Here is a 144,179-nt window from a genome sequence, read left to right as displayed (position 1 = left end):
CTACCTCACTTTGTGGCTCTTCTGACTATTTCTCAGGGTTTAATTTTATTTGTAAAATGAAAAAAACAAAAACAAAAACAAACTATGCATTCATTATACATTTCTGCTACTTTTCATTCATTTTACAAAAAACTGCAAAACTCAACGAATTAATGAACCATTATTACTCTCAATTAAATTGTTGCATTTGTACGAGAACACACACCTTTGCGCAAGCATCTTTGTCTCTTGTGTGATACAGAACAGACACTGAAAATGAGCTAAATAACTGCCTCGTTGATAATGTGTGTCCAACACCCTAGAGGTATACACTGGTAGCCATGTTGATACGAGAGGAACAAGTGTCAAAGCACATCCAAACATATATAACCATGTATAACATATATCATATTTTTACCCATATGACATATCTCTTACAGTTCATGGCCAAAATGATCCATTTCAGTGCATCTAACTGTATATCCCAGTAACCGTGTATATTGTGACAGAGTAATCATTCAGTAAATCAAATTTACTGTGCTTCATTAAATTTCATTACTTTCTTTTTATTTGCCTCATATTTGCCCCCACATAAATTGACTCAATTCCTTCATGTTTTCTTATGACTCTGCTCTTCCGTGGCTGTTGGCAAACCAACATAGAGGTGCATTACCACAACTGTCTCCCTTACATCACACAAGAACATACTAAACAGTCATGCTGCCAAAAATGACGAATTAGATTCACAACATCATGAGAGAATGACTGCTACATATCCTTTCCTCAATATACACTGTAGCCCAAAAAGTTGGAAAATTTTTTTTTTTTTTACCTATTCTCATGAAATCATTGTGACAGTGTGATATATTCTTGACAGATAAACTGTAATTGGGACTCAGTATGTCATCCTTGCCCCTGGTCAAAGGTGATTACTGATATGTAGAAATAGGAATAAATACAGGAATTTGACTGAAAACAAAGTTATTCCAACTTTATGGGCATCAGTGTAATATAAAGACATTAAAGGAGTGATATTTTGCTTTTTTTTTAAAAACTGGAATTATGCATTTTAAAACATGTTCCTGTGGTCTACATAAACTGTAAATGCTCTGCTTGGGTCTGAATTCTTCATTAATTCAACTCCACAGGTCCATCTTCAAGCCTATTTCTGAGTAATGACACCAGAAAGGTCATTTTAAGCACTGGCCCTTTAAATGCAAAGGAGCCACTTCATACCACACCCCCTCCAGGTTGTTGGCTGTGCTGCTCTGTCCCGTTCAACCAACAACTGAACATTTTAGGCAATTGGCTCCAAGTTTGGACATATTTTCAGTATGGACTATGACCGCTGCTGCTGACAAACAATTATGGCGTACTCAGAGAAATGTTCATTGGAAGTCTTGACCTTATATGCGCAAATGTTGTGACGTAACTAGTTATAGACGGAACAAATTAAGCAGGAATTAAAATGGGTTGTAGAAATCCACTCGATTTTTGCCAAAATGAATATAAAGATAATTGCAGCACCTGGAGGGTTCAAATTCAAACTTTTTGAACTATTAGGGTCCAAATACACAAATAAATGTACCAAAGACTAAGAGTAAGTTTACCAAAATATGACCCCTTTAAGGGATATCTCCCATGATAGAAACAGTATTTCTATTCTCACATTTCTACCACATAGATTATACTCAAAAACCGTTATTCATCCATAAACATTCCCAGTAAGGATCATTCCTCTTCTTTCTTAATATTATTAAGTAAAATTAAGTCTTCATATAAACACTAACCCATTACTATAATACCACATGCTTTCATAATGCTTTCATATATGACTTTTTATCCTACATTTTATTTGACCTTCTTTTACTGTAAGAAGCAGGGCCGTAAATATGAGAACCCATTTCATCAGGTAGAGGTAAGAAGGGATTAGTCCATCATAGAAAATAAATTGGACGGACTTAAAGTAGTTAATTTGAGCTAGGGTCACATAAACACTCCCTAAAAGAATGGGTTTGATTTCCATCATATTCACCCGGGACAGATACTCTTAACTCTGCCCACAGCGCGCACACACACACACACACACACACACACACACACACACACACACACACTCCTGAAACACAAACACACCTGCAAAAGCATTAAATGCAGTGGTTATTATATCCACACAGAGTTGGGGTAAGTGAAGCTGAGGAGAAAAAGAAAGAAAGACGGAATAAAAAAGGAATCCAGACACACAATGGATACACATACATGTGCATACTGTCTCTGAGCTCGTTTTGTTCAACAGCTGCACTTCCTCATGGCTCCGACTCAGCACATTTCCATCAACCACCTTTGCCAGACCACAGGCCACTTCAACACACAAACACACACACACAGAGTGCATTAGCCGTGCAGATTAATGAAAATATCTCGCTGAACAAGGAAGAGAATAGCTCGTACTGTGAAATTGCTTGCAGGCTGTTGTGTATGTGTGTGTGTGTGTGTGTATGTGTGTGGATATGTCAGAGGCGAGAACAGCATGTTTCGTCTCAAACCTTGTTTCTCACTGCTGCTACTACTACCGCCGCCGCCACTCTCTCTCCTTGTCACTCCCTCCTTCACGCCTCCTTGCTGGCCATTCATTTACGCTTGCCAAGAGGTAGCCATTAAGCCCAAAAGCAAGCGCCGAAATTTTATTACAAAACCATTTGTATCCCTGAAAGAAAAATAAATCCAACGGTCGCTCCAGCTGCATTAGGGCCGTGGTTTGGTGATTTGTTTAGGTTGATAACACTCACGGCCCAGCAGCCACTCAAACACTGATGTGACTGGAAAATAATGAGGCTTTCTTTCTATCCTCCTTACTTACTTTTTTGCCACTTAGGTTCCATACAAGGACCCTTGTCTGAATATTATCCAGCTGGTTGTAGCATACAGTCACACTTTATTTGACTTGTTTTAGGAGAACAAGACTTATAAATAAGAGAAGTCTGTTTGTGCACCGTTGGTCTACGGAGTATGGAGACGAGGACAGAACAAGACAGACAGAATGGGAGGTGGGGAGTTGTTTCAATAAAGCAGTTGGATTTGCTCAGAGCTCTCGTAAAAGCAAGTGGTCCTAATCAAAACGCCAAGGGAGGAAGATTTTGTCCAAAGTTACCTACTAAATGTTTGTGTACAAGTATAAGGCTGTGTTCAAAGCAAATCTGGGAAGTCCTGTAAAAGTGGCCTGCTTCGGTGTGCCCACGTCAATACTGGGTTGACCTAACCCTTTATAGTGCACTCATAGAAATACTCTAAAATTCAAAATGTCAACCTTAGTGTGTAATTACTTTTGTGAAATTATTCAAAAGTTTTAATTGTCATGTAGATAATCAAAGTCAATGAAGTTACCAAATTTGGTTCTTTGCCCATAAGTGGCAAAAAAAAAAAAAAAAAAAAATCCAAGAAGTATAAATAAAAAATCCAAGAAAAATACACGTAAGGTGAAAGGAACATGTATCTTAGAACATTAGAACATCCCTTTTGAAACATTACAACAACATAAGTGCTGATCCAGACACCTGTCAACGTACACATTATCACTTTGAACATCATTACTTACATTAGTACCATTACCTCACAGTACCTAACAAAGCACTGTTCATGCAGAGGTGGACCTTGCAGACCACACTTGACCTGAGAGTGTTGCCTCACTGTCCTCACTGTAACTGGTGCTGTCACTGTCTTATAATGTGTGCAGAAATTAACAAAAAAAAGTCACTTGCCTGATAAAGGGTTATGTGTTAACATGAGGTCAACACAGCATAGTACAAAAAATCTCCCTAGAATGCAGACATTTACCTTATACAAAACACAAGTTAAACACACACTAGATAATTTCTGCTGAGGGGGGGTCTCTAAATCAAAATAATATGAAAAGTTTTGTGAAGTATGTTGGAATAATGGGTGTTGTTGCATCCTCTACCAATGAAAATGTATTTGATGTGACTCATCACTTTTTCATTATAGTTAACATTTCCTAAGTGACTTATCATCCATTATTATAATACTATCCTCTGCATTTCACAATTTTTTCAGTAAAAATCAGGTATTTTCTTATCAGCTCAGAATAAATTCATTGGTTATTATATCAGACCAGAGAAAATTGAAGAGAAAGTGTTTTTTTTGTTTTTTTTAGCAAAATATGTCATTACCTGAACATAAAAACAAACATCTACAACCACTGTCATTTATTAAATTACTTGGATTTTCTTGGTAAATCAGTATTGCAGAAATTGATGTTGTTTTCACTGTCACTATGGAGCCTCTGAATGTCTAAATGGGTCACATCTGATGCCAATGAAAAGCTGAGAAACTGCATTTTACCTGAAATATTTAAATGTACTGATAGGATTAGTGGGTCAGAAGTTATTAAATTTCAAGAGACATTTTTGATTGCTGGTGGCTTTGACTGTTAATATAATTATATCATGCATATTACATTTGGTTGATGTACGTATACATTAATTCACAGTAAAACAAAATTAAGTATTGTTTAGTACCTTAATATTAAAAACAGATGTAAATTAGCAATCAGTGCTTTACATTAGCATGTTTACATCCACACCCACACAGACTTCAACTGTATAGGTGATTTCAGGATAAGACACTCCCACAATGTACATGCATAGGTAACAACTTCCCCTAAATCTAACTGTTTAACAAAAAAACAAAAAACCAAAAAACCAAACATAATATTTAACACTAATTAATGCAGTAGCTTCTCATTTCTTAAACAACCATTAGTTTGACAGAGATCATACAGACTAGACTATATTTCAAAGTAAAAAGGTCATGTGGTCTGATGAGTTTAGATTGACCCTGTTCCTGTGTGATGGAGAGGCAGATGAAGTGATCATGCCCAGTGCATACTGTACAAGCCTGTGGGGGCAGTGTTTGATCTGGGGTTGATTCATTTGGTCAGGTCTAGTTGCGGCAACATTGTGTGTCCTAGCAATGATGGAAATACATTTTGTGACATTGTATAAACTTATTGAAACAATGCCACAGCCAATGCATGCCATAATAAAAAAGCTAAAAACTAAATAAGACTAAATATTACATTAAATATTGTTTTTGGACAGGCTGTGTATATCAATAAATTAGCTTTCTACTGCAAATTATTACTTGGATGCCATTTTGGAAACATTTAATATAGGTAAGTACAAAAGTCAACAAAATATGTATCAATGACAGTCATATTGAGATATTTTAATGTAGAAGTGTTACAATTTATTAAGTTTTATGCTGTTTTTATGGTCTTGTGGTCTTTTTTTTTTTTACGTAAATGAATTCATGTAACATAGCGAAACAAAGATGATCTGTTTAACTATGCTACCCTTTTATTTTCATTCTTTTGTTAGGAAAATCATCAGCTGAACAGTAGGAATGTGGTGTTAATGTTACAAAATAATCCACCAGGGCAGTGACTTTACATGCATCTGATTGGCCAAAGCGGCATTTCATCCGATGACATCACTACAGTGCAGTAGAAGGTGAACCCGATCCAGCGTTTTTCCCCAGGTGCCCTGCATAGCCCCACCCCCTGCATTCTAAGACTAGTATTCACACACTGCCAGACTTGGTTGAACACAGCCTGAGAACTTCATCGGTGTATTTGCGTGGGTGCATGCAAGTCTGTGTGCGCTTGCGAACACATGTACTGTGCTGGAAAGTGAAATTCACAAAAGTGTTCCTGCGCTCACTGTTTTACCCCAGAGCCACACATTCTTCCATCCCTGGTTCAAACTTGAGCCTGATTTCCAGACTATTTGTCTGGCTGTTTCACGGTCGCGGTGATTTCATGACAATATCCATACACAGGCGCGGGTGGATTGGGGTTTTATCTTCCTGACATAGTAGCAATTGTACAATGTGATGGCCTTGGAAAATAATGGCTATTCACACTGAACTGCCAAAATGAAACCCAACTCTAGATGACTGGGAAAATGTTCCCACATCTCTTGTTAAAAAGTCTCTGTCTGCTCATTCATTTCGTCAACTGTTTTGTCTTTCTTTTTTCTTTCTCTTACTTTCTTTCTTTTATTGCTTTCATTCTTTCGTTTCTTTGCTCTTGGCTCACTCTCTCTCCATTGGGCTTTGTTTGAAGTCTGCTTTAGGCCAGTAAAGGGACTCCCCCTCCTTCCCGTGGCAGTATAAATGACAGCTAGTGAAAGACGATACACTGACCTACCATTTAAGAAAAAAGCCCCTGATAGCCATGCAGCTCGCTCTGTTAATCAAATTCGCCGTAATTGTCATCTACAGATTTTAAGGGATGCTGCGGGGAAACCATAAGATGAAGCGTTGACCCTGCAGCTGCGGGGTCAGTGGGTGTTTGTATGTGTGTGTCCCCTCAGGGATTGTCTGCAAGGTTTTATCTGGTCATGCTGTGTTGAGGAGCTGCGTCTGAGTTCTGGATGGAGACTCTCTAAAGGGAAAAGACTGTCCACCCACTCTTTTTCTCTCAGTCTACTTGCCTGCTTCTATGTCTCCCTGTGTTAAATCCTCCCACCCATTTTGTCTGTTTTCATTTTTTTACTCCCGTCCTTTGACTGGCTCACTAAGTGGCTTCATTTTCCTTTTGACAGAAAAGAACATTTTCCCATAACAATTATGGGACTGTTTAATGTAATTAACTATTTTTATAGCAAAGTTTAATTAATAACTTTCTTTACAAAAAAATCATGCTACATCAACCTTTGGAAAGATACACACATAATATATAATTAAAGGTACATTATGTAGCATATGCTAAGAAATGCACATGTATTGATTGATTTTGAATTTTTTTTTTTTTTTATTTGAAACATGTGAATGGAATGTTGAGCACCTTTCCAGACATTCTCAGTTGCCTTCATCCATGATGAAAGTCTGTAGCTTTCCATTACGTTTTTGTGTAAATCAAAAGGATGGTGTTTGACCTCTGCTCCTCTACCATGAAAACAGTGAGTAACGCTAGTAATGATATTCTGACCATTGATGGAAGATCTCAATCTTTGTGTGTAAACATGTCATGGTGTTTTGATCGTCAAAGGGAGACTAGAACTTGATCTATTTGAATGCTCAATGGGAGATGTGGCTGAATAAACAATTATTGTGTTAAAACTGTTGGTACCATAACAATCAGAAAACGTCTATGACATCTTATCTATAGACAAATTACAACGACATCTGGTAAGATGTAACATTAACCAAATGATCATTTTGTGACAGGTGAGGTCGATTTACAGTAGCCCTATAGTCTGTCATGTAGATAAACCGTGGACCAAGCACACATGCATTGTCTTTTCTCGTTCCTACTTTATGTCATCAAAACCAAGCTCAGCAAACATATAAATAATCTCTCCGAACACAGTTAAGAAATCCACCACAAAACTAACTGTTTTAAGCATTCGGAGAACATTTGGTGACGTGAGGGAACTGATGTGATTGGCTCCCAGTAACACATATGATCAACTCGTCAGCTCCTTAGCTACAGGTTAGCCGTTACGCTTTCATCAACAGTGAAACTGGTCAGATTGGAATGTTTCGTCTTTAGTCTACATATCTTTGACACCAGATGGTGTTAGTGTAAGCTCTGCACCATTTGTTTCCAGTTGGAATCATTTCAATGTGACACAAAACAATGAATGAGCCGATAGCAGACATTTCATTCAAATAAAACCAAGTTACGATCGGAGAATGGCAAAGATAAGATATAATTTGTACTCAGCTGTACATGTGGCCTTTATTTATGCTCTTCTTTATCTTGTTCCATGAGGCTTAGTGTAAGAGGAATAGTACTTGTACTGTTGGACCTGCTAAGTGTCAGCTTAGTGCTGAAAAGTTTGTTGCATTGGTCTTTTATCCTTTATTTTATCTTGTGACATATGCTGGTCTCAGACTCTCAGATTATTTTATGATATTTCCCCATTTAAGCACTTGATGTTTAGATTGTGTTCTGTTGTCCGGCAGTTGAATTTATTGAGCTTTTAGCTGATGTTCTGGTTTAATGGATGTAGAGCATGTGTATATTGCAACAAGCATCACATAGTATTACCATGGTAACACAGATGGAATTAGTTCTAAATACAAACTACTTTAAAGTTCAAAGTGGCTAAAGGGAATGTTTTACTAAGAAGCATCTTTAATTCACTGAAAGACAAAGTGAATCGCACATCAGAAAAAGCTTTTTTAATTATTATTTTAGTGTTATGTATATTTAGTTATATTTTTCTTGAACATCTGTTACAGTTCAGCCACTATCCCAAACCAACATCGCTCTTTGAAATGGTGACATTAGATCAGCTCCGCAGAGTAGGAGGGCTGGTGTACGTTATGATAAACTAGTCCTTCTTTAACGGGTTTGATGGCTTCACAGCTGATGTGGTACCACATGCCCAGTATGTCAGTCCTGTGTGGTTTAACTGTCTCATAGTGAATCAGCACTAATTAAATAGGTCAAACACTTCTACACCTGCTGTACTCTGTAAGAAATGAATAATGAGCCATGTTGACCTGTCAGAAAGCACTTCATTTCTTTAACATAAATCAATCCAAACCAGCAAAATTCATCACTTAGAAACTGGGAAATCTGTTTTTTTAATACTACAAAATGAGAAAGTGAAAATCAATTGGTGATATTAAAACACACAATGGTGCCAACAAATGACATGTGGTTATGCTCTTTTCGTTCCAGCAGAATCCACCAGTGAAGTCAGAAGAACTGAGTCCCGCTGGACAACCTGCATGACTTCACATCACTCAGTGAGACTTTTACAGTGTAACAGACCATATTACAGCACTGGGCAAATATGCACTTTATCGCCTACTCAAGTCTTTGATTTCCCTTTCTGCTTCATTTGGATTGACATAAATTGCAATATGGTAGGTTTCTTTTCTGCTGCAGACAGACAGGCAGCTGCAAGGAGGGGAAATAGAGCAAACTCACAGGTCTGTTAACAACTATAGGAAATTCACTCTGTTCATCCTAAATAAGTTGGTCTTATTCCAGCTGCATTTACATGTGTCTTATTCCAACTGCCTTTACATGTGTGTCTATTCATAAACATATTTTAACAAGTTTTTTCAGTGATCTTGCAGGTAGAAGTGTGTACCCAAAGCCTTGACCTTCTGGCATTTTTACAGCTGATATAAATACCACACAAACACACATAGAGCAGCAACGACACAGGTAACTGAATCCTTATTGTCCCCCATTCGCTCCATTGGCTGATGCTCATCACATGTCCATACCCTCAGCCAATCAAATTCCACATCTTTAATGACAGAAAGGATATTTTTATACCAAGCACTTGTTGTTGAGAGGCCTTCTGTAAAATTGTGTTAGAGTGGGAGTGGGATCATATTGAGTTGCAGTGTACGCATGCGGAGGTGCATGTATGTGTGTGGCGTGAAACCAGATAGGCTGGAGAAGCCTGTGCTAATATGTCCTGAAGAATGCTTATGACGAGGTGCTAACTCGCAGTGATTGCAACTGCTGGTGGCAAAGGCAGAGAGAGAGAATGAGAGAGGGGGAGAAATCTCCAGTTTTATTTGGGTGGTTGTGGAAAGGTCCCATCATGCTTCATGTTGACAGGTCATTTGTCAAGTTGAAATGATGCAACTGCTTGTTTGTCACGTGGCACAGATCTAGTCACCCGATATATCTCTTGTTGGAAAAATAAGTCCAAACTTGGGAAGTGTATGCAACATTGGCTCATAGAAATACTTAGTGGACTTAAGTTTGACTATTGCTTTACCATCAGAAAGCCCTAAAATGCTACTTTATGTACCTTTTTCTCTATGAATATATTATTTGTTTTATTGTTGATTATATATTATCACTACTATTCATATCTTGTGGTGGTTGAAACTGTAGAAAGCTGCAGAAAGGAGGATATGTGTAAAATGCTTATGGTGTCTAGTATCAAAAAAAAAAAAAAAAAACACAACGGCTCTTCCCACCCCATCTACTAGTGTGTGCTGGATACGTACCCACTCTTGCTAGCCTCACTGATGACTTAACACACTATGAAAGACTCCTTACAGTGCTGGTAATTGAGAAAAAAACTGCCACCACTGTGTTAACCACATGGAAACGTGTGTGTACAGTATGTCTGTGTGCATTGGCATCTGTGGTTGTGCGCATGGGCAGCCAGTATGCACACCAACATGTGTATTAAGAGTGGAATTTATGTAAAAGCGCTCATATTTAGCAGACATTTCCTTTTGATGTTCAAGCTCACTGTTTCCAGGCAGGACTGTTTTAAGTTTTCAGAGAGAAAGGAGGAAAAATGGGCTGGAGGAAAAAAGGCAAACAGAAGTTGGTATTTTCTTCATGGTTGTGCGAAAGTAAACGATTAAACCCACACCCTTTATCCTGATCCTGTTGCTCTCTCAATTCCCGCTCATGCTCACTCCTGTTTTCCTAATTGTCAAAACAGGCGTGTTTGTATATTTAAGGATATCCTGCTTTGCTGAATTATGAAGTTTTGCTACATCAGATGTAGGCTGAGTGTAAGTTATTAAAAAATATCCCTAAATATTTATTTCATTGTAATGTAATACACTTCATCTTAAGATATAATGACACAGCTAACAGTCTGTGCATGTTTGCTTTTTATTTTATTCCCTTCTATTTGTGTATCTGTTTGTCTTTGGTTGGCTTTGTGTATATATGAACGTGTTCGACTCCTCTGTGTTACGTTGGGAGTGCACACATGCATTCATGCGTGTGTCTGTGTTTATCGATACAGCTAATGGATTTTCTGCTGGCTCAAAGTTTGTTTGTTCAGTAACCCAATATGGTAGTTGGTTTATAAGGCAGACCTTCAGAATAGAAGCATGACTCATGAGTCTGTCCAACACGAACGCCAATGACCTGACACCCATATCAGGTAACGTGGAGACAGAGGGAGAGGGAGAGGGAGAGAGACAGAATGAGAGGTGGAGGAATTGTGATGATTGATGGACAGGCAGCTTAAACTGAAACTGTAACTTGAAGAAAAGCGTGGATTTAGGAGAGGAGCAATGAATAACAGAAAGTAGAGAGAGATGCAGGTTAAAGGGAAATATAATGGACGGGAGGGAAGAAAAGACAGATTTGTACCAGTAGTATATTTCTCTCAACCTTGCGCTTTAAAAATCAGCTTACATTTCAGCGGAGGGAGGATGGAGCTCCTTCACATCTGGCTAAGACAGGGCACAGAAACACACTAAATTTTTTCATTAAGTTTAACCATCAGTGGTGAGATGAATGAAAAGTACAATTAGAATGGCAGACGAGCAGAGTTTGACAGACGTGTAGATAATCAGACTAGACGACCGACAAGCCTTACAGAGCAGAGCAGGCAGATGTTTTCTGTCTGTACGAGGTGACTCACATCTCACTGTCTACCTTCGCTGCCTTTACCACATGAAAGAAACCATTTCTAACTTATGAAAGGGATGTGATCTGAGCTCTCTATAAAAACTTGGATGTCTGATGGTGGCTGAGAGTTTTTAAAGACCTCCAGTGACACCGCAAAGAAAGCCTCAAACTGACTGCTGATGTAAGCCACTGACTAGAAAACATACACTCTCATTATTTTCAAGTCTGTCTTATTTATTCTAATACAATAATCAAGTCAGATGCACAGTCAGATAAGGTTTTTGTAATAATTACTCCCCATAATGATCATGAAAAACTCCTTCTATACTTACAAGACTGCAAAAACATTTACAAGAACAAGGAAATGAATGAAAGCAGATTAAAAATGAGAACATAAGGCAAGGTCAAGAGGATACATTAATGAATAAAACGAGTACATGAAGATGGCATGGAAGTGAAAGAGGAAGTTAAACCATTTGCCCTCCCCTGTTTTTATCAGCCGCCTGTCTAATATTGCTTTCCGATTCATTTTTTTTGTCTCTATTATCTCTATCTTTCTCCGTTTTCCTGTGTCTCCCTCACTTTGTACTCCCGTGCCAGCTCCAGCCGTCCTCTAGCATTGTTCTGAGGGGAAAAAACACAGAGGTTGGATCGTCTTACCTTTTCAGGAAGACAAAAAAAAAAAAAAAAGAAAACAGGCTAAACCTAAAACTCCCTAAAAACCTTAGGGAGAAAAAGGGAAGTGATGGTGCTGGTTGGAGGAGGGAGAATTAGGTAAAGGCTCTTAAACAGAGGTATGAAACATGGTCTCTTGGATATTGATCACAACTGTCTGATAATAAAAGTGCCATACTATGTGCACTTTTATACAGTAAATACCACAAATGTTCTAAGACTGACATGATTAATTTGAACCTATGAAATCAAACAGCAAAAAAAAAAGAAATAAAATATCATTGTAGCACCACTTTAAAACACTTTATTAAACACACATGGATCAGACTTGCACACACACTTTGGCATGGTCCTTCATACCAAACTCATTCAGTCTCACCATGACAGCAAAATGATGAATGACAATAATAATTAAAGAGTTGATAGTAAACCTGTTGTCTGACTTCTCAGATTGCTTTCTTGCTGTCACTGATCCCTTAGAAAATCGCTCACCCATTTGTTAACAGTAATACACCAAAATACTGTCATGGAACAGAATAAAACAGATTGAGTATTAATATGAAGACATTTGGTGATCTCTAGGTTCTCCTAGCCGGTCTTATTTATTTATTTATTTTTCACATCTGCTACTTAAGTTTAAGACTAAATAAATCTCGGTCTAAACTGTATTTTGTTGTTGGGTTATAAAGTGTAATATAAAGCTAAACTAAGGTAATGTCTTCGCACATTAGCGTGTTAAAACCAGTATTTAGCTCCAAGCAATGCTATGTTGGCATCTATTGCATTTCACGCCTAAATACAGATCACATTATTTTATGGTGCACCTTCACTTTTAAAGATAAGATTCAACATAAGCAGCAATCTTTTTATCTGTTATGTTATGCTGAGGCCAGTATTTTGATTCATTGTGTGAATTTTTGTTGATAGGGAAGTATTTGTTTGACTTCCAGTCTCTACTGCACAGTTTATTTTTATCATCTTGAACGTAATATGCAAATAAACTAAATGAAATTTAACAATATGAATACTTGTATTGTCCATTAAACATGCAAATAAAGCGATTTTCATCCCCGCCAAAAATTACAACCCAACACAGTCTACCACTGGATGCTCTTTTTCATCCGTGTGTCCTTTGTCATGTTTCTCGTGGAGTGTGCCAAAATAAGAGTTCGATCTTTGTTTCACCCAGCCTCTAAGCTATATCAGAGGGGATTTTGAAGAAAGCTGAGACTTCACACACACACAGACACACATACACACACACACACACACACACACACACACACAGAGGGTGGATCTTATCATTGAGATCAGGTATGTATGAGAAAAACAACACACAGAGACTCACTTGCCCTCTAGATAAGGAGGTACAAGTTTCCAGCTTTCTACTGCTTCCATATCCTGTTACTAATACTCTGCCCTGGGCATGCACCCACACACACACAAAGTGCCCCAGGGCACAGGAACATCAGTTTCCACCGTCGGCCTCAGTTTCTCACACATTTGCTGTCTTTCACCCCTTTATCACCTTTTAGCTCACACTTTGACCTTTTCACACCTGTTCCAGTATGACGGAAAAGGCAGACGCACATAAAAGGGAATGAATATAAAACATGTTGCTCATGCACAGTGTGATACTTCACTATATTGTGGCACATTTAATTATAAAACACCAAACTATAACTGTGATTGTCAGTCAACATAACAAGCAAACGTAATTCATTAGTATCAACACACCTTTCTTCAAGATTGTCTGTTTAAACCATAAACACTATCAAGCTTTGTCAAAGTTTTATTAAATATTTAACCACTATTCTAAATAGTAATGCTTAATTAACCAAGGTATTAAGCACCTTGTCAGTCTAGTCAAGACCTAGTAATTTTTCCCACACACTTTCCAGAATAAACATTTGACTGATTTATAGCCAACGCACAAAGGTGCAGCATAATTAGTGGCTTTGAAACATGGCGCTAAATTGCAGCGAGGTGTCATTACACTTCATTTTCAATTTTTCTGTTAGTGTAAAACTGCTTCACTAATTATTATGGATGGCATAATGAATGTTTCTGCTGCAGATTTGTAGCAGCTAACAATAGATGTTAACTAGACAAGTGAGACTGTGCTGTATCTGCAGATGAGCGCTTTTTAGGTCATATTGTGAGAATATTTAAGGCTTTCCAGTCTCTGCTTCTACTCTATTCATGAACAGGTGCGAGTCACTTCCCTGAGGCTGGGTTCAAAGGTTATGAACTGAAAGACAATGTCAGAAAGAGGGTATCTGACTCTGAAACCTTATACTTCCTTACTATTATGATACAAGGTCTCTTTACTTTCAACATTTTGACTGTCACTTCCATCTCTCGCTTACACCAATTGCCTGTCTTTATGACAAAAGCAGTTGACAAATAAAATTCAGAAATTGTATGAATGAACCTATTGTTCTACTGAAAAAGTTCCCTTACGTTTATTTTGTTTCCTGCTCACTGTAAAACAATTAGATTATTATACTTAATTTCTCTTCATCTATGGAATCAGATTATGATAAATAAAACACACTTATCGTCAACTTTACATTCACAATAAATGTGTGATACCTGAGTAAAACCAAGAGGGATCTTACTATTTTATCTAATTTTTTAGAATGCTATAAACCTGATTGGTAACATACGTTTTTCAGTGAAAGACAAAAACAAAAACATTATGAAAGAAATATTCTCACTGTCAATGCATTTCCAATTAAACAGCATACATAATTTAACTTAAACTGACAAATTAAACATGCACTCTAGAATTCCCATAATGAATACTCACTATGATAAGAATATAAATTAGCATGTACAGCAGTTATAACAATCTTCAAACATAGCGGGTTTTCCTTCTCATCAGTTTTCCTCAAACCTAGCATGTTTCTCCTGCTGATAATGTCAACACTGGGCTTAGCAGAAGCACCTGGATAACATGACAACCTGTCACCCTGTGCCGAAACCTCTTAACACACACATACACCAGAAATACACACAGATAAGCACAACTGAGTAAGGTCTTGACGTGTTCACTCAAAGCCTTAAGTGTGAGATTAGATGGGCCTATCGACAGTTAACACACAGAGAGTGGTTGGATGGACGGCTCCCACAGCACTAAATGGTAAACAGCAGGTTTTAGGTGACATGTCAGGAATGCAGAAAATGCTCTTTCATAATAAGCTGCTTTCTAACCCCACAGGGCAGGTCAATCTCTTTCTCTTTTCAGGTTTGGATGTGCATACCGGTGACCAATCAATCTGAGCTCAGCATTACTGACTGAACCTGTCATAGCCAAATGCTCTATTTGTGTGTGTTTAAGTGGTGGACTTGGTTTAAGCCAGGGAGGATTAGATGATTTGAGCACATGTAGGCAAAACTAAACCTGTTTTTTTTTTTACCTTGTGCTTAATTTTGTTGACACAATCAGAAAGGTCACGGGTCAGTGCATAGACAGTACACACAATAAAACACATTCTTCCAGCAAAATACAAACATAATTACAGCTTTGCAGACTGACAAGACAGCATGTACTGCACAATATATTAGTGCTTGTGGGCATTAGACACTAATATACACCCACACAAACTTCCATTGTCACTCTATTTGACGTGCCGTCTGCAACAATTGTGCAATTCATGTCAGTTAATTAGAAAAACTGGTGTGACTACATTGATCGGTTTCAGCAGCCTACAATGATTCTTTTCATTTTTACATTTAGACATAAGCCTGCACACAAACTCACCATATCTTACGCCTCCCAACAACCTATAGCGTACATACGCACATAGACATACTGTCTCAGTTCCTTACTTATGTGGTTTTCTGTTATGCCAGTGATTTCCTGGTTGTTTCTTATTTTGTAGCCAGGTGTATGTGTGTGTGCTCTAGAGTCACAGAGAGTTCATCCAACAAGAATAGGAGGATCTGCCAGGAGTGTCATGTCCCAACAACTTTACAGGAAGGCTGACACACACACCACAAAACACACACACTCGCACCCTAACACAGAAAACTTTTCACACATATACATTTACAGATGAAACAATGCCCTCTGTCTTTTTTACTATGTGTGAAATCTGAGGAATATCTAGTTTTTAATGAAGAGTAAGAGCAGAACAGATGGGGAATTGCAGTCGGAGCATCTCTCACAGTAGGTCAGTATGGCTGAAAACCACATTCTATGTCCCTCCTCCTATTTCCATCCATCTCTTCCAATATTTTCTTGATCAGACAGACACAAGGCAAAGTATTAATCGAAAGAGAAAGGCTACAAGGTCACATATTTGCACAATTTAAACATGAACGGATTTTCCGCATCTTCCCCATGCCCCTGGAGATTTCTGGAAGTCCCCCCAGTGAAAGCTGAGAAGGGCTGGGTCTCTTACTCTGGTCAGGGCTTCGCTCCCCTGGCCCATTCCCATCAAAGTCCCTCTGTTTGGGGGTAGGAGAGTCCGATTTCTGGGCCTCCCAGAACCAGCCCGTGTGGTGGCATGAGGAGAACAGCCTGGAGCGAGGAGGTGCTTACTGAGCAGGGGCTAAGTGAGAGTCTGGGGAGCGAGTAGACAGACCAGCCCGACTAATGGTTCCCTCACTGGGGAGATGAAGAATGTGTGGTGAGGCAGAGGCTATATAAAGGGGAATATGTGTGTGAGTGTGTATAATTTGTGTAGGTTGTGGGAGATGTGTGTGTCTGCGCGTCTATATTTCCCCGCAGTGCCCCCATTAGGGATACCCTGGAGACAAATACATTCAGCACTTCATTCATTATACTCAGCCGTCAGCTGTCATCTGTATACTCACACATACATGCGCTCACACAGACATGTACAGTGAACTCATACAGTAATCCTCAAATGACCATAAGCATGTATGCGCAGCAGACACATTAACGTGGCCTTTCACACATCAATATGTAAAGCATGTTAGTGATACAGTCACGGATACAGGATAATCCCCGCTGAGACTACTCAGTCTCAAACTGTATTTAGTCAAAACACATTGGATAAAAGTGACTTCTTTTTCACTTATCCCACTAAAACACCCAAGTAATGAGGGAAAACAAACTCTATATAGTGTGCGACAGATACAGTATGGGACTTTTAAAGCAGTCCATATATGATTAGCTTCACTATCTAAACATGTTCAAAGATTTCCTAAATGTACCATCACTCCTTATTGGGAATAAAGATTTGATCTGAGGATGTTTATCAATGGATTATTGTAGTTAGTAGATGGGATTTTCACATTAAAACTGGCATGCACAATAATTCTAGGCATTACTGTGCCTAAATTCTATAGCATCCTTTAAATATATTTTAATTCTAGTAGATAAAGAGAATTCTGCATTTCTGTTAAAACTATACCATAGATTTGACCGATTGTTGGCGTTTTGAGAAAGTGAGAATTATGTGGTTGACAGCTGTATTTACTGGTTGCTGTTCAGATCCCAGTGAATGTGACTCTGCTGCTTTAGAAGGAGCAGCTCCTCTGTCATAATTTACCTTCACATTTCCATAGCAGCATGAAAAAACATTCTATCATCTATTTTAGTATTTAGTATTTTTAGTCAGACAGATTTCTGCCTCTTGCAGGCAAGTATAGAAAATGGATGAGATTAAAAATGTCTGCCTATGTCGTCTTCAGATGTAATGCTCCAACAGTTCTTGATAAAAAAAAATTCTACCCAAGAGTGATATACAGAAGTCAACCAAATATGTCCCTTGCATGTCTTTCATGTGAGTTACAGGTCTGAACCCCCAGACTGAGAACCACCGCTGTGGAGACAGGCACTTGTCACAATGGAGCTATTTAGCAGACAATAATTTGCATTGTCTAGACACAGAGCTGGGCAGCTGCCAGGTGTGTGAACAAATGTGAAGCTGGGTTATACTGTGAAAAGACATTATCCCCCTTGGATAAAAATAATCTTCTGTTCGAGAGAAGAAAGAAAGATTGTTTTAAAACCGACTTGTAAAACTGGGTTATAAAAACCACATTTTAATGTACAAATATGATGCAGATACAGGCACGGGATTAATTTGTTCCAATTTGTAGTAAGAGCCACAACACACACCCGATGTATGCACACACATCCTTTATGTTTTGTCCCCAGCTCAGTCATACAAGACAATAAAAGACGGAAGGAGCTGGAAGGATGGAGGGAGGATACGACCGTCCTGTGAAAATAAACATGTGAAACAAACACCCAGCACGTGGGGGTCATGTTTCACTGCTGTGACGATCGTGAGTGTGATGCAGAGGGCCATCGTAATCGGACCCCGAATAAAACACTGGCTAGTGTAATAGTCATGCTCAAACCATTGTGAATACATCTATACACTGTAAACAATATTTCCGAGATGTGTAATGTCTCCATACAATTCATGGAAGTTGGTGTAAATGCAATTTTGTGTGCTACATGCAAATTCATGTACACTGGGCTAACACCCAACACCCAGCAGACAAATAACACTAGTCAGGGAATTCCCACCTGCACACACAACACAATTACACACACATGCATACACAAGAACACGTGTACTTATAAATGCATTAACTTGAATAACCTACAATTCTTTAAGTCTGTGTACTTCTTTGTTACAATTGTGTACATTTATTGAAGAGTAGTGTATATTATTTTGTGGCATCTACTGGTTCAGTTGCAATTGTACTAAACTCATCCTGTCCTACAGTGGCCACTAAAAAACACAAAGTCTGTCATTAGTTACTATTTGGTTTGTTCTTGGTTAATAGGGAATAATAACTGAGGTTCTCACTTATTTGATGGTAATGGAATTTAATGCTGCATTCTACCTGCCATAAAATGAAAACTAAAAATAAAAAGGAGGATGAGGAGATGAGCGAAAAAAGAAGAAACAGAAGAAGCCTAAGAAGGAGGCTAAGGTAACAAGAACACAACTTTTATTTTCAGGTGATTACACACTAATGAAAACATAATTATTGTATTCCATTTCTGCAATTAGATCCCCCTCAATCCCCATAAATCTTACACACTGAGACATTAATATCACGATGCTCCACACCTACAAAAAAACTGCTGGCACTCAGAGATTAATTAAATGAAAATACAGACATATATACGCAAGAGAACATTCAATTTCAAACATGATAGCGGATGTAGTATCATGTATCACTGCGATACGTGTGAAAAAACATCACTGTTTCTCTTTCTGCTTCCCTCTCACACTCATCTTCCATGTCTCACCTGAGCTAAAGGTCCTGGGAACAACACCCTTACTCCTGCGTTGACTGACAGCTCATGGCCCCGAGGCAGCCGGCTCCACCTCCAGGTGAGGTCTGACCATCTCAGGTTTCCATCTCAGCCCCCTCCTTCATCTCCTGTCTTCACATGCTCTTGCTTTTTCCTGTCCTAATATTTAAGACTGTTTTGCCAGTGATTCATACACACATATATATATATGTATGTATATGCATGTATATACTCTAAAAGATAATACTCGTAGTTGCTTAAATCATATTAGCATACTTTACTTATTTCTCACTACCTTGTTAATTTAACTCATGTACTTTGAGTATTCACTCATTTACGCCTAAAAAAGTACACTGTAGTCAGGATAAGTTGAGTTTACTTTTTTTTAAAAATTGAGGAAAGTGGCTGCCTTAAAAAAATTACGTGATGATTAATGAACTTTTTAAGTACATTTAACTTAAAATCTTTTATTAACTGCTTTGCATAGTAATTACACTTACATAATTAAGTTCAATGCACAAAACTCCAAGTTAATTTAACAAAAAATGTTTAGTAATAATAACTATACAAAGCAGTTTATGTTCATGTATTGAACACCCTCTGGAGTCACACTCCAGTCCAGCTGGTGGTGTTAATTTACTTCTTTAAGCACCTTTAAGGAGATTTGCCAACCACCAAAAATGCCACAGAAGAAGAAGACACAAGGCACTTAGTTAGCTAGTGACTGTTGATGAGCAGGAAGGGACCACTGAGGTTTTCTGAGGCAATGTGTAAGGTAATTTTAGATGGAAAGAAGCGTTAGGATTCTCAGAAACCCAAGAAATAAACAAACACATGCTACAGTGTTGTGCTGTAATGTGTACGAACACACTGATCAGAACCGCTACTTCCATGTCAAGGTTCCTTACTTTACGTTTCACAGAGCAATCAGGCTCCACAGGTGTGTTTAGCTCTTCCACCAATGTGGTTGAAGGTATATTCAGCCAGAACACCTGTTCTTGGAGCAGCCATTTTGAAACAACATGAGTCAATGTGGCCTTGTTCATTCTCGTGTGGAAATCCTACTTATTCTCAAACTTTTGGCCTCTCCCTTGGGGAAGGTCTTCCTCTCTCATGATGAGAGCCTCTTGTGAAAAAGACAAACCCAAAACTAAATAGAGATCCAATCCAAGTTAGATTAAAACTATTTAAATGTCCTATTCCCTTCACTTCCTTTTCTACCTCCAGTCTTTCCTAACTGCATAAAATTACCCATGTATTGTTTAAAAGTATGTGTGCTGCCATTACGGTATTTTGTTTGAATAAAAAATAACCCTGCAAACTAATCATTCTTTGTTGTGCTTTCTTCAGTTACTTAAGTTGCTTAAACTTAGAAAGATCAATTTAATATTACTTGATAGTTTTAAATAAATAAACTTAACTAGTAGATATGAACTAAACTGAACTTAAGACTTAAGACATGTTTACTTCCCTTTTTTTAGTGTAACCAGTTTCCAAGTAAGATCAACTTGTCATATTTTCCAGCGCACTTAGATAGATCAGTTTAATTATACTTGATATTTTTGAGTAAATTAAATAAACTTAACTTGTAGATATGAAGTAAAATGAACTTAAGATGGATGATCATGTTTACTTGACTTTTTTGAGTGGAACCGGTTACCTAGTTTCTATTAAGTAAGATCAACTTGTCATATTTTACAGTGTGCACACACCTTACCCACCCATAGAAAGTTCCACAAACACAAACAGTAAATAAATAAACATGCGACAATTCAGTGATGCCACACTGACAGTCCCACAAAAAGGTACAGATAGACATATGCTACAACACAAACAAGTAACAGACCAATTAACAAAAAATAAATAAATAAATAAACGAACTGGAACACTTTAGAGGGCCAGTGTAGGTGTATGTGTGTGTCTTGTGTGTACACTTATGTGTGTACAGAGCCTAAGGTGGTGAGGTTTCTATTACAATGAAGCTTCCTTTCCCAGGTAAAAAAGTCAAGCAGAGGGAGGCCGTATAAAATCTCAGCCTCAGGGTGCTACAGCAGGAGTCATACTTGGCTGTTCCTCTTCAAGCACCAACACCTGTCACATTAAATGTATCCACATTATCTCATCATTTTGATAACAGCCCATAAGTGTTATGATTATGTGATTGTACAATAAAGATGATAAATATGGAAATGTTTTTGATGCAAGATAAAGAGAGAGGTGAAGTGCAGGGGGAAAACTAGATCTACTCTGGAATTTCAATGCATTAGTTCCCTTCATAAGTGAACATAAAAAAATACCTGTGTAGAAATGAGGATCATACTACATTCTTACCCTAATCTGCTCATTTACAATAATGAAGTGATTGCACATATAAAACTAGGCTGATTGTTGTGCTGTGAATATGCAATGACAGAAGTAGAAAAAGACACAAAGGCAGGTTAAAGGTTAAAAGATGCAAAATCATCACTTCTGGTTCATGCATGACAGCTACGTTCAGTTTGACAGAAAACTACCCCGTCAAAAATCACATGCATGTACATAGAGTACAGCCTGGAAGTATACTAACGGAAGTATCAGGATTGATGAGTGTATGGATGGGTAAGCTTTGCAATGGACATAGGTACAGGGTGGGAATAAGTGCAGGTGTATGTCACATTTTTTACCAAAAAAAAAAAAAGTCACTGGAAAAAGGAAAATAGAGAGGACTGTTGGGAGGCAGAGAATGAGCGATGAGAAAATAAAACAAAAGGAGACAGGTATAATTTTCTAAACCATTTAAATGAAAGTGCCAAAGAATGAGGTCTGAAAAAACGTGTAAATTGAACCGGCCGTACTTCAAGCCATTCATTTCCTGCGGTATTTGGGTAAATATTATGAGCTCTACTCCAGAATACTGAGCACACTATCCATCACGACTCGCACAAGCCAAGTTTGAGCTCACATTTACTTCACTACCATCATAATTAGTTGGAGTTATAGAGTCTGTACAGTGTGTATATGACGGACTGTGTGTCTGATGATGCTGTTTTGCCCTTGGCAAGTTTTAAGGTAGAGAAACACATTGCCTCATTCCAGGATACTGAGTTCCTGTAACTACAACAGAATGGCAGGGCGCCAGGGCAGCACACAGACACATCTGCTTATATGAAGAGAGCATGATTCCCAAACTCAGCAGGTCCTGGATGAAGGTCCAGTACTCTGAGTTGATGACTGTGTTGCATTGAGGATCAAGGATTTGTTAATCTTAATAACTGCTGCAATTTAACAAACACACTTGGCTCTCTGGAGAGAATAATACATTCACAACTGTTTCCCTGATGTCTGTTGGTTTTATAACCAGTAAAGGTTGATAGAAGTTTCGTAATAAAGTCAATAAGATCACAGATAAATGTATTTACTTTGGTGGGGAAGGAATGTAGTTTAGCATATGCATAAGTGGGTCTAGGTAATAATGTTTAGATAATATTTAAGGTAATTTTTTGTGCATAAACCAACAAATGAATCTACACTAAAGCCATAATATCATGTATGCAACTTTTCTCCATCTGTCGTCCACTTTGCTGCTTCTTTATGTGAATCATTTTGCCACAGCTCATGCAGGGCCTTTACTAATATTCACAGAAATTATATGTCATGTTATGTTATGCCTCACGATCGCAGGCAATTTGTATGTTAGTCTTAATAACTGACTCACAGACTGTTGTAAGAGACACACAGAGGAAGACAGGGCAAAAAAAAAAAATCAAGATGAGAAATGGGAACTCGGTACAAGCCAGAACAAATGGGACACAAGGAGAGTTAACTGGGTGGATTTTTCTCCTCATTTCAACGCCTCCGCCACTACCTGCCAGCTGGCTGGACAGAAGCAGAGACTTCTGGGATATATTTATGTGTAGTGGTAGGTCTAAACTGGCCCCACATCAAGATGGCCTCTCACAAAAGTATTAATAATGATGATTCCTGTTGGAGTGTGTGAGCAGAATTCTGGCAGCCTTTGCACGTCTGGCTTGCCCTTTCTAAGCTGTTCTCCGTCAGCAATACCACACAAGTACACGCTTTGCTCACAGATACAAAGAAGCACATTACCAGAAGCACTTGCAGGGACCAACACACATGCACATGGACACGCACACACACGCACACGCACACCACCTCCTCATTCCCACTTGGCTCTGGATGAACCGACCGCAACACACAAAGAGGCTCAGGAGATAGAGCGTGATGACTAAAACTGCCTCTCATTCATCACTCTCGTTTCAACTCTCCCTCTCCCTCTCTTGCCTCTTTACTCACCCATCATAAATACCACTGGTGCGAGAAAATCTATTTCCCCCATGTCCTCACACATGCACTCTAATATAGAGTCATTTCAATGCCTGTCTAAACAATCATTTTCATGTCTGAGGAGAGTCAGTTAATACTCAGCTGAAATGTACTCAACATGCCCTGCAAGTCAGTAGTTTATGAACTGAAGCATAAATATTGAAAATGTACACACAGAGTTATCTATATTGCATTTTCTGAACTTGTAAGGTTATCTGCGACGGTAGAGAATGTACTTAGATGACATTCCCCTCAGTCCTTCCAGCATCTTTTAACATGGGACCAGAACTGGAAAGAAGAACTAAAATAACCAATAAAAACCCAAACCATCACTGAAAACCAAAAGCATCTACTGATCTAAAATATTTAATACCTGTTGATCCACTAATCCTATCAATCCATGTAAATAATTGGTGTAAAATGCAGTTTGTCATCTTTTCATGGTCATCAAATATGACCCATTTGGACATTCAGAGCCTCCGTAGTGAACGTGGAAACACCGTCATATTCTACAACTTTGATTCACCAGTAAAACCCATGGAGTTTGATAATTAACAGTGGATGGAGACACTTGTTTTATGTTTAGTTATTCATATCTTTGTTGAAAAAGTAATTTTTTCTTCAGTTTTCTGTTTTTATATAATGACCTTTGAATTTACCTTGAGTTTCCATGAACATCTAGATTAAGTATAGGAAATTAAATCCAGGAAAACACATGATTTACAATGAAAAATGCAAAATACAGAGGATAATATTCTAATAATTGGTGATAAATCACTTAAGAATGGTTAAATAGAGACAAACATTCATTTGGGAACTTCCAGAAAAGTAACACTGGGTCTTTACAGGTTAATTTCAGAATAGGAAGAATTGGTTGCAGCATAAGTTGGTTTGACTAGGGCTAAAAGAATTATAAAAAACAAAAGAAAAAAAAACTGGAGTCACTGGATCTCCTCTGCCCTGTTCTTGTCATCCACATGTTGTCCACGTTCCTTCCTTCACCCTGGGCTTAATACTTAAACGATGTGGTTCTGCTCTCTAGAACTCACCTCAGCTCTCCACACTGGCAGCCTGAGAACTGTCACTGAGACCATTACAAAACCGTTAACAACTGATCACACTCCTCCACCGTAATCACAGCCTGTTTGCTTTGGAAATGGTGGGTGAAACAACAGTCACATGGCAGCATGTAGGCCATTTGGTTAAATAGAATCAAAGACTAAAAGACATGTGATCCAAGCAGTGTTTGTGTACACTGAAACAAGCAATAAAATATGGGACAAAGTCAGAAGCAAGTGAAAAATATAAACAAAGAGTTCAACGGAATTAATCAAAAGGTATAAAGTGTATTTTTGCGTGAAATGCAAGTTACTACTATGTTAAAATGTATGTTTCCTCTGAATAATTTCCAGCAGAAAAATGCTGTCTAAAATTTGAGATTTGTTCTTAAAAATACAGATATGTTTTGTGCTGAATAATAGCCAGTGAGTTTGACCTCTGACCTTTCAGATATAAAAATGCCCATCATCATTTTATCTCATTTTACTTCTGTGATAATGTGTCATTAGCACATGAATTCTTAGTCATATTTTGGGATTGGACTTTACCTGTTAACCTGTTGAATTCATTCAATAATGTGGTTATCATCCTTCCTCAAATAAGGAGCTGTATATGTATAAAGTCCCGCCCCCTGGGGACTGCTTCATGGGAACTAATTTAAGAAAAAATATTAACAGTGGTCGATGGCGAGAGACAAATAATTTTTTGATCCGGCTTGAATTGCGTCACCATTTATACCAATGATATTTGCCAATTTAAAAGTTAATTTCACAATCCAAGAAAATTGCAGTTTGTGGTAAAGACATTAAAGTAACATCTGGTTTTGTGTGGAATTGCTCAGTGGCCTACATCTCTCATTGCATGAGATACTTGTCACCAGAACAGGCGTTAACTCAGCACATTTAACCTCATTCAATAAGAGTTGGGTGAAAAAGTATTGAAAGAGGCAAAAATCATATGTAGATTGGGTCTACCCAGACAGTGATCCAAGTGCAAATAATCACTTAGATATTCACTTCAGATCCAGATTCTGTTTACAGGCACATGCAGGAATTAATCAAATAAGAACCATAACTTCAATCAGATGTCAACTATCCCTACATCACAACGTTCTTGCAGTTTTCTCACTTTCTATTAGATATGTCAAGAAATGTGTTTTGTGAGGTGACTACGACTTTTTCTGTTGGCCACTAAAATATAATCACTACATTCTTGAGCCCAGTAGAATGACTGTACCAAATGAGAAAAAAAAGTCCAAAAGTCAAGACATTCCTGAGATATTACAGATGAGATGCACATTTTGAAACAGTAACCTTGATCTTTAACCTTTGGCCATCAAAATGTTTTTTCAGTTCATCCTTGAGTCTCCGTTGACATTTATGCCACATGTGAACTAAGGTGTTTTTGAGGTGTTGGATTCATTAGAATGGATCAAAATGAGGTCACAGTTACATTGACCTTCAAGTCAATAAAATAATTTCAGTTCACTTCAACTGAATATTTGTGCCAAAACTTTTGACGCATTCAGACCATTCCTAAGATATCATGTTTTAAGTGTAACAAAAACACCCTCTTAATGAGATGTGTGGTGGACATGATTATAAACAATCAATAGACTAATACAATAATAATCCATGTCAACCTCTGACCTACTAGAGCTGTGTTATAGTGTATGTACCTGCAGAGACAGAGCCCTGACTGTGTTTTCTTTTTATATTCTGTATTGTTCAGGAAAGGAATGTAAAGGTATACAATGATAAACGTACACAGGGATATAAACTAACCAATGGTTTAACAACAGAAGCATTTCCCTGATGCTATACTGTGTTTTACAGTTTCTTTTATTGCTATGTTGGTCTCTGGTCTCTTACTGTTTAGTGTGTTCCAACATGAGACTTTGTTACTGACAAACAGTATCTTAATGTACATGTAATTAAAGAAGATTTTTTTTTTTTTTTTTAAATACAGTGAAATACAGTATACCATAGTATTTTGCTGCAGACAGTGTTGTACCGTGTGGCAAAATTTAATAGTGCTCTGACATACTGAGCTGGTAGGAGGGGTCAACACTATGATTACAGCAATTATTTACATATTATGATTTGAAGCAGTTTGTATTCAAATATTACAATACTTTCTTCCATTTTTGTTTTTATTTTACTTTGGATCCACCATTTATTTGTTATTAAGAACAAAGAATTGCCTTTGTTTAATTTACTCTTTGTGAAAACCAATATATAAATACAAAAAACTTACATAAATAAACATATCTTTCCATACAAATAACAACCAATGAGTCCCGTGGAGGATGTGTCATGGGTGCCACAGACCATAGATGGCAGCCAGATGCAAAGTCTGTTTCAACCTACAAAATACTGACTTAACGTTCTAACAAACCAGTACATCCTGTAGTGCAATGTAAAATGCAAATAAGAACATACATAGGTATGCAATATAAACCCAAGAACTACCGAAGACAATCAACAGCTAGCTAAAAAAAAAAAAAAGCTGAAGTGGATGATTATACACACACACACACACACACACACACACACTTTGGCGGTTTCCAGTGGAGTAGAAATACCATTATACAGTTAACTGTACATTACAAATGGGCTGCCAACTGTCTCTGGGGTATCACATGACCGTCCATGGCGCTCATGATTGGCTGGCTGGCAGAACGGCAAGAGTATCATGTTTGCGATTGATTGGGTGACGTGTGGTGGAACAGATGGAACAGAGAGGAAGTGTTTTCCCAGGAAACTACACAACACCACTGGGTTTTTCCCCAGCCAGGTGAGGTGGACACACACAATTTCTAACAAGGCAGTTCCTGAACCCACACCTCCCTCTTTCTCTCTCTGACTGAGACTTGGGCTCTTTCTGAATCTCTCTAGCACTCACAGGCTATTTGGTTCTGCATAGATCTTCATTATGTTTAATTACCTTCTCAGGTTTCACTGGAAAGAATCCACATGTAAGTGAGGTGGGGGCGTTCTTTTCCTTTCCTGATTCTGTACAAGAGCTACAATGAATACAAGACAAAAAGCAGAATTGACATAATTTTCCATGGCTAGATTTATTTTGGAACTAAACTGAAAAATCAGGCTATAATTCTCCGTAGCCTAGACAAGATTCATGTTTTTGCTGGCTTAGTATAGAAAACATCAAATACTGTAGGTAATGTCAAAAAATAGTCAGAAAATATGAAGAAAACAAAATAAATAAGCAATAAGCATGAATACAATCTGTCCAAGCAAGGATGAACATCAGCTGTCTCCAGTGCACATCACTAAGTATACTTTAGTCGTACACGCTCAGAGCACATTATGCTTACCCTGTTTTTACATGTTTGCTGTCTTCTTAGACAGAAAACAGCCACAGTAACAACACAAATCACTTGCATTTTCTATGTATATGTTTGTGCTTTATAATCAAACTCACCCATGTAAGAGAAATGCTGTGATTTCAACATCAAACTCTTCTTTTAATTTAGAGCTATGTCCAGTTGTGAAAACAGTGCTTCTAGATTTAATCACTTTGTTTGACTCTAAAGTTTTTTCTCAGCAGTTCTCATCCCTTTCTAACACTGGTCTAAGGTGCCATGGAGACCAGAAGAACATACAGCCCATTTAATGGCAATAAATTAACCAACTCACTAAAAATGCTAAATGTACTGTATCTATTATGATAATTATACAGTTTTTCTTGCACACAAAGATTCATGAAGACTCTAAAGATGTGCATGCACATATAATAATGAAGATGCAGATAGTAAATAAATAATCCAATACCTCCCATCCTAACACACATGCTCACTTACAGAAGTAACCTGGATGTTTTCTCTTCAGTTCTGGATTTTCTAGTTCAAGCTATATTGCTTGATAGTTTCTCAGTGTCAAACAGCAAAAATTACCCCTAACCATGTTGTGATTAAAGTTTTCTGAAAGATAATGAGACTGCTGCATTCTAATCCTTTTCTGTGTTTCCAGGCTGTAGCACATCTACTCCCTGACAGACTTTCTGGCCAATACAAATGTGTTTTCATACAGATAGGATGGGATTAAATATGTGACAGCTGTAATCACTGATCAATGACCAGATTGTGTCAGACACCTGCAGCTTTAAGGGAATATTAAGTCACAAATATAGTAGGTGATAGTAATTTTTCATTCTAATTCTTTATTTTTTTTTATAAATACCCAATTTCATATTTTTCTCTTTACATTTTCACTCATTTATGTTTTTTATTTTTCTGTCTGTCTTTTTCTCTGCACTTGCTTGTTATATGCTGCTGCTGTTAACTGAAATTTCCCCATGGTGGGATAAATAGAGTCTTATCTTATGCACCACTGATACTGCTCACTATAACAAACTAAAAAGATAAAAAGATGAGGTCCAGTCTGAACCACTGCAGTTAGACATGGTGCTACAACATGATCATCAGCGACCCATTAGATCTGTAAATATACTGTATAAAGGCTCATCCTAAGGTAATAAATACACGCAACTCCTTTTTGTGTGATTATTCACAAAAAAATCTGAAATATGAATATTATTTTCAGTATCAGCAATTAGAGCTTCCTAAATCCCTCTATATTTACACACTGAATCAGGGTTTCTAAGGCTTTTACACTTTGAAACTTAAAAAAAAAAAAAAAATGTCTTTAATTTACAAAAACATATCATGAATTGTCATGTTATATTTACACTATCAAAACATTGCATCTGAAAGTCTCCTTTTTTCTTGCCACATCTTAATCATTTTCATCTTGCTGCATTTTAATATAATTTCACCTTGTTACAATTTTTAGCATTTAGTTTTTTCCTTAACTTTTTGCATCTCTTACTTCTGTATAATTTTCATCTTGTGGTGTCTTTTATGTTTGTTTTTTTTTGTCTTCTTACATCCTTTACCTATCCTCATACGTGTCACTATTTATAAATTCTTCCAGAAAACACTCAATTAACCCGATAAAAACAGCCACCCAAGTGACCCTACATTTGGAAAAGACAGGACCAGTGAAACTTTGGAATATTGTGAACATCACACAAACCGACTGGTCTGACAGTATTTACCACTGTATTTTATTCTAGGGCATGCCGATTTGGAAATCGCTGCAGGGGGTGAAGAGCTGCTCAAGAAGATAGAGGGCTACTGATTTTGTTTACTGAGAGGAATCTGAGCCAGGCCTCTGAAAATGCTCTCATCTCACTCCTCCTCAGTGAGCTCCATGGTATACATTTCAATATTTACTGTGAAAAATGGCTTAAAAGAAGACCCATCTGCATAGTTTTCTTCTCTGTGTCCATTCACCAATGCTATTTTTCCTCTGGTGGAAAATAAATTGTTCAGTGTTTCTCCCCCATTACACAGGAACCAAACTGGCAGAAAAAAACACAAAAGCAACTGGAAATAACCTCAGGGAAAATACTGTAGATAAACAAACACTTTGTGATTTTTTTTCTGAGCCTTCTCTCATTTTTTGTCTGCTGGGTGGTTGGTTTATCCACTTGAAAATAGCAGTGTGGCACCTTTTGGAAAAACCTGTCACTGTGGCATTAATGAACACAAGCAGAACACAGTATTTGTATAATGTACTTCTGTATTCCAAGTAACCAAAGCACCCGTTTTAAACCAAAATGTCAAATTATAATCGGTAGTAACATCATTATTCCATATTTCTCACAATGCAGTACTTGTCACATCTTATTACCAGGTTGCCAGGTCACCTTTAGAGGGTTTTTGCAAAAAGATTCCTGAGGTGTATTTTGAGTCCACAGCAAGGAGCATCACCAGGAAACCACACAGCAATATGTCTCTGTACTAGGGATGTGTAAGTACACTGTGGTCAAGTTATACCACAGTATGAAGTAACTACAGTTCAAAGATGTGAGCATTTCCATTTAACAAAATAACCAGGGATTAAATGTATGTTGTCATGTTAACCATATGCTGCTACATCACTTAAGGATTTTTTTTTTTTAATAGAGCTGTGCAAGAGGTGAGAATGTTGTCTAAAAAAAACTACAGTGGATGTCATACAGGAGGTATTACAGTTATCATGTTGAATTGCATAACGGTTGTTAAATATGTGATGTTACAGTGGCGTAGTGGTTGAGTTTACTTGTTCTCTCTGTGTTCCTTTAGGTGCTTCGGATTCCCCACCATTAAACATATGTACATATAGGTTAATTTTCCTGTCATTGGCCCTGACTATGTTACTGATGAAGACCTTGAGTTGGTCCCAAAGCACCTTCAATGGCAGTTCACTGCTCTTTATGTGTGCTATGAGCTAATGCTAAGTGATAATGCATAGTGTCATGTGTATTAGGATGGGTAACATGCAGACCAAATTCTCCAACAGGGATAATAACGCCTTAACCTTTTCGCATTTTTTATTTTTCTTTTTAAATACAATATGCCAGTGTTTTTCAACCTTGGGGTCGCCTTGAATTCAAATGGGGTTACCTGGAATTTCTAGTAATTGATTTAAAAAAATAAAATACTAATAGAAAATATTTTTTAATGATTAAAAAAAAACAAAAAAAACAAATATATATATATATATATAAATATATATATATATATATATATATATATATATATATATATATATATATATGTATGTGTATATATATATATATATATATATATATATATATATATATATATACATATATATATATATATATATATAAATAAATATATATATAGGGTGGGGAAGCAAAATTTACAATGAACATTTAGTTGTTTTTTCTCAGCAGGCACTATGTCAATTGTTTTGAAACCAAACATATATTGATGTCATAATCATACCTAACACTATTATCCATACCTTTTCAGAAACTTTTGCCCATATGAGTAATCAGGAAAGCAAACGTCAAAGAGTGTGTGATTTGCTGAATGCACTCGTCACACCAAAGGAGATTTCAAAAATAGTTGGAGTGTCCATAAAGACTGTTTATAATGTAAAGAAGAGAATGACTATGAGCAAAACTATTACGAGAAAGTCTAGAAGATACTATTAAAGAAGAATGGGAGAAGTTGTCACCCGAGTATTTGAGGAACACTTGCGCAAGTTTCAGGAAGCGTGTGAAGGCAGTTATTGAGAAAGAAGGAGGACACATAGAATAAAAACATTTTCTATTATGTAAATTTTCTTGGGGCAAATAAATTCTCATGACTTTCAATAAACTAATTGGTCATACGCTGTCTTTCAACCCCTGCCTCAAAATATTGTAAATTTTGCTTCCCCACCCTGTATATATATATATATATATATATATATATATTTAATTATAATTAAACCACCATGCGCTTTTCAAATTCAAATGAAATGCAGGATATAATACCTGAGAGAATAGAAAGATTTCTTCACCTGCCGGACCCCACTACGACATCTCCAAGAGAAACTGAGAAGCAGACACCAAAAAGGTGCATTATATACATTATATAGCCTAAATGTCATCTAAAATGTTTATTTGCAACATAGTCAAGACAACAGTGGCTGAACTGATAAGGACTGATAAGACTGAAGGTTGGACAGAGCGAACCCACTGGTGTGTCTTATCTTCGCACACACATTCCAGAATTCCTACACAGCTCATGCATCTCCCATTCCCCCATCCCCCCCCAACCCCCCACTTGACGTCTGCACTCGGTCTAATTATTCACACTGTCCCCCGATTCCCTTCAAATCCATGAAAAAATTCCAGCATGTGTCCACGTGTACTGTGTGTAATCTGTATGATGTCTTCATATTTGTGCTTTGCATTATCTTCTGTTCTTCACTGCAATTTTCGAAGAAAGGGTTTTGTGGCAGCGCTCTCGTTGTACTCTGTACTAGGAGCAGCGGCCCGATGTCCCTAATCATCGAACCCAATTTCGTTTGATGTACTTTATACTGTCAAATGACAATAAAGAGCTTCTGATTCTGATAGTATAGAAAACTATTACATGATCAAAAATTCTCAGTTTTGAATGTCTGAGGTTGCCAGAAATTTGTGATGTTAAAATGGGGTCACGAGCCAAAAAAGGTTATGAACTACTGCCATATACCATTGTGTTCTGTAGTTCCAATCCTGTACTGTACTGTTTTAATATAAACTGTCATGCTGTTACATCTGTATTTTCTACACTGGCACAGACTACCCAGAAGAAGTCTCTATCACAGCACCAAAAAACAATGTTTCCCCATCTGTCTATCAATGAAATCTACCAATAGGATTTAATTCAACTCTCTGCAAAAGCTTAGTGGATTTTCATACTAACAACATGCCATCTCTTAAAAACACACAGCACTGTGCTGATGGTAGTGTGTCCAAGATACAAAAATGCACTCCTCCCGTACCCATAGTTTTGTGTGTGTAGCCCACTGTGTTGAATTCTTCTTTGCCAGAGATATCAGTGGGGGTTTACAAAGTGTCCTACGAAAACCAGCTGCTATGCACTCACCAAATATCGCTGTATATCTAACAAGTATCTGCTCTGTGGGTGCGCTGTGTCTAAAAGGCTTACAGTTCGACAAGCAAGGGACTGTTTCTGTCACACCACAGAGCAGAGGGAATGATATCACAGCTGACAAACTCTAAATGAGATGTAAACAGTTCATTTCACGCTGCCTGGGTGGGTGAAACTGAAAAATCAATGATACATTCTGAAAACAGAAATGGCCCAGAAGAAAATCTTGTCAGCTACCATCCCAAAGAGAATTTTTTGTAGCTAGACCAGGTTATGGAGTAACAACACAATCTTTACAGATTGAATAAAACAGCATATGTAAGACCAAGACATGCCATTATCTGAGGAAGTATCAGTCAGATACACCCACCTCACCTGCCCTTATCCATCAATCCTTTCCTCTTTGTAGATTATACAGCTACAGGTAATTTGCCAAATCTCCCCCATAGGGTTTATTATCTGTGTTTCCTAAAAAGCACACCACACCCTTAAGATTTTAACTAGGGGTTAAATCCATGTTCAGGAAGCACTACTTTGGTAGCCTAAATCCATAAGTAATCTGTGTCAAGGAAATTGCTCCCATGTGTGTTAATGCTACCGACAGCACTATTAGGCTCCAGTATTAATGGCTTGCTGAAAAACACAGCTAAACAAACAACTGCTACACCTAGTAAACCCTATCTTTGCCCTGAGGGGGCTGTTGAAGCTAAAGATGTTACTTTATATTTCATACACTAGCAGCTGTGCTAACATTCACAGTACGACTAGTCTAAAGCACTAGTGGTTGTGACATTATATAGGCAGCTTTATCATTAGTACGACAGCTGTATATTATCTTATACATTTGTTAGATGAATGCAACCTGGCAAATCATCCCCAATTTAGTGACCTAACAATATATATATATACATATCCACAGTAGCTCTTTAATACCCATTTTGTGGCAGATGACATCAAGTGTTAAGATTAACATGTAGTTATCCTCTACAAAGAAGAAAAAACTGACAAAACAAACACTGACTCTGGTAATGATGTTTTGCATTTTTAGTGGCCACTGTATGGGAGAGTGAGGTGAGGGGAACCTCACTACTTACTGTTACTAAATATTGCAAACTAAAATGTGTTTTGGTGAGGAAAAACTGGATATAAATACAAGATAATAGGTTTGGTTAAAAATATTTTTCATTATTATTTTATATAGTGTTTTATATTTACCATATATGTGTATACATAAAGATAGAAGTGAATAAGTCTGAAAAATCTACACAAAATTGCCTCATAGCTCAGTTGTTTGAGTGTAAATGAATCCCCCCTATGGTCCCACTTCCTTCCCTTCCTGACACAAGCTTTCTCTGGTCTCAGACTGGGTTCCCTGTGGGATGAACATGAGATATGTCTATCAGATATGCTCATACAACCTCTGTATATGTATATCTGAAGGAGGACGGTGATGTATGCCTTGACACTAGATCTGAAAATGTTTATATGCACGTGTATGCTTCAACAATGTAAGTCTGTGTGAGAGATTTTTCCACTTTTCTGCGTTCAGGGTGTATAGAGGCCATGTCAATGGTAAATCCCCAGAGTCTGGAGCATAACCCAAACATTCAGCTGTCAATCACTTTCAGCCACCAACTGTGGTCGTGACCTGGGAACAGGAAGAGGTCGTGTTGTCTCTGAACGGATCTTACCATGCTGCTCTGGAGGGAGCCATGTATACAGAGATATAGCTCAGCATTAAACTTGGTTTTCAGTATAATGTGTGTGTGCAGAAGTGCAAGCAGGAATTTGACATAAATGGTGGACTTTAATAGTGAATATATTCTGTTTGAAGTCTGCCCTTTGTGTAAATACACCATAACCGTAAAAGCAAATATATGTTCTTAATGTCAAATGTTGAATAATGTAGCTGTAAAACAGTAAGTCATGACTTATTATACTGGTCCTCAAGTACTAAATACATTCAATAAGAGGCCTCTAAATTTGGACTCTGGTCAGAAAACTAATATGCAATGTAGCCTACAAGAAAACTAATGACCAAGGATGGAATAAATGGTAATAGGTATCAATAGAAGTTAGGGAAAATGTGTTGAATTTGTTTCATAGTGCAGCAACATACTCTTAATATGTAGTATTAATATTCCACACTCTGAAGTGTGTACCAGAACACACCTACGGCTAATGACCAATGAATCAATGCTATGTATCCACAGACTGTATCACTCACTGAATAAAGTATAAAGCACATCGTTTACACATGCTATGGTATCATTAAGTTTTATCTTCTAACACAAACTCATTTATTTTGACTTGGCTTGAAATAATACCTCATAATCTGTACGTGATGCCAACTGATAGTTTACATTATAGCTCTGTTAGCTTAGTCTTGTTTTTAGACAGAAAACAGCCACAGTAAAACTACAAATCACCTGTTTTCTGTATGGTTTGTGCTATCAATAGCTGTACTAAAGATCTGTTTGGAATCACCCAAACAAAGTCAGAGCTGTCACAGTTTAGTCTGAACCATGGATCAACAAACAGTGAACTTGGCAAAGGTAACACAGAACATCACATAAAAACTTCATACCTTTATAAGCTTCATTATCCAAACTCACCATGTAGAAGAACTGCTGCAATTTCAGCATCAAACTCCATTCTTTTCATTTAGGGCTGTATCCAGAAGAGAAGACATCATCGTCTTAGAGGTTCTAATCCATCTGGTCAAAGGTTCAGTGGTGTTAGTTTTCCTCATTATCGGAGACCAGCAGAGTAACTCACTACTCCCTCTAGTGGTCACATAAATTCATCAGATAAGACAATATATTTCAATACACTGGTGATTTTGGTAGAAGTTCTCAACTCTTTTTCTGCTTAATAGTAGTTTCAGGTCATATCTGAATATTTTAAAGTAGAAATACTATTAATGTCTCCTTTAGCTGTTGGTTCATTTAAAGTGGATTAAAACTCAAGTTATGCTAATCTTTTTTAGGTTTTTCTTTTCTTTACTACAGTGCTTTTATTTCCTTTCCTACATGTTTCTATGGAGATCAGGGCGATTCAATAACAAAGATAATCAAAGTGTAATTTTCGTCAGTATGCCAGTCAGCATAGAGGACAGCTGGTGAAAACCTATGCACCTATGAAAATATTTTCCCAGGCAAGAGTCACTGCAAAGGGGACTTTTCTCTTGACATACCCTGTCCTCTACTTCCTTTCACCCCTCGTTTCCCACTTCACATTCAAAGGAGTCGTAATTCTGATTAAAACAAACACAGTCTTACAGCATTACCCACTTAGAGGAGATAAGTGTGAGGCTGCTCTGAGTGTGATTTTATAGGTGACGCACTGGAGCTTTAAAATGATTGACAAAGAGTCTACTGAGCAGGAAATGACAGAGAGGAAGGCAAGAAGAAATGTGGGAAAACATTGACATGCTCTTGAGTGTCCTTGATGAAAAGTAGCTGCGTTTTTCTCCCAAAGGAAATTCATAGCTACTAATCAGATGCTTGCTCATGAATACTATTTATCCTCAGTGGGGGAAGAACTTCATAAGCTTTGTGACTGAGGTGAAATGCAAACAGCTACATCATCTTCCCTGAGGAAGACCTGTGGTTTGTAAGGTGTGTTTGCCTCCTTGCATGCTTACAGATTATGCTGAGAGATATGTAAATGTCATGAGATATGTAAATGCCATGCCTCTCATATAAGTTAATAGGTTATATTCCTTCACATGAACCTAATTGTCTCCCTGTTGAGGCTAATGTGTTTGGTAATAAAGTTGGGAAGTATATTATTCCTCTCACTGTCAGTGGCTTTAAGAGAGTGCTGGCTTTGTGGAGTGTGCGGGTGTTTGATGAAGTATGTGAAAGGTTGACAAGAGAGTGTGAGAAAAAGAACAGACAAGGAGACAAAACATACGTTCGATGTGTGCGTCTGAGCCGTGAATGAAATATACAGCCTGAAGAGTGTGTTGTATGTGTGTGAGTGTGTGAGTGTGTGTCCTGGCACGTGTGAGGTGGTGTGTGGGCGTCGAGAGGGAAGCTCATAAAACCCTGATCACACTGATGAGGTCACGGGGAGTGAAACCGGAGAAAGCCTTTCATTCCTGTTTCATTCATCCCTCTCCCCCTACCCTCCTGACCAGGAATTATTCTGATTTTTCACCAGTGATGTCAAAAGCCAAAGCGCTTCTTGCTCTTTGCCTCTGTGGAATTTTAAGGCCGTAGTGAAAAACAAAAATATGAGAAAGAGGCTTGTTTTTTCATCCTTCTTTATCTCGCAATGTTTGTCTTTTATGAAACGAGTGAAAAAAAGTGACTTGGTTCTTAAAATCTATTAGTAATCTAAGATAATAAATCTGCTGTATTGTTATTCTGTAAATTCTCACACATGCACACATTAACACAAGTGCAAAGTAAATTTTATTACTGCAATAGTAAGTATGTTGAAATGAAAACGAAATGGACTCATAAAAAAAAATAAATAAATAAAATCAATGTTGAAGTGGTTATAGTGTCCAAAACACAAGTTATCCAATATTAAAATTCTCCAGCTCTACATGTGTCTATAAATGGTTTGAATGGATAAAGTTGATTGTATTGGGCAGTTTTCTGGATTCAGTATTCATTAAGGCCTACAAAAGAATGCCTGTTAACTGAGTTCTCGCATATAGCATATCTGATGGTTCCTCTGGACACATCTTCAGGAACATTCCTGGACTTATTGAGTATTTTCAGTCTTTCAACATTATACATCCCGTCTAAGTGACCCAGTAGAGATGGTCCCAGCTTATGTCCAAGGACACTGGCTAATCTTACTCCATGATGCTCTTTCTTGAGCCACAGTTATCTTGAGGCTCTCTGCAGGTGTCAGTGGTACTGTGGATGACTCTCCTCTTCCTCTTCCAGAAGATATATAATCTACTGTTAAATTCTGACCAGAAAACAGCCCCCAAATCCCCCTATAGCCATCTCCACAAGAAAACATCTTGGAGAACCTCCTCTCAGTGAATGTCTTCCACACAATCTTCCCATGGGACCGTCAGTTCCAACAGCCCAACTTACTTGGTGGACTCCGATACAGGATGAGGTCTCGTCCCCGGGTGGTGGTTGTGAAGGGGAAGGGGAACTTCAGCTTGTGTTCTAGATCCAAGGAGCTGCCAGCCCCTTACTGAGGTCAAGATACCTGCAGATGGTTTTCTGCTGCTTTCCAGCTATGACAAAGTGATGGCTCCCAGGAAGGGTTGGCAGTGCTTTCCCCACTCAGTTCCCTGTGCTGCTGATGGCTTCAGAGATCGTCTCAGGACTTGACTGCAGATCCATCTGTACCGTATCCCTCTAACTGCCTTGGCACAGGAGCTGAGGATGTGTTCCAGGGTACCTTCAGATGGAGCACAATGGGAAAGCTGTGGAACTGTGCCACGTCCCGTGTGTAGATTTGATGAGTTTGGACAGCACACTATATACTGCCTGTACAAGACTCAGCCTTCCAGAGCTCCATCCAGGTCACTGTCCTGTCAAGTCTGTTCTCTCATTTTGTCAGAGCACCCAGTTGCTTCATTCCCTTTCACTTGCAGCTCCTTGCCTCCTCCAACCATCCTCCTGAACACAGTTTGGAGGAAAGAAAGACCCCCCCCCCCCCCCCCCCCCCCACACACACACACACACACACTGACTTTTGACACCTTTGTTGTCACCATGGATGAATCATGAACAAAAGATGAGAAAGTGAACTCTGCACGACCACTTTTGTTACTTTTATACTAGTTACTTCAACTTTAAATGGTCTACGACTTGAGAAATAACAGCTCTGTGAAAAGGTTTCATGACAAAGAATGACATTCATATAATAGTTTGCCTGCCATCAATTTTCTTCACATTTTACCAGAATTCCACAGCACACCTGAGCTCTATCCACAACACAACAGCTAAGCAACACACTAAAGAGGACAACAGAGAAAAAAAAAGACACTCCTGCAGTTGTTCTGTTTTTTATCAAAGGCTCATTACTGGTCAGTGTTTGAAAAAAATTCCAAGGGGTAGCAGTAGCTGGCTGCCAGATTGCCTGTGCTATCTGTGTGCTCACGTTTAGTAGAGGGAGGAAAATTAAATGTAGGGTACAAGCCTGAAAACAGTAATGATGGAGGGGGAAACTGTGTGTACAATAACACTGGAAACATTAAAACAGAAGACTGTACAAAGAAACAGAATAGGAGATCAAAGAAAGCAAAACACAACAAAAAGCCAAAAGTGATTAATGTCAAATAAAATAGGGCACCTTGATTGGAAAATGGAAAGAAAGACAAGGAAATACAGTATGAAAGCACAGTCTGTGTGTTATTTCCTTAGATCATCACAAGCAAACTGCCATTTCTGATTAATCCTGATTGAACATCTCTTTGTGTTTGTGTGTCTAGAATATATTCCATTTGTTTCCCCAAGGGGAGATTGAGAAGCTACAGCACTAAGAATGATTAGGTATTCTGCATTCAGTGTAGGGTTTTGCAAAGGGGACCTCAGGCTTTCTCTCTGCCATATTTTATGTATTTTTTTTTTATTTATTCCAGTTTCATAAAAACAAACAAATTAGATAATGTGGATGGGGAGTCTGGGATTAATTTTGAAGCAGTTGATGAATGTGTGTTTGTATATGTGTGTCCAGGGATAATTGTGTCTGGGACCATGCCTAAAAAGCCTTAAGGCTTCACTGCAGTCTGGGAGACACTGGCTGCTTGTCTTTTCTGTCTGTGCCCATCCCCCTCCAGCCAACTCATTCAGTTATTCACCTTCTCCTTCTGTCTTGAGGAAAAACTTATTCTCTAACTCTTGTCTTCTTTTAACTTTCAATCTCTCGAAATTTTGCATTCTCATCCTGACACTTTCTTTGCAAATTTTCTTTGTTAATTTCTGTATAAAAATCTAAATCAACAGGGCAAAGCATTCAGAGTACACTTTTAATCGGTTTGAGCTGCTTTATTACAATGACGCAACATATTTATTATTTTATATTACATACATTGCAAAAGTAGCTCAAACGATGTATAAGATTAAATATACTCCAGCTGAAGTGATTGTTGAGGTAGCTGACACTAATGCAGGACTCTGATAAGGTCAAGGCCAATCCGCCCCCTCTGTGCATCCACATTTAGAACCCGCACTTCCACTCGCTCACCAGGTCCTAGCACTAGGCTGCGGCGCCGCTGGGTAGGAGGCAACTTGTCCAGTGTGATGCTACTTTTGTGTATCAGACCTGCGCGGCCAACACCAATATCCACAAAAGCCCCAAAGAGAGCAGTGTTGTCCACCCGGCCAGTCAGTACATCACCCACACGCAGATCACTCATCGACACAATGCCCTGCTTAAAGTCCGCTTGGCCAAAATCTGGTGATGTTTAGGGGGAGAAATGGGAAGAAGGGATGTGAGAAAGAAAAAGGAAGGGCAGAAATGACAAACAGATATTACATTTCAAACAGTAATCCAATACTTGTGTCTGCATACTTCCACATTTTTCTGCATTCTATTCCTCCCCACTTTCCATTCAGCCTGTTCATGAGATATCCTTTTCCTTTCTGGAGCATTAACACAAACAAGGAAGGCTCGTGCCCCAGGAAATAGTCTGGTCCAATTATCCTCCCCACAGCACTGATTTCATGTGGTAGCCTCAGCCCATCTGTTTACTCAGCTGAGCGCTGGCTAGCAGGCCAAGCGTGGTGTGCTGCAACTGAATAAGGCCAACCTGGGAATGAACCTTGAAGCTGCTTTGCTTAATTATAAGAAGAGTAAGCCAGTCCTAACTGGGTATCCAAGTTAGACCTCTACCTTCCTCACTGGAAAAAGGAGACCTTGATAACAAGACATAACAGGGGAATCATTTCTTGTATAAGGGCCTAGGTTGGAAATGAGAAACCAACTGGTAAGTTCCATTTGGACGGTTTTTTCTCCCTTATTTCTAATTTTTAATGCAGAAAACGCACAATGTGACAAACCGTGTTGCAGAAAACAGTGCATCAACTGTGTCTTAAGAATATTAAATATTAGTGGAAAACAGAAGTTGGAGTTCTGTCCAACAGCACAGTCAGCTGGACCCATCACACACTGTTGGAAAGTCTAAGCAACATACTGCTTGTGTTGTTGGGCTATAAGAGAGGAAGCCACAGCACTGTCAGATCCTACCATGTTACAGACCCAAAGACAGGCCTATTAGACTAAACACACAAGCAAACTGTAAGAAGCAAACTGGTCACAAATACATATTCATCTTCAGTCATTGGGGATCTATAAAAGATACTATGAAAGGAAGATGAGGCTTTGAGTAGTTACTACAATTACATTGTTGAAATTCTGTATATGCAGTGAATGAAATGTTAAATCATTCAAAACAATAATACCTTGGACTTAGTTAAAGAAATAATATATGAAGATAAACTAATACAATATAGACAGAAAAGGGCTGTTTAATCCAGACGTTTAACAATAGTTCTGCTCTGTTGAGGTTAGGTGATATGGTTGATATGTGTTGAACCGAGTATTTTACTTGAATCTGAAAATGCAGCTTCTATGAGCAACATGAAGTCGCATGCATTCATCCATTATTTAAAAAACTATATCCCTTGTTCATTCTTTTGAGAACAAATTATTTTTGTTCTCAAGTTTACTGTCATGTTTTTTGCTATATTAAAAATAAATAAATGTCAATAAATCAGTGTAATTGTGTAAGTCTTACTTTGACGTATGTCGAAGCCTGGGGGCTGTGTGAGCCCATCTATGATGAGCTTAAGGGTCTCATTGGTGGTGTCCATGGTTCTAGCCAGCTCCTCTATACTGCTCTTCTTAACCATGTTCTGCACACACTCTACCAGCCTTGGGGTCCCAATCTGGTCTGCACTACCACCGACCAAGGACAGAAACCTACAGAGGAGCAACATAAAAAGAAATGTAGACAAATAAAGTGCAGAATGTGGCAATAAAACAGCACAACTATTAACTGGCAAACCAACATGAAGGAAATCAGCTGTTTTGTACATTTGATTTCTTGCAAAAACAAATTTGTGTGGTAGTGTTTGCATGAAAAACAAGTCTGAGCCACAGATCTGAAAAGGGAATCTGGCTGGGAAAAAAAGGCTATGAGTATGAAAAATAAAACAAATGAAAAGGAGACTTATTTATAATTTAAGATAAAAAGTGGGTAAAAAGTGTTGACAGAGTGCAAAAAAATGAGAGGAAGGTAGAATTACTAGAGAGAGGGCACAGTAAAAGTTTGAAAAGTGTAAGAAGTTGATGAAATGCAAAAGCATATGACTGCTTAAAATAAGAGTGAACTGGGGTTTCGGGGTGGTGGGTGCAGAGAGGGGAGAGTAATTACACAGTATTGAGGTGTATAGGTGGAGCTGTTCTTAAAAACACATGCACACCCATACACAGACTTATTTAACCCTCTAGTAAATCAGGTAAATCCACAGTGGGCTGTTAACACTCTGACACCTTGTCTCATGAAACAACCTCCACTTCACCAAGATTGGACTATTTGTCCGTCAAATGGCTGGAAAAGTTCCTTTCCATCACTTTATTCTAGCAGGAAGTCCCACCTCCAAAACGTCTAGACAGTCAGTCAGGTTACACCATTTAAATTAAGTGAGCTCAAGAATTACATCCAAACTAATGAGATAGTCTTCATTTCAAACAGATTTAGTAACAAACTGGCACAGTAGCAAAAAGACGCTATGGAAAATATTAGATTTAGTGTGTCAGTGTGTGCAGTGCATGTGTATATTATTTACAGTAGACACTTTCCACAGATGGTGATAGATGTGAATGTGTTTGCCTCTGTGCATGTGTGGACCAGCTGGGTAGCGTCTGTGATGGATGTCGCTCACTAGCAGCCTGACGCCAAACTGACTCTGCAGCTGTCCCCTCCATGATGGACAGAACAGGTGGACATACATACACAGGAGCACATATACACACACTAAAAATTGATTCACACACAAAGTTTTTCAGAAATGCTCATTTGGCAGTAGCAGGGACAGTGCGGATGTAATAGGACACAGCTTGTGTACAAACTATGTACGAGACAGCTGTGAGTGCAGAGGCCCCAGCCAGCGATGTCACTGTCTACCGTCCGAAAGTGGGAGACGAGCGGAATCAATCTCTCAACACCAGCAAACCAGATTGGTGCAAAATAGTAGCTGGGTATGTGCCAGAAATGGCTTAGGGGTGAACAAACAGCACCTCTGTACCAAAATGGATGTCTGTCTAACACTGGGATCTTCTCTCCTGTGCCTCCCTGGACTTCTAGGCTTTCCTACTGGATATCTATTTACAGGACAAGAAATATTTGAAAAGGTGGGAGGTTGCCAAATCATCTTTAAGAAATGCACCAGAGTACAGTTTGCTGGGTGTTAACCTCTATCACTCACTAGAGAAAAAAAAAATCTAGCACAGTGGGGAATATTTCCCCCCACCAGGATAGAGCAGAAACAGGTATATCAAAGTCATTCCTTATTTCAGAAGTTCTTGCAGATGTTCACAGTGAAACATATCTTACCTAAAATTAAAAAAAAAAAAAAAAAAAAAAAAAAGCTGTTCATGCCATTGATGCCCAGACCAAGTTCTAATATAGGTCTAATTCACATCCACTCCATTTCTGAGTCGATTTACTGAAACTGCAATATGGCCATATACATTATCCACATCATAAGAGTTTTAATTATTTGATAAAGGTAAAATGTGTCACAACAAACCACTATAAATGGGGCACTGTGGTTCTACAAAGTTACCATGGCCAAAAAAATCATATTCTCCCCTGAAGGGGAACAGGCTTCTTTTGTACAGACATCAGTGTTTTTATTCATTATATAATTTATAATATCTTAACATTTTTCCTCAGTGAAATATAATGAAAAAATACCCTTCTGATAAAAAAAATTTCATATCACAATTGCAGTATGCGTCAGGATTTGTTTTTGCTTATAATTCAGCCCCATGCATTTCCTTATTCATTTCAGACAAAGTTATTTTAGATGCTATGATTAGGCAGATGAGGTGTTTTCTGTGTTGCCCTTCACATTTTCCATTGATGTATGTTATTTAAAGGGTTCCAGGAGTCCAGAGGCCTCCTCCAACGTCAAGTTCATGCTTACATAATTACCACTGTATGTGTGAATGCATGGTTGGGTGGGCTACTTCACAGATTTTATCCAGGCCCACAGCAAGAACCCATTCTGTCTTATATTATAGAAATATTGGGCCCCGACTGTTACATATCAGAGAAATGTTCTTCACAGAGTGGACCCCCTCTCTGTCGCATACCAGAAAAATACATTTAATAGAATGGGCCCCTCTGTTCTACAACAGTACATTTACTTTTGCCTGTTGACGTGAAATATTCTTAAGACAGTAGGATCTAAACAAATGAGAATTAACATGTTTATAAAGAACCTATGAAGAACTTTAAGAACATACCTACAATTACAATGATCATAAAGCAAACCAATCTAATCAGCACTGGAAAAAAGGTGGACGAAAAGCATGTGTGCCTTGGTGCTCTAGTATGAGTGTGTTGGTGTGTAACGATAAAGTTACAAAAAGGAGATGATGTGTGGGCTGTGAGCAGTAATGGAGGATCCAGTTTCTCTAATGCGATGAACATGATATTCTTTATACACCATACACATCAGCACACAGACACAAACAACATTCCTCTACCATCCACATCTGTAGATGAGGATGTAAGATGGGGAGTGAGTCATCTCAGTCACCTTTACAACTACTTTGACAATGTTCAATCAACATGACCATACAGGTGAATATATCTACTATATATTCACTACATATACCTATTAGTATCAATGAGTCAAGATCAACACCAAGTCTGTATGAATTCCAAGGAAGAGCTAGAAGAACCTCAACACAACTGTAGAACTAACTTATTATTAGTCCATGTAAATATGAAAATAGTCAGTATCATCTAGTATGATCTAGTTATAAAAAAAAAAAAAAAACAATATTCAGCAACATGTGGATAACTAGGCAACCAAAGAGAGAAGCAAATGATACTTAAAAGGATAGAACAGACTTGATAAATGACAAGGGAGTGGAGGGTAAAGAAATAACACAGTTATGAAGAGGTGGTTGTTAAAACGAGATAAAAGATAAAATAAAAAGATAAAAGATAAAAAGATAAAATGAGATAAAAAATATTTACAGGATGTAATACACCAGAATAGACCACTGACAGTAAAAACTGAACATTTAGTCAAATGCTTTTTTGATCTGCTTTTGATCAGTTAGTATAATTTACTATTAATCTTTTTAATGAGGAATAACATAAAAACAGACACTGAAACATACAAACACTCAATGCACTGACTGACGTGCAGGAGAACAGAAGCATTAGGGATAACAAAGACACAGAAAGACAAAATGAGATAGTTTAAAGGCCCCATCCCTTAATATGTGTTTTTTGGTTGTTTTTTTTTTTAAACATAACTTTTTTACATTTCCAGTTAGCATTCACTCTACTACAGCATTGTAATGTACTACAAGCAGAGACTTTCAGAAACTATGACAGACATCTGCATTCGCTGCCTCATTCTTCCCTACATGCACTGCATATCTTTCTCTGACTGATTACACTCCTTTCACTTGTCCGGAAGAAAACAGGACATCATCCTCGACTACCAGCTATTGATGACACTTACTGTTAATTCAACACTAAATCACTAAAAGTGATTTTGTCTTTGTTGTTGCTAGCAGCTTTTGTGCATCATGATACTAATGACAACCTTCACAGCTGATGAGTTACTCAAGCAATTTGTGATCTTGTGCCCAGCAGCGTTATCACCTACCCTCACTATGTGATAAGCATTTCAGGCCTGTTACGATATATGAAGATTATTTCTAAACTTTGCAAAAACTTCATTTTTTCTTAGAATAAAAACAGCCCAAAACAGGTCATTCTGTGAGAAATAAGAACAAATGCACAAAAGAGAGTCTGCGTGTAAGAGAGAGAAAAAAAAACAGAACTCAAGTGGAAGAGATGGATGGAGGAGCTGTTAAAAGAGAGTAGAGAACAAGGTGGCTGGTATTACAATTAAATTTCAAGTTCTTTGGAGAAATATGCTGAACATGCTAACATCCAAGACTTACAAAGACAAACAAAATGCAATATTCCATACAGGATGGATCAGTGTATTTTTACATACATGTGCACAGAGACATATCCACACACACATGCAGTGAGGCTATTAAAGGCGCATCAACACCAGAGGAGCAATGCTTAGAACCACTAGTGTCAGAACTGATGTAGACTAAACACAGTTGAGTGACTACAGCTGTAGAAGAAAGGGCCCTCTCTCTGTTGTCCGTCTGTCTACCCGTCCATCTATCTCTCTCTCTCATACACAGACACAAGGACAGAACACACTTAAACACATCTCAGGCAGATGTTCAATATGCTTTTGATATCAGCATCTGCAGTGCTAACAATTATTTCTCACACAAGGACACACACTCACACAGACGTGAATACAAAGCCAACACCTCCTCTCTTGTACTCCATGTCTGGGTAAATCAAATCAGAGTCCCCCCACCACCATAACCAGCCCCATATGGAAGAGTGTCAAACTCAACTCCATCTTAGCCTGGACATGCTTTGGTCAGTTGAGCAGACTGCTGTACAAATGTTTTTGTGAGTATGTGTCATTGTATTGTGTTGTACCTCTGGGCCACGTGGTAGGATTCAGGGTGTATACAGGTCTGATCAAGTGGGTTAACTGAGGCTGATACGCTGACACCAGTCTTTCCTTTGCCCTTCTTCACGGCTGGTTTTGCTAGCACTGTAGACCCTGGGTGAGGTGGTGATCTGGAACTGCTTTAACAAAAATACAGACTTCAATAGTATTAAGGGAGTTTGTTTTAGAATCTGAAAATTCATTATAAAATATTATTAATACAAAATATGTGCTAATCACATCTGAACCCTTTCAATATAAGTATGCACAATGTATGCTTCTAAGTATGTACCTGTTAAAGGTTTGAGGATTGATTCTAATGAAGCCTGCACACTGTTGATAGGACTTTGGTCCCATGCCTTTGACCAGTTTGAGTTGCTCTCTGTTGGTGAAAGGTCCATTCTGTTCCCTCCACTCTGCAATACTTCGAGCTCTGCCAGCGTTTAGCCCTGCTACATGCCTGGGGAAAAAACAATGACAGTTATAGTTACATTTACAGTACTATTACTGTACATTCAATTTATATGGTGCACTAATCATTCCTATTATTTTCCAATTAAAAGGGATGTTTGTGTGTAATGAGTTGCATTTAAATGAGCAAGAGGAACACACAAGCCAAGTTTTTGCAGGTTGCCCACTTTTGGCAGACCAACTACAAGAGGTGATTTGAAATGTAATTAGCTCTGCTCTTGTCCACAGTACGTCAGTCACTCTCCAACACTGCTATGTCAACACTCTATATAATACTTCAGTCATCAACACATTTGTGTGTGCTTACCCATGTGCGTTTGAAGCATAACTCTTGGCATGGATGGAAAAAAGCTCACTTGCAGGGCAGACAAGTAAATAGATGACTTGATGCCTGCTCTGCAGCTGATGCCAGTTCATTTCATACTGTTTGTTTCTACTAGAAATGTACGTGGCACCGATCAGTGCCTTTAACGATACACTGCCATACGTGACAACAACATGACCCCCCTGCTGCCTATCACTGGGCTTAAAATAATATGGCACTGCTTACCTACCAGCGCTTGGATGAGGAAGAGGGTAGTTTGCCCCAGTCTGCTGTAGCTTATCCATCTGAGACAACGCGTCATCCAGTCTGCTATTTTCCATCCATTTACATCTGCCAACTGCCCAGCTCACCCAAAGCACTAATTCCCATCACCTCTCCATTCATTGCCCTGGTAGTTTTCCCCAGGGGCCAATCAACCACAACTATCCATCAAAAACATAACACTGGAACTACTACTTTGTCTAACAGTGTGTTAGACAAAGAAGGCTTGCACAAGATAATTTTCTTCTGAAGCGACTCCTACCAGACTAAAACCTGACTCAGGATGTAGAAATGTGTCTTTTCATTTAATTGTGATTTGCTGAACTGCACAGGTGCATCTCAAAAAATTATAATATTTTAAAGAGGTTCAATATTTTTGTCACTTTTGTCAGGTGAAAACTGTATATATTCTAAACTTAGTAAACGGAATATTTCATTTTAAGTTTAAGTAATTCACTGTTTACGCAGTATAAATTAAGGCTGTCCCGATCTGATCTAAAGATCGGTATCGGCTGCTGATCTGGCTTTTTTTTTTTTTTAGAAAATCGGATCTAATTTAGTCACGAGATCAGGCCGATCAGGGCCTGGTTCTAGGGGAGGCAAGAGGGGGGCAATGCCCCCTTAAATAAATGTCCTGCCCCCTCAATTTAAAGTTTCCAAAGATAGGGAGAAGGAAAAGGAGCTGCAAAACAGTGGGAAACTTTGAGGAATTAGTAAAGCGTCTTACGTTTCACTTTCACTTTGTAGGGTCATATGGTCTGCGCGTACTCATTGTGAGGTGCGTACGGCATGGAATACACCCCCCTAAAATCCCTGGACGGACCTGTCCATAGATGCGCTATAGTAGGGGTGGCAAAAGTTCTAATTTGGCCCACAGTATGAATTTGGAAAGTGCAAAAATTATACTAAAGTTATTAAGAGTCAAAGGTGTCATACTTGTGTTAGTTCAGGTTCCACATTCAGCCCAAATGTGATCTTAAGTAAAATAACAGCATAGTAACCTATAAACAATGACTCCAAATGTAAATCAAAATTAATTAGTTACTGTGCTTTATTGGCTAGATCTAATTCAGATGAGTTGAAGGTGGCTATCAAATCAACCTGGGCTTCCATAACCCCTCAGCAGTGCTACAGGTTGATCACCTCCACAGCACACTGCATTGATGCAGTAATTTATGTAAAAGGAGACCTGACCAAGTATTAATGCATAAATAAAAATGATTCTCAGAAGTTCAGCATTTATGCATTTTAAAGAAATGTATTTGATTAATCTTGATGAAAGATTACAACATTTTACTATCTTATTGATTTTTTATTTTCTTAAACTGTAAGAATGCCTGAAATATTTCAATTTAGATGTATTCAATCTAGAATGCATCATACTTTGAACAGTTTGAATGACTTTTTCTGATAAATTAACTTTCCCACAATATAGTTATTTTTCAGATGCACCTGTGCATTGATTTTTGGTACTATGGAGGTTTTGTACTGCCTTTGTGTAATACATTGTGGAAACTGAAATTCTCTGTTGTGGTCGTTTGCAATTTACTGTATGGGGAGTTATGCTGTGCACCCATGCTGGCATTGGAAATGCTCTTAACCCTTTGTGAGCGCAGCTGGGTAAATTACTTAGTTTTTATAAGACCTGACTGGCATCAAAGCACACCTGCCCAGCACCTGCTACTTTATATGCATCAAGTATGTTAACTTAATGTGCAGTGCATGTGTGCAAAAATGTGATAACTTCTGTTGTCTAATGGTATGCAGAGACACACGAATCTGGGCATTTTCTTTTCTTGTATGTAGGTTTTTAGGTCTGTGAGTGATGTGTGAATGTGTACTCGATGTGTGTCTACCATACCTAATCACGCTCTGTTGGTTCTAGTTGTCCCAGTACATAAGGCCAGGGTGTGAAGCGTAAGTCTAAACAGAAAGCTGGCAGCCTAGTGTGTTTGTGTGTGCTCAAGTGCATGAGTGCGAATAAAGCTTTGCCATGTTGTGACTGGTGAGGGAAAGTATGCCAGAGGTCTAGGCTGTATTTCACTGTATACATCAGTGTCTGTTCATCTCCATGAGAAAGTTCGTTTGTGTGTGCAAATACAGAAAAACCATGTATTTCTGTATTGTCTACCTCATCAGCATCTCAGAGCAGATGTTGATGTCCACCCCCACAAAGCTCACACACTCCTGAACCACCCCATCCAGCGCCGCCTTCAGGGCTGAAGCCGATACATCATGCTGCAAACACAAATTTAATAAAAACCACAGAAACATACAAACAATATGTCAGAGAGAAAAACAAGAAAAACTTAGAAGGGCATTTAATTCTTTTACAGGTTAAAAAACAAATGGTAATCTGTTGTACTGCATCATGTTACATATTTAACCCCACACACACACACACACACTCAGTACTATTGTTCACCTCATACATTTACAAAAATTTAACCAAAAGTATGAGTAAATCTCCTAACATGACGTATCCTCAAATTATTGGCAAAACCTTTAAACTCCACCCAGCTTTTATTTGTTGGTTTTGGACATAGAAGGTTAAAGCCAGACAACAGTGAAATGTTAATGTACAATTATTCTATGAATAGAGTATACCACAATACTGCCTTCTCTCAGAGCCTTTATTACACTTAATTATAAAGGAAATAACTTGAGAATATAAAAACAAATAAATACTGATAGATTGTGCAACAATAAAACAAAGCAGAAACGAGACACAGAAAGACATGACTAACAGAGGGACCACAGCGCAGGAAAGAGAGAATGTTTAGTTTGGCTTGTCAATAATCTTTCTGACTGTGTTCTCATTAATGTGCTGCCAGAAATCTATCATTGAACTCTTCACACCCTTTAAACCCAAAGACATTCAACAATTAGGATGGACATGCTTTCAAAAATGAGAAGAATCTTTTCCTAATAAGGATTAGGGATGTAGTGCAGTTGTCCACAGACAGACAGAATGCCTCTGGGCTGAAAATCAAAGAGTTCAGTTGGACACCATAAAAGCTGAGCAACTGCTGAGATTAACTGACACTCTAAACTAGACTACTGTTGAGCTGAGTGTATTTGTGTGCTGTGTGTGAATGTGACGGAGACTAGCATGGGTTAGTCTGTAACATGATCAAGCGCTGAACAAACACTGGCTTGTAAACAGATAACAACATCGTCAGCTTCTAACATGCCCCTCTCTGTCTGCAATAAAAGGACAGATGAGGACAGAGAGGGAGACAGACAGACGTATGTTGGACTGAAATACGAAGGGGCACAGGACAGAAGATGGAAAATCTTGATTAAGTTGTGACATTCCAATAGGTTAGCTTAGCCTATGATTGATTACGACCTACTATCATATTTGCTCGGTTATTAAATAGACGTGATCAGCTTTGAACTATTGTTTCACCAAAATTACTGGAACGTGTCACTTGTAGCTCATCTCTACATACAGAGCAGAGACGGGGCAATATGGAAATGATGTGCTTTTTTGGACCTTTATTGTTATCCCTTAATCAGACATTATTGCACACCATTTTTCCACTTACAGTAAAAAAAAAATCTTCTACTGTTAGACATTTTACAAGTGGCTTCATTCACAATGTGAACAAGTTTCCAGAAGAGTAATTATTATATTTTAAGGCGGCTGTGGCTCAGTTGGTAGAGCAGATCATCCAATGACCAAAGGGTTGGCGGTTCAAATCCTGGCTCCAACTGTCCACATGTCGAAGTGTCCTTGGGCAAGACAATGAACCCTAAATTACTCCCAGTAGGGCCTGGCAGTGCAGAGTTTAGCAGCAGCCGCCCACTGATGTATATATGTGTGTGTGTGTGTGTGTGAATGGGTGTATGTGTGGCTTTGTAAAGTGCTTTGGGCACCATAAAGGTGTAGAAAATGTGCTATATAAGTGCAGTCCATTTTTCACAGTAATTAGGTGTTGTAGGCCAAAAGATCATAATCTTTTGGGGTAGACTCACAATTCACAAACTGAATCACAATTTTGTCACGTCTTACAAAATCTAGTCAAGTTACAACTGTGACAAGTTATGCTGTAGTTTTCTCTGGTTTATGGGGTTTAATCTTGGTGTGATGACTTCTTGTTGATGTAATGCAACTAAAAAGTCTTCATTGTCTACATGTGAGCATATGTTGCTCTAAAACCTGTATAAACGTTTCAGCATTGATAGTGCCTTCCCAGATGTGCAAGCTGCACATTCCATAGCCACTAATGCATCCCCATACCATCAAAGATGCAGGATTTTGAGGTGAGTGTTGATAACAGGCTGGATGGTCCCTCTTTTCTTTAGTCTGGAGGAAACATTGTCCATGGTTTCCAAACAAGAACATCAAATTTGGATTCATCTGACCACAGAGCAGTTTTCCCACTCTGTCTCAGTCCATTTTAAGTAAGCTTTGACTCAGAGAAGATGGCTATGTTTCTGGATCATGTTCAAATACAGTGAACATGATGTTGTCATGGTAGAGTTTTAGCAAGCATCTATGGAGGCCTCAGTCAACTGTGTTCACAATGATTTCTAGAGTTTTTCCCTGACCCCCTGCAATAATTTTCATCACAGAATGAAATCTGTTTTTAATGCAGTACTGCCTGAGAGAAAAAAAAATGATGTATTACTTTTTGGCCTTGTTCCTTACACCAACAGATTTCTCCTGATTCTCAAAATCATTTGATTATATTATGCAACACAGATGATGACATATTTAACATCTTCAGAATTATATATTGACGAACATTATTCTGAAATTGTTCTACAATTTGTAAAGACTTTGGTGAACCTTTGTTCATCTTTACTACTGAGAGACTCTGCGCTGCTTTTATACACTCATGGTATTTACTTGATGCCAATTAATCTCATCAGTTAATTAACAGCAAATTGTCCTTCCAGCTTTTAGTCTTTTAGAATAGGATCCTCACAATTTTATTGTTACATTGAAAATGACCAATTTTGATTTGGGGTTAACTATATTTTTCTCAGTTTAAATACTGATGTGTCTTCTATGTTCTATTGTCAATCAAATATGGGTTCATGACATTACATTTTACACAGCATCTCAACTTTTTGGGAATTTGGGTTGTAGTTGCTCTATATATAGCTCTAACACCATCATAGCAGGAATTCATGATCGATCAAAAAATATAGACAACTAAGCATATGTTCTAGCCTACATGAAACAAGTTGAAAATACTACAGTATGTCTAAAGCATTACAGAGAGGGAGACACAGATGACAACAGGCAAAGAAAGAGCAAAATCACTCAGCCTAGCACCTCTGGTAACTGATTCTCACGGAGAAGCACTTCAGCCCAAGGCACTTTAAAGACAATAAAAATATCATTCCAAATAATAAACTCAAATTAAATGAGGACTGATAGATTTATGATTTCCGGTGAGTGGATATGGAGAGGTAGAGGCAAACAATGACAATCAAGAGTGGAGAGAGAGGAAATCACCTGTAATGTCACACCAGGGAAGAATGTTTTCACATGAGAAAGGTGGAGGTGTGTGAGGTAGTGTGAGTTTTAACCTGCAGTAAAACTGCAGTGAATGTGTTCTCACATTCTTATTGAAACCTTATAGAGGTGGGACCAGGACAAGAAGATCGGAGGTATTGTAACACAAATACACACACAAGTGCACACTGAGATATGCACCAGCATTTCTGACATAAAGGTGTAAAGACAGGAAAGGAAATATTGTTGGTGTATGTGAAAATTAATGCAATGTTTAAACTATTTGCAAAAACAGAATAAAACAGAAGTATTTTATTAGAACATGCAGATGCATTAATCCGGCTGACACAGATTTGTTGTCAGGTTAAATTTCTATAGATTTTGAAAGAAAAGCCTCCCCAAGAATATGATTTTATTTAAACTATTAATTTGTTAAGATTATATCCTGTAGTATAATTCATGTAATTTCTGGTAAACACCTGAAGTATTAGCTTTCATTGATAATATTCCTTTTGGATTACAAAACAAAATCAGAATGCCACTAAAAGCTCATAAGAAATTAATTTTAAAAGGTGAAATTAAGATTGAACAAAGGGTAAAGAGGAACGCTTCATGGACCTCCAGGCAGTAATGAAAAATAATAATGAAAAATGGTAAGAGGTGCTCTTTGGTGAAGGGACCATCTATGTACAAAACAGTACAAAAACCAAGGCACTCTCTTATAATTTTAAAATGCCTATATTAATTATGGCATGTCTCAATGGACCTCACAAATGGTTTCTTCCCCTGATGAAGGCTGATACGTGTTGGGGCTCAGTGAGGTCCATTGAGACATGTCATAATTAATAAAGGCATTTTAAGAATATAAGAGAGTGCCTTGGTTTTTGTATTTTTTGGTGAAATTAAGGTATTGGACACAGGCCTGGAAGAACAGGTAATCCAGGTTAAAAAAAAAAAATCAGGGACATCTAACTAGTTAAAATAGCAGACAGGGATGGTGGCGGTGTAATGTGCCAGGATGGAGAATCATTACAGTTACAGAAAGCTCTGCTCTACTGAACACATAAAAACACAGTCCAGTATGTGCAGTCTGTCATGTTATCCAGAGAGCAGAGGCCCTTAGAGTGCCCTTCTCAGTTTACAGTGGCTCTCACTGCTCCAATGAAGCATGTTCTCCCGTATCTTTCCATCTATTCCTCAATCCGTCAATCCCCTTTTTGTTTGGAATACTGTCTTTTTATCAGTTCAATAAACATAACTTGTGGTTGAGGTCAACGACGGAGAGACAAACAAGAAAAAGAGGAAGAAAACCCACAATGGCACAGTATCACTACAATTTCTAGGCATAAAACAGAAGCTTAAAAACTAGCACAACTTTAACTGCTTCAAAAGATATAGACTGCCGCCCACTTTTAAAAGTACCCTAACAACACCATTCCCTAATGCCAAGCCCGAACCCCAAAACCTCAAAGTCGTTAAGAGCCACTGGTCTGGATCCCTGTGTGTCAAAGTCATGTCTGGATTGGCCGGAAACCAGCTGAGGCTAGCCAACCAAAGCGCAGAAACAAAGTGCTTATGTCTACACCTTGAGTACTTAAATGTTGCTGAAATACCATGTCAATCAGGCAGAGATAGAGAAAAACAGAGAGGTGAGAAATGCAGAGGAGGAGAGAAATGTAGAAAAGAAAATCATGTCAAATTTTATTAATGGTTACGTCACTTAAAAATGAATTACTGTACATGCACAGTTAACAACAATAACAGTAGCACAATAAGGCCCTTCTCTCTGATATAGAAGCACACAATGGTTTTATTTGTAACATGAGAGACAGAAGTGAAAGCCACAATTTATAAATACAGTGAAACCGACAGCTTGAGAGACAGAAGGGGGGGTTAACTGCTGGAAGCTAAAGTGGTGACTGACAATGATTGCTTAGGTCTTCTTTGGACTGATAACAGACAGACATACCATTTATGTGTGAAGGGACTTGGAGAATGGCAACTGGAACCAGGCTGGAGCCACAATGGCTGCAAGAGCCACAGGGCAGTAAATTATGGTGAGTGTAACTCTATAGTGATTAACTGGTATTTGGTTTCACCTTATTGTATTCACATTGGAACATGAACATATCATACGTCATGCAAATTAGGCAAAATCTGAGTGCTTTTCTCTCGTTTTTTTTCATGGGGTAACCCAGTAATCAAGGTCAGTCCTCACTCATTACTACATGCACAACTTGAATGTCAGTGTAAAGGAATTTCAGAGATTTGTTGGTAAATATTCATGTTAGAAAACAATTGCTTAAAACCATTGTGAAGAGACAAAACGATGTAGCACTCAATTGTGGATTTATACAGTCAAACTTCTCATCATCTTTGTGTTCAGGATTTTTTGGGACAATTAACATTATACTTAAAGGACCAACTGGAGCCAAACTTCATGACCCCTCTAATGCTATTATAAAAGAAACTACAGCCAATTGACACTGAACCTGTTTACATAACCATAAAAATCTGATAACTGGGAGTGATCAGATAATTGTAATAATCAGATGTGACGCATTTACATGCACTTCAGAAATGCAATGATCAAAAACCCTGGTTTGGACGTTCCAGTTCATTATCAGATTTCTTTCAGAGTAGGTGCGGTGCATATGTAGTGTTGGTAAAATCAAACTTCCTGTTGTCTTCCGCTCACATATGACGAGGTAATTGCAGTTTTCTACACTTTTAATTGTGTTTACACATGCACAAATGTAAAAGAATGAAATAAATCAGATTAACCTGTATACGTGCAGGAAGACATCAAAGTACTGGAGAGAAATCCAGGTGTGTTTATCCGATTTCTCATAATCATAATACATATTTGATTATCCCGTTTACATGATCACTTGAATAATCTGACAACTCCAGGAATCAGATAATAATTGGAGTATTGGTGTGCATGTAAACGAGCTCACTGATGGGTGTTCTCCTGAATTGTGGCTACATTAGAATAATACTAGTTTGAATAAGTGGGAAAATTTTGTTGTAGACCATGAAGAATAAAGTTGATACTCAGGTGGGTCAGTATCTTGTGGGTCTGTCCAAAAAAACTAAACACAGCATTGGTTTTTCAGGTCATAAAGAGCAGCTGCACCTTTTCAGCTCCTTGAACAGACAAGCCCTCAGCATTTCAGTGTAAACCCTGATTTTATATACTTGGACTCATGACAAATTGAAACCACAAATTTATTACTACTTTACACAGACTAAAAGTTACAGCACAAATGATGTAAATACATTGGAATTTTTTAATATTTAAGAATATAGTGCATATTTTCTGCTGTTACATCAAAACAATTCTTTTAGCTCTCACAATAAAAGCTAGAAATGGATAAACTCCCTGACTGAACTTTGTCACTCACAGCATTTCACCAAGAGATAACTCAATATGTCATGTGTTCTCATGTGTTTTAGAAACATTAAAATCAACTAAATCTATACAGAGCAAGGTAATTTTGGAGATTTTAGTGTGGAAATGCTACATTCTTAGGTTTATTCACTGCATCCGTGTATGTGTGCCCAGTAAATTTCCTCTTAGCTGTAAGAAAAAGGATTGGAGGGTGTACAAAAAGTTTAAGGTCATCAGAGGGTCATGTTAGGCTTGATTGACAGCTCTTATAAAGCCTCCGAGAACTCAGTGTTGAGTATTCCGGGCACACAGGCTTGGCTTGACATCTTAGTGTGTAGGTGTGTAGGTGTGTGTCTATGAATAGGTGCATAGTTAATCATCACCCATAAATCAGCAGCTGAAAGTGACATGACAGCGAGGAGATGGTTTTATGTTTTTTCTAACACTTTTTCATGAATGGTGTTAATAAATGGCTGTTTTTCAACTTCCTGCCAGCAAAACAATAATACACAGACACACACACACAAACCTGTGTACACTTGCAAGTTACCTGGGGGAGTGTAAAATGGAGCATGAGAAAATGTAAAGAAAATCTGCTTCCCAGACATGCAGAAGGGCAAAATGACACAAAATATAACAAAAAAGAAGGAAAGCAAAAAAAAAAAACCTGAATAAGACTCAGAAAAAAAATTAAGGGGCAGTGTTTTTGTAAAGTGTATATCAGAATTGCGCATTGTTCTTTAATCCAGTTTTAGATAATTTTAGTTGGTGTTGATTATTTAATTATATAAAGCCTGTATTTGTCTTAATTTGATGCTTTGTGATGTGTGCTTCTAAGCTTTTATAGTTAACCGAGTTTCCAAAAGGCTTCAGACTTTGCCTTCACCCACTATTTAGCTGATTTCTGTTCCTTACAGTTTCAGTATAAGGTTAAAAAAAAAAAAAAAATTTACTGAACCACAAACATCCTCATATCATCACATAATGCGAATGTACGAGAACCGGAATAGGCAGCCCAAGATGACAACAGTCATTAGATGCATTATAAATTGTTCAATAAGCACAGAATTGGCACGAGCCTGAGTAAATCCATTACACAAACTACATTCATCTAACAATCCTCACAACTCAAAACATACATAACATGCTATGACAAACCGGACGCAATCACTAAAATAGTAGTTGATAGTGTTTGGCAGCTTCTGTGTTTAATCAAATCTTCAAGAAGCTGCAGTATTCCCACGCCTTAAAACTTCTAGGCAGGAACTATCAATCAACTGTCAGCCCTCAATTTCTCTCTCTCCTTCCTCCTGTTAGCTTTGCCTGCTCCTGTCTCCCCTGTAGGCATGGCCATTCAAGAGTAGAAATACACCAACAAGCTCAAGTGTGCAAACACACCTGAACTACTGTGCAGGCGCACCTGAACGCGTGCGCGCACACACAGACACACACACACACACACACACACACACACACACACACACACACACACACAGAGTGCCTCAGGCAAAGCCAGAGTGACTTCAGTTAAAATAAAAAATGACATAATGTGCACTACCCGGAAGTGTAAATTCTAATTTCAATTACACTCAAGTAACGTGTAGGAGCTTTAAGGAAGAAAATAGTGTCAGTCACTAATGAATTAATGAATAAGTTCAGTTCCTTTTGTCACTTTTGTCGAACCAACAAGACCAAGCTGCTGATCGAGATTGGTTTAGTCCCCTCACCTTTGTTTACACCCGGCTGAGTAGATGTGGATTTATCGGATCATACATGAAATTTCAGACTCTATAATCTTCAGCTACATTTGATATTATATTCTAAAATATTTACAGCACAAAAGAGGTCTCTTAAAATACTGGTGAAAAAAAGTAGCGAAAGTGGAAAGTAGTGAAAAGCAACAGAATGATGATGAAGTGAGAAAAGGTGAGAGGATGAGTGACAGTTTCTTTAATATCCGGTTAGTGGGATATGTTTTCTTACACAGCAGTGTGCAAGTGTGTTTTCCAGTAGCAGGTAGTTTCACAGCACTGGGGATTACCCAGCTGTCAGTAGACCATATCAGCTAAAACAATAAGTGACAGATGGAGGCAGCAAGCAACAGTCACACCCAATGAGTATCTATTTATAAAAGGCACAAGAATATTAAAAAAAATTGCCCATGTAAATATCATGGCGTATAGATGCAATGCATTTTTCTCCACTTTTGCACATCATCTGATAGCACTGCCTTTCTAATCACACTAATCTACACTTTGGGTCGGATAATGGTACTGTATTTTAAGAATAGTAAAAAGTAGGCTCTGCAGTCAAATGTACATGTATTTGGCAGACTCAAGATCTCACTAAGTGTAGGTCTGTCAATAGGGCTGCAATGAAAACACTGCTCCCACACCAATAGTTATGTCCAATCTGATTTTAATGGGCCTCACTTTTTTAGCCCTCAGCTCATTTCCTCCTTTCTCTAAGAGCTGTCAGTCACTGGGTCAGCAGAGGGAGAGAAAAAGAGAGAGCATGCTGTGCCAACTGTCTAGGGTTACATCTGCCCTTATGCTTTGTGGGTCTAACGGTAATAAACATTCGTAAAGCACAGAATGTAATGAATAACACAAAAGACATACACATCTATACATATGCATGGATGTCTTTGGCTCAATCTGGTTCTCACACATATACATGTACACTAATATAAACATATACACACACACAAGCACATACACACACACTTACCCTTTGACTCTGAAACTATGGAGAACAGTGTGTGCACATGTATTTGTGTGAGCCTGCACGGGTCAAAGTGATGTCCCATCTCATATCTGTCAGCACCTAGAGTTTATTTACCTGGTTATATTATCATTTGTTGACCTAGTCACATGATCTGAGAGCGGGAGGTGCAGAACCCCAGGTACCCTGGAGAGCCCAGTCAGGACGTGATGAGAGACACGGGCCTGTGACCCAACACACATCCCCACATACACAACACACAAACACTTGCTCAATATGACCTTCATTCTCTTTACAACCTTCTCTTCCCCCCTCTCCCTTAAATCTCCTCATTCCTTTTCCACTGACTTTTGTCACCCTCTGGTGTCCTTTGCTGATCCTTGTTTTACTGTTTGACACTTTAGGTCTTTTTTTTTTAGACAGACATCTTGAGGTTTTTTTCTTAGTTAAAATCAGATGCTTTGTTGACATACTATCTGCTCTACTCCCAGAGGCTGAACAGCTCTAAGCTAAATGATAAATGGTACATCCTTGGGTGAAAAATGTGCTTCAGTGTGGGTTGTCTCAATGCTTGTGAAAATATACACTACTGGTTAGATGTATTGCTGGAAATTGGTTAATTTGACCTTCATCTGTTATCATCCTCAACCCTTTTTGTTCTGTTTGTACTTCCAACTTCTAATGCACTCATGTTTCTATTTTCCATGATTTTCCACACATGCAGAAAATGACACCATTACAGCTGATGTAAACAGTAGGTGCTCTGAGCTAATACTTGTCTTGACTTTCACACACAGTTGCACTGACCTAATCCAACACTGGCTAACTGTTGTGTCATCTGCATGCACACTTGTATGCATATTGAAAGAGAGCAGCACACACACTAACAAAAACAAATGTCCAAACATACGTCACGCCTGATTTCCATTAATCAAATTAGCTTCCCCGTAGCATCATCTGTTGACACTGGCTTTGGCCAAGTTTACAGTAAGTGGAACACATTGAAAAATGTTTCTCTTTTCCCCCCATTTGTCTCTACATCTCTATTTGATTGTCAATCCATCTTTTTCCTTCTGTTTCAATTAAGCTTACATTGTTTTTCAAGGACTTTGCTAGATTAATATAAAAGTATTAATTATAGCATATTTCAATGTCTTGCAGTGTATCTTTATGTTGTTTCCCTTCTAAGGGACATGGTAAAATAGCACTCATGCAGTAGACAGAACTGTATTAACGCAAATGTATTTACAGGTCAACATCCATACACTTGTGTGCTTTGCCTTAAATGTAACTCAGAAGGTCATATCTGCATTCTTTGCTTCTGATGTGTGTCAGAACACCATCAAGAAAAAGGGAAAATGCACGCAGACTTACCTGGTATGTTCCAATCCCTATATGTTTAGGATCGATCTTGACAAGCTCAGCCAAAGGATCTTGGACCCGCCTTCCAATGGACACTGTCCCCACACACAAACAAAGAAAATATGAGATTTTGTATCTCATGAGATTGAGTGTATTGTGTTTTTGTGAACTTGCAATCTAAATTCAGAGTTATTGAAAATGCAAATCCATATTATTTATAATTACTGAATATGCTAATTGACTGCATATTACAGTTCTGGCCTGAGGGCAGGCTAAACCTAATTGCAAATCCACCACCCCCACTAATAATAATTAAAGCCGGCTTTCAATTGAAGCTTCTGCACCTGTCATCAGGCTTCCTGATAGATGTTGGAGTCATGAACCATATTACACACTGACTTATCCAGACACGCACACAGAAAACATGGCCAAATACTAATACAAATAAGCATCCACAATGTGTATCCACCAAAGTCGAGTTGCTTTTAAAGTTGTAGTCTGTAAGGCTTCAGCTTGTGCAAATGAAGCCAAATGTCTTTTCCATGAACAAGGTGCCAGAGCTCAGTGACAAGAAGACAAATTACAAACAATCTTACTCAAATACACACCATAATACATGACATCAACCGCCATCCCCATACACACACTTTAACAGAGGAAGTGTATAACAAAGGCAAATAACTGCTCACATTCAGGCCTAAAAATGTGTCCAAATTAAAGATAATGAAAACTGAAAGCATACAAAAAAAAAAAAGGTAGGGAGGAGTAAAGGAGGAGTTGGAGCTCACCCAGGGAATGGAGAATTACCAAATGCTTTGTATTTCACTTGTGTGTAATTAATAAATTAACAAATACTTCCATACTGTTCTGTTAATGCTGCTGACTCTATTGTACATTATCTATTAAAATGTACATTAGGAATTTTAGCAGTCAGTGATGTTCAAATGTGTTGTATGAACTGCCTCCGACTCAGATCTTCATGGTACAGCAGACAAGCCAAAGGAAAGAAATGGATGAGATGTAGAGGGACTATGTCTGGAGTGTCTCTCTCTCTCTCTCTCTCTCTCTCTCTCTCTCTCTCTCTCTCTCTCTCCTCTCTCCGCTCTCTCTCTCCTCTCTCTCTCTCTCTCCTCTCTCTCTCTCTCTCTCTCTCTCTCTCTCTCTCTCTCTCTCCTCTCTCTCTCTCTCTCTCTCTCTCTCTCTCTCTCTCTCTCTCTCTCTCTCTCCTCTCTCTCTCTCTCTCTCTCTCTCTCTCTCTCTCTCTCTCTCTCTCTCTCTCTCTCTCTCTCTCTCGGCTGCGGTGGGAGGCTGCTGCCTGAGATAATATTTAGACAGGGATGGAGTTTCAACCCTGGCCTTGCTCAGTACACCACCAAAACTATCCTATATTCTTACCTCCTATTCTCTCTGACTTTCTCTCTCACTCTGAGAAGTTGATTTGTAAATGGATTCCAGCATAACTCCCCAGCACTTATTTAAAGTTTATGAGCCAAATAAAGTACTACAAGAATGGGAATTGAGATGGAAGAAAGCAAGAAACGAAGGGCCTGTTCACACACTAACTGCTCAGGAAAAGTGTTTTTCTTCATTTTTTACTGTTTTTTGATGAAAGAATGCAAATTGCAGCATTATGCCAGTAACAGTAGACTGCTGTGTTTTGGCTGTACTTTTTTGTCCCAGTGCACAGGATGAAAAAGCTGACAATACTCCAACATTTGAGAAAATGCATTGCAGATCCCTCTTAACTACACTTTGGACTTGTATGAGTCTCTTAACCACAAAGAGGTAAGAAGAGATGAGAGGTACAATATTATGCAGATCCACTAGGTGTCCCTAGAGCTCTCAACAGACAGAACAAATGGAAGGCACCTTTAACTCATTCCCTACACTATTACATGGTCACTCACAGACAGACTCAAAATGACACTGAGACACACAGACACAATAAAGTCAAACAGACAGACACAAACACACTGCACCCATTGCCTCATGAGCCCCCTCCTTTATATCCTTCAAGAGTCAAAAGCTGTAGATTTCTCATGGCTTTCATTAAGGGTATAAATATGGCTCTCCATGGCTCTCAGAGCTGCTGACCACAGGAAACTAGCGAGGAATAATCCAGCCTCACTTGATTTATGACTTTTATAGAGGAAGTCTGCTGGAAACATTTGTTCTCCAAAACCGTGTGCAATTCTGTTTTATTCTAGTGTGTTTTCAATGATGTATGTGGGGTGAATATGGAAGAAGTGGCAAGTGACAGAAAGAGGGAGACAGGCTAAGGAGAACAGGGAAAAAAAACAATATAAAAACCTAATAGCTCGACCAGACCCTCTCTGATAATTTAACAATATGTTTTTGGTAAAACAAAAAAAAGGGTGTAAGGAAAATGTAAATATTTAGAAATTATGAGTGACATCTTCTTGGAAATTCTTTATGCATGCTCACCTTACACATTAAGTTGTGATTTGTCTGTGAATGATGTCACATTTAATGTATAATAGGATGACAGATAGGACTGAAATAAAGCTTGGGTAAAATCTACTTCACATTAACCCTTTCATGCATTAATTATGAGAACCTTAGTTAAGATTTTTTTCTTGAGTGTTTTTATTCCTCCATAGGCATGAAAAAAAAAACCCCAATGTGATCAAGTTGTTGTTGTTTTTTTTTCATGGAGTTACAAAAATGTCCATGCATTTAATTTTTGAAGTAAAGAAATGTGTTTAAAACCCAATATCAGAAATTGATATTAAAACAATGAAATAAAATCTGATGTTTTCTCACATTTTAACATATTCCAAGGCTAATTATTACTCTTTTCATGGAAATAATATACCCAAAAAAAAAAAAAACCCAAAAACTTTTTTTTCTAACAAATAATTGATTACACTGAAACATGTTACTGCGGATTAGGTTTATCAAGAACAGCAAAGTTACAGTAATGGTATGAATTACAGTCTATGGGATGATGCATAAGTGTCCACTGTCTCGGCTGATATGGAACTAAAACAACAAAACCCATGAATATACAAGAGAACAGCTGGAGAAGAACTGTCCACTGGAGTGACCACTATGCATGAAAGGGTTAATAACATTTGTCATAATTATTCACATATACAGGGGTTGGACAAAATAATGGAAACACCTTCACCTCAAGATGATAATGCTCCAATCCATACAGCTAGAATTGTTAAAGAATGGCATGAGGAACATTCTAATGAAGTTGAGCATCTCGTATGGCCGGCACAGTCCCCAGACCTCAACATTATTGAGCATTTATGGTCAGTTTTAGAGATTCAAGTAAGACGTCGATTTCCACCGCCATCGTCTCTAAAAGAGTTGGAGGGTATTCTAACTGAAGAATGGCTTAAAATTCCTTTGGAAACAATTCACAAGTTGTATGAATCAATACCTCGGAGAATTGAGGCTGTAATTGCCGCAAAAGACGGACCTACACCATATTAAATTATATTTTGTTGATTTTTTAAGGTGCTTCCATTATTTTGTCCAACCCCTGTAGCTGCCCACAAAGTACATTGCACTACAAGAGTCCTTCAAAGAACAATTCAGCCATGCAGCTTGGTTCATCTACCTGCACTCCTAAGGTTTGGGTCCATGTCTGGCATCTCTTTGACTGCCTCAGGACTCACACTGTAGATGGAAGCCCCTGCCTCATTGGTAATGCTGAAGAAAGAGACACAAAAAAGTAATAAAATCAAAGCTTTTAGATTCAGATTACACAAACACTGAACAAGTTTAGAAGCACAATTATACCATTTTTGCAAACACCGTTTTATTTTATTAGTGCATCTGGATAATAATAACATTAAAAATATCATTTAACCCATACAGCACTTATGTCATCTGCCTTTATGTTTTACATAAATTTGACTGGACTTGGTGGGGCTTAATTCATGTGGCACTACTGTCACCTAGAGGCCAAAGAGGTGTATTGCATTTACTCAATACCGTACTAATCCTAGTGAAGGCATATTTTTCCTAAGCATATTTTACACTTTTAGGGTGAAAACTGAAGACGAAAAGTTACCAGATTTTAAAGTGAAAATATATACATTGACTTTATGTACTGGTTCACTGGAGGATTTGTTACTTGGAATATATGTGGGCAACAGTGATACAAATGGGGAGCTATAGTAGTGAGGAATATTTTATTGAATAGTTTTAGTCAAAATGACCACTGTTAATATATGTAATTATTTGTATTTAATTTTCTAACTATGTATATTATGTCTTCATAAAAGACACAGGTGTTGACAAAAGCAACCTAAATTAAAGTGTTCTGTGTAAATATGTTAACACTGTTGGCTTCAAACAAGCAATTTAAAACATTCTCTGGTATGGAAACCTTTCAGTCCTAAATAAGATTAAATTGTTGCCACATAAAATTGTGTATTAAATTATGTGGAGCTAGTAGTGTGCATATTCTTTATGACCTCCTGAGCTTTAATTTGTGCCTTGCATCTGTCTACTTGTGTATATGTGTATTTTTTATACCTTAAAACACCATGTAATTATTTAAATAAGTTAACTCACCCAGAGTGAAAGATTAAATTATCCCTGACAAAATAAACAACTTTTTTTTAACCAGTTTGTCATTCTAGAATTTTGAATACTCACTAATATATTATGCAAAGATTTTTTGGATTACATATTTTATTACAGCTTTCTGAAAAATATATATCATACAGTTTATAGTCGGAGAGACGCATTTTATTTGTACCTATGGAATTCATAGGGAAAATGCTTTTTAAAATCTATATAAACATCAAACTAATGGCATAGTTTTACACAACTGAATCTTGACAGTTAAACTGTATTAGTTCTATGTGGAAACATCTATTATATCCTGTGTTAATACATTCAGTCTAAAGTAGGCCAGTTATTATCTGTCAACAAGCAGATGGGATGGATGTACAACAAAGCCACTGATACCCGTGTTAATGCAGCTGAAACAGAACTGAAGCTGTCATATTATTTAGTTCTTCTTTTCTCTCGGGTGGATGGAAACAAGGGAGGGATGGAAGAAGAAAGGGGGGCCTTTTCCTCAGGGCTGACCGACACAGTATGGGGGTCAGCACCTCTCCAATGCCCACAATTGAAAATAGATCCCTCTGTGCGTGCACACACACACGCACGCACACGCACACACAAACAAACTATCCCAGGGGCCTGGACGCACAACAACCTTGCCAATTATAAATAACTCCTTAATGAGGAGTGGCAGAGGCCTTCTGATGACAATCACATTTAAATGAACATGTCCTACCTCCCTTTCCCTCTCCGATCTCTCTATTCATCCTTTCCTCCGCCCCACTGTTTTTGTGGGCTCCCAATCCATGTCCTGACAGCTGACATATCGCCATGGTGACGCTACTAACGAGCAGTGGCACATGACCTTCAGAGAGGTCAAAGCAGAGCTGGTCATTAAGCTGACACTCACCCTGATGCAGGAACATGTACACAGCATTTGATCACAGATACAATAGGATCAGCTGGACTTCATAACAACGATTAACTTCAAAGATTACAGAGTGCTCGCTCTTTAGACAAGAAAAACCACAATACATTGTAATAGGCATTAGAAGAGAAGGACAAAAGAAGAAAAACTAAATCACTAACTTTAGTTTTACATCCCTCTCCATCTTACTTGTACAGACTTGTTCAAAAAGTGAAAAATAAAAAACAGAGTAACAAGGGAGAAATCGAGGAGGAATTATGACAAGACAAAAGTTAAAGTTATCATTAAGAACACAGAGGATAAAGAAAAGGGAAAGGCCACTAGCCCCTATCATGTCCAATTTAATTAAGGCTGCCACTAGGGCAGATGGGTAACAGCACTGTCATGGATACAGCTCAAAGCTCTCATCGTTACAGCATCCATGGTTGTCGCCATAATGTGGGCATCGCTCTGGCAGCCAGCAGAAGGTTATCTGCTCCCCAGCTCTCTGGCCTAAGTGGATGGATGGCTGATGTGTGGACACACAAAGTCAACGGTTGCCTCTTGCTGTAAAGCGATGACTTGGTGGCCCTTAAGGGTTGTCATTTATTCGCACTCTGTTTTCCTCTATCAACAATATACACAGAAACACAGGCATGCCTTCAGCCCTGTCCAATCCTGGGGCAAAGTCACCAACTACCTCCTCTATCTGTTCTTCTACGGGTCGTTTTGAGACACAGCCGTGGGCCGAAGACACACATACACACACAAACGCATCATGAATGACCCCCCCCCCAACACACACTCCCCTCCTCACTGCCCCTCAAAAAGATTAACATTGGAGGAGATGGATACACACTTTGATACCTCATTATAGCCTTCTGGCACAGATAGCCTTAATCTGAATCAAAAACAGCTCATCAGATCAGTCAAAAACGAACAAGGGTAATATCATGACCTGATGAAGAGGACAGAAAAATGGGTAGGGGATAGAAAGGGGGAATAGACTGAGATTTCAGAAATGACCCAGTCAAAAGGCAGCAAACCTCCACCAAGGCCACAAAACACTCCACTCTCTTCTTTTTCTACAACATAAAAACAACCCAACTCATCAAATATAACTATTACAAAGTTTCAGCCTCTTTTTTTTGTTGGTGCCACTAAATAAATTAACCACTACAAATTCAATATTCCCTCTCTAGTGTTACAGATAAGGAAAAAGAATATCAGCCTCCATTCCTTTTCATGAATCTGCTCAAAAACTTTAGTATTTCGTCCCTGGCTATGCCCTACCCTTCCACCAAGTTTCATAAAAATCATTACAGTAGTTTTTGCATAATGCCGCTGACAGACAGACAGTCAGGAGTTAGGACAAAACCTCTTTAATGGGGTGAAATACTGGACAAATGTGTAAAACATGTAGAATATCAAACACAACAGCAAGTCTGAAAAGAAATTAAGAATGGATTATACTTCTGTACCTTAAGGGCATGACTAGTCTACTAATAAAGACAGGACTTACTTCCTCAAATGTAATATACAAATCAGATGTTCACAACCATTAAGAGCAACTGGCTTTACATGGGAAAGGATTTTTTTGCCACTTGGGTAGAAATGTAGTATACACATCAGTAACATTATCAGCTTTGACATATTTGCAAACTTAATACAACTGTTTTACACAGTGGTATACACAGAGCGGCACTGAAATTAATTACAAGCCTTATGCTGACCACTTGATGAATGGATGTCTACAGACTAAACCCTAACTTTGCCAGATTGCTTTTTGAGGCTATACAGGTAGCTCACAGTAGGAGTATCAGAGCTTTTAATGCTGAAAACATCTGCCTGTGGCATGTGGAAAGAGAGCAGGTGAAAGCAGCAACAGGAGACAGGGAAAAAAAATACTATAATAAGACAATGGAGAGCATCACTACATTTACTTATATGACCTATTTTAATATACACAACAATTCTAAACAGTTAAGGGAAAAATATCTTCTTCAACCCTTTAAGTTGGACATTATAAAACTAGAGGGCGGGCGATCAATGCACCCTAACTTTTCATGGATAAAGCGAGTTCAGTCTTTTCTTTTCATTGTGTGATGTACGGTGCAGTCATGATGGACTGGCCTCATTTTAGAAGGAGCTGTGATGTTGAAGTTTATCTCCCCAAAATACACTCATTCAAAATGCACACACACATACATACACACACATAAGTTTCTCTGTCCCAGCTGCTCAAACAGCTTGGGTCTATTGTTCAGTCAGCTGCAAAGCTTGACCTCAGGGAGGCAAATTGAGGGACGCACCAACTCTCTCACACACAGGCACACAGACACACACAGGCACACGTCGGGTCTGAAGACGATGACATTTTTCACAGAGAAAAGCGTCCAAATGGCAGGTGTCAGGGGCCGTCAGTCTCTAGTAAGGCGCTAGAAGGCAGGCAGGCACACGCACACACGCATAAACTCCAACTGCCAGTGTGAGGCACGTCTGAAAAGAGCAAAGCCTCACAGACACTCATGTCAATCTGGTAGCAGGAAAGGCCTGCACTTATGTCATGCACAGACACATACGCACATAAACCACAAACACACACATGGTATGTCACACAGACTCATCACACATGTCACGCGCAGGACAGTGGCAAGGAACAGTGAAAGCCTAAGGGAAGATGGCATGGGTGTGGAGAAAGGAGGGGAGAGAGGGAGCAGAGGCTAGCCACCAGTAAAGGCTCCTGATGAGGAGCTGTGGGTGATACGGATAAGTCTGAGATATATGCAGCCTTTGCCACCTGTGAATGCCAGGTCCTCAGACCAATAGCCCATCTCTTTCTGTGCAGAGCCACACGCTAACACAAAACAGAGAGTATCATGTTTTTTCAATTAACACCAGTTTATTGTCAAGAAACACTATAATAAATGTTACACATTCTAACCAGACTCATGATGATGCCACTTAACTACAGGCTTTCTTTTTAGTCAGAAACTATGATACAGCTCACAGTCAGGCTGAGCCTTTTCCATGCCTCTAAATCCATCTGTCCCTCTACCCGGCCATTAAACCTTCACTGAGGCCTGAGTGCCTGGATCTCGCTCTGTCATCACTGGTCCTGCCACTGTATGTTCATCACTCACTGGCTTGGCCCTGGGAGCATGCCTGGACACAGGACATGATAGAGGATACACACAGCCGCACCCACACATAGTCATAAATACAGTCTCCACCATTGACCTCCAGGTCCCTCAGCTAGCCAGTAATAATGATCTCATCCCAACAGGAGTAACCTACAGGGCAAGACAGTCAAGGACTAAGTATCCCCGTTTCAGGCAGGGTTGGCATGTGTGCAAGCACATGTATGGGGTCTGACCACTTTAAAGAGCTTTGGTAAGAAACAAAAAAAGAGACAATTGCTTAAACTAGAGGAGATAGCCATTTAATCTAGTACTTAATAGAGGGGAAATGTCTAGAAATTTCTACATACAGTATTAGAGGTCAACCATTACATTGGATTTTTAAAGCGAGATATAAGTTTAGACAGGAAATAGCAGACAGCCAATTCATCAGACAATATCACCCCCGTGAGAAAAAAATTATCCCTGACTTTATTAGAAACTGCATAATATACATAAATCAATGTGGATCGCTGCACATCAAACTGAGAGTAATTAATTACTGAATACAAGAACAAACCAAAGAAATTGAAACAATTCTACATGCACTTTATTTTTTTACCTGTTATATTTCCTCAAAGACAATAATTCTGGCAAAAAAAAGGCAATATAATATTATAGTCATAAGACATCTTTTGGAATTACATTCCGCCTATACCAGTTCTGCAAAATATTCTGTCAATGCCAAAGTCTAGTTCAATTAACCAAATCTAAACCACAGCAAAGACAATATTACAGTACAGATAACAGTTAATATTTTTCTTTTATTTTTATTTTTTTTTTTTTAATCCACCACCACCACCCCTCTTCAGAGGACAGCTTTATTTTTAATTACAGCTTGTGCTTAACAAGTGACAAGTAACAATTTCAAGTTTTACACTCATATTGTCATCCATTCCTTGCTAGTACACGTATACATAGAGGGAGGGATTCGTATAAACAAAAGTGCACAGGTACAGGATGTAACAAAGTGACAGATTGACACAAGACAGTGGGACAGAACAAACATAAGATAAGACAATGGAACAGACAAACTAAGAGGTTGCTGATGGAGATACTAATGTTGATCAGATGTATTGCGTTGGCTTAAGTGTGGTGTGTGTATATTGTATATGATCATTATGTTAGTGATGAGTGGGAGTGAGGCGTGGAAGTAGAATGCTGAGATAGAAAAGTGTGTGTGTGTGTGTGTGTGTGTGTGTGTGTGTGTGTGTGTTGTGGTGGTGGGGGTAGTAGAAGGGGCAAGGGGGTGTGCATTCGGTTCTGATGATATATGTGGTTTTCAATTACATTTGTTTTAAATCCAAGAATTCATGTCACATCACTCACTGGACCAACCTCATTGCTGAATATATTTCAATGGAAAAGAATAACACTCTCTAAAAGAAGCATATGTCAACCTTTGAGAAGAAAAGTTAATATTTTTCAGATGGCTTGCTGGACAGTCACTTATCTCTGGATTCTGTTTCACTTGGCAGATGAAAACAAAAAAAAAATCTCGTAAGATGCAATGCTTTAGTGCCCTAACAGTTAACATAAACAACATAAAATAAATAACTGTCATATGCACTGCATATAATTCTTTCATGATTCCTTACACAGATATGACATGGATTAGCCACTATGTGTGTTTGCGTGAATGAAATGAGTAATGGGGGCAGTCATCTCATTGCCTTCAGGAAAAACAAAACAAGTGGATAAGAAATTGGATGTCATTGCCTTAAGCGGCTATTCCACTTCATGATTGTGTACGTATGTATTGTGTGTATATTAATACAATTCAATTACTCAAGCATCTCCTTAACCTTATTCCATATATTGTTATTGTATTACTCTTGTGAAACGACCATCATTTGATTGTGGGCTTGCAAAAATACTCTTAACATACAATTTCTGTTCTTTAGACAATAATTTCTTCAAATCTCCTTTAATCACGTATGTTATAACTAGGAAAAATACAAATCTACCTCCTTTACTCCAACAGATGAATAAATAAACCCAAAGACCAGCGTATATTTACTTGAGCAAAGTGACTGACAGCTTACATTACAGCACCAAAACTTCAACCTCAACTTAATGTAAATACATCCCACCTCAGGAATGTCATTAGGTCAAAAACTGTGAAGATGGTAGTAAAAGAGGGTAGTTAATGACCTCAACTACTACCTATATGTGTACATAGCAAAATAAAATGTTAAACTGACAATGTCGTGGGTGTGCTCCTCTACCAACCCAGAAACACCAGCTCCTAGGGGTGACACAGAACACTCCACCTCACCAAAAAAAAAAAAAAAAAACCTACTGCAAACCACACACACAGATGCATACTCAGTCCCACATAGACATCTGTCTGCCTGGTGCTGAGCACTGTAAGGGCTGTCTTATGAGCTTTGACAAAGCCTGCATGCACTACCAGTCAGAGCTAAAGCACAATGACAGACAAGGTCATGCTGTACTGGCCTGTCAAGGAGCCACAAGAAAAACACACACACACACACGTACAACAGTGGGTGGCGTTCAGGCTGGCAGCAGGTGCTACTACCAATAACCTGACAATCAGAGAAGACACATTTTTCCCCTTTATATTGTACTGGATATACATATATAAGCTTACACCACCTCCAACTTGGAAAAAATTAACATAAGTCAGGTATGTAGAGTGGGTCTGCGAAAATAAAATGTCAAACATGTGCCTAGCAGTAAGCCATTAAATTATTTGAGCGCAGCTGTATGGCAAATAACCTAATGTGCATTCAGTGGGGGCCATCAAAGGCACAGACAAACCTTGTCAACTGCTTGATACCTCATACTGTATAATGTCCTGCAGGATACTGGTCATTTACAGAAACACTATTCAAGCTTAATTATGTAAAATAACTGTGCTGCAAAGCTAATTAATACATAGATAAAAGCACATTCAAAATCAGCAGTTTGTTACTCACTGAGCAAGGACGCATGTGGAATGAAAGCTGGAAAGAGTTGCATATAATGCTATAAAATTAGTGACAATACTCATTACTCAATACTCACAGTTAAAGAATCTGTGTCAACAGTTTAAATAAAGTAACATTAATTTTATATCTGGTAAGTGTATACTGTAATTGGACATTGCATTAATAGTTAGTTGGTTTAACCAGTATTCTTGGGTGTCATTGTAATGTCGTTACATTATGTATTGTGTACTATTTGTAGGCTCATAAAAATAAGATTTCCCTTTCTGCTGTGGTCTTTAGAATCTGCAATTATTAGATTACATAGAGAAATGCACATTATCAGTACTGTGCCTCTAAAGAAATTTAACTCACATAGCTTCAGATCATTATTTGGGTAAATTAGAAAGCAAATAGACATATCAATCCCTATTATTTGACACAATTTCATTGACTGATTTTCTTACACAGGCATATAAAGATATTTTTTGGAGAAATGATCCAGCTAGTAAAATAGTTACAAACCTGTTCCTGCCCCGAATTTCAATCTTTCATTTAAATGCACCCACATATCATCTTATACCAGATAAAGGACAGATACATGTATATACATATACAGTATGTAGCCCTTGTTTGGCTATATTTGGGGAAGGACAGACTCTATTGATATTACAAAAGAGGCAACTCAAGGAGTATGATGAGTCCTTTCAAACCCAGCTACGCTACTCCAACTGGCATGGACACACACAGACAAAATACAACTAGGGATGTCCCGCAGGCTGCCATTTCTGGCTGTCATTCCAGCTGAGCACTGAGGCAGAAGGACAGAGAGAGAGAGAGACAAGAGGGTGGGAGAAGAAAGGGTGGAGTAGGGTGGGGGGTTGTGGAGTGCTGACACAATGAAGGCTCACAGGGAGACAGGAAGCAGACGGTGCAAATGAGGCTGAGGTTCCTAATGAACTACTGCACTGTCAAGGCAGAGAGAAGAGGACAGGAGAGGTCTACAGAAGCACAAGTACTGTCAAAAGCAGTTTTACACTTCTACATGTACTGTACATGGTGTATAGCATGCTCTGAATGTTAAATGAATATGAACAAAAATTATTGCAAAAGAAAGCAATCATCACTTTAACATGTGTATTGTGATAATTATATAATTAGATAATAAAGTGTTGTTTATATGTATATGCTGTATATTAATCAATCATGCTACTTATGAGAACATTTTAAAAAATTTTGCTCTGCTTTATAACAATGACCCAAAAAGAAGCACAAAAAAGAACAAAAAAGTAATGCCAGATTGGCAAGCAGTATCGTAACAGTGGCAGCTGGTTGAAAGGGGACACACTTAAAATTACTCAGAGTAAAAGAGCAGTATAGAAAATACATATTTATGGAAAAACATATTATACATTTGAGCAAAAATGTCTATATTCTGCTGTTCATGTCAACCTTTATTGAAATCATCTTCATCTGTATTTACTTCCTGATTGTGCGGTCCCACTAAAATGAGTGTGGATGTGGTCCCTAAAACTAAAACAGCTGATGCACGGCTGTGCTCTCTTTGGAGGATTAAGGATTTATTCTGGGGTGCAATTTTTGGCACCCTAAATCAGAACTGTCTATTTTCTTCTCCTTGGATAGTTAGATAATTATCGCCGGGTTGGCAAGTGACCTTGAGTGACATAAAAACGCTTCCAAGACTAAAGGATGAATGTAGAGCAAACAATTAACCCTCCAAATGATAGAGGTAGGAAAGTTAAGTTCTTTTCAACCAATTTCTCATCAAGTTCCTCCTGTGGTCTCCTCCATCTCTGTATTTTCCACAAGGATGCAAAGTCAGTGGAGTATGAGTCCCAAAATCACTTAGATATTCGGCTACAATGGTAATACAGGACCATTCTAAAGCAGCAGTCTGGTGGTGGAGAGGATAGATCACAGGTTTACCACATGGAATATAAGGGTTGCAAATCCCACAAGTAACTAGGTGTCCATATGGCCAGCTGACAAACAGTAATACATATAGATCAAAAACTGGGTCAGTTAATTATACTGAGGACATTCACAGCAAGAGCTGTAACCCCTTGCTGTTTCCAATGTATACATAGCTATTCTCTGTCAATGCCATCATCTTAGTTGCAAGAGTAATTAATTTTTTTTTCTGATGGCTGGTTGGGGTCAGTTGGAGGCCAAACAGCAGGGGAGAAAGCCATAATTCACTTCAACCACCAGTCATTGTCCACTGTGCTGACATCATCATCTATCAGTGGACATTTTCACTGTGCTTAGGTAAGACAAATTAAGGCTCATTTATGAAGGCTCAACTCAGTTTTCATCTAGCTAAAAAAAATTACGCAATTCAAGTTATAATATTCATTTAGCAGCTATGGAAGTGTTTTCATCAGATTTTACTGTGGAAAGTCAGTGTATTGAAGCATCCTTTGAGAGGGCACACCAAAAGAGAGTGAGTATCAGAATTAGAGGCTTATACAGATGTTAATGATAGGCTACTTATATCCCTAATAAATCAATGAAAGCAAGTTGAAAAAGAACAACTTACTGCAAACTTGCATTCAAAATCACAATGGCATATTTAGAAAGAGAAGAGACGACTGACAAGAAGAACAAAAACAGTGAGAGGGAAGAAAAGAAACAAAAAGTAAAGACCAAACAAGAAAAAATTTGAGACTGACACCTACTAATTTAGCTTCAATATCCATGATTCTGAAGTAATCTAAAGTTAGCCTACAGACCAAAAGAATGGATAACAACAACCATATTTCTTTGGCTAATGTCTCTCTGGTCTTCCAAAGTTCATGCACTTGCAGGAGCCTTTATTTCTTAAACCCTATTAAGGAAAAGGCGAACCATTATCACATGCATGTGCGCTGCAAAATAAAGTTAATCATATCAGGTGATATTGGACGGTCTGCCAGCACCACATCAAAAAGCAGCCCAACATTCTTACTTGTTATAAAAGCATAAATGCCAGCACCTCCAGCAAAAGAATGAACAAGACAGACATTATATCAAGATGTTAAATTTTGGTGTTCTGGATGTACTTATGCCTGCATAAAAGAAAAAATGTCTGTCTGAAAATAATCAAGTGAAAGTTAACTCAATAAACACCTTACTTTGACTGTTTTTGTTCTGGAAAATAGACAGAAAATGGGCTATTACAGGAAAGGTATGAGGTCTGTGTGTGAATGAATGTGTAACAGATCAACATACACAAAGACAGTGAGAAAAATCTAATATGTAAGCATACACATATTCACACAGACACATTAGGCAGACTGTTCAGAATCTTTTTAGGCTGCGTTCCCAATCCCAACACTAACCTCAAGTCAACAAACACACATGGAACTGAGAGCATGGAGAGAAAGAGCCGAAGCAAGGAGAAGCCAGTGGTTATTATGTTTGGATCCAGGTTCTGTGCAGTTGTATTCTGAAGTGTGGCCTGGGCCTAGTTACAGACACAACATGGACCACAAAACGTCTCTTTAATTGGACCTAAGTGAAACAAAGTCCAGATGGCCTTAATAGACAATATGTGCTTGAGGGACACATTCCTATTAAGTCTTTCTCTCCATCTGTGGCGGGTTTTCTCACTCCTACACACGTTTTTCTTCTGTCCTTTACACTTCAACATTCCTCATCTCTACACTTACCCTCCATATATTCTTCACATTCTAATTTTACTTCTATACTGAGACCAAAAGTTGAGATATTGAGTCATTATTTCTCGAATCAGGCAAACACCTTCCTTCTACTCTAACATGCATCTTTTTAATGCGTCTTTACAACATTTTCAAAGACGATGTCAGTATTCATTAATGTAACAATCTGCTCAGAAAGCCTTCTTGCTGACAGGGAAATATTTAAATTCTGTTGGTCCACAAAAATAGTATTAAACCGCACCACAGAAGTCAGAAGTCTGCCCCTGGATAACAGGGAGTAGACATCAATTGGTTTTTAAATTTAGGCGGTGGTATACTTCTGGATTAAGACATTTCTTACCAGTAGGTCACTTCAAGTGGATGGAAATAGTGCCTGGAGATGAGATCAGAAAAGAAGGACTCCGTCTCCCTGCATGCTGTCCCGTTGCCAATCACAACCCTGCTGCATCTAATGAGGACATTAAGAGAAAAAGGTGATCAAGGCATTACATTTATACTATGGTTTAGATTGAGATGCAATACATTAACTGTGTGAATTTTAGATATAATACTGCAGCAGCAATACCCATATTTGTGCAGAAGGTGGCGCAGTTTCTCAGCTTCTCTTTGCCGCCCTGAGTTGTGCAGGTAGACAACATCAGTGTGGAGGATTTGACCTAATATATCAAAAACAAAAAAACATGACAGGGTGAAGACAGAAGAGGAAAAAATACAAGGAGATGGAGAGAGACACCTGAGTTTTTTTCTAATCAATAGATGTAAAATCTAGGGCTATACATCAACATAAATTAACAATTAATTCAGTCCTATAGGTTGCCTTTTACTCCAAGATTGCCTTAGATGAATAATTTATGAGCGTCACATCTGTACTGGGTGAAACACAATAAGTGCAGCTTCATATGATCCCAGATTCCCTAGAATTCAAGCAAGATCTGAGTGGACAAAGTGACACAGAATGAGTACTCACAAGTGACCACTGTGGCGGATCAGTCACCTGATCTGTACTCTATCTGTTGTAACTGTGTTGAGGTGACTTGTGGCTGCACAATCAGTCACACAGAGGGAGATATGTAGCCATGAACAGTGTGAAACACCACCAACTGAGTAACACGCTGGGATATATACTAAAGACAAACACACACACACACAAGTAAACAATGTGGACAAATGCAAATAAAGACAATCAAACCATGTGGATAATGCCAGAGACACAAGGTGGTGGCACCTGGTTGCATGGTGACCTCTCAAATGGAAAAAACTAATACAGCACAATGCTAATAAATGTAACATAATGAAGACTACTGGTGACTATTTTTTGTGTGTTTTGCTGTACCACTACTTTGATGTACCCATTAGGCTCTTCAGTCCTTTTCCATTACAGCATCATACTATTATACAAAGTGGTGATAATTCATGTTCTTTTAGCTGAGCACTGTGACAAAAATAAAAACCTTTGGATAATGTCGTGTTCAACAGATCCACACATCTGAAGTTTTCAAAAAATGAAAGAAATTCTCTGGCTTAAAAAAATAAATTGAGACCACACCTGTATGCTTTTAATGTCACTGGTAGAGGTCGACCGATATAGGTTTTTCTAATGCCAATGCCAATTTTTAAAAATTTGGTTAGCCAATGGCTAATATCGACAGTCGATTTTTGAGGCCGATATTTAAGGCAGATTTTTTTTTTAGAGCACATTGACCATAAAATGCAATTGAAACACTCAGATAATTAACATTTTTATACAGCAATATAAATGAAATTATTAATAAATGTACACATAGTCCTCTTTTAACATTTATTGAACTTCAAGTGCTGCCCACACAGGTGCCTGATCAAATATCTTGTAACATTTTTACTACTGATCAAATATCGGCTTTCAAAAAACAATTAAGGCCGATGGCCAATATTGAAAAAAAAAAATCAATATATTGACCGGTCGGTGTATCAGTCTACATTCAAGTCATTGGCTGCTTTAATTCAACAATATCAGGAAAACTGTAGACAAAGTAAAGTCATGCACTAGGCTGGGGATTTCATGAACTCCAGCAGAACTGCAAAGTCTATAGACTTTCAGATTACTGTACTACTGATATTTTCCCATTACTGGAGAGTGACAGGATATACTTTCATGAGGAGGTCACATTGTGTTCACTTACTAGTGGGAGAGAGGATAGCCAGTTTACAGCCGTGTTTATAGCCTGGGTCCACTCCCATGATGACACACCCCTGACTGGACACACCAAGAGACGCTGGCGGAGATTGCGGACAAACATAGCAATGGACTCTTTCTCTGCTGTGTTTGTCAGCTTTGTCCTAAAAATCAGAAATGCACAACACAGACAGAATAACATGAGAAAAGGAAAGATGGAGACAGTAGAACAAGATTTCACTGAAGAGATGTAGATTAAATCGTAATTCTGGGCAATACTGTATATACTGGTTAAGGTTGAGAGCAGAATGACAGCATAGTATCCTACAGCTTGTATGTCTAAAATGCAAACATACATCAAATACAAAACACACACAAACCGTTCAAAGACCAACATCAGAGAACACACATTCTTAAAATACCTGTAACCCCTGGTGAGGAAAGGCAGAATAAGCCTTTTAAAGGAGTCTTCGATTGCGTTCTTAATCATTGCAAGAAGCTCTTCTCTAAGAAATGTTTTCGGCTTCCATCTGCATCAAAAAATAGCAGAAAAACACTGCAAGTGGATATTTTTTAGTTAGCAGTTTTCATCTTTTATTGACTTTTGTTGTCGTAAATAATCCAGCTATGAAAATTTATTAACTTCAGTTTTTCTTCAGTTTCCTTCTTGAGTAATCACAGAAAAATATAAAATATTAACTGTCCAAATATTTCAGTTGTGTATTTTTGAGGGGAAAAAAAAAACAACATAAAAAACATGTTATCCTAGCTGCTTTATTGATATTTTTCATTTCATTTTTGGGAATTGTTTATTTCAGCAGTAATCACATTATATTTAAGGTATATGGTGTCTGACCTGCTGTTGATGCACCACCTAGTGAAGTCACTCTTCACCCTGTCAGGAATGTTCACCTTTACAGTCAGAATCTTCAGACTCTCCCCTCGGTTAATAGCCAGTGTCTGCATACATACATACATACAAACAGGCACAAATACACATAAAAAATATTTCCCCTGCTTAATAAAACCAAACAACTCCACAAAGTACACAGAGGTAGATGTGATCAGTGAACCAAAAAAAATGGTTATTACACAAAAAGACAAGTCACTCCTTAAAAGACCAGACATTTTTAAAAGCAACTGTGAAAGAGAGAACAAAAAATTCATAAATTACTGAAAATCTTTCTAAAATCTTTAGTTTAATAATTAATTTGTACTTTCAGTGGTTCACCAACATTTCTGAAACAAAAACATGTATTTCTCTCCACAGAAGTTGTCATTCATTGTATTTGTGCAAATAAACTACCAATTAGAAAACAGGACCCTGATTCTCAATTGCCAAACACAACTGCAAATCATAACTCTCCACATGTGTAAGAAAATGATGGGCCGAGGAGTATTTCCTGTGGCATCACCTGTGTTGTGGGCTGGTGGGCCCTCAAAGAAACTGTTACATGCTGTTAAGCAAACAGTAGTAAGTGTCTGACCTTTTCAGTGGGGAACCTTTAGCCCACCACAGAACAGGGCCAAGAAACAAGATGTCAATCTGGAGCCCAAGCGGAAGAAGCAAGCTGACAAATGCCACCACAACGCCACCATCAGCACAGAGACCGCAAGGCTTAACCCCCCCCGCACCAACACGTGGTGCCACAACCATTACCACTCAGCAGCACCCTCAAATTTTCTTTACTCGCACACATAACCACACATACAGCAAGAAAAAAAAAAAGAAACAGAAAAACACAGCTAATGGCATGGAAGAGGCAAGAATTAATGCAGCAGGCTTGCTTGAATTATGATGAAAGTCAGATTTATCTTCTTTTGGCATGTTTCTGCCCCAGGCCGACACAGTGACTGTGATGAGATTTCTCAAACAATTTTCATCAAAGGACTAAACTCCAACATGCTGTTGAATGAAAGAAGGAAAACACCTCGCTGTCTCTGCACAGCTGGGGGAGCCTACAAGTTAAACTAAGCAGATATTACAAACAGCCAAGATCAAAATAGGTTATCTCACTTCAACTTATCAGCAAAGTAAAAGGAAAAGTTGCATATCATAAATGAAAGTTGTGGTTTAAATACTATAATTATTAGAGGCAAATGCATTCACTCAAAAATAGTTTCTATCTTGTGTTACTTAATTAAAAAATGGCAGCAATTTAACGATCTAAAATATTTTTTAAAAAAAACAAAAAACATGAAAAACTCTTACTTACTATATACATGTGGCTGGATGATTTTCTGTTTTATAGTAAAGTGGATGAGCACTACAGTTCCCATGAAAGTTACTGAACTACCACCAAATCCTTCCAAACCCTCTGTCTTCTATTGCCAGGTTCCCAAATCCTAAATCTGAAGTGTGCTAATTTGTCAAGGGAAGTACGAAATGTAAAAATTCACTCAAGCAGTTATGTCATATACTCTATATTTCAACATTTTCCTCTGTGGTCTGCTGATAACCCTTCTATCCGTCTGTGTAGCTCTGTTTCTGCTTGGGTTGGGTCATTGGTGGGAGACACTGTGTGATCTGAACGGAAAGGTGATGTGAGACAGAATGAGAAGTGTGTGTTTGTGGGTTAGATGAGCCAGGAGTGACAGGTAGCCAAGTACTGGCCAACTCCTGACAAGACCAGACAGAATGTCTTTCATGGATGCCCCTTTATCCTTCCATTTGCCCCCCAAGGGAGGGCAGTCAGCCAAACACTGTCCTCTCTCTATCTGTCTCTTTCACTCTCTCACCATTTCTTTGGAGGAATACTGTCATCAACACATCTATCTACCCGACAATATGAGGCACAGACGCACACATCTACACACAGACTCACAGTAGTGACTTTATGACCTGGCTGACACATGGGGCCTTGTGTTGAAGAGCTGCAGTTGTATAAAAACAGTTGAATTATATTATTTGACTAACTTTTATGCAATGCACTGTGATTAGAAACCAATGAAAACATATTTGATCAAATTTGAAGAATCGGCAGACCTGAGTAAAATAGTTACAGAGATCTGAGTATTATCCCAAAGGCTTAAAGGAGTGATATTTTGCTTTTTTTTTTTTTTTTTTTAAATGGAATTATGCATTTTAAAACATTTCCCTATGGTTGACATAAACTGTAAATTCTATGCTTGGGTCTGAATTCTTCATTAATTAAACTCCACAGGTCCATGTCCAGGTCCAGTGGTGGACGCAGATTATTTAGCGAGCAGAGTAAAGGTAATATACTATGTAATATTATCATACTGTTACTCGTTTCGCTACTGCTACAAACAAATAATTTTGAAAATTAAAGGTGCAGGAGCCAAAATCAGGGGGGGAAATGGTAGTGTGCTCTGCTCATTCCAGGTCAAAAAGCTAAATATAATTACAGATGAATTAATGGCATTTCATAACACTTTTTCACGCTTCTGAGTGGAACAGTAAAGTCACATCTGACATTCATTCATGTTCCAAACAATTTAATCTTTGGGATAGTCATGGGGGTGTCAGAGCTTATCCCAGCTACCAACAGGGGAAGGCGGCACACACCCTGAATGTGTCACCCGTTCATTGCAGGCCAACATATACAACAAACCACCACTCACTCATGCAGAGACAGAAAGAACATGAAAACTCCACACATAAAGCCCCCTGAGTCTGACAGCAATCTGCACATACAGCGGGTCAGTCATGTACAACACCCTTATATGTCTGAAAACAGCTGTGTGACAGGGGTAGAGTTTACATGGCCTGAAAACAGGGTCCAATGAAGTTGCCAGATTTGTTATATTTCTAGACTGCTTGAAATACAATCTGCTGCAAGGTATTTATGAAAACAGGTACAGCAGCATTAAATTAACTTTCATTTATGATTTTATGTCTGCATCGTCTTTACTTCAGTAGATTTATTCTACACTCTTTCTATTGTAGACTTAGGTACGAAAAATATACATTAACAATGGTATATTTGCCATCTGATGCAGATGATTACATTATTATCTGCACGCAATCAACCTGATTAAATGGTCAATCCACAATACTATGGACGAGTACAACAGAAAAGGATCAAACACTTTCGTACTAACATTGACTCAAACAAAAAATCTTTAGTGTGTTCACTGCACAAATTGATGGCATCACAATCCTAGCAAAGTTTTTTTCTTCAGCTAATCCATCAAAAGGATTGTTTAATTGATGAAACAGTTCCATTTATCCCAGCTCCTCTGCAGGCTATCCCCTGACTTCAGTGCTAAACTACCATTTGATCACAACACAAATCACATTAAAAATTTCCTGCTGCACATTCAACAAATCCACCATGGCATACTCAAAAGCATACTGGGTACAAATAGCTATGAGGTAAATGTGGCCCGTTCAATGAAGACTTCCTATCAAGCCTGACAGAATTAATTCTGATCTAAACATCGCAGTCACATATGTCCAGTGCTTTATGCTTTAAGACAAACTGAATGACAGGGATTTAAATGTACTTTTTTTTTTTAGATAAAAAAAAAAACCCAAAGATATATCGGTCAATAAAACATATAAACAATTATGCAATACAATTCATTCTTTAGTTTTTCCTATGGGTTACTGCAAAGTACTTTTTTGTGTAAGTCTTGGCCTGACCAAATAGTAACATTTTATTCTTGTAATTCTTAACCATTTTAAATGTGATTTTCATTTACTTATTTCTTAAATGGAAAAGTCACAGAAACAATATGCATGTTTAAAGAGACAACTGAGCCACTTCTATGATTCCTTCTGCTTTAAGTTCAATACAGCATTTTTATTTATTTATTTTATTTATTTATTTTACAAATCATCAAACTGGGGCTTAATAAAATGTGCTAAAGCAAACAGGCAACTGTGCGCTCACACACATGCCTCCTGTCAAAACACATCTCCCACCTGCTCTGCCCTCCTGCCAACTTGACGGCTAGAAAAGGTTCATTTTAGCCGGAATCTGACAGCTAGCAGGGTCACAGCAGCCTGTGGATTAACGCTCCGTGACAAAGACGAGTCATCGAATTAAATGCCTTGCATACAAGGGAGAGGAGAGGGGAAACAGAAAGGGGAGGTGAGGTTTAGTCAGAGGAAGAAGGACGATCAGCATGAGGCGGGAGAGAGATAAGTGACGGATGCACCTCAACATCGCTCATCGGCACTCACTGTTCATTCTCTCTTCCTTCAAACCCCCACCTCCCCTCCTCTCCCCATCCTTCCCTCTGCCTGTGGGGCCAGCAGCAGAAGCTGTCACTACAAGAGAGCGCCTGTCAATCAAAGCTTCCTAATCCAATGGCATGTCGGCAGGGGACATGTCACATATGTTAAGAGGGGAGAATGAGGGGACTTTCAGGGTATGTGTGTGTGTGTGTGTGTGTGTGTGTCTGAGTGTATGTGTGGATGAATCTTTGTGTATGTTATTTGTATGACTGTAGGGCAGAGCATGGTTGCCAGAGAGTGTGGTGTGGCAGAGAGGCGGCTACTGATGGAAACTGTGGTGACACAAGAGGCCTGAGACCAACTCTGAGTAACCCACCAGTCACTAGAGGGACAGAGGGGGCCATGCAGGGCACAGGAGGGGTAAATGTGGAAGCACAGACAAGGCTAACTGCGACTGACATGACTAGCATTCAGAAGCGGCATGCAGGAAGGAGACAGGACTGGCACAAACACAAACAGATGGTAGGCATTTGTTTATGAGTGTGCATCCAAGTATGTGCATTATAAAAGAGAGACGCAAACTGGATATAGATTTTTTAAAAAATGTGATCACATAAAGTTAAAGCTTGTTAACGTACTAACGAACTTATTAAAAGCCAGAGCCATACAATAAAGATTACTTGCTACTACAAAATTGTCTGGGTCAAGGTCCTAAAAAGAGTTTAACTTCCTAACTCCTCACAGAATATAGATTTTTTTCTCTTTGACATCTAAGTCTGTTTATATGCAACAGTTAAAAGTAGATACATGATGGATAAGAAATGTGACAGGTCTGAGTTGCTACCTGATGGGGTTGGATGCGCTGGACATTGCAAGTGAAGTCAAAATACAGGGAGAATTTGTCAATGTCATTATTTTTGCTCTGCTTGGCTCCTTGATTTTTGTCACTTTGAGTTGGTTTCTCTTGCCCTTTCACTGCCGATTTTGACACAGCAGACTGGATGGTTACATAGCTGTTCTCACACCTGAAAGGGAAATAACAAAAATGGTTACTGGTCAGTGGTTTCCAAATTAGAGATACCAATCTCAATTCCAGTAAAATAACAGAAACTGCAGATGGAGAACAACTGTACAGTAAAAACTATTTGCTAATATGGTTTGGTACTTACAATCCTCACAAAGAAAAGAAATATCATAAAAAGCATGCAAAGTGTGCTTGTGGATGCATTCTTACAAAGTTTTCACAAAGGTTAGTGTCTCAGGGTCTTTGGATATCATATCAGCCAAGATATGTTCAATGCCTGTAGCCACCTCTTCAACTGTTGACAGACCTGGAATTTAAAAACACAGGCAGACGTGCAGTACGAGTGAAATAAATTCTTCTTTTGGAAGCCTTTACAGGTCGTCAAAATTACTGAAATCAACCTCATGTCTGTAGTGGCCTTGGACTATGGATTTGTTTGTGTGTATCTTACCCTCAGTATCAGGTTTAACCCATGTCCTTAAATCCAGTGTGTGTGGAGCTTCCATTAGAATACCGGCAGCTTCCTCAAGGCCCAGTGCTTTGGCCCTGCGTGCCTTTGTCAGCTTGCTGCCTTTCTTGTAAGGAGAATACTAGAAAGACAGAAGCATCAGTCTGAGAGAAGTACCAGATACATAACAGAAGATTTGTCACAGTGTGTTTAAGCATGCATGTGTGAATGTACTGTAACCAGACTATGTAATTCTTTATTACTCTTAAAGGCACTGTAAAAGCCCCTGCATGGATTTTATCGTATGATACAGACTGTTTCAGGTTGGCTCACCCTGTCAGGTATATTGAAAAAATACAGGAAACAAATCTTCAAAAAATTGTCACAACTGACACTGTACAACTGTCTGATTGACTGTCTTTGAAAAGAAGCTAAATTGAAAGCAAAATAAACATAACTCCAATTGTGGTGCACAGAACTGTGTTAACAACCTGAAAATGATATTTAAATCAAAAGAAACAATTTATTCAAAAAAGTCATTCTGACCACATGGTCCAGCTCATCAGCTGATCTACAGTTCCTCAGGTTGGTCTCCAGCTCCACTGTCAGAACACCATCCTTCTTCAAGGTCTGAATCACAGACTGGGTTTTTTTAGCAAGAGAACTAAAAAAAAACAAAAAAACACAACCACACAAAAAATAAATAAGCATAAACACATACACATCTCTCACACATTTAATATTGCTCTGTGTCAAACCTTAGCTGTTAGCACCATCTAGTGGAAAATGTGTCAAAGGGCTGATAGGCCAAATGTCACATCTGAGGATATATTGATCACTCAAACCCCTTAAACTTTGAACTAAATATTCTTTTGTTACTTTAACCATTACATTTGCATATATGGCATAGCTTACCGTAGGTCCTCATATATTAACAGGACATCTCTGACTGCATCAGCATCCATGTAGTTAATCATCTCTTTGCGATATCGCACCATGAAGGGCACTGTGTTTTCCTCACGCAGCAGGGTGATAATATTTACACACACCCATCGTTCTATGCCTGTCAGGGTTGACAGCAGCTATAAAGAAAGAGAAGCATAGAAAAATCATATAGAATATATTCAGTACTCATAAATACTTCACATACAGTAGGCCGTCAAACACTGACTATTTGTATCTCCTTGAAAAAATATATCCAAATGCACATGAGGCATACATGGTTTCACTCAAAACACCTGCAATGTACATGAATGCAAAACAAAGCATAATGATGAATGAATGATGGAAGGATAAAATTATTATAACGGGACAAAAGACAAGGTTTCTCTACCAAAGTGCATGGGTTTATGGGGTTGGTGGCTTTTCTACTGATAGTTGCAATTTTGAGTACATCCCAATAGGCTACAATAACTAGTTTGCAGGTTTAAGACAATTGAAGACCTTCTAAGAGTCATTATGAATACAATTTAAAGGTCAACTTCACCTCTGCAGAAGTTTGACCGTGCCTTTTTGTGTCTGCTTTATTTTTTCTCAGTTCTGATTCAAATGCAGTAAGATTCATATTTGTTTTTTTCCGAAACAGGCACAAGTATTAAATCCAAACAATGTTTAATGTTCCTATTAATATCTGATTTAAGATATTTTAAAGGTCACATAATTGAATTGTATACTTTTTAAGGACCTAAATAGATCATGCTTACTGATTATCTTACTGGGACACTGTACTCATTATTGGACAGCGTTTGAACAGGTCATGCTTTCATCTGTGCTTTAGGGTTTTTTTCTTTTTTTTTCATTGTATTTTAGGGGATTTTTCATTATTACCATGTTGTGCAAGAAGGAAAAGAGTGACTGGGTCAAGATCCGACAGACACATCAGTCATAAACAAGACAACAACAATACAATGTCAGATATTTGCAGAGAATTGAACAAGAAGTATGGAATGAGTCACAATCAGCAATGTACAGTACAAGTACTCCTATAGACCGCATCATTTATAATATGTAAAGTCCATGATAAAGCATACAGTACATTACCTCTATTAGGTCCCAGTTCATATTGAGTTCATTACGTAGAGCCTGTGCTTCTGATGACCGCAAAGCATTTGGTTGTCCACTGCACTTCTGTTTCCTCAGACAGGAATCATCAAATGTAAAATCCTCTTTGTCAACCTCCTCTTTCTTTGCGGTAAAACCAATAGATGGCCCTTCATCTGACCATCTTTCAGCCTGACTGGCTTCTGACACAATAAATGACAGCCTCTAAAAGAAAAAAAACATGAGACAAATTAGAAAATAATGCAGCATGGAGAGCAGTGAGGAAAGAATTAGTATTCCTTAAGTCTTGTTATAAGTTTAGCAATGGTAGCAAAATTTATTCAAAAGATCTCCCGACAGTCTTCTATTCTTATATGTAGTCTCAATTATCAAGTTACTTCAGTTACCAACAGATACTGACCATCAAAGTTATACAGTGGCTATCTAATATGTACAATATCTCCTGTTGGCATGGCTCTGTACAAGTATGCAGATATCTTTTAACAAAGAGGACATCAGTCTTACCTCCTCCTTCATTCTGACACTTGGCCCAGCCTCATCTGTCCTCTCTTCCTCTGGCCAATCTACATAGTCGGCCTTATCATTTTTGCCGTCATCATTTTTTCTCCTCTTTGTTCCAGCCAACCCAGATGCCACAGAATCCTGATTTTTAGAAGCTGGTAATTTCCGTTTTGTGGGAGGTTTTTGAGATGTCTTTGACTTAGGCTCCTTAGGCTCTCTGGGTGGTTTTGGTTCCTTTGGTTTTGCAGTTCTCTTGACTGGTGGTTTTGCAGCAGGAACAGTTTTAATGGCAGCCTTTGACTTTGACTCTGGTGGCCTCCATTCTTCACCATCCTCATCACTGCTCATTGACTGAGAAAAGGTCCTGATAATGAGGAAATGGAGGGGAAAAGGGAAAAACATCCGTCATTTAATCTGTGTTTCTTTATGCTTACAGTCAGTCTAGTTAATTATATGTCTACTATGGAAAAGCATAAGCAGTCTAGTATACACCATGTTATTTACTCCTCTTCCATATGAATTTCTGCACAGAACTCATCCTGCAGCTTTAAGAACACACACATACATGACATTAAACATAAAAATGTGTGAATAATTTGAGAATGGTCTATGATGACTTTCCTTAGAAAATTCAAGTTAAAATAAAAAAAATTGTCTCATGTGTTGCCAATTAGACATTGTGAACTGACAAATCAACATCATCACAAGTGGTTGATATTTAAATAGTTTTTTTCATTGAATGGGCTTACAGGAAAAATCAATGTCTCCTTTAGTATTTATGAAATCACATTTTAATTTATGTTTATTATTAGTTATGTAATTTTTCCCCTGATTATTCCCTAAGAGAGGATAATGTCATCACTGCTGTGGTAAGAGACTCTCAATATTTATTTTTATTTTAAAACTGAAGCGACAATTTACAACCAATATGCATTATCTACCTTGTGTATAACCATTTAGTGTCTATGACGAAGCACAGTGACTTACAAAATTTTAACTATGAGCATCACAGTAACAGGAATTCCATACAACTCCCACTTTAAACCTAATAATAAATCATAACAGTAATTTCTGTCAAATGTAGAAAATGGATGAATAACAAAAAAAAGGAAGAACGTTACATATGTAATTAGCATATGCAATATAATTTTATATCTCATCAATATTGGCCAAGAATTTTGCAATCAGTACCTCCCTAGATAAAATCCTTATGTTTACAGAAACAGATACATAATTATGACTGAAATTTCTTACTGAAATAATCATGATAAACCTTCTGAAGACTAGACACCAATCATACCACAGCAGGGCATTAATCTGTTTAAAGGACATATTAGTCCCTCAAACTAAGTCCAGACAATCAAATATATATAAAATGCATAAAATAGACATAGCTACATCAGGTGATTAACATTACTGTAACAGCCAAGTTAGCAAACGTTTCTGTATGTACCTGTTCTATCACCACCATCGGGAATACACTTAGCATCTGGTGTGATTTTGTCTTCTCTTCATCTTCAAAATCACAATCAGCCACAGCAGCATTAAGTTTATAAATGTTTCGAAGCTGCAAGACTGAAAGCTAATGCTATTTCAATGTTTAGCTATGTTAGCTTTGACAGATTTATAGCTAAATATTAGGTTAGCTTGGTCAAACGAGGAGTCACCCTTGGGGGCCAACAACCAAAGTTTATCCATTGTGCTTACTTTAAAGAGATATAAACAAGCCAGTGAAGAAATTTAATGACTCTATGAGGGATGGAGGTGTCACTTACATGTCGGAGTCTGACTCCTGGTACGTTACAGTCCTGGCAGCCGTTCGTAGTCTTCGGCTCATCTGTTAGTAAAATAAGAAGCTATGGTTAATCAGTGTGTCATGAATTAGTGTGTTATCGGTCAACAAGAGACATATGCTGCTAACGGTTTAGTAGCCAGTAAATGATAGATAGATAGATAGATAGATAGATAGATAGATAGATAGATAGATAGATAGATAGATAGATAGATAGATAGATAGATAGATAGATAGATAGATAGATAGATAATTGCATATTGCAGTCTAACAAACATCAACAGACAGAAATGCACGCTTAACGTTGCGTTCAGGTTGCCCTCCAATTGTGGGACTTTTAACAGAATTATGCAAAAATCGGAGGATGAAAACACGAAATCAGTAATTTCTTCCAATTGAGATGCTGATAATAGAGTTCTTTATTCATCACCGTTCATCAAGTTTTACAATTTTACACACAACAGCATGCTAACTACCTGTTTAACTGCCAGCTGAAAATATTTATTTTGCAAAAACATATGCTGGCTTTAGGCTGACCTCTCGAACCACTAGTCTGGATAGTATAATATAATAATGTTTCAAACGCATCCAGTTAATATAGCGAATTTCTCACGGTTTGTCAAAGACAATGCACATCTTACACACAATATGGCTAATGTTTCATTGCTATTCCACGTCTAACATCGCACTAATTTACATTCAGCACTCTTTTTTTCATCCATCAACCAACTTTTCCTTCTCTTCAACTTAATCCGTATATTGAAAAAATACAATCAAACAGCTGAGAGGAAACACACAATATTTGCTAACTTTTTAGCTTCCATTTCAAATTTGCCGCTTTATGAACATGCTAATAAAGATGGCTAGCTAACAAGCTGTCACGACGTAGAAAACTAATTTTTGACACTGCTTTTGCATATGACAGTGAGTATAATAGACTGTACCGTAACGCCGTGAAGACACTGGTTTTATTTAGGAGTACTGGGTAGTTGTACTTATCACAGCTGAAGTATGATGCACTTTCACCGGCTTCCTGCAACTCCGTGGCTCCAACCAATGACAACTTCCAAAGCTTTAAAGAGAAACTTCCAGTCTGTAGTCCTCTGTTTCTATGAGCCACCTACTGGACTGGAGTATGCAGCAGCTCAAGGCCCAAAAATAAATCTCTTCAAGACCGAAATCACAAAAAAGTCATAAGTTAACCCTTTCATGCATAGTGGTCACTACAGTGGACAGTTACTCTACAGCTTTACTCTTGTATATTCATGGGTTTTGTTGTTTTAGTTCCATATCAACCAACACAGTGGACACTTATGCATCATCTCATAAACTGCGATTCATGCCATTATTGTAACTTTGCTGTTCTTGATTGGTTCTTGAGTGGAAATCAATTGTTATATTATTTTTTGCATATAATCTCCATGAAGTGAGTAATAACTAGTATTAGAATATGTTAAAATGTGAGAAACATCAGTTACAGGGTGGGGAAGCAAAATTTACAATATTTTGAGGCAGGGATTGAAAGACAGTGTATGATCAATTAGTTTATTAAAAGTCATGAGAATTTATTTGCCACAAGAAAATTTACATAATAGAAAATGTTTTTATTCTATGTGTCCTCCTTTCTCAATAACTGCCTTCACACACTTCCTGAAACTTACGCAAGTGTTCCTCAAATATTCGGGTGACAACTTCTCCCATTCTTTTTAATAGTATCTTTAAGAAAGTCGACATTGCTGTGTGATGTTCTATTGGTAGCATGTTCTAAAACGCCCCAAATAGCATAATCCAGAGGGTTTAGATCTGGGCTAGAGGCGGCCATAAACATGATTCCAAAAATTGCTAAAGTTGGATTTGTTGCTGTTGTCAACAAGTGTTTTGGTGTTTTTGTGTAAGATTTTAACTTCAAATCATATTTTACTGCATTTCTAACGGTCTTGTTGTCTACCTCAAGTTCAATTGCCATTTTGCTCATGGATTTGGTTGGATCCTTTAGGGTTTTGGATTTGAGAGCTTTAATAAAAACTTTGGTACGATTTTGTTGCTTCCTCCACTTCCAGACTTTCTCGTAATAGTTTTGCTCATAGTCATTCTCTTCTTTACATTATAAACAGTCTTTATGGACACTCCAACTATTTTTGAAATCTCCTTTGGTGTGACGAGTGCATTCAGCAAATCACACACTCTTTGACGTTTGCTTTCCTGATTACTCATATGGGCAAAAGTTTCTGAAAAGGTATGGATAATAGTGTTAGGTATGATTATGACATCAATACTGTATATGTTTGGTTTCAAAACAATTGACGTAGTGCCTGCTGAGAAAAAACAACTAAATGTTCATTGTAAATTTTGCTTCCCCACCCTGTAGCTGCATTAAACATGGTTTCATTTCACTGTTTTCATATCACTTTATGATATTGGGTTTTAAATACATGTTTCTTTGCTTCAAGAATAAAATTCATGGTGTAGCTGAGTGGACATTTTTTAACTCCATGAAAAACAGGTTGATTAAAAAAAAAAAAAAAAATCAATCACATTGTTTTTTGTTTTTTTTTTCATGCCTAAAGAGGAATAAAAACACTCAAGGAAAAAAATCTTGATTAAGGTTCTCATAATTCATGCATGAAAGGGTTAATATAATGTCTGTAGATTACTGACTCTCACAGTCCAAGTAATACTTAAATATTGAAATATCTACAGCTACGGAACACAAATAAAAACATGAATATCTTTCCTACTGTCAGAAGAATGTATGGAGGTCTCTTTTATTCAGAATTAATTTTATTTATTTGCTTTTTCAGCTTGTTTCATCTGGTAATGTCATATTAACCCATAAAGACCCAAACATCCATCAGTGACAAAAACACTTACTGATCTAAACTGTTTGATACCTGTTGATCCACTAATCCTATCAATACATGTAAATAATTGGTGTAAAATACAGTTTGTCATCTTTTCATGATCGTCAGATATGACCCATTTGGACCTCCGTAGTTATTATGGAAACACTATCATCTTTTACAACATTGATTCAACAGTAAAACCCATGGAGTTGGATCAACGACAGTGGATGGACACACTTGGTTTATGTTCAATTGATATATTTGTTGAAAATGTCACGTTTTCTTTAGTTTTCTCTGTTTCTGATAATAACCCTCAACTTTAATCTCAGGTTTAATGAGCATCTACATGATCAGTGAATTAAGTATAGGAAAATACATGATTTACTCTGAAAAAACACAAAATACTGAGGATAATGTCATAATAAATGATGATAAATCACTAAAGAAAGGTTAAATAGAGAGAAAAATTCATTTGGGGGTTGCCATAAAAGTAGCACTAGGTCTTTATGGGTTATTGAATCCATCCAGAAAACACTCCTCTACTTTAATTGGAAAAATTAATTTATACAGTACTGCGCAAAAGTCTCAGGCTATCTCTAGCTTTGTTGATTTTGCAGGGTTGAAATGAGAATACATGTTCATTTCTCATTCTTTTTTTTTCTTCAGATACAACAGTACAATTCTGGAAATATGTGAACAGCCATAAAAGACACACAGAGAACTGAACAAAATGGGTTCTTAAGGTTAAAGTTACTAATTAATGTGACCCCTGTCCACATGACAAGAAGAAGTACAGTTAGAAATATTATATCTGACATGTGTTGAATGAAACCTGGTATAAAACATCAGAAAATTAATGCAATAAATCTCATATTGTCTGAACAAAAGGGTTAAAGATATAAAAAAGTTAACACACTTTAACAGTTTACACAATTAACATTTGCTGTGTTCAATAAAGACATGTTAAGTGCATAGAGAGGTCACACTATACCTTTTTGTTTTATAGAAGCTGTTTTGTTTTTTTTTCTGAAACTTTGGTTTTTACTGCTGTACATACTTCACATATATTCAGATTGTATCTTAATACAGAGATGGAGAAATGCATATGTGTGGTCATTATAACTTTACCAAAATGAGTAAACCTGGCCTTGGACTTTTTCACAGGACTGCTTATTATTGTTGTATTTTTAATTTACCAGTTGGTAACCCCATTAAAACAGCTCTGCCACCCATTTTGGGTTCCTACCCTAAGTTTGGCAAAAGTAGGCTTATACTAATACACACACTTGAACCGATTTACACAATTCAACACTCACTGTGTTCAATAAACAGTTCTTTTTTATGTAATGAATATCCTCATCTAATTTCAGGTTAATACAGCCTAAACCTAATTTCTTTTTAGATTATTGTCTAGTCAGAAACACTTGCTGCTGGATTTATATGGATGTTTATTTAACAAGTTAACCACTAGATTATAATGGTTTAAGTCTCACAAGAGGATAACTTCAGTCACTATGTATTAATGAGACTATAGACAGAGCTACAGAGCTTGATTATAAAAATCGTTCGTGATTTACTATAATTTACTTTCTGGTCTCAATTCATTAGTTCCTTTCCAGTGAATCCCCACTTCCTTATTTCAAAATTAGAGTGATTAGATATCCACCAGATATCTGTTTTGTGCAGTGTATTCTATGTTCCTTAAAAGTAAAAGTCACAGTAACTGGAAGCCAAGATAAATTTCCCTAAATGTCTGTGTAATATGATATTACAACCAACCCTCTTGTGTTGGTCTATAGGGTAACATACATAGAACTGAAACATTTTATTGTCTAATTTTGCATAGAATAAAGAGAAGTTTGGCGTTGGCTTACAAAGATGTAAATTAAAAAAAAAACAAAAACACATATCATATAGCATAAAAGCAATCACTGATCATTGTTACCAACATTTTACAGAACTGAAGTCATAAGAAGTGTAATAATTTTTTTGATAATCACAGAAGATTCCATTAGTCCATATTTGAAGACATACAGATACCAATCAACTTTATTTATATCCATATAACACCAAATCTTATCATAGTTTGATATATAGAACAGTATATTAAATGACAAAACTATTATGTTAATAATTATGTCATCATATAAGAACATTGGTTAATATTTTTAATAATAACATTACTCAAAAATGGGTACATGACAGTGATGTAATACACAAACATCCATTTAATTGCTGAAGACCGTATGAAGAGTGGGAATAAAATGTTGTCTTTAATGAGGTGACAGGAAATATTCAAAAGTATTGTAAACTTTTAATGTAATCTTAAACTAATCAACTAAATAATGATGATTATAGTAAAATAACCTGAACAGAAAAATAAAAGAATTAGCTGAAGTAAATGCTGATGTGATGCTACTATCATCAATGTACAAATGCTTATAATAATAACATAAAAGTAACTGAAAATATATTGATTCAGATGAAGATAAGTTACACAGGTATAAATTAAGGCCAATGCAAATTCAAAAGTAGTAGTTTGATAAATAAGTCATCACTGTGACATCATTATTTGTTGACTAGTATTTCATAAAGTCCAGTCATACAAAACAAATCATAATAACCAGTCACTTGCGGGTTGATGATCTTTAAAGTCTGCTCCTGGTAATAGATGACGCATCAACACCAACAGCCAATCAGAAATTCAGATTGGGAAGCATATGTGTTTTCCCCGCCTTCTACTTTCAGTTCCCTCTGTCTGTTCTCGATCATAAAGGTGAGGTCTCACTGAGTCTTGTCATTTATAACTATATTTGTGAGACAGCTGCTGGGATTATTTTCCTCTTAAAAAAAGGTATTTGGGGTTTTTTGGTTTTTTGGTTTTTTTTTGTTTTTGGGTTTTTTTTTGAGTGTGTCAGTATTCCTTTATACTTTTTGGGTCATTTTTTGCTTTTTGTTTGTCAGTATGGCAGTAAGCTCATATCAGAAGAATTTATTCTAACTTGTATATGAAAATGTGTGTTTATGTATATGTTTCTCTCACAGGTTTGTGTTTGAGAGAAGATGGAAGAGACCCCAGAGCAGCCCCTCCTGAGAGCTCCAAGTCAGCAAACAGCTGTTAATGTAGGAGCCCCAGCACAGAGGTAAGAGTGTTTATGTCGCTGTTTGTTAATACATGGGATGTAATAGGAATTTTCTCTTTTACTTATACTGATAGAAGGTTCATATATGTTGAATATGAATGATTCTAGATTTACAATATAGATATTAGTAAAACAATATATACATCACTATCACGTATGTCAAAGATGTGCTGCAGAAACAGGATATCTTAGAGTTTAAAAAGAACCTTTGCAATTCAAGTGTACTGAGCAGGAAACAATATAAATTACTATAAATACAAAACAATAATACAGCTGAATATTTATAGCTTAAATAAATAAATACGCATAAAGATACAAAACAATAACAAGTTTTCCTGATCTAGTAATTAATATTTCTTGAAAACTAATGGCTGTCTGTACGTGATAAAGTGTGCATGATTTGTCATCTGTATATTAGAGAATAAAACTCAACATTCACTGGTTATTAAGTTTATTTACACTCCAAAACTTTTTTTACTTGCTCTTTTTAGTAAATTCCATTTCATCCAAAAAGCTCCTTGGTGAAACAGTCACAATGTTTGTTTATTTTGTTTCATTTCTGTATTTCATTTTGTACTTCATTTTCCCTTGAATTAAAGGTGGATTGTTTTCCATATTAAATCAAGCTGGTGAGAGGTAACAATAGAAGTAAATGTGCAGGAAATCCCCTAAATTCTGCGTAACCTTTGAGTGCGGTGCTTCTTGGTAACAGCTGATTTCATCGCTCATGTGATGCACATACAAAACATGCCATGGCTGGTTCCTGCGTCAGAGATGATGCTCATGAATGTCAGCCATGAACTTATGTTTTACAGACACTCTTCACATAGATATGTATGACAGTATTTACTTTTAACACTTTTTGCATTTTTTAATCTGACATTATTCTTTTTTTTTTCTCTCTTTTTAAAGAAAACTATCAAATCAAGTCAGTTAATTAGAACAGTTCAAAGGTGAATCATTATGTCTACCAAAATACTTTATGTCAAATTCCAGGACTTTATATAAAATATTTTTCTGAGGTCTTTCTTTCTTCTTAACTGCCTGACTTTTTTGCATCTTTCACCTCCTGTTTGGTATCAATTCCTCCTTCCTCCACCTCCTCCTCTTTGGTCTTCCTGGTTTGCAGAACCGGTTCCACTCGGGCCTATAAGGTGGCTGGTATAACCCTGTTGGCCTGTGTGCTGATCGTGGGTCAGGCAGCTATCGCCTACTTCCTCCTCAGCCAGAGGAGTGACATCAAATCTCTGCAGGACCAGAGCAAAAACCTGAAGGAAGAAATGACCAAAGGACAATCAGGTGCGGGGATCAAAATATGAAAACAAAGTTGAAAAACCACAGATTCATCACATAGTCAGCCAGTTTGGAGGATGGATATGAGAAAAGACAACAGTGAATTAAGCAAAACAGACAAAGTGGTGTACAGGACGACTCACTTAGGTTAATCTGTTTTAGTACGACTTTATTTTACCATTCTTACATACTGTTTCTATGTCTCTCTGTAGCTTCTATGCCCATGCGCATGCACACAGGCATGGCAGCTGTCCATCTGCAGATGGCTGACGTGGAGGTAAAATTAAATGAACTATTTCAGTCTAACAATACGTCAGTCAGCATCAGAACAGCCCTTAATATTCATTAGATTTACTGCAGACAAAATATGTAAAGGTCCATTTTAAGAATGGGAATGTTTCTGACTCAGTCGAAACTGGTTTGGTTTGATCCATGTAGATCTTTATTTGTTCAATAAAATGTATACTATACATATATACGGTATATATAATTTAAACCATTCAGCCTTTTCTCCATTTTCAATTTATTTTCACTTATTTTATTGCAGGAGACATCCACCGGCAGTCCAGGTACATACTGTGCAAGTGTAGTGTTTGTATTAAACATTTATTTTTCTCTCTTTACACATATCTACCCATGTTGCATGCATAATTCACTAGTCTGCAGTGGTCATCTAACTGTCCTCCTTTAGTCCCTCATGAGTCCACCATGTGCCAGTTGGAAGCCAGTGGTTTGAAGCCTGTGGACGTGCCAGGTTTCCGCCCAGTCTGTGATGAGCGTGGCTTCTACAGGACCATGCAGTGCTGGCAGCAACAGTGCTGGTGTGTGGATGCAGTCACTGGGGCGGAGATTCCAAACACCATGGCTTCAGGCCCAGTCCAGTGCAACAGAGCCATGTTCACAGGTGAGAAACAGTACCTGTTCACACAGACTGAGGAGAATTAGAATTATTAACCACTGCCTTTGTCCAGAATGACATACTTGCCTCATTATTTGCATTTTGTAACCAGTATTTATTATTTATGAAGTAAAATTGTTCTTTGCATACTTTGCATGTAATTTATTCATTCAGTGATTTAAAACAGCTCTGTGGCCCTAACTCTGTTTCTTCATTTCTCTTTGCATGTCATTCGTTGTTTCATTTTATTACCGTTCACTGAACATATTTTTTACACCCAACACACATTGAGCTTCCCTTTACTGTACATACTGCTAAGTAAACATTTCATCTATTGTTTATAGGCGATATAAAGTCAACATACAGTTGTGGAAAAAAATTATTAGACCACCCTTGTTTTCTTCAATTTCTTGTTCATTTTAATGCCTGGTACAACTAAAGGTACATTTGTTTGGACAAATATAATGATAACAACAAAAATAGCTGATAAGAGTTTAATTTCAGAGCTGATGTCTAGCCATTTTCCATGTTTTCTTGATAATAACCAAAATCACTTAAGTTCTTACAACAATAGCTATTGCATTGTACTGACAAAAACAGCGCTTTTAGGCATTCCATGTTTTCTTTTCTGTCAGTTTTAGTCACATGATACACACAGGAGTTAGTACTTGATTGCACCATTGTTTTTGATGACTTTTGATGTTCTAATAATTTTTTCTGTGACTGTATGTACTTTATAACCAGTATCAGTTTTTAATGTAATGAACTAATTTTACTTTTAATTGAAATGTCCCACTGTACATGAATTAAAGTTCGAGCTCTGTCTGGATAAAGCCTGAAAAAGTGAAAGAATCCAAATGTTCTCACTGCACTGTACCCAACAAACTTTTTTTTTCTGATAGGTGGCATGGTCCAGTTCCAGCCGCTGACCGATGCTGATGCCTAACACTCCAGTGAGTGCACACAGTGTTTTTCTCAATCTCACTTTATATTCATATCAAATATTAGAATATTTAATCACTTTCAATGAGATCCATTTGTAATAGAATTCAGTTTCTAATTCTACTGAAACTCTTCATCACGTGTTTTCTGTTTTTGATCAATACAGTGGATGTGATTCTCCACGGAGGCCAATGGCAGAAATCCAGGCATTTTATCACTTATTCTATTTACAACCACCATCATGCTTCAAGATCTGCATAAACCTATGGGGTTCTCTATAAATCATAATTACCTTATTATAATCATTTTCGTTCTTACTATAATGTTTGTGGGTTATCATAATTCAGTAAATCTAATATCAGTTGTTTTTTTTCTTACACAGGCTTGTATAAGATGAAGAGTAGCTTCAGCTTCATATTTAGATGTTTTGGTGGTTTTACTGTGTGGACTAGTTTTGATTATATAAAACAATATTTAGCTGTTTGAAACTTTGCAATGAGCAGTAAAAGAAATGAGGCATATTATTAATGAGAGTACAGAATCATTTGTTTTAAGAATACACATAGAAACAAGATGCATGTCAAACTAAGATGTGTTCACTGCCACCTTGAATAAATCTCAACAAATCATAGATTTCTGTAAGTGAAGAATAGCTTTATTAAAGTACACCAGGACTTGTGAGACTATTCTTTTCTCCCATTTTATTTTAATAACAGAAATAAACTTTTTTAAAAGACAATTTCAATGGTTTTCATTTACAGTACCACAAAGAGGTTTCAACCAGTGAAGCTGCATTTAAAGTCACGAGTACAAACTGATGTTAAAATAATGGGATATTATTCAGTTTCAATAAAAGCTTTAACGAATTTAAAAAAAACACAAAACAAAAAAAACATGCAAACAAACCACAGAATCAAAATATCACTTACAGCATGCTATATAAAAGATACAGAATGAATGACAAAGTGGCAGAAGTTATCACCAGGTTGAAGTTGCTAAAGATACAGCACATTTTTCTGGAGAAAAAAAACCTGTCTGATCTAAAACATAGCTTTAAGTGAATTAGAAGTTTCAAAGCGTGTCATTTTTATGGTGTTTAATGTTCCATTTGTCCAGCTGCGCATTAACTTGCAATTACTTACTGCACATGACAACAATAATCAAGGTTTTAAAAAAAATGCTTCTATTGCAGTAAATACTTCCAGTTCAGTTTTTCCACTTGTTTCCATTTAAAATATTTTTTTCTGTTTCATATATACCTGCTTTTCACCAATTTTTTTGAGGAAAACACTGCTCCTGAACACAGTAAACAACTGTTATTTAGGATTTCTGAGAGAATTAGGGACCTCAGTGTCCCAAAACTGTATTTAACCTGGATTTGGTGTAGTGTTTAAGTACAAAGGAACATATGATGACAGTACTTTTAGTACAGATATTGGTATGGCACTAAATGACAGATTTCTGAGACAAAAAAGCTAATACAAATTTAACAAAATGGTTTTCTGTAAGATAATAAACATCTTCAAATGTATACAACACCTCAAAGTGCTACAGATCAACTAGTTTCCAGCATTTTATGTAAACAGCCAGTTCCTATCAGAGACAGCTATTGCACAGATGGTATGAGATGATAATATCAAGTCCCAACCAGAGTAGGCACACATCCCTGTTTTACTAAAATTTTAAGTGCAATTTTAATATTTTTAAGCAAGCTTTCACTTTGGCTTACATTTTCATTCATCTACACAGAGTTTAACTCCTGTGATGTACTTTAAATAGTCAAAGACAGCACAGGATTGTTGCTTGTTTTTGGAGTATATCCATCTTTACAACATCACTGATTTTTTAAAAATTTCACAAAGTGAAGCACTGACCTAAAACCATATGTGTATGAAAAACACACAACACACCACAAATGCTAGTCTAAAACTTGAAAATAATATAAGAACTGAAATGAACATAAATGGTCTGTCAAGTTTTACGGAGAAACACAGTGTGTGATTTTTGACCTTTTTGGCTCCATTACCCATGAGCAACCAAGTGCAAAGTAGATAAAGCTGGAAACATGACATTTGCAGGAAGTGTTACAAAAACACTCCCCCAAAAAAGAGAAATTAAAATTCTTTTGGAAGGGAGGAGAAAAACAGAAGATTAATTATACATATGGATATTTTTCTGATCTAACATGTATCAATAAATTTACAGAAAAAAAAAGCTTAAGGCAGGAAAAGGTAAGAGGTCTGAAGCTTTTTCGTTTATCTAAGTTTATCTAAATTGATCATTTATTAGATATGTTTTTCCCAATTACATGTAGCATTTCTAGTCTGTTTAATTTGTACCAATTTATCTAGCTTTTAAGTTAGCCCACCACAGAGTTCTCAGATTTTCTCCTCCTTGTGTATGATGGCATTAGAATTTCTAACATTCTGTTCCCACATGCATCGTTTGGTTCCAACTGCCCCTCTTCTTCCCTCCTCCTTTCTTGTCTTCTCATTTCTCCAGTTATTTGCGTCCTCCTCTCAGGCTGCTCATGTAGTCTTTGATGGTAGTTTCAATGTTGGGAACTCTGTAATTCTGTGCAGCATAGATTCCTGTACATGTTCCTACTGCAACACCCATCAAGGCTGAAGAGCGTAGCCGAGCAACAATGTACCCTGCCAGAAACCCTTTCAGGAAAGGAGAGGCCAGCAGACTGCCCCCCTGAAATGAAAGTAGAGGAAAGCATGTCTGTCTAAGAACAGTGCATAAACTTGTGTGTTTAAGGGTCTAAGCACCCAACCAGCAGATTATATATTTACATATCAACATGCTTGCCAACAGATAATTCAGAAAAAAGTTAAGGTACAAATGTGTGTATCTTACTGGAGGAACCCCGGCTTGTATCTCGTCCTCCATGCGTCTCTGGATGTCCTCCAGCTGGTCTTTCAGATCCACCAGATCTTTAAGCTGATTGAGGGGATTCTACATATGCATGTCCACAAAGATAAACAAATGTCACGATGGAAGGAGTAAACCAGTCTATTAGAATATAATAAAAGCTATTTTAATCTTGAAGCAAAAAATGAAAGCATTTGCTGTTTCTGACTTTAAAAATGCGACAATGGAAGCTCTTCTATGTCCATTATCGTAGATTTTAATTTTTGGGTTTTAACTTGCTGCTCAAAGGACGTGACGTGGACTTTATTTGGTAATTAATATATTTTCGATCGATAATTTGGCTTTGGCAGATTAATCATTACTAAATTTAATGGCTAACGTGGGTCTCATATGATCCATAGTTTGAATGAACTTGAGGATTATAACAATATATATCTTTTAAGTGGAGGACATTGAGATGGATGTGTCGTGCTACGAAATAATCCAAGACGTGGAGAAACTGTTAATAGCGACAATTAAATGTCTGAACATACTTTACCTCGATAAACCAAGCTAGACGTATAGTATTAGTTAGCTTTGCGCCATCGGATAGGTCTGCCATGTATATAAGGGCTGTTCTGCAAATCTTCATCCACTTATTCTGAAGTTAAATGTAGTTTTATTCGTGTTAGATCAGTTTAGGTAACTTTGCTGAAAATGTAACAAGCTAGGCTAACTTACATCTAATTACGCTATTATAAAACCTGTTTTAAAGCCCCCGTTCAGCTGCTAACACGGTGCTGATACAATATATGACACTCTGAAGAACGTTCATATATAGTGATTTAAAATACTTAACTTTAAACTTGTAAAAGTTGAGACACCGACCTTGTCATTTGCCATGGCTTTACTGCGGTTACTTCCTCTTCTTCTACTGCCTGTTTTGCTGCCACGGCGTCCTCTGTTTCTTCGCGGGTTATTGGAGGTTAAGGAGTTATCGTTCTGACTCATTACCACCACCAACCGGACAAAGATCGGATGAGAACATCTACTAACGTACTGCATGTATTTGGATGAAAGTGATGTTGTCCTACACTGCATTTGTATATATAAGTTATTTATTACAAAAAATGTTTGTTATAACTGTGTAACAGCACAACAGGAAAGAGAAAAACTAAGGATCAGGCTCTCAGGTTGTGTGACCCTGTGCTCTCATTGGGTGGCATTCTATTATTACGTGGAACCAGCTCGGCTCGGCATTCCTGGAGAGCGTTTCCATTACAGGATACTACCCACTTTACAGTACCTGGATGCGGCGCGTTACTTCCGTGTTGTCTGCTCAGAGAGTTGCTGATAAAGTCGCTCGTTGCGTGTTGTCTCGTCTGAATTTTTACGTCAGTCACCAAACACTGAATCTCCTCGACCGACCATGGTGTAGTTTTGGGCTGTTATCATGTGGATTAATGTACCGCTACATTTACTGTCCACTTCCGCATCTGTTTTTTGTAAAACGGCGGGGGCAAAGAGAGACGACTCTCTGACCAATCAGTGGTCTGCAGTGTTTACACGTCACGGTTTAGTATCTGGTCCCCGGTCCTGGAACCTCGGCGGAGGTCATGCCAAAAAAGTAGTACCGGGTACCAGATTGCAGGTCCTTTTTCGTAGTGGAAACGCAAAAAAGGCCGAGCCGAGTCGAATGAAGCCGATACCACGTACTGGAAACGGGGAATATGACGCTGCGCTCTGATTGGCTGGCGTTCTGTGACGCTGCGCTCTGATTGGCTGGCGTTCTGTGACGCTGCGCTCTCGTTGGCTGGCGTCGTGTGACGCGTCAACGTGTTATAAACGTGTCATAAATGTGTTATTGACAACGCTGCGCTCTCGTTGGCTGGCGTCGTGTGACGCGTCAACGTGTTATAAACGTGTCATAAATGTGTTATTGACAACGCTGCGCTCTCGTTGGCTGGCGTCGTGTGACGCGTCAACGTGTTATAAACGTGTCATAAATGTGTTATTGACAACGCTGCGCTCTCGTTGGCTGGCGTCGTGTGACGCGTCAACGTGTTATAAACGTGTCATAAATGTGTTATTGACAACGCTGCGCTCTCGTTGGCTGGCGTCGTGTGACGCGTCAACGTGTTATAAACGTGTCATAAATGTGTTATTGACAACGCTGCGCTCATCAGTCGTTGGCTGGCGTCGTGTGACGCGTCAACGTGTTATAAACGTGTCATAAATTGTGTTATTGACAACGCTGCGCTCTCGGTTGGCTGGCGTCGTGTGACGCGTCCAACGTGTTATAAACGTGTCATAAATGTGTTATTGACAACGCTGCGCTCTCGTTGGCTGGCGTCGTGTGACGCGTCAACGTGTTATAAACGTGTCATAAATGTGTTATTGACAACGCTGCGCTCTCGTTGGCTGGCGTCGTGTGACGCGTCACGTGTTATAAACGTGTCATAAATGTGTTATTGACAACGCTGCGCTCTCGTTGGCTGGCGTCGTGTGACGCGTCAACGTGTTATAAACGTGTCATAATGTGTTATTGACAACGCTGCGCTCTCGTTGGCTGGCGTCGGTGACGCGTCAACGTGTTATAACGTGTCATAAATGTGTTATTGACACGCTGCGCTCTCTCGTTGGCTGGCGTCGTGTGACGCGTCAACGTGTTATAAACGTGTCATAAATGTGTTATTGACAACGCTGCGCTCTCGTTGGCTGGCGTCGTGTGACGCGTCAACGTGTTATAAACGTGTCATAAATGTGTTATTGACAACGCTGCGCTCTCGTTGGCTGGCGTCGTGTGACGCGTCAACGTGTTATAAACGTGTCATAAATGTGTTATTGACAACGCTGCGCTCTCGTTGGCTGGCGTCGTGTGACGCGTCAACGTGTTATAAACGTGTCATAAATGTGTTATTGACAACGCTGCGCTCTCGTTGGCTGGCGTCGTGTGACGCGTCAACGTGTTATAAACGTGTCATAAATGTGTTATTGACAACGCTGCGCTCTCGTTGGCTGGCGTCGTGTGACGCGTCAACGTGTTATAAACGTGTCATAAATGTGTTATTGACAACGCTGCGCTCTCGTTGGCTGGCGTCGTGTGACGCGTCAACGTGTTATAAACGTGTCATAAATGTGTTATTGACAACGCTGCGCTCTCGTTGGCTGGCGTCGTGTGACGCGTCAACGTGTTATAAACGTGTCATAAATGTGTTATTGACAACGCTGCGCTCTCGTTGGCTGGCGTCGTGTGACGCGTCAACGTGTTATAAACGTGTCATAAATGTGTTATTGACAACGCTGCGCTCTCGTTGGCTGGCGTCGTGTGACGCGTCAACGTGTTATAAACGTGTCATAAATGTGTTATTGACAACGCTGCGCTCTCGTTGGCTGGCGTCGTGTGACGCGTCAACGTGTTATAAACGTGTCATAAATGTGTTATTGACAACGCTGCGCTCTCGTTGGCTGGCGTCGTGTGACGCGTCAACGTGTTATAAACGTGTCATAAATGTGTTATTGACAACGCTGCGCTCTCGTTGGCTGGCGTCGTGTGACGCGTCAACGTGTTATAAACGTGTCATAAATGTGTTATTGACAACGCTGCGCTCTCGTTGGCTGGCGTCGTGTGACGCGTCAACGTGTTATAAACGTGTCATAAATGTGTTATTGACAACGCTGCGCTCTCGTTGGCTGGCGTCGTGTGACGCGTCAACGTGTTATAAACGTGTCATAAATGTGTTATTGACAACGCTGCGCTCTCGTTGGCTGGCGTCGTGTGACGCGTCAACGTGTTATAAACGTGTCATAAATGTGTTATTGACAACGCTGCGCTCTCGTTGGCTGGCGTCGTGTGACGCGTCAACGTGTTATAAACGTGTCATAAATGTGTTATTGACAACGCTGCGCTCTCGTTGGCTGGCGTCGTGTGACGCGTCAACGTGTTATAAACGTGTCATAAATGTGTTATTGACAACGCTGCGCTCTCGTTGGCTGGCGTCATGTGACGCGTCAACGTGTTATAAACGTGTCATAAATGTGTTATTGACAACGCTGCGCTCTCGTTGGCTGGCGTCGTGTGACGCGTCAACGTGTTATAAACGTGTCATAAATGTGTTATTGACAACGCTGCGCTCTCGTTGGCTGGCGTCGTGTGACGCGTCAACGTGTTATAAACGTGTCATAAATGTGTTATTGACAACGCTGCGCTCTCGTTGGCTGGCGTCGTGTGACGTTGCGCTCTGATTGGCTGGCGTTCTGTGGCTTACTCGCTTTTGTTTTGGGCCCAATTTATCCTCATGTGATCTAGCAATGCATTTATGTAGGGGTCAAAAGTTTGACAGTTTTACTTTTAAAAAATCCTGTCCATTTCCAAGAATATTCCATTAAATAAATAAATAAAAGTAATTTAAAAATGTATCTGAAAACAACTGTTGCATTATTCAGTTTCCAATCAAGACAATTGTTTATTGTAAAAAAAAAAAAAAATTCCTGGGTCTCAGGAGGTTATAAATTGCGTCTCTTCCAAATTAATCAGCATAATTGAATTGACAAATAAGAATCTAATTGGACGTTTGAGCACAGATTCTAACAAATCGTTTATAATCAACCGTCTTATTTTAATTCAAAAACCCAAATTCTTGAAAAAGTTCCTCACTTTAAAAATTTCAACTGTGAATTCAATATTTATTTTAATAAACTATCTTTAATAAACTCAAAAATAATAATAATAATAATAATAATTTACAAAAAGAATTGTCGAGTCATTAAATCCCCTTCCAATAATTTTGCTGTCTTTTTGTTATTTTTTAATATTTTGTATATTGTTGCATGCAGTGTTTGTTGAGTGGAAAAAGAAAAACATACACATGTAAGAGTTGGGCATATTCTTATGCAGGACACAATAATAAAACTTCATTCATTCATTCATTCATTCATACACACAACTGCATACTAGCAGCATGAATAAAAAATATTTTAGCTTTTGTCATACATGCAATAAAACATTACACATCCAAATTTGAAAACATAAAAATATGATTGTCTATTTTTTACCAATGAGACTGAATCAATTAAAAAAAAAAGGTCAAGGTTTTTTTTTTGTTTTTTTTTTTTTGTTAAATTTTACGTTCTTTGTGACTCTGGTCGTAAGATTTCATCCACATGCCTAGAGGCTGGTGTTTACAATTTCAGAGGACATGTGTTGAGTGCAGTGCAAGGAACTTTCATTCATTCATTTTCGTTAAAAGCACCGGCTATAAACGCCAATAGTTTCAGATGTAATGCCTCAATAATCAGTGTTAGTGTTTAAGTAATCAGAAAAAGTCTAGGTTTTGTAAGAAATTTTAGGACAACACACACACGCGCACACACACACACACACACACACACGCACACACACACACACACACACACCACGCTAATATTGAAATGTGTATCTTTTTAACCAGACTTCTAAATAAAAATAGCCATTATGATCCCTCTATCTCCTCATCATACTTATACTTGTGAGTCCTACATTGTTTACTTCAGGTGTTGTTCTGAAAATTGACTTTAAAATGTAGCTCTGTTAAGCAATTCCGTGAGAATGGCACCCAATCCATCAGAAATATTATAGCACCCACCTAATCTATTTGTACTTACATGTCTTTTCTGCCTGTTTGCTGAGTCAGAGGGAGCTGAGAATGTGTCTTATTAACTTTGGTTTCTTCTGTACAAACTGTGCAGTCTGTGCTCTTCATTTATTGGTGCTGGGACATGAGACAGCACAGATGATGAGATGAAGACAAAGGAATAAAAAAAGAGAGAGAGAAAGTAATTAGAAGTGAAGTTGCACAGTGTCATGAAAGTTCTGAGAGTCTCATTAAGTGGAGCTGTTCGACTGCTGTTTAAATAGAGAACATTTATCAGGAGTTAAGTAAGGACACCCCCCCCCCCCCTAGAGAAGTGACAGCATATTTTTATAGAGCTGAAATGACAAAATGTTCAGCCCTGGGCCAAAGTGTCAAAACAACCACTTTTCGTCAGTGTGCGTGTTAGGCTATAAGTGTGATTTTCATGTGAACGAGTGAACCACAGAGCTTGAAATCACAGGAGATGGAGGAGATGAAGATGGATGGTGAGCTATTAGTGACTGCCATCTGGAGAAATAGGAAAGGATAGAAAGATTTATACGACAAACAGAGCAGCAAGCCAATGTTTGGGGTTTAGATTCATGTTAAAACATTCAGCTTTTTGCAACATAGCTGATTTTTTCTTAGTGTTTTTTCCTCTGTTGCATGTAATTTCCTACTCCACAGTGCTTGAAAGTATTTAATCCTCTCATTTGGCAGAACATTAACCTTTCCTCATTTAGGTTAACACCAGACCTGATGTAGTCCACAATGTTTAAAAGCCCGTTAAAGCTGGTCTGCATATTTTTTTTTTGCATTTGATGGAGCATTTGTACTCTTTTGTGGACTGCAGGAGTTAAGAGCTGGATGTAAGGATGGAGGTAAGGCATCTCTGATCTTCACTGCTGTTGATCATTTTAAGGTGGTATTGATTTTGGCAAAGGCTCACTGGCTGACTAATCTTTGGATGCCACTGTAAAGTAAAGGTCATAGAGGCATATACTGCAATCATTACTGCGATGTGTTATGAACTAATGCATATTTATACCAATATGAATGTCAAAGAGAGATAATAGAGTTCTGTCAGCAAGTGATGAAGGTGTAATCTGCTGCAGCATAAGGTGCAAACTGCTTGAATAATCAGAGATGTAAAAATAAAATCAGTGCCAACAACAATAAATAACTCTGACTTCAATAGCTTTGTACTATGAAACTGCATATATTAGTCAATAAGAGTTTGTTTTAATTGCGTTATAAAACATGCTTGATATTAAGTTGTTCAAATGGATACAGGGAGGAAAAAAAACAAAACATGTACAACAAACAATAATCCTAATATTTAAATATTTGCAGGGTAACACTATAATATTGGTACAGATCATACAACTACATAAAGCTTATCTAATGCATGACTCATGGTGATTTTATGTGTTAATAAAAAACACGAAGTAGCATAAATTCCACTTGCTTATAATGATGTAATAATGAGGTCACTATGGCTTTGTGTGATTATTATTTCACACATTCACAATTATTTCATACTCCAACTGATATGCCACAAAATTTTAATGATTGGATTGCACAAATTCATTTTAGCTCTGTGCGTGTTATGAAAACATATGAAGGTTATTAACTCATAAAGACCCAAAGATCCACCAGTGACCAAAAGAATCTATTGATCTAAACTGTGTAATACCTGTTGATCCACTAATCCTATAAATACATGTAAATAACTAGTGTAAAATGCAGTTTGTATCGATGGTAGGGGGTTAACATGTAATTATTTTTGTCCTGTTTAATGCGTGCAAGTAAAAAACCAATGGAACTTGTCATCCATGCCGACAGATCTCACATTAATCTTTACACTTCCATGAGCAAAAGACTTTTATTTTGCACAATTCAAATTAGCGTTGTTCACTGAAGCAAGAAAAGTGACCAAGGACACTGGTGTCAATCAAAAGAGAATTACATGGTCAATAAACACATATGACCAGATTTTCAAAATGTCTCTGCATTTTGGTTTTATGTTGTTTTTTCTGAGTCTTCTTTTTTCTGATACACCCTGTATAAGTGCAATATACAATGGTGAGACATTACTGATTCCAGTTTCTAATGAGCTTAGCTCCATAAAAGGGCTATTTGTATATACATTTGAACTTTCAGATATTAAAACTGACCCAAAATTACCATTAAAGTGGTTAGAATAAAGAGCTTTTAAGTTATGTCAATGTATTGGATTGTTGATTTATTGTAAATTTTGTCTTCCTCCAAAGGGTGGACTGATAAAAAAAAAAAAAGTTTGATGGATGTAAACACTGAGCTTTACAGTTACATTAAGTGAGTGATACAATCTGTGAATACATAGCATTGATCTGTTGGTGGTGTCTAAGAGTCCTGAGAGTATCCTGGTACGTGACTTCTCCCTGCTGTCAACAGTTTGGAAGATCAATACTAGACAGAACCCCGTTAAGGTCATTTTGTCATTGTTTCCAAGCTGAGGTAGCAGCATATTTAATGTATTATTACCCCTTTTGGACTTTTGGTGCAGACAGTGCCATAAAGGTCATCTGAGACAAACACTGATATAAATATTTATATACCTCAGATGACCAGTCTGATTTAAGAAAAAAGAAGCTTAATCTGAATTCTACAATATTAGAATAATTGTAGTTAGCGTGAAGATGCTGATCAAACCTATGGAGCTGAAAGGAGAAACCAGCTAATTTAGTCACATATCAATGAATTTCTGAGATGAGTGTGAATTCCTTAACTGATGATCAAGTTTCTCTGAAGTAAAAAAAGCAATGATTTGATCATAATTTCTATTGAGCAAATGGAATTCATTATTTCTTGCAAAAATTCAAGCATTTAGTCATCATGAGTCCTGCATTAATTAAGTATCGCAAGCAAATCTGCCTTGTACCCTTATTATAAAGATATAGATGCTACTGAGGATAACAAACAGTCTGAGCAGAGGGTGCACACAGTAGTCTGAAGTGGAAATTATGAGTAAAACATACATATACAGTATACATGGTAGTGCCAGAATGCTTTTTTTTTTTTTAATTTAGCTGGAATGTATGCAACTTAGATAATTGTTATTATTTACATTTAGTTCAATTATGAAGTAAAAAATTGTAAGCATTAATGTTGGGGCAATATTGTCCTTTATTTTGTTTTCTACAGAAACTGTAGACTGTGTGTTTATTTTCAATTGAAAAGTCACTAAATTATGCTGTTTTTCAATGTGTGCCCATATTTTTTCAGACAATTGTACATATATAAGGTTTACATACTACTTATATTTAAACTTATTTGGGTAATAACAATCCTTTGTAATAGAAGCGAAGTGACTCCCCATCCTACACATATAACTATAGAATAGAATAGAATAGAATAGAATAGAATAGAATAGAATAGAATATCTTTATAGTCACTGTAACAAGTAAAACGAAATTTAAAAGTGCTGTCCAGTCTGTACATTATATATACTGTAAAATCTACTATACAGTAAACATACAAATAAAAGCAGCTCAAATAAACAGGTAAAAAAAAAAGCTATCTAGCTAGATTGTGGGATGTTTTCATGCACAGTTGACATTTCCTGGTTTATTATTTTAATTTGTAATGTTTAGTGGCTTTAAATGCAACAGCAGCCGGGGTTAAACCAGTACAAACTTGTCCTTTAAGAAATGGCAGTAGTCTGCAAAAACATAAGCCTTGGTGCAAAATAATTCATCTTCATCAGTGTGTAGAAACTGTGTCTGAGGCTCTGAATTACGGGTTCATAATGTACTGAACTCTGCCTTGGGACTCTGCCTCGGGCTCTGAGTCGTGCTTGGTTGCACTGCCTTAGAAATATTGCATTGTATGGATCAGGTGGTCACTGTTTGCTTTACTTGTGTTGCATTACCTCAAAGTATAGTGGTGTGCACTTTAATAAGTAAATGTTAATTTGTGGAAAGATTTAGCTCAAAGATCACTTAATGCGACAAAATACAAGAGACACTTTCATCAGACCTTGAAGTGTGCCTGACGTCATGCCTTGCTGTATTTTCCAGGTCTAAATCTAAAGGCATTTCAGGGCAGCTGTGTGTTTTTGAGTTGAACTGGCTTCTGTTCAATAAAGTTCCCTCATTAGCCTCAGTGTTCAGTATTCAGAGAGTGTTTCCACTGATGGCTGATATAGTACTCAGCTAACAGGGCAGGGAAATGTGATTGGAATACAGCAGTACTCAAAGTGATGGGGAACCATTCAGAATAAAAAATAAATAAGAAAAAAAAAAGATACGGAATGTCCACTTACTCACAAATGCATATGACTCAGCATTTCTGAGCAGGAAATGCAACTAAAAATCACTTTATGTTCAGCAAAATGCATAAATGTTTCCCTTTCGTGTGTGGTTGGAGATATTTTCCAGATCTTTATGGTGCAAAAAAGGTCAAATATAGTGATTCAGGTCAAATATAACATGCAAGTTAAGACTGCACATAAAGTAAAGTTAATATGGGATTAACTGCTTGATGTTTCCATTCTTTGTCACTTTTTTGTTGAGTTTTTATTAAGGACGAACATTTGGAATATGTGCTTGAAAAGAACAACATAAAACACTGTATGTTTATGTCATGTCCCTTTCTGGCAGGCAGAAAGGAACAGTGATTGTTTGGGCTAATAAATTGTAGCAGACAGAGGTTGAGCTGCATTCAGGTCACTTTCATTACAGATGGCGCCAACTAAAAATAACACTCACTTTACAAGTAGCATGAATTCATTAACTAAATGGATTTTCAAAGTGAAGGAACATGAATTACATACTGTATGTTATATAAGTTTTTCGTCAGTATTATGTTTTCAGTTAAACTGATATGCCAAAGTTATTTTTCCTTACAACAACTTGGATAATTGTTAAGAGTTTTGAGTTGAAAGCATTTCCATGGCAGTGAACATGCAATTAAAAATGATTCTTTCCATTTCAGAGACTTAAGGTGGACTGAGTGTTTGCCACTAATGGTCTCAGTGTTGATGTGTGTGTGTGTGTGTGTGTGTGTCTGTTTGAGTGTGTGCTGTATACATTCACAGCATTTATGTATATCCATAGGGCAGTAGGGATGCCATTTATGATCCAATTAAACTTTTTAAGCTCTGTTGCTTCTTTGGCATAACGGAGCAAACCAAGGTAGGACAGTGAGGTACTGCAGCCTCACTGCACCACTCTGCTGTGATGTGCCAAGGTGTGTGTGTGTGTGTGTGCAGTAAGAGGTGCACATATGTAATCACTGATAGCACTTTGTCCTGTGAGACAGACGAGTGAGCAACACTGCTGAAAAGAAGAGCAATAGTGAAGTTGAGCAAGGGAAGCGAGACAGACAGAGTTAAAATATCAATGTCTGGTGCAGCAGGTAAAATAGGAAAAACAGGAAAATAAAAGGAAAGTATAAAAGAGGAGAGAGTGAAAAAATGAAGAAGCTAAAAGTAGAAATACTAAAAAAGTATAGTGCAATATATTAAACATAATGAGATGTTGAGTCTTTGGTAGAGAAGTAAACATGTGGCTCTATTTCTTTTATTGTGTTCAGGGTCACTGGCTCCACTAGTGTCTGCTTCATGGGGTCTTTTCCTTCTTTGTGATGCTGCATCAGCATCGCCACAGCTCTCTACCTCCCTCTTCTCTCTCCACCCCTCTCCTCGCTGTCTCTGCCACACCTCCCTCCTTTCATCCCTCACACGTTTTCTCTCTCTCACTGGGAATGCCTGGATCGGTGGAAGTCCTGAGCAGAGGCGTTGGATTCCCTGGTCTGCTGGGAGCTGAGGGGAACAGGTCGGTGCTCACCCAGACCTAGTCCAGCTCATATCAGCTCAGCCCAGACAGGAGAGTTTTCTAGAACATCTCTGCTTTATCATGAGAGTGTGAATTTACAGCTGTCTGAAGACACACAGTGGAACAGGATTCTCCTCAGGTTGTGGGAATTTTGCAACAGTGGTGGCGACAGGGATGACCAGTGACACTGAATGATTTATGGTGATACAGTTAAGAGATGTCCATGCATGGAGGGTGAGTTCTCTGATAAAAGGATGCAAGAATGACTTGAATGTTGCAGATCATCTTTTTTATACAATAACAGAAGGTACTCTGCTGGAATAATACTGGGAGTTGTTTTGAAGAAACAAAACAATAGTCTTTATACTGTTTTTGGACAGTTATTCCGCTGCATTTATTATACACAGGAGAAGTCAGACGTACCTTCAATGATGCATTCCAATGAGGACGATTGTTTTGTATAGACAGAAGATCAACAAACTTATTGACTCTTTTGCGAAAGCTACGAGACAAATCATCAGGCTACATGGAGCTGCGAGGGATTCGGGGGCCAATGGGCGGCCAAGACCTGAAGTGTCAAGGATTAGGGTTCGGTATCCAAACCACTGGGGTTGCTACCAGTTCCATCATTTCAGCAGTGCAGCAGCAGGATTACTCAGCCAGTGTGTGGCTTCGTAGGAGGGACAAACTGGAACATGTAAGTTTTGGAGACTGGCGGTGTAGTTGGAAGAACAGAGGAAAAGGGATGAAAATGATAAAAATAAATAAAAAATAACAGATATTCAGTGGATGGTTGGTTTGGATGTTTGGATGTGAGTGAGAATTTTTTATGTAAGAGAACTGGAACATGTAGGCAGTTGGCTTTGAGATATGTTATGTAACTGTAGAAATGTAGTACAACATTCTTAATTATGTTTTTTTTTCCAATGTTATCACCTGAATATAAAATCCTACTATAGAATCCACCATCTTTAGCTGCCATTTTTCTGAAGGAGCTCAGAATGATTTTCTTCATCATCATCTTATTCTTTTTCTTTTCCTTCTTTTTTTATGTCTGAGTGTGGAGCTACCATCCCCTTAACTAAAAAACCCAAAATGGACAGAATGAACATTTATTCTAACAATGAGATGTCATGCTTTTACATTTTTAACGGCCTCTATAAGTTGTTGGAGATCTGCAGCTTCACTGACACCTTTGCAATAACACATAAAGGTGCATTGTGCATGAATTTAGTTGCATCTAGCTTTGAGGATACAGATTGCAATCAACTGAGTACCTGTTCTCACATCCTCCGCTTCTAAGCAGGTATAATTATATATTATTGTCTGCCTGTCTTTATGTATATGGAGTTCTTTTGTTCATAGTTTGACATTTATTACATTTTTAATACATTTTGTATTAATTATTTACTACAAAGACAACTTGTATGTGTTTTGGTGAATAAAGCTAATACTGACTCTGATTCAGATTCTGGTCAGATCCATGGCCGAAGAAGCAAAAGGCCCTTAGTAGAGCCAGTGACGGATTTGTCCATTCAGGGCTGCTCTAGGTGCAACATGTGTCCATTCAGATATAATCAAAGGTAACTAAAAAACATAACGCAACATACTTATGAGTAATTTGGTCTATTTCTGCAATAAGACTCCCTTAAATCTTGTATACGGCCCCTTTAAAGAGCTGAACTTTGATATAATCTGATTTTTTGTGATGCTGGTAATGTTTTTGTATTGGGACATAAAGGTGGATTGGTGATCAAAGAGTGCATTATGTAGATGCTGGGATCATATCTATGTCTGAAAATACTGGACAAAGTAAAACATGTAACATTAGCAATAATTTGGACTAATTTGTTGTGTGTTAATAGTAAATTTGAGTCTAATTCTGCCATGTAGCACAATGCTTGTTCTATTGAGACGCTTCAAGTCTAAACCCTACTTTGAACAAATGTGTTTATGTTTTGTTAAATCTGCTATTAATCCTCAAGGTATCAATTGTTTTACTTTTCCCCATTCTTTTGTGCCTTTCTCATTATCTATTAGAATGAAGTTCTAAAATTCCCCAGGGGACTTGCTGTTTAGAGATAAACACTATCAGCATTCAACAGAAAGCTTGTGTAGGTGTAGAGATTTAACAGTGGGGAAAGAAATGGAAAAGGTGTGTGTTGAATATTTGATGTCGGAGAGGAACAGTGTAGTGTCTAGAGAGCTGCTTTCGAAGACTGTCTGCATAACCAACTAGAATGATGAATCAGCTGTCCCCTTCCTGTAGGCCTGACACAAACATGAAGCACACAAGTCACACACACATTCTGTAAGTGTGTGTTTCTAGATGCTTGGCCAGTCAAACACAAGCTATTTTCCCCGTCATAGTCTCTGAACAAACAGAAATTTGGTAGTTTATCATCTCTGCACAAAACCATCTTTCTTTCAGACACACAATGCAATATTTACATTTTTAGCCTATAGCATTAAGAATAAATAAATGACAATCACCACAGTGTGCCTGCACATATTTTGGCAATGTTCCTTTACCCTAATCTGTTTTAACACTATACTGATTAAACTTGTCATTGCAGTCGTGGAAACCTTGTTATTAATGGATTTTCTTCAACAGAGGGCTGGATAGGACACATTTTCAGCAGAAGTGCAGGCGTTTCCCAGCTCACTGACTATGAAGAATTGGCAAGAAGATCAAAAATGTGATAAGATGAAGAGCTTCAGGCACAATCTTGAGCGGTCATGTCAAAACTGTACGATTTACGCAAAAAAATGTAGCATCAGCTTCTGAACTCAGAGTCATTTTTAGTCCGGTTGAGACTATAGTCCTCCATCTGCTCTTTGTAAAGTTTTAACATTGTTAGAAGTAAAATCATCACAGCTGTTTGCTGACTGTCTCTTGTCTGTTGCATCAAGTTCTTCTGATTCATTTGTGTGCAGTGTGGTTAGTGTAGATGCTTTTTTTACTGTATGTAAGTGCATTTAAAAGGATATAATCGCATAGGCTGTGTTTGGTTGATGGCTCTATGGATGGTCCATATATTACGTTATCACTGCTCTGTACTTAATGAAGGCTCACATTTGAGATGCACATTGCGATGAGGTAAGTAATTTTCAAGTCTAATTTTCTGCTGAGAGAATTTCTGGAATCAAAGAGTGTTCACTGTATCCTCTTATGTATTTTAAGTAGACGAGGCAGTGGCTGACAGCAGGTTGGGAGGCTAAAGCCTGGATCAAAGGTGGTGAAATCGTCGAGATAGATTTTAAAGGTCGGCAGCTCAAAGAACAGTTGCCTTCCCACTTTGGATGCATTTTCAATTTCATGGTGACTCTGCTGATGCATTGTCTGCACACTGGTCTAAGACCCAGAGGCTTTTTCTCCAGTAAAAACTGTCAAATAAATTTCTCTCAGGCTGACACTTACTGGATTATATCTTTATGAGGGCCAGAGCACTGATGATGAAGATGAGTATTAAAGTCAATTCCAACTTAGTTCATCCTGACAGATTCAGTCGATGATGTGCTATGATTCAGAGAACTGATGTAGATCGAGTCAATAAGGATTTCTAATCATGCATTGGGTTTTTTAACTGATAATGACACAGAAGAAAATGTGAGAAGTCAGAAACTTTGATTAGATCAACTTTAGACACTAAGCAGCCAATTTTGTATCAGTATTTACTTTTCTCATCATGGACATAAAGTGACATCTAATATTTCTGAGTCAGTTTAATATTCTTAAACATTAAAAAATATATTCCATAAAAAAATCACGTCCAATCTGTTTATAATGTAACCAACGTATTCCATATAACCAAAGTAGTTTCACAAGAAGTGAGAAAAACTTGCACGTATTAGTTAAAACTTTCGTTTGTTACTTCAAATTTCATTGTTTTTCTGGTACATTATCATCTTGGAACCAAATTTCACTGTCGACCATTTGGTGTTTGGATAAAAGTCAACAATGCAATGAGCTCAGACATGATAATCATCTATTTGGCTGATGGGAGATGATCACAACCTGTGGATTTAACATCACACTGTAAAAAGTGAGACTAAATTGAATTTAAACTGAGTCCCTAAATGAAAGCAAAATTAAATTCATAAACAATGATAATGGTAGTTTTAAGAAAAACTGAGTTGGATTAAATAATTTCAGTTATTTATTAATTATAGTTGAAACAGTTTCAGAAAAAAAAAAAACTATAATATGTTGAGGAATGAAAAAAAATTGACTTATTTTACTCAAAATGACTTCATTTTTGCATGACCACCTGATTTTGTTGCTTTTTTGAAATAATGTATTTGTAAGTAAAGAAAGTTTGATAAAAAAGATAGTTGTTATATCTATAAAAAGAAAAACTAATATAAATTTTGTGAGAGATGTGATTAAGTAAAGTAGAGATAAACTGTGGCATTAAATGAATCTTTGATACAGAAATCTATGTAAATCTAAATAAAATGCACGTACAACTTCGGCATTTAACTTAGAATATTTAAGAAATTAATTTGGTTATATTAAATATTTAGGTTGCATTGCATTGATTATTCGTTCATTCAATGGATATAATTTTTTAAAAATATTTACCTTACATATTAACTCCTCAATAATATGAAGTGTCATTGTAACAAATGGACATATTTTATAGTGCACAACAGATTCATTGTACATTTCATAGCTACATCATTCATTAATTGATTTATACAGCTCTGTTTTCATGGCTCCACTAGTCTTAGACATAATCCATTCATGTCAGTCTCTTTCCATATCTCCAAACTTGGGTGCGCTGTCAGCTCAGAATGATGTTCATATACCCCAGGACAGAAAATGTAGTTATTCTGATACCAAGGATACGAGAGGCATAAAGATGAGGCTTTTAGAATAAAGACTGCACAGAGAGTGAGATTCCTGCTAACAGACGCTACTCCAGTTTAATTTCAGTCATGACAGTGATGAGTTTCAGGAGCAGAAATCATGGCGTTAATCCATCCCCAAGATAATCTTTAAAGATTTCCTATTTTCACGTGTAATCCTTACAAATCCCTTTGATAGATGGTTGTTACTCAGTGAAGAAGTGCTTAATTGTGTGGGATTTCTACAAAGATGTCAGCCAGTTTTCAGCCTTATTACTGGGTGAACACTAGGCTTTGTCGTCTTCGTCTAAGATGCAGGACTGGGACTGTATTTAAATTAAAGATGTCATATTTTGAGGTGCTTTAATTTTTAATTGGTAAACTATTTTCTTCATATTCAGGTGGAAATAGTCACCTTGAGCTTTGGGCTTTATGTGTCTGCAGCTTCCTGTTTTTGTTTCATCATTTTCTTCAACACCTCTCCCTTCTCCTGTTGCACATCTCTTAGAGTATGAGCAGCGAAAATGCGTTTCTGAAGAGTGTGATTAGTTAATTAGGAGTGTTTTCTCAAACCCACTAGGTGAGATAACCTGTCTGCACATTTGATGAAAGACATTCAGTGTAATGAAAGCAGACACGCTTCAGTGCCTGCAGGGAAAGATTTCAGGGAAGATTTTATACACTGACAGCAGGGTTTAGGTTATGGTAACCAGAAAGACAAGGAAGCAGGGATGTTGGGGGGGTGTATCACTGATTTCAATGCAGTCTGATATAACTACAAACATAGAGGCTGTTGGACAGGAGCTTACAATCATCAATCACCTAACACATACCCTGATCCCTGTGTTCAATAACAGATATCAATTAAACAGACGCTCAGGGCACTTGGCTATGTGTCTGCATCTTGGCACAAATTCAGCTTTCCTTCAATAAACACAAAGTTCACACCAGGTTTGGGCTTTAATTAAAGTTCTTATTGCGTGCCTTCATTGTTTATACACTGTTTACACATTGGAGCTTGTGAAGGTGAATTTAATTTAGTTAACTCAGCACCAAAGCGATTTATACAAAGCTAACTGTTTGTCACAAAAGATGCATAGTCTTTTTAGTCATCTGCTCTTAAGCAGATACATGTCATGAGCTCACAACTGCACGATTGTTCTTACTGAAACCTGTCAAGCTATCTTAAAAGCCAAGTGTGGGCCTCTGTGTGTGTGTGTGTGTGTGTGTGTGTGTGTGTGTGTGTGTGTGTGTGTGTGTGCGTGCGTGCGTGCGTGCATGTGTGTGTGCGTGCGTGTGCACGCGCGCGTGTGTGTGTCCAGGGATTCACACAAATCCGGAGAGAGCTGACTGCTGCAGTTTGGCATACTTATGTATATTTGGTCGAGGAAGACAGTAGCAAAAATGGCAAGTTGATAGGACCAATATTTTGGGAGATAGTCATTTTGGAATACAATAGCCTTACAATCACGTTGCTGTGGCCAGAATGCTTTGGCAGTGACTGCTGGACAAATGCAGTACAGCATGCATGAATACACAACAGCATAAAACTACCACACGTTGAACCCGTGGATCCCCACGGGTCAACGTGCTAGTTTAACTAGGCATTAGCATGGATTCTTCATCCCTGGGATACTGTGGTTTTGTGCCACTGGTGCTGCATTTACATGCCATTTTCACCCATGGCATGAAGTCGCAGGACCCATGGCATGTAGCTGTGGTGGCTGCTGCAGAATCCATGCCGGTGTCTCCATATGTGCACTATACCCTGCGCTGCATCAAAGCTCCTTTGATTCCAGGACGCAGGTCCGCTGTTTAAAAGTCCAGCCTGTCTCACCTCTCTTAGTCCTTTAGCTTAGCTGTGGAAATCAGTCAATGGCAGAAAAAAGGTGGGATCACCATCTTGCCTTTTTTCTGGGATCTCTGAGTAGAAGTGGCTACAGTCTGGCCAAAATAGATGTCACTGGATTTAACTACACAAAAAGATGAGGCTGTGATCAGGAAGCAGGTGCCCTTTGAGGTCAGGATTAGTATTTTCTTGCTTTCTGTAACATTTTCTTGCAGCCTTGGTGCTGCTCATAGAGCTGATTTAACTCTCCACTAGGAGGGAGCTAATGTAACCAGCTCTCCATCCATAGAGCGTTAAGTTAACTTGCTCTACACCAAGAGAAAAGTATTTGTGTGGAGGTGTTGTCTTTGTAGAGTTACAGATTCACTTTGGTTTTTTTCTTGTAAGCTCTGTGGGATTGGTTCTGTTCATAGAGCTCTTTAACACTGTAACACTGTTAAATCAACTCCCATCAACTCAACACCGGTACCTGTACAATGATTTAATCTCATATTTATATAAATAATTAAAAATGTTTTGGATTATCTGGTATATGTAATTACAAAGCTGAATTTTAAGAAGTCATTTTTGGGATACATGGTTTCCACAGAGCACCAATGATTAAAAGCTCTGTGTAAAAGTGTTTTGCTGCTATGTTACTGAGCAAAGGATCCAAAAATAACTTTCAGCAAATTGTAATTAAAGTGGCCTAAGAGAAATAAGAATTCTGCTATTTTCTTACTAATTGCTGCTCAGATCTATTCAAACATGACTCTTCTGCTCATCTCAGTGGCTCCAAAGAGAAACTTGGACCAGTGTCTTCACTTTTCCACAGTGACATAAGATGACATCAGGTTCATCTGTATCTATATTTAGTCTTTTGATTTGGATGGAGAAGACACAAATGACTGTAGGAAGTGGTGTCTTTTTACATTTTGGGTCACTTTCTACTGATTTCAGCTCCCGCGGCTTTAATTTAAAAATTAGCATTAATTAATAGTGTTGTAGTTTTCAAGATCAATCTCAACTGTATTTTTACTCCGTCTGAACTTCATTTAATATTGATTTCATTTAAGATCAACTAAGACCATAACTTGGGAGGTATCACTAAATCACCTGTGCATTATTTGCTCTACTGATTTAAAATATTTGGAGAAGAAGCTGTGGGTGTCTGCAGGAGATATGGACCAAATGTTCTCTAAAAATATCTGTCAACCAATACCACAAGGAGTTAATCTATGACAATAGGACAAAATGAAAACACACAGCATTCTGTGCATATATCTGAGGTGTTCAGCGCTACTATTTGTGTGTTTGTCGGTTATTTCTGTGTGTCTCGCTCACAGAACCTGTAGTTTAATCATGTAATAGATGATTGCTATTTCAATCTTATGACCAGGTAGTCATGTGGCCATTATAACACAACATATAAAGCCTGTTGTTGTGTAATAATTTGGAAAATGTAGTTATCATGATTCCTTTGCCTATTCAGATTTTTGTTTTTTGTTTGGTTTGAAAGCTGGTCTTGGCCTTTTTGGATCTCAGATGGTCTTGACAATAAAACCACCAGTTAAACTCTATCAATCAGGAGTGCTGATAATGAAACATCTCCTGACTTGTGAGATTTTAAATCTACATTTTTGCTAACTGTGTTTTGTTAAAAGGATTTTATATTAAAGGCTGGTTGACAAATGACCATGTGTTGCATAACTCTCTCCAATCTGGAGTTTTGTTTAGACCATTTCAACAGCAGAGGGAGCTATTGCACAATGTGAAGGACTAAACATGAGACACCTGTCAGTAAAAAGACACTGTCTCTTCTCTCTTTTTTTGTACATAGATGTTTTTGTGTCACACACTGATAACACTGGTCTACAAGTAAAATGTCTCCAGAGCATAAGTTTGAGTCACTAATAAAATAATAATAATAATAATAATAATAATAATGATGATAATAATAATAATAATAATAATAATAATAATAATAATAATAAAATAATAATAATAATAATAATAATAATAATAATAATAATAATAATAATAATAATAGATCTAAAATGCTGGTTGGTTGTAGTTCCCAAGATAGAGTCTTGGGTCAAAATGCGAAATTCTGAGAATTAATGACAGAATAAGTTTTACTGTAGTCTAAAGGAATGTTTGTCTCAGATCTACTTCAAAACAATGTCTGCACATTACAATATATTCACTTTTCTGTTCTTTTTCTAGTGGAACATTTATAAAACTATTGTATTAAAAGCACATAATGTGATCATATATATTGAAAACATCAGCAAACTAGCACTTTTGTCATTTGTTTTCCAATTCATCTTATTAAAGTGGGTTAACGTGTAGGATTTAACCAGATGTGTCAAGTAACAAAGTACAAATACTTCGTTATCTTACTTAAGTTCAAATTTGGGTAATATATATTTTACTTGAGTAATTATTTTTCAGCCGACTTTTTACTTCTACTCCTAACATTTTCACTCAATTATCTGAACTTTCTACTCTTTACATTTTAAAAATAGCCTTGTTACTCCTATTCCATTTCGGCTTGTTTTCATTCTAGCTTGTCACTGTTCAAATAAAAAAAAAACTATCCAGATGAATGGTGCCATCCAGATAGAGTGAATTTGATTGTGGTTGGATGAGAAGTATAAACATATACTATTCCGACACCCTATTGGTTTATTTGTGATCCATTGCACCTGACTTTTTGCACCATTCCAATACTTATATTTAACTAGTCATAATATCTTCTGCTTCATGAAACACATGTTAATGCTCAGTAGGACACATATATGGTTCTTTAATACATTTGCATTGGACTAAAATGCATTCATTTTCAATGGGCATATACTCGGCTGAAACAGGTAGACTAGTGCATCCCAAATGTTTCAGCATTAACATTTTAATATAACATTATAGTCATTATGGCCTTTAAAAAATGTTTTTTGGGGAGGTGGGGTAGTGTGCTATAGGCCCCTGTGGCACTGCCTAAGCTTTTGTCCTAATGGCACTTTTCCCCTTACATTTACTTTTATACTTTAAGTAGTTTTGGAACCAGTACTTTTACTTGAGTAAAAAGCTTGAGTTAATACTTCAACTTCTATAGAAGTCTTTTGAAACCCTAGTATTTATACTTCTACCTGAGTAATGAATGTGAATACTTTTGACACCTCTGGATTTAACACATTTAATCTTTGAGTCAGATCATTTCTAAAAGAACTGTAGACCAGTGCTACCTGTGTGCACGTATGTATGAAAATACTAATTAAGGCGATGTCTCTCCATGTATGACATATGCTGCCATCACTTTCTCCTTCTTGTTCTTTAAATCTGCTTCGCTTCATCTACTCTAATTGAGGCAGACCCACACGCACAGAGAAACCTACTGAGATGGAATAGTGGAAGCCATATTGATGCTTTTTCATGCAAGTGAACTAATTGATCACTCAGATGAAAGTCACTCAATTCTGTTTCTACTCTCAGACTTTGTGCAAAACTGATATTATAGTTGAAAAGTTACATGAGGTGCTCAGTGATTAATGAATTCAATATGTCACAAAATGTCAGTCACTGAAACCCCCTGCTTCATTAAACGATGTGTCATGTCTCATATGATTAAATACTGAGGTTTAAGTGCAGTCAACAGGTTATAAAAACCTTCAGATTGATATTTTACTATGCGATCCAATTTAATATTCCCTTCAGCGCTCTGATATCTTGATTTGCTGAAATGTTTTGAATTGAATTTCACAGGAGAGCAATGCACTGCCCGCTGTTGTAATACCGACAGCCTCAAACACTCTCATGGTTCAGAGATTTATTATAAAGTACAGTGGATGAAACAGAGCAGAAATGAAGCTTGTTCTAATGTGCTTTGCTCATGTTCTAATAAAGAACATTATCTAGTATCTGCTGCGAGGAACAGTTTGTGGTTTATCATAATGTTGTTGGATATGAAGTCTGAGATGATTCACTAAATGAAAGAAAAATACACTACATATGCAAGAGTCTCTGCTTCCTATGACAAACCTTCAGTTAATTGGATACTGTAAGGATATGTCTTATAAAGTGAGTGGAGGAAAGTAACCAAGTACTTTTACTCAAGCACTTAAATACAGTATTTAAGATCATGTTGGAGGTACTTTTACTTTATGCAGGTGTTTCCATTTTAAAGGGGCAGATCTACAAGATCTTAATGCTGTAAAAAAATAAATAAATAAATAAAAATAATTAAATACAAAACAAACAAAAAACAATCCACAAGCTTCTCAAAGTTTTGAAACAGACAAAAAACTGAACAAAAATTATTTTAAAAGTTGTTTTGTCTTCTACTCCACTACACTCGAGTTTGATTTTATTACTGAGAAAAACTTTCACTTGCTGTGAAATATTTATATTTTCTTATTAATGCTTTTTACTTTTTCAGAGCTCCGTAGTCCTGTTCTGTGTGAACACTGACCCTGTTCCTGTGGTCATTTGCATCAATACTATGAATCCAAAACCATCATATATAATTGTCAAAGTCTCACACAGACCATTATCCTGTACAATTAGTGCTTTTACTTTTCATACATTAAGAACATTTATCTGATTAAACCTAAGTTCTTTTACATGAGTATGGTTTGGAATGCAGCACAGTATTTTTCAATACGATATTTCTATTTTTACTAAAGAACTACCATTTGTACCATATTGTATGTATGGCAAATTATGTTTTTAAAGAGAAGTATTCAAGACTAATTTTCCTCTGTGTGATGATTCATAAAGTTAATAACCAAGTTTTCAAAGGAGTATAAAAAAACACCTTATTCTGCAGCAGAAACCAACATGTAAACCAACATGTACACTGTCTATCTCCAATTACTTGTATAATCTTCTTGAAAAGTAAAATAAAATTCAAAGGCACAAAGGTTTTTATTTAGAAACCAAATTTTCCATGAAAAACAGCACGTTAACTCACAGTTAAATGCAATTTTAATATGCAATGGTGGATTTACCTACAAGCCCCTCCCATTTGAAAGAAAAAATAACTTGGGTCACTCCTTTTATGGAGTATGATCTTTTTTTTTTTTTAAATGCAGTTTTAAGTGATTTGAAGCATTTATGATGATATTTTTGCTCTGGCTGCTAGAGGGTGAAACCCCTCCAGGGCTCTGCCCCCAGACCCCTACCCCCCAACCCCTCCATTTTTTCTGGATCCGTCACTGATATGCGTTGTTTACTTATTTCAATCCATGTAAATAAGATTACAGATAAACATGTAAATCAGGTTCCATTTAGGGAAGTATTACATGGAAGGAAAATCCAATAAATTCTAGATATATTTTGGGAAGTAAACATCTCTGAAGCTCTAAAGTATTTTAAAAAGACATGATGTGATTGAAATAATGAAACAAAATGTATTTAGTTGACAGCCTGGGAAATGCTGGTTGAATAAACCATCTGTCATCATCAGTCTAAGCTGATTATGATCCTCAAATCTGAAAGGGAGACAGCAACACATCCATCATTCGTAAATATTATCCTAATTTTGTGTCAGACCAGCCCTGTCTACATTATACACTACTTTTACAGAAAGAAATCAGAGTCTGGGTATAGTTGTGTCACTGGTCGTCTTCCTCAAGCTGTTGTGTCTGTCTCTAAGTGTTCCTCTTTTGAAGCATGATATATTTCAGAAATAAACACAGGATGTGGAGAACGGAGCAAATGAATGCATGAATGATTTTCAGCCAACTTTGTAATGCGTGCATCTGTCCAATCACTGCAATTAGTGTCTAAATCTTGTCTTCATAACCTCAAGATCCTGCAGTAAAATGGATTTAAAGTCGCCAGTGTATTTCCTGTAACAAACCACCATCTGCTGCAGATAGTTTGGGGTAAAATCACATCCAACAGCTGGTGTTGTTTGTAAGTGAAGCTACTTTACAGTCTGTCACTCCCTGACAGTAAATCCCCTGGAAACTTTGTTTTGGTGTGTTCACATCACAGAGGGGACAGAGTGTGGGAATGTTGTTCAGGATGTAGGAGTAGTCAGCTGAAAGGAGCAGTGACTTAAAGGTTCAATATAGAAGATGGTGTTGGAGTCTATGCTGGGAACAGGTTTGACATCAGCTGAATCCATTTCTAAACTAACAGTAAATGGTGTTGCATCTGTAGAGAAGCAGAAGAATCCAACCTGAGTCTTCTACATAGAAATCACTGTATTTTGGCTGTTATCATGAGGAAAATTGGTAGCTTACCTTAACTAACACAAAAATGAGTAGAGGTAGGGGGACAGTTTACTGAATTACACAAACACATATTCAAGTCCATTTGTAAAAAGCTGCCAGAAATGTGGTTTGCATTTAGAATAAAAGCTGAAAAAAAGAAAGAGAATACAACATAGAAATAGAAAGTATCATTCATTCATTTGTGGAACCACTAAATTATCTATACCAGCTACCAACAGGGCTGATACATGCAGATGAACAACCATTCACTCTCAAATTTCACCTACAGGCAATTTGAAATAACCTGTTAAACTATTAAGACATATCTTTGGTTGGTGGGAGGAAGTCAAAGAACTACCGACCTGGGGAGAACATGCAAAATCCACACAGAAAAGCATGTTGATGCTGGGATTGAACACAGGACGGTCTTGCTTTAAGGCGACAGTCCTTATCAATGCACCACTGTGCCCCCAAGTATGGGTTAAGAATAACTAACTTACTTACTACAATCATAAAAATGGGAGATTTATAATTTATTAAACTCTACACACTTCAAACTTCAAATGCAGTAACAATGAAGTAGAGAATCACCCATTAAAATGACAGAGGAACAGATAAAATGGGATAAAAGAACTAAAAGATAGTGTTCATTCATAAAAAAGAATGAATCACTAATATCTAAAAAAAGAAAATCACAATTTATTTATCGCAGTAACACTCTAAAACACAGCAAAACCACTTAAACTTTGAGGCACTTTAATAAAATAAATTTTTGTTTATTTGAAGTCCAGATTTTTATCTATTTTTATTTTTTGGTCACAGATTGGATATAAAGAGGAAAGAAATTGAAAACTATTTGGAGATGACTCTGGCTTTATTATTTCAACTGTTTTTCCATTAATGGGCATTTGGTAGAAGACTAATTTGTTGCTCACTAGCCACTCATAAATTACCTTGACTGTCACTGTTTTCTTTTTTGCCTTTTGGTCAGTGGAGATGGGTCTTGTTTTGATGTGTCTAGATCAGCCTAAGTATGAAAAGTATTGTTATTTCCTTGAGCTGAAACGTAACACCTTTAGTTAAATGTCAAGAAAGTTGTTACGCCTTGGGAACGTCAACATGTTTGCTTTTGTTGAAAATTATTCATCCAGTTCATGGGTCATAAAAGCCTCTGACGGTGCTTTCTGACACTGACCAGTGTTCAGCTCCTTGACCCTTTCTGAAGTTCAGTATCTGACGGCTCCCCACTGACTGCCTGCGGAAAACTGGAGCCGACACCTGATGACTGGCTGTGAAATGACCTGAGCCAGTTGTTCATGCTCATAAACACCCCACCACCACACACACACACACACACACACACACACACACACACACACACACACACACACACACACACACACACACACACACACACACACACACACACACACACACACCTAACTGCTATTATGTGGCTGCCCTGAGTGAGGTTTCTATTATTTCATGTTGTTTGGAACCAGACACCATGATCTCCAGCTGTGAAATCAGTAACTGCAACCACTGAAACCCAAACACCAGCCTTTTTAATAGTGCATGTTAAAATATACTAATACAGTCTGTCTCTACTGCATTGTAACACTTTCTGAATCATATTTAATAATAATAAAAAAAAAGAGAGGAGATGAAAGTCAAACTAGACCGTGAGCTGAGAAATGCACCAATGCAACCATAAAAATGGACATATTTCATCCCATTAGCTGCACTGTGTGTATTATTTATTAAACAGTGGAGCATTAGGCTGCTCATACATGTAGTTAGAGTGATGAGGCACAAATACATTCACAGGCAACAATAACAAATATTGAGACAAGTGGATGTTCTGGCCATAAGTAAATATGTTGTGATCCAACAAGCTGCCTGCAGAGGCTCATAACACGTTTCTGCATTGATAAATCAACAAATACCTTATACATAATACAGGATTAAATTAGAAGTGTTTGCACCCACCGTCTTCATTTCAGCCTTCATTGAGACTTGACTTGCAAATGATTTGTGAGAGTTGGCTGGATTATGCGTGTTTCACTGTACTGGTATTTGTTTATGGGCCTTTAAAGCCAACGTAGTAAAACCATGCTAAACCAAACTATCCCCCTGTAAAGAACAATTCAATAAAAGACATAAAGAAAATATATATGAGATAATAAAATACTATCTCAAAGAGAACTGGGTGTTTACATGCAGTAAACCCTGTAATTAACTATAAGAACATAATCTTCTTGTTGCACTTGTCACTGAAATTTACTTGTTAATGTTTCTCAGATGCACAAGTAATCAGCTGAAACTGAAAAGAGCAGTTGGCATGGGGATTTGTTTCTGATTATGTAAAAAAAAATATAATCCGATTTCCACAAAATTCTTCTCTTCTCTTCTCTTCTCTTCTCTTCTCTTCTCTTCTCTTCTCTTCTCTTCTCTTCTCTTCTCTTCTCTTCTCTTCTGATGTGTAAAACCACCGTTACCTGAAATGTCACAGCAGCACTCTCTGTTGGATATTGTGTGTCAGTACACTGCTGCAGGGTACAGAGACTTTAAAAGATTTACTATCCTCTTTCTGCCTCTCAACAGAAGCTGCGCTGCATATCAATGTGCTGCCAATATTGTCCTTGCATATTAAAAAACACAAAATTACATCCAGAAATTACTATGTAAAACCTGGTTATTGTTGAACTGAAAGCCATCAGTACAGCATGAGACATCTTTACATGTCTGTCAGAATTGGCAACAGGAAACAGGATGCCAGGAATTGCCCTGTTGTCAGTGAGTATGTGTGAGTGTGTGTGTGTGTGTGTGTGTGTGTGCGTGCGTGTGTGTGTGTGTGTGTGTGTGTGTGTGTGAGTTTGCGTACTGACCACAATAGAAAATAAATAAACATTAATGGACTAATGCTGGACTATATATTAGAGTTAAAACTTGTAAAATTCTACAGTGCCAGTACCTCTGCGTCAGCATCAATAAGGTGCTTTCTCTATCCTGAAACCTTATTTCAGCACTGCTCTGTGTCTGAACAACAATAATTAGGAGTGTGCATTGTGAATGAGTTTTTGTAATCACACAGATTAAGTGAGAAAGGGCAGGGCAGCTCATCCTCATGAACAGCAGGATGAGAGGCGAAAAGCAGCACAGAATGGATGAATGGATGGAGCGGCGGACAGATCGTCTATTTATTCTCCCGCTTCCTCTCTCCTCCTCTCCCTCCGATTATATGGAAGAACAGGGAAATGTGAGCTTTCTATTAAAGGGAGAGGGGTGGGGAGAAAGAGAGAGGGAGAGTCGAACACACGATACGAGAGAGGGATAAACGAGAAGAGAGGAGGAAAGTGAGAGAGGAGGGGAGAAAGGAAACATGAAGCAGAGAGATGTTAGAGAAAGTAGATAGATAGATAGATAGATAGATAGATAGATAGATAGATAGATAGATAGATAGATAGATAGATAGATAGATAGATAGATAGATAGATAGATAGATAGATAGATAGATAGATAGATAGATAGATAGATAGATAGATAGATAGATAGATAGATAGATAGATAGATAGATAGATAGATAGATAGATAGGTGTGTCCTTTTCTGTTGGACTTTTCATTAGTGTAAAACCCTAGGAGGTAAGGAGGAGCTGCACTTTTTCTTCCCGACACTCACTCACGTGCATGTACAAACACATTCATTGTCACTGCGGATTGGGGCAGACTACCCTCCCCTCTGACTCCAGGGGAGGAGAGACAGCCACAGATTGTACATCTTACTGGGACACACACTCACAAATTCCCACTCACGCACTCCATCTCTCTCTCGTTCACATTATCAGACGCACACAGATAAGCACATGTGTTTCAGAGTGGACCGCAGACGGAGGGATGCATCATGAAGGTGAGCTCCTCTTACTATAAATTTTACAGTTTCATACTTCTGTGTGTGTGTGAGAGAGAAAGAGTCTGAGTATAGTGAGACCTGACTCTGAGCCAAATGTTTGTGAATTGATTTAATGAATGTTTTCACTGCTGTTACTTTAAAATCTACATTGTGATGCCAGGAAAATAAATCAGTGTCCCTGTCTCCCAGTCTTGACTTGAGAATACTGTGTGTTTTCTGCTCTGTATGAGAAAGTGATAATGTTTTTCTAGAGGTGTCAGGTGTTCAGACTGTTCTTTGGCTGCAACTGCTTCACACCCGAGTGGCTTTCACTGTGTGCATGCATATGTGTGCAGAGATACAGTGTGAGGCGAGCTGTGATGTTCTCGGACATTAGGTTTGGTTTTTCAGAATCAGGAGCAGTAGTTGAGGGATTCTACTCCCTTCAGGTCCTGTGTACGTGCTGTGAAAAGTATAGCCAAAGTATCTATAGCACTGGTCCGCTGTGATCATGACATTACTGTGATTTTAGGCTGTTTTTACTACACTTCAGGTTCTTTGAGCACTTTATTGTGAATTTCACCTCCAATGAGAGGTGGAAAATGTTCCATAATGTCTTTCTTTTTTCTGCTTAACTTCTCAGCTGTATAAACACTGTAACTGTGCTCAGTAAAATGCATCAAGTATCATACCGACAAAGAGCTCCTGTTTAAAACACACCAGTTAGGTTTTGAGCAGTGTTTTTTTTCCTTTATATACCTTGTCTGATCCATGCATCTTCCTAAGGTTTTGTGAAAATTGTGAAAAAAGACTTTACCAAGTATATTATTTAACAGTTGAATCAATCTTTTCTTCACTTTAGAATGTATTTACTGCAATTCATTTAAGTTTTTGGATGACATACGTGGTTTAAGATGCCAGTATTTCTGCACTGAGCTGATAGTGGTCAACTTATTGATCAGGCAAGTGCAACTCTATACAGAGACATACATCAAGTATCCATGGATTTGTCTCACTTCCTGACAAAAAAAATATTCCAAGTGTAAAACAGAGAGCCGGAAATAAAGATTCACCCTGTTTCACCTAACTCTAGACTAATCATTAATACCTTCAAGAGTCAATAATGTGCAGATTCTAGACAGTAAATGTGAGTGATCTTTAGGTTGAATGTTTTTAGTTCTATCAAAGCTCACGCCCTTTTAAACTATATGCCCCCTTCACCATTACTCATTCTTCCTCTTCGTCGTTCTCACTGATTATTTCTCTCCATCTCTGTCTACCGATTTCTTGGTCCCATCAGTCTTTAAGCCTGGCTGCACAGAGCAGTCCCTGACAAGTGGGATGTTGGGCCAAAATGGGTTGGCAAAGCCTGACCTACTACACCCAGACTGCCGATCTGAGAGGAGGAGATGGGGAGGATGAAGGGAATGGGGGAGGAGGAGGCGGAGGCGGAGGAGGAGGAGGGGAAAGTACTGATGGGAATGGAATAGTATCAAAAGGGAGGAGGTAAGAAGAGACTGGGAGGGGCAGCAAGATGATAAATCAGGCACTTGTGATTTTGGTAAATATACTCGATTTGTAGGTAGAAGAGGAAAGAAAAGGGAAGGAGACAAGTGGAGAAGGAATGAAAGAAAAGAGATGAGGAGGAAAGAGGAGAGGAGAGGAGAGGAGAGGAGAGGAGAGGAGAGGAGAGGAGAGGAGAGGAGAGGAGAGGAGAGGAGAGGAGAGGAGAGGAGAGGAGAGGAGAGGAGAGGAGAGGAGAGGAGAGGAGAGGAGAGGAGAGGAGAGGAGAGGAGAGGAGAGGAGAGGAGAGGAGAAACAAGAGAAGGTTTTATAACGACAGAGTATTGCACTGGCTGAACCGACACACTCTTCTATAATAACACTCACACCAGGATCTTTGCAGACACGCACAAATAAACCCAGAAGCTAACAGACCATGGTGCAAAAATGCCAGCAGAGTGTCGAGCCCAAAACACCTGAAGAGGTATCCATGGTAACCAAACTACTGGCTCCTGCATGATAGACAAAACAGTAGGGCAGATCCAGAGTCACCACATTAACAGTGAACATGTGTTCGTTTTGATAAAACCTCAAAGCACAGTCAGTCTCAAGGCTTTTTAGGCATAGAAATGCAAAGTTACACTTTTGTTTTTTGTTTTTTTTTTCTTGTGGATTAACTTTAGTTAATAAAGTCTTTCTATGTACGTAGTTGGATTGAGTACATGAATAATTCAACGCTGTGTACTGACTGAGTCAATAGCTTTTTGTTTCTCATGTCCTCTCACTGATGACTGTTGCATCAACATTTACAGTACCCCTTGATTTCAGCTGCACCGCGTCATGGCACCAGTGTGGTTCAGTTCTATCATCTCCAGAGCTTCAGTTACACTGTGAGCATTTCAGACGTGGTGTTTGGTGTTTGTCTGATCTCCTGATATTTTACTGGATTTTTGTGCTTCAATTACAGATCATAGTGTCAGATCAGGTCATAGTAAAAATGTTTTAATTATCTGTACTGACTTGATGTAACATACAGAGAAACTTGATATAGTTGTGAGTTCTGAACATCATGGATCAAATATTTGTCTTTGTACTAAAGTGGAGTCATGCTCATAATTGTTTTATGCCAAAAGTTCAACCTAAAAGTCATTGTTAATATTGATATTGATATTTTATAGAACCAGAATTCTGGAAGTAGTGTTTTATTTTGGAAACTGACCAGATCTTCAATGCATTTCATGTGCTTCACTTCCTGTCCGTCTCATCTGTTTTGTGTTGCTTCAGATAAATTTGTCAAAAATAGACTAATTGTAGTGCCAAGCTGGTTCTGGGACGTGTCTAAGATGGATGGTAGTATTTCTCAAGGAAAATCAAGCAGTGTGTAGAGTAGATGCAGGAAGCTCTGTGACTGCTGTAATGAAACACAGTGATGATTATAATAACATAATTATTTGAAAGTGGAAGATACATTAAACAGCATAAGGAGTGCAGAAACACACAGACGATGAACTGAAGACACAATTCTTAACCCATAAAGAGCCAAACAGTCACTGGTGGCCAAAACCATCTGCTGATGTAAACTGTTAAATACCTGATCATCCATCAATCCTATCAATACATGTAAATAATTGGTGTAAAATGCAGTTTGTCATCTTTTCATGGTCATCAGATATGATCCATTTGGACGTTCAGAGGCTCCATAGTGAACGTGGAAACACCGTCATCTTCAACAACATTGATTCACCACTAAAACCCATAGAGTTTGATCAATGACAGTGGATGGACACACTTGTTTTATGTTCAATTAATGATATATTTTGTTGATAAAGTCATTTTTTCTTCAATTTTCTCTGTTTCTGATATAATAAAAACACAACTTTAATCTGAGTTTTTATAAACATCTACATGATCAGTAAAATAAAGATGGGAAAATACACGATTTACACTTAAAAAACACAACATAGAGAGAATAATATTATAATAAATGGTGATAAATCACTTAAGAATGTTGAAATAAATAGAAAAATTCATTTGGGAACTGCCACAGAAGAAGCACTGAGCATGAAAATGGTGTGAATCTATAGACTGTATATGAGGTGGACAGAAGTAAAGTAATGTCTCATATTGTTTGTTTTTTGTTTTTTATCTCCTGGCTTTTTGGAGCCAGTGGAGACAATATTTGGACGAAAATAAAATGAGATATAGTGAGAAGTTCAATAAAAGTCTATGGGAGCCGGACCTTTGAGGGCCTATCATCTAGTGGCCATGAGTGGAATCACATTTCTGAATAGTTTCACACTGGCTTCACGTTGGTGTTCAGGTCCTTGCCCCTTGTGGGAATCATCAGGTCTAAACTCAGTTGAGAGTTTAGTCCTTGAGGTTTTGAACTAATGTGTTAGTCCACAGTCTCCATCACATGATCAAAATCAAAACACGAAAGAAAAAAATTATGCTTATCCCTCCAGTACAGACTTGTGGACTGAATATTAAATCACATTGGTTGGTTCTGGTGGTACATGGAATCAAGACACTTAATGTTATTTTTTTCATTTGACTGGTCTGTATGTCTTATTGTACCATACAGGGGTTGGACAAAATAATGGAAACACCTTCACCTCAAGATGATAATGCCCCAATCCATACAGCTAGAATTGTTAAAGAATGGCATGAGGAACATTCTAATGAAGCTGAGCATCTCGTATGGCCGGCACAGTCCCCAGACCTCAACATTATTGAGCATTTATGGTCAGTTTTAGAGATTCAAGTAAGACGTCGATTTCCACCGCCATCGTCTCTAAAAGAGTTGGAGGGTATTCTAACTGAAGAATGGCTTAAAATTCCTTTGGAAACAATTCACAAGTTGTATGAATCAATAACTCGGAGAATTGAGGCTGTAATTGCCACAAAAGGCGGACCTACACCATATTAAATTATATTTTGTTGATTTTTTAAGGTGTTTCCATTATTTTGTCCAACCCCTGTAGTTCAAAGGAAGCTTTAGTACTTGAACTCAGGGTTAGAAGTAGAATTAAGATTAGATAAACTGTGTAGGGAAGTAAGGGAAGAGGTCCAAGTGTACTGCATGTTTATGTGTGTGTGTAAATGTAATAGGTGAAGATGAGGAGATGAAGTTACTGCCAAAAAGAAGAGTTTACACATTAGCCAATGCTTAACATTAGGCTGTTGGGGAAGGGATATAGAAACTGGAGCTACTAAAATGGAAAGCTCTGCATAGGATGTTCACTGTTTGCAGTCACTACTTATAGCCACGTCTTTAAGAGAGGTTTTTCACATGCATGATGAAGCAAATGTACACACATTAGATCCATGCTGCTTAATTAATAGTCCCTGCGGGTTCCATGGTTTATTGCAGGAGGCAAGGACTCTGATTCCAAAATGCCAATGCAGAAGTATCTTAAAGGGGTCATATTTAGCCCACTTTTATTAGTCTTTGGTACATTTATTTGTGTATTTGGATCCTAATAGTTAAAAAGTTTGAATTTGAACCCTCCAGGTGCAGCAAAGCTATCTTTATATTCATTTTGGTAAAAAAAAAATTAAGTGGATTTCTACAACCCATTTTAATTCCTGGTTAATTTGTTACATCTATAGTTACATCACGACATTTGCACATATAAGGTCAAGACTTCCGACGAACATTTCTCCAAGTACGCCTTAATTGTTTATTAGCAGCAGCGGCTATAGTCCATACTGAAAATATGTCCAAACTCTGAGCCGATTACCTAAAATATTCAGTTGTTGGGTGAATGAGACAGAGCAGCACAGCCAACAACCTGAAGGGGGTGTGGCGTAAAGTAGCTAATTTGCGTTTAAAGGGCCAGCACTCAAAACGACCTTTCTGGTGTCATTACTCAGAAATAGGGCTGAAGATGGACCTATGAAGTTTAATTAATGAAGAATTCAGACCCAAGCAGAGCATTTACAGTTTATGTAGACCATAGGGAAATGTTTTAAAATGCATAATTCCATTTAAAAAAGCAAAATATACGAAACTAAAATACCAAAATACATACATTTCTAATGAATGTGTATTTCCAGGAGTCACTCTGGTCTCACTCCCTTTACTCAGACCTTATAACAAGTAATCTGGTAGTCATTCTTTAAATTTTTGCCTTCATTAATAATTTCTCAGGTCCAATTGAAGGCTTCAGTCCCTGCTGTGTTTTCCTGACAGACAGCCCCACTGTTGTCATGGTTAACAGGTTACATTAACACATAACTTTGTTACACACTACTTGATTAAACCTCTTTTACAGTGTCAGTAGGCTTTCACTTATCATTGCTCACCCAAGATCCCCTCGCAGATGACTCTTACACTCCTGTAGCTTATTTTGTCCAAATAGAGAACCAAAATCCTGCTGGTTGCTCCCCATGGAACTTCAATTATTTAAAGAGAAAGAAAGAATTAAAGAAACACAGAAAAAAAACTGTATCGTCATTTTTGATCACATTTGAATTATACTATCATTTACATATATGAGGTTTGCCAGTTTAAATGATAATTTAAAGGCAAGACAGTTGCATTTTTTTGTAAAACTATTGAAGAATCAGACTGTGAAAACATATAAATGCAAAGACTGCACAACTGAATGTTCCAGAGGTGATGTCTGTGGAACTGTCTCCACAATCTGTTCAAAGTCACGGTTCAAAGTCAAAGTCTTTGCAGCTTTGACATGACTGTAGTTAATTTCGCCTCTTCTTATACTTTTTCACCTTGCTCTCAAAGAGTGAGGTAAACTGTGTGGAGGCAGAGGTCATTTTTGTGCTGAGAAATAAAATCCATCGTCCTGTTCAACTCAAAAGTAGGTGTTTCTTTACTATTAATGTCATGAACGTCAACTTTCTTGCCTCATATTGTTAAACTGATATACATCATACATCGTAAGTCAATGGTGGTACAATTCAAATGACATCAAGAGTAGGGCTGCACGATATTGGAAAAAACTGACATTGTGATTTTTTTTAACCCTGCGATATGTATTGCAATATGAAAAAATACTCAGGAGGCTATAATAGCCGTGTGGTGCTGACTTAAATGGTCAAACAAATTAGTTGTGTTACGTCTCGTTGCGGCAACAATTGAAAGGCACTATTGACACAGAACTCATGTTTCAGTGTCATCCTTCTTGACGTTGCTTTTCTTTTTGGAACCAAATCTTCATTTTCGGTGATTTTCTCTTGTTCATTGCTCATTTTTCAATGTTGTTACCAGCGACTCACTCCATGTGAAGGGGCATGGTCTGCTTCAGCAAAATGACTAAGAATGATTGTGATCAGTGGATCACTGCACGAAGTGTGTGTCAGGTACCCAGGTTGAAATTAGATGAGAACACATTGAGTTCATTTGCCTCCTACATTGCAGGACCTGTGATGTGACTATTGCGCACACATACATTGCAATGACAATGCTCAAACGATATATTGTGCAGCTCTAATCAAGATTGTCTCTTACCACTGACCGCCGTTCACAGGTCCCATGGGCCATAGAGGAAAGGATGGGACTTCTTTACAGCTGAACTTCATGCCCATCTGTTTTAAAAGTTTTAAATAAATGAGAAAAAGTTAGCTCACATTAGCACAATAGTTAAGTAGCATTACTTCCCACTGCCTCTCCCAAACTGGATCTTTCTGGATCCCCCTGATACAGTTTTTATGAGGTGTTTAACTATGCTATCCAGTCCAGTGGAAGGTTAATTGAGTCATGATTTATGTCAAAACACAGATGAGTAAAAAGTGAAGTGACGCCCTGTTGTCCATAGACCAGAAGCTTAAACAGTATTATAGATACTTAAAATCAGGATTTAGGCCATTCTGAACCCCAACTGGTGCCTCACTAATGACATAATTTAGAGTGAATGAGTTTACAGGCTCTGATGTTGTTGACTATTTGGGCCAGGAAATGAGTTTTGCGGCACCATGACATCAGACTTAATAAGCGGATGGCCACTTCCAGCTTCAAAAAGCCAACACAGCAATGACCAAATCTCAAACTACTGGGCAATAAACAGCAGTGCAAAAACCAACCCAGATAATCCATCCATTACTAATTATATACAGTCTACGACATGAAAAACTATCAGCGCGTTACAGCACTACCTCACCACTTATGCTGGAAAAAATAACCAAGACAAGTATAATTAAATCTAAACGTATTCATAGATTTAGTTTTTCAATCTTCTTCATGGGCTGATACAAATGAAATTTTCCTCTCCAGAGCTCTGGCTGCTTCCTGTAAGCTGAATTTGTCAGAAACCTAGCTGACTTTGGCTGTTGCTGCTCTGTGAATGAAAGCCTCACATTATCATACAAGCTTTGGTGGAGAAAAAAAAAGGAGAAGGAGAAAAAAAATGAAATGCATTATGTATTGGGTGCACACAGAACAGAGAGCTGTCCAAAGTTTAATATTCCATCAAAGTAACATATCAGCAGCACGATACAGAACAGCGTTATTCATTGGTTGTTTTCAGGGGTGAGATATTGACAAGGGCTGCAAACAAATGAGGAAAATCCTTGGACTAAAACTGTGAGTCTGGCCTCCATGTTTACTGACAGATGGGTTTGGGGTTTGAAACATGCACTTTTTACACTTCATTGTAATTCAGAGTTAATAACCCAATAAGATGGAGCTTGGTATTTGGAAACCTTTAAGACCCCAGGTGATATATTAGGCAGTTTGTTCTTTACATATTTCAACAATGATCAACACATTACGTCACTGACTTCTGAACAAAACATTGATATTAGACATTTCTGCAAACCACAGTGTTTTAAATATTCTCTGCATATGTTACTGCCTCTCCATCTGTTTTATTTAGTCTGGCATGAGCTCTGGAAACACCAAAGAATTCCAATGAACTCTTAAGAATATTAATATGCCTTTATTGTCACATTATACCTATAAAAAATAAACATACTTCCTTTGTCCTGATGAGTTCGGAATATTTTTCAAAGTGCCTTGGAATTCTTTTATTGTTTCCTATGTTTGAGTGTTTATCAGATTTAATATCCTCTTCACTAAAAAAAATCCAGAATGGACAAACCAAACACTATCTCAAATGGGAGCAGAGTGGTGCAATATGAAACTTCACCACTAGATGTCACTGAATATTACACATTTAACTTCTAAAGCTGTGTTTCCCAAACTAAGGGTTGAGTCCCAGAATGGATTGCAGAGCTGTTCTCATTGGGTCACCGCCCGGGACAGGAAATATGGTATACAGCATTAATATGTGAATTCATTTTTCTAAATTGAATAGGCGGCAAAGGTCTGAGAAAGTGTAGCACTGGTGATTTTACGAAAGCCATATGCAACGTAGAGGACAGATGTCTGTTGAAAATGATGCAACAAAGCGGACATGATGAAAACAAAGTAATGTGATAAAAACAGTGTAAAAGATGCAGCAAGACAAAAGGAAAGCCAAAAAGCCAATAAGATTAAAATTACATAAAATGTGTATCAGCAAAAAAGTGGTGTAATAAGACTGAAATGGCAAGATGAAAATGATAAGAGAAATTACACAAAATGAGATTTAAAAGAAAAACCCTGTATTTTGGCAGTGGAGGAGTTTGTGGATGTCTGATATATTTTATATTTCTGGGTTCAAAGGAGACACAAAATTTCTCTTTTGTGTTTTGGAATGAAAGGAATGAAGCAGGCAGAGTTGCTATGACAGTTAGTATGAATGCAGAAACAGGAAGTAAAACCTTAAATCTCATTCATTACAGTTAACTCATAATGCTTGAGTATTTACTAAATCTACAGAAGCCTGTGTTCTTGGATGATGATGTGATTCATTAACCCATAAAGACCCAGTGCTGCTTTTGTGGCCATTCCCAAATGAATTTTTCTCTGTATTGATCCCTTCTCAAGTGACTTACCACCATTTATTGTAATATTATCCTCTGTATTTTTTTTTTTTTTTTCGGTGAAAATCAGTTTTTTTTCTATATTTAGCTCATTGATCATGTAAATGTTCATTCAAGTTCAGATTAGAGGTAATAGTTATTATATCAGAAACAGAGAAAACTGAAGAAAAAGTGACTTTTTTCATAAAATATATCACTAACTGGACGTAAAACAAGTGTGTCCATCCTCTGTCATTAATCAAACTCCATGGGTTTTACCGGGGAATCAATGTTGTAGAAGATAACGGTGTTTCCATGGTATCTACAGAGCCTCTGAACATCCAAATGGATCATATCTGATGACCATGAAAAAGACAACAAACTGCCTTTTACACCAATAATTTACACATATCGGTAGAATTAGTGGATCAACAGGTATTAAACATTTTACATGTCTAGATACTTTTGGTCACCAGTGGATGTTTGGGTCTTTACGAGTTAAGTAACACTGAGCTTTACTTTTGCATCAGTGTGTTTACAAACCCAGGTTTGTTCTCATTCTTGCATCTCTTCCACTTTAGTTCAAGCTGGTCTGAAACTGAAAGAGGAGATGGACATGTCCATTTTACTTGTGGGTTTTCCCTTCAGAGTCCACTTCATCCTCTTTTGCCGGACGCATCCTGCATCATCTCTAAGTGTAGAGACCCACCAGCTCCTCGTAGTTTAACTTTCCAACCCATTTTTGTACTATAGCAACAATAGAAGTGTGTGTAGCAGATTTATTTTGCTTATGTAGGTGAAAAAATATACTCATGCAGTGGTTTGATACCTCAGCCCCACACACACACACACACACACACACACACACACACACACACACACACACACACACCCTGTAACCACCAGTTCTGCGCTCTATTCATCATCTGGTTCTAACAAGCAGATAACAGAGAAAAACAAAAAGATACAAGATCTTATCAGTGACCACATTTATCAGTGCATTATTTATTTATAAATGATTACTACAACAGATGCACAAAGCAGAGGAGAGAAAAAGATCAGAAAATATGCTTCAATGAAATGCACCATCTTTACACATTATTTTCTTTTATTTAATGCTTGATTAATACCTTCATGTGTGTGGTTGTAAATTTGAGTATTAGACTTATTAATACATATTGATGCAGATATCATTTTGAAGCTGGATAATTTTCACTATATTGCTTCAATATAATTGTACAGCTTTGTATTCATCATCGTGACAGATTTTACAGAAATTCATTTTTCAGTATTTCAGTATATAGTGTAAATCAAACGCTTATTTGAAGTCTCCAAAGTGTCTGTTCGTCCTTGGTGTCTGAGTTTGAGCACCGACTCCTCAGTCACATTACTCACTCTGATGCCTCAGAGTGCTGTACAGTTAAATATACTTTGTATCTGTCAGTGGAAGACAGTAAAAGGTGAGAGCTGATTAATTTCATGCCTGTCGCGGCTTCACTGTACATCAGTTCTCATTAAGCTAGTGTCATAGTGCAATTAACAACTACAGTCATGACTTCAAAAACCACCCAGAGAGATAGACGATCAATTTGTCCAAAAGGTGTGACATCATGTTGAAATCAATTAAATCTAGGAGAAAATAATAAATGACAGAAGTGTCTCTAAAGAAAAAAAGTGTAATGAGCAGTGATTATAAGACACCTTTTTCCACAGCAAATCAGGTGGAACTAATAAGGTTAACAGTGGTTTCATTTCTTTTAAGTGTCCCAGCACAGAAACTGGCAGAACTAAATGAGAAACAGTGGTTATTGTTAATGTCATTTACTTCTCTTTCGTTGTTCTTCATGTGTCACCTTGAAAAATATGGCTGATAGAGCACAAAACACTGCAACTGGGCAAAAAAAACACACTCAGACAATAAAACAAGAAGATGATATATTGATCAATTTCATGGCCCAACACAAACAGTGGGTGTGGTGTACATGCTCTTGAACTCAGCTATTTGTCAGTGGATTTGGAAAATGAGCACAATGTATTTATTTATGTTATTATTTTAATATTATGATTACATGGCTAAGACAGTGTTGCCTATTAGGGTGATCAAGTCCCAACAAGCCAAATGTGGGACAAAATACATTTGTGCGGTACATGTTACTAATTTTGAGTATTTCTAACTGGATCAAAAACACAAGCACATTTTGTTTCCTCAAATCTACATAGGGTAACATTTTCTCCCCCTGCTACTGAAAAGAAAGAGTAAGAAGGTTCAGTATGAGTGAAAATCAAAGAAAATATGCACTAATACAACAAAACAAGTAAGAAAAACTAACAAAGTAATTGACAAAATGACCAGAAAATTGCAAAATAAGCAACAGCATGGACGAAAATATACAAAAAAGTCACCAAAATGAAGTGAAAAAGAAACAAAATAGATGTAAATCTCAAAAAAGAGATAAAGTAAATTACCTGATTATATTTTCTCGCATGCTTTATGTGGTAATTTTACTTTGGGAAAACTTTAAAACAAGCAGGAATTCACTTTTTCAGATAAAATTTGTGACACATTTGGATGTAAACCTGACTTTAATCACCATTAACACATGTATTCTCTTATCTAAATGTTGGACATCATCTCAATAGGTGGGAAAAGTGTGGATATGGGTTAAACATAATCACCTTTTGTGGCTTTCTGCAGTTGACGCAGCTTTTTGCTAAATATTAACTTGCCAAAGCTCAGTGGGCCTACAGCGATCATATAATGTGGGACAAAAACTTTTTAATGGACACATCTGTCTGAGCTCAGCATGACACAAGTTGATGCGCAAGGAGGTAAAGTCGGTGTCAGTGTAGAAAAGTTCAGACTCAGTGATTTTAAAGTTAGCTCTCTGTCCTGGTGTAAACTCTGCCATATAACTTCTGCACAAGCTGATGTGCCAGCTCATTACTGTGAGTATCAGCATCCCTGGTGTCTGCATGAAGGAAGGATGGCTGGGGACATGCACAGCTGACAGATTCTCAGGGCCATAGATAATAAAAATGCAGACATACACTTTGCTCAAGGTAAAATCTATACATCAAGCACATAACCATGACTGGCAAACACTCACACACAAGACAGGCAGTGTTTTTATAACTCTTGTTTGATATTATAAGATTAAAACCCAGCTTTTTTAAGATAAGGTCCTTACCACTGGCATTTCCATCCTTCTGGAATGCTTGACTCAGGCACAGATAAATTCAGATGTGAGAGTTTGACAGATCTGCACCAGCAAACAGACAAACAGTAAGCTCAGTTGTGGATTTTTGGCATTTTACACCTTATTTACAGTCACTAGAACGATGACAGGAACATACATTGGAGGGACAGGCAGTGAAATGGGACAAAGCTGGCAGATGGAATAAACACACACTGTTTATTAGGATACTGCTGGATTCTGTTTTTCCATGCTATATACGCTCATTCTACTTCTTTAATTTCTAAATTATGGTAGGTGTTAGGTTGTAGGCACCACAAATCTTTGGAAAAGGTCATGCTGAAGCGTTGCTCAGCTTTAATTTAACTGCAGTGCAGATTTAGTGCTGAAGTCCCTTCTGGAGAACAGTTCATCTCTCTCTCCCCAAGGTGATAACTTTATTCGGGTATAATTAAAAAAAAAAAAAAAAAAAAGAAGAAGAAGAAGAAGAGGAAGAAGAAAAAGAAAAAGAAGAAGAAAAGGACTGCAACTTTCATGCAGGAAAGAAGGCAGAAAGTTCTAGCCCTGAATTAAGTTTAATCCATAAATATCAGCCTGTATGTGTTTTTATGTGTGTAACAAGGGAAGTGTGCTCCATATGCAGCTAAGGTAGTATATATTGTTTACATTATTGTATAGCAGATTTTTTGTTTTAAACACGGCTAGAAGATTTAAGCTTTATGACACCTCAAGTTCTACATTCAGAACCTTCACCTTAACTCTAAAGTCAGAGTGTGTAAGAATTATCTGCAAAGTGTGACGATTAAAAGCAGCACTGTGCATTAAAATGGCCTCTGTCAGTGGTCTATATATATTTATAGATGTATATAATTGTATGATGTTTTCAGTTTCATATTACTGTTCTGTTCATTTATATGTTGTGTTTTACTACTACTACATTATACTCTACATTTACAGATGTTGTGGTTGAGCTATAACAATGCATCTTGAGAACATGCTATCCAGTAATATGTCCAAAAAGTTTCAATAAGTAAAACTGAAAAGACCGATATTTTGTTTCAGTTTGTTTAAAATCAAGTATTTAGAACCTGTTATGCTTCTTCCACTTTCCCTTTTCCATTAATGTATCACATAGATATATAAGGTCAGCAAAGTTTTATAGTCAACAGCCTACACCCGAATCTCTCCCAACACATAAGAAAACTGTGAGATTGGTGATAACACCTTGTTGGATTTCTAATCTTGTCTATCATAACAGGTCTACAGCATTTTGTACTATGAATTAGAAGTGCACACCTAGCATCACCTATTACATTCCCACAAGCCAATGTCTGGACGGTGGTTAGGTAGTAGCATCATAATGAGAAGGCTTCCTTATTTGTGCTGCCAAAGGAAGAAAAGCTGTGGAACAACTGGTTGAAATGTATTTTAACACTATACCTCAATCATTCAATCCCAGCCTTTTACTGAGTTTACTTCATTTCACTGACAACTGCTTTTACAACTGGCTGTTGTTGGAGACTGGGTTCTGCAGTTACTGCGTCAGGGTGGAGAAGTTCACATTTTTTTATGCCTGTATTCACAATCACAACATGTAAGTAGGCATGTGTCTATATGTTTGTAGAAATGCATATTTGTAGTTAAACCCAGCTGTGGAATGAATGCCTGGTTTTGAGCTTGCAGCTGTTGAAGCTATTGAGGTTTTGCACACACGTCACATGATCACGTGGTTTTCTGTTTACGACGCCATATTGGTGGGCAAGCTTTCCTTGGATCGTACAACGTGTTAAACGATTGACCTGCTAAACTCCTGTGTGCCGTTTATTACTTAGCTTTCACCAGTTATAAGTTAGGCAGAAAGACCGCTCGGTTCCATTGGTGGCAACGGTGGTTCTGTTCTGCCGACCGCTGTTTATAGTTATTACCGCGGTTAGCGTAGCTTTTCAGTATAGTTAGCCTGTGCGCCTGTTGCGCTTAGCGGCGTGGAAAAAAGAATTGTCATCATGTGGTATGGTGATGCAGACCCCTTTAAACCCACCAGGAGGGCTTCCACTGGCCTATCACCCTATAGAGAGAGATTGTGGATCTACCTGCTCCCTTTGCCGGTGATGGCAGCCAGAGTTTCCTCAGCTGGAAGTGGCAGTCGGAGCTATGACGGGCGACACCGGTGAG

The 144,179-nt window shown here is 37.8% G+C and overlaps 3 protein-coding genes across 3 annotated transcripts in view; 1 reads left to right on the top strand and 2 right to left on the bottom strand.

The window, feature by feature from the left end:
* Positions 1–40,074: 40,074 nt before the first annotated feature.
* srbd1 (S1 RNA binding domain 1) lies at positions 40,075–90,292 on the bottom strand. Its single transcript, XM_030156090.1, is given in 22 exon segments — positions 40,075–40,521; positions 41,864–42,048; positions 46,859–47,011; positions 47,164–47,331; positions 50,060–50,166; positions 60,894–60,976; positions 64,474–64,565; positions 76,469–76,576; positions 76,694–76,784; positions 78,288–78,353; positions 78,356–78,444; positions 78,703–78,810; positions 79,137–79,240; positions 84,271–84,451; positions 84,661–84,757; positions 84,902–85,040; positions 85,445–85,562; positions 85,814–85,980; positions 86,939–87,163; positions 87,464–87,824; positions 89,236–89,297; positions 90,197–90,292. Coding segments are annotated over 21 exon segments (2,997 nt in total). The 5' UTR covers positions 90,197–90,292; the 3' UTR covers positions 40,075–40,228.
* Positions 90,293–99,452: 9,160 nt separating this feature from the next.
* LOC115434249 (SLC35A4 upstream open reading frame protein-like) lies at positions 99,453–102,205 on the bottom strand. The gene is made up of 3 exons (XM_030156091.1): positions 102,116–102,205; positions 101,234–101,332; positions 99,453–101,071 (listed from the first exon to the last, which is right to left on the bottom strand). The coding sequence occupies exons 1-3, from the start codon at positions 102,128–102,130 to the stop codon at positions 100,874–100,876; spliced, it is 312 nt and encodes a 103-aa protein (XP_030011951.1). The 5' UTR covers positions 102,131–102,205; the 3' UTR covers positions 99,453–100,873.
* A 10,882-nt stretch (positions 102,206–113,087) lies between these two features.
* The window catches only part of LOC115434484 (inactive phospholipase D5), an 89,747-nt gene continuing 58,655 nt past the window's right edge, over positions 113,088–144,179 (top strand). Inside the window, exon 1 of the mRNA XM_030156454.1 lies at positions 113,088–113,355. Coding sequence (XP_030012314.1) covers positions 113,185–113,355 — 171 coding nt within the window. The 5' untranslated portion in view covers positions 113,088–113,184. The remainder of the gene's footprint in view (positions 113,356–144,179) is intronic.

The sequence above is a fragment of the Sphaeramia orbicularis genome, chromosome 15 (assembly GCF_902148855.1).
Source record: "Sphaeramia orbicularis chromosome 15, fSphaOr1.1, whole genome shotgun sequence".
NCBI lineage: Eukaryota > Metazoa > Chordata > Actinopteri > Kurtiformes > Apogonidae > Sphaeramia > Sphaeramia orbicularis.
This window is presented reverse-complemented; position numbering and strand designations above follow the sequence as displayed.

Excerpts from the sequence above, each read along its gene's own strand:
- LOC115434249 (XM_030156091.1), bottom strand. Across the intron at positions 101,072-101,233 it reads TACAAGCCGGGGTTCCTCCA|GGGGGCAGTCTGCTGGCCTC; the intron begins GTAAGATACACA and ends CTTTCATTTCAG.